The 144,179-nt window shown below is 36.3% G+C and overlaps 1 protein-coding gene and 1 pseudogene across 1 annotated transcript; one reads left to right on the top strand and one right to left on the bottom strand.

Annotated features, from left to right (window-relative positions):
- Positions 1-32,535: 32,535 nt before the first annotated feature.
- STRS1 (DEA(D/H)-box RNA helicase family protein) lies at positions 32,536-140,148 on the top strand. Its single transcript, XM_089815049.1, has 13 exons — positions 32,536-33,262; positions 51,971-52,095; positions 53,762-53,869; positions 70,594-70,674; positions 71,708-71,786; positions 108,338-108,423; positions 108,715-108,771; positions 109,676-109,743; positions 110,950-111,018; positions 138,530-138,623; positions 138,825-138,989; positions 139,166-139,258; positions 139,564-140,148. Exons 1-13 carry the CDS (start codon positions 32,668-32,670, stop codon positions 139,654-139,656), a joined length of 1,713 nt encoding a protein of 570 aa, XP_089671175.1. The 5' UTR covers positions 32,536-32,667; the 3' UTR covers positions 139,657-140,148.
- LOC149575231 (protein DEFECTIVE IN EXINE FORMATION 1 pseudogene) lies at positions 63,827-64,814 on the bottom strand (annotated as a pseudogene).
- Positions 140,149-144,179: the final 4,031 nt, after the last annotated feature.

The raw sequence follows: 144,179 nt of genomic DNA, 5'->3' as shown, positions 1-144,179 counted from the left end.
CTTCCTCCAAAAAAGTGTAACCCACTATTGTGCGTTCACCCATATTAGTACATCATCTTGTGGGTACCATCCCCACCAGGGTTTTCCCTCTGATCAAGGGTTTTCCTAGTTAAGAAATCTGGTGTAACTGTGTATGTGCATCTTGTTATGGTTGTTTTTTAATTTGATTGAATGGTTAAGATTAATTAAGGATGATAAATATTTTAATTGGATAACTGATGCACTCCCCTCCCTCCTCTTAGTTATCTTGGTGGACTATTATTTCTAACAGAAGATGGCATATGTCCAAAAGGAAGAAAATCCCAAACCAGGTGAAGTGGACCTTAACATAGAGAAGGGTGAAAACCTCATGTTGAGCAAAGTTTTGGTTAAGGAGCCAATTAAAGAGGAACCCAAGCAGAGAAGAGCATTGTTCAGAACTACTTGCAAGATACTAGGTAAGGTATGAAAAGTGATCATAGACTCAGGGTCTACTGATAATGTCTTGTCAAAGGAAGTAGTACAAAAGCTTGGTTTGACAAAGATTCCCCATGTGTGTCCTTATAGGGTGACTTGGTTGAACAAGGGGAAGAATATACTAGTGAATGAACAAGTATAGATAGACATCACTATTGGTGAACTTATCAAGACAAGATCCTATGTGATGTGCTTCTCATGGATGCTTTTCATTTGCTATTAAGAAGGCCTTGGCAATATGATAGGGAGGCGGCGCATCATGGGAAGGAGAACAAGTATTATTTCAAGAAGGATGGGGTCACCTATAGGATACAATCCATAATGGAAGAAGATAAGGTAAAGACTTGGCTACTACTAAGATATTGTTGATAGGTGAGAAAGAGTTCCTTAGAGACTTGAAGGGAGGTGAAGGAATAGACTATGCCATTATGGTGAAACCCAAGGAGGAGAAGTCATCTTCACAAGCATCTATACCTGCAGAGGTACAAAACCTATTGGATCACTTCAAAGATATAATTTGTGATGGAGCACCACCAACATTACCTCCAAAGAGAACCTTAACTCATCAAACTGACTTCATACTAGGAGCAGCACTGCCAAACAAAGTTGCATACAAGATGACTCCAGAGCAAAACAAGTAAACTACAAGACAAGTCCAAGAGTTGCTTGATTAGGGGCTAATTAGGAAGAGCATCAGTCCATGTGCAATACTATTTTCCTAGCAAATAAAAAGGGAGGTAAGTGGAGAAAGTGTGTTGATTCTAGGTCAATCAATAGGATCACAATTAGATATATATTTCCTATTCCTAGAATAGAGGATCTAATGGAATGTGTAGGTGGGGCTAGGTACTTTTCAAAAATTGATCTTAAGAGTGGCTAATATTAGCATATTAGGATGAATGAGGGTGATGAATGGAATTCTACATTGAAGACTATTGAGGGTCTTTATGAGTGGTTGGTAATATCTTTTGGCCTTACCAATGCACCAAGTACCTTCATGAGAGTCATGAATGAGGTTTTGAAAGATTACATAGGAGTGTTTGTTGTTGTGTATTTGGATGATATCCTTATCTTCAGTAAGACAAAGGAGGATCATATGAAGCACCTAGAAATGGCGTTGAGGAAGCTTCAAGAAGAAAAGTTGATAGTAAACCTAGAGAAGAGTGAGTTCATGAAGGAGGAGCTAGTGTATTTGGGTTTTGCAGTATCCTAAGGGAATCTAAAAATGGATAATGACAAGGTGGAGGCAATCTTAAGTTGGCCTACTCCTAGATCTGCTACTGACATCAAAAATTTTCATGGCCTAGTACAGTTCTATAGGAAGTTTGTGAGAAGGTTTAGTGAGATTTGTGCACCAATGAACGACATTATTAAAGGAGGCATGAAGACCAAGTTCACATGGACCAAGGCAACAAATGCAAGTTTTGAGAGGTTGAAGAAGGAAATGGAAACTCAACCAATATTGGTTTTCTCTAGTTTTGAGAAGCCATTTGTGGTAGAGTGTGATGCTAGTAACATAGCAGTTGGGGCAGTTCTAAGCCAAGAGGGAAGGCCAATAGCATTTTGGAGTGAGAGGCTTAATAAAGCTAAGACAAGGTATTCAACATATAACTTGGAGCTATATGCACTTGTTCAAGCTCTTAAAAAGTGTAGGCATTACCTTTTGGCTAAAGAGTTTGTTTTATTCATAGACAACCAAGCCTTAAGCTTTATCAATTCACAGGAGAAGCTAAGTTTGAGGCACATCAAATTGATGGAGTTCTTATAGTCCTACACTTTCACTATTAAACATAAGAAGGGCACCAATAACAAGGTGGTAGATGCCTTGAGCAAGAGTTTGTTGATAGCACAAGAGGTCAAGTTGTAGAGCATAGGATTGAATGGATTCAAGGACTTATATGAGGACACTAATTTTTTAGAGGCCTACAAGGTATGTACAAACTTTGAGAATCATTTCCATAGTGAATTTTTTGAATATTCCTTGCAAAATGGGTTATTGTTCAAGGGTCAATAGTTGTGCATCCCAAGGGGATCTATGAGGGAAAATCTCATACAAGAGAAGCACAGTGGAAGAATGAGTGGGCACTTTGGCTTTAATGAGACATTAGACCTTGTGGAAAGGTTCTACTATTGGTCCAAGATGCAAAGGGGTGTAAGGAGGTATGTGGAACAGTGTGCAATATGTCAAAAGGCAAAGGGCACTTCATCAAATGCAAGACTCTACCAACCCCTACTCATTCCTAATAGGCCTTCGGAATGCATTAGCATGAATTTCATAGTGGGATTTCCAAGGACTAGGACATGGTTAGATAGTGTGTTTCTAATGGTAGATAGATTCAGCAAGATGATCCATTTCATCCCATACAAGACAACACATGATGCAAGCAATATGGCCAATCTCTTATTTAAGGAGGTGGTCAAAGTACATGGTTTACTAAGGAGCATAGTTGCTAACAGAGATGTCAAATTTATGGGGCACTTTTGGAAGACCCTATGGAAGAGGCTAGGAACAAACCTAGCTCATAACACTGCCTACCTTCTCCAAACAGATGGGTAGACAGAGGTCATCAACAGGGTCCTAGGTAACCTTCTAAGGTTTCTTACCAAGGAGTATGGGCAAAATTGGGAGTAAGTCATCCCTAAGGCATAATTTTCCTACAATGATAGCAAGAATAGTACAAAAGGGTTAAGCCCTTTCCAAATAGTGTATGGGACTCATTCAAGGGGCATAATGGAGCTAAGAGACCTACCAGCACATGACAACATTAGTGGGCATGCTAATGACTTTGTTCAATCCATGAAAGAATTGTATGATCAAGTTAAGCTGAGCTTGATTGAGGCAAATCAAAAATTAAAGGAGAAGAAGGATGAGGGGAGAAGAGAACTACAATTCTAAGTGGGAGACTTGGTGATGGTCTATTTGAACAAAGCTAGGCTATAGAAGGCCATCCCTAGTAAGTTGCAAATGAAGAGGATTGGGCCATGTAAGGTACTTGAGAAGTATGGACCCAATTCCTACAAAGTAGACTTATCCAAAGACATGGTTATCTCTCCCATCTTCAATGCCAAAGACCTAATACCTTACAAAGGTCCAAAGGTGGATGAAGTAGAGTATCAAGAAAAACAAAGGAAGGATATCTCAGACCTATAGATACCTAAAAAGAAGCAACCACAAGTGGAGAGGATTTTGGATTCTAGAGTGAAAAAGAGTACAAGGAACAATGTTTATAGGGAATTGTTGGCCAAAAGTTCTCTCCTACCAAGGATTGAATTCAAAAAATTTAAACCAACACAATGATCAAAAGATTGAATTTCATGTTATATTTTAAGTCCTGGGGCTATGGTAGAATGGTATAGTCCTGATCTTATGATAGCTCATGTATCAAAAGATCATCTGACAAATCAAGCAGTGATAAGATGTTATGAGGCTCCTATTGGTCAAATTGTCGTGATATCACAAATAGTCGAGAGATCGTAATCTAAAGAAAGGTCTTGCCTGATGTTATGATAGTAAATGATCATGAGATTGTAGGTGCCACAAGGATGTCTTTTGTGGACACAAAGTAGAGGATTGGCATAGCATCAGGTTGTCGTAATATTAGAGACCTTGTAGGATCGTGAGCCAAAAAGATATGTACCCTGACACCATGAAAGTCAATGATCATAGGATTACAGGGTTGACTTCCTAGGATGTTGATGCTATGAAGAGGAGGTTGGTCATATGATCTTAGAGTTGTAAGGTAGCAAGCACAAGCAAGGATGCCTCCCAAGGTCATGACAAAAGATAGTTAAACTGTGATCATACGATTGTAGGGGTTACTACCACAACTACTAATATCATGATGGACTATGTTTTTAAGATCATAAAGGTTAAATCAACTATGTCTATGACATCACAAGGGGAGAATAATGGCACCGTGACCTTACACCAAGAGTGTTATTGTGTCATCATTCTATCATAAGATCGTAGGACTTGTTGTTGTTGAAGGATCATAAAGAGAATGAAGGATGGGCTCGATGCTATGAGGTATTGGTGATCGTAAGATCATTGAAGTTAGGGTTATGAACAAAAGGTGACATGAAGGGTTTTGACCACAATTGATGCTCGCAGGATCGTGAGTTCCAATGTTGACCAAAAATATATAAGTAGCTTCATCCATCAAGCTAGACAAAGAGGAACTCCCAACCAATCAGGTAGCGAGAAAAGTATAGGGTGATAGTTGAATACAGTTGAACTATGCTTTTCTATCTAATTTGGCAAGTTGATGATAGAGGAAGCAACTCTTTGATGATATATCTGATCTTTTCCATCTCCTGCAACCATTTTCATCATTTCCTAGGCTTGATAAATGCAAAAGAACACTCCATCGCTGCCTATTAATCCATCTACTCAGTGAAAAGATTAATGGTCATCGTTCCTGTCCTCTCAAAGATTATTTGGTGGATAAGTGATCTTCTCATGTCTAGATTTACATTATGATCAGATCTTTTCCAATTTTGTAGTAATTATTCCCTACAAATTTAAATGCAGTTATTGAGTTTTATCTTAGGATATCCTTTTAGGATCTCATTCTCTTTCCAAAGAGTTATCAATTTCATGTCATCATATTCTAAGTGCCTAAACATTTCTTTAATCCCAGTTGTCACCATCAACTTGGTAGTGTCCAACGTCAGTTTCCCAAGCATAACCTCCCTAATCTAATAATCCTTTGGATTTGATTCTTCAACATCTATATGCAGAGGAGGGATAGCAACATGAGAAAATAAATCCTAGTTCTGATCACTCATAATAAAGGCCAATGCCCATGCATCTTTTGGCAGTGACTTAGGTTTTCTGAGAACTTCAATCAATTCTCTCATATCCTCCTCCTCAATGGAGTGTTGTTGCCTTTTGTTTCTAATCATCTCTTTCCTCAATCATCTCAAAACATGCTCCATCAGATATTTTCCTTTTGAAGACGAAGGAGTTTTCTCTGCTATTCTCTTCCCCTTATCACTCCTCTCTGGAGTCTTCTCCTTTTGTGAGAGATCCACATCGAGAGTCTCTATATCCGTGGAGTCCATAGTCCTCACATCTATGTATTGGGAAGTCTATTGAGGTTGCTCAAATATTTTCCCTTCCTCTGACACTTCATTGGTAGATATTTGTTGTGGCTCTTCCTCGTATTCCACTTGAACCTATTCTTCTTCATTTCTCGAAGAGAGAGGAATAGCAGAACCTTTACCCATGCAAAATGTAACCTAATTTGGTGATGGTGGAGCTACTTCGTGTCCCTGTGGATGAGATGGAAAATAACTCCAATCCTCCTATGGAGGTTGATTAGTTGGAATATCCCTTATTTTGTCTCCCAACAATTCAGTGCCAACTGGCATAAAATAAAAAATTGACATCTAAAAGACATTAGTCCCTACACCCTCATGCTCATCAATCCATTATTGTAGTTCATCTTCTGATGTAGTAGACTGAACAGGCTACGTGGGAATGGATGGTGGTGTAATTGTGGAGCTTCTTCTCCTTTCCAACTTTGTGGCTCTAGTAAGACAATTCTTCCAATTCAAAGGAAGGTTATCTTCTTCGTCCTCATCATACTCTTCTTCCTCTCCTTTGGGGATAACTTCTAGGACTGATGGGAAAGGAATAACTCTGCTAATCACCTTTTGTCTCCTCTTGACTGAAGTTTTGATCTTTCTTCTCTTAGGAGAGGATGGGGAGGCTTGTACCTCTTATTATGGCGGAGACACTTCTTGTACTTCTATTTCAGCTTCTCCTTGCCCTTGTTCAGTTGGTGGTACTTAAGGATTATCTTGGGTCTGTGTAGCTTCAACATTCTTTGACCCTTGTACATTTTCTACCCTAGGCTATGACGATGCTTGAGTTGGTTCCTCTTTTGACTTGGCTTGTTGGCGAGAAGTTCTCTTCCTCTTGCCTTTACCTTTCTGAGCCCTATAATATCCAACTTCTCTATCAAGTTGATGCAATATTTCCTGTTTCATTGGGGACTGGGCTGTAAAAGTGGGCACTATTACCTTAGCTCCTCTACCTTTTGTTGGATGGGTTGTAGTGTGGAAGACTACTGCTTGAGGAATTGGATCCAATTTCTTTTGATCCAATCCTTAGTCAATTTTATGACATGCCTAGCCCTGTAATTAATATCTAAGTTTTCTTCCTTATCAATCTCAACATTCATAATGGGTCAATCACCAATCTTGTCTCTATTGAAAAATGGATCAAGGACATCCTCAGTATCATGTTGAATAACCTTCAAAGGAACCTTTATCTTTAAGGTACTACTCACCAGATAGAGAGTCATCCTACAATAATCCCTTATATGGATATCGTAGTCATCTACTGTGTTCATCTAGTGGTCCTCAACTACATCTTCATGTTGAAATCTCTTGCCAACCAAATACTACACTCTTGCAATGTTATCAAAATAAGAGTGAGGAGAGTTATATTCCTCCAAGGGATACTAATCCCACTCAGGCTGAAAAGATGGAATATCTTGTCACCAGACCAGACTAAACAGTCCTATAGTAATGGGCCACACCCAGGTTATTTTGTGTTGCTTCCTTACTCCGTAGTAAGTACACAAGAGTTGTTGAGTGATCTCTAGCAATATAAGCCTGTTACTTGGATACCTAGGGAGCTTCCTGGGATTGATAGTGGTACCCTCTACCCTCAAATAAGTGAATGTTCGATATTGGATGTAGTAGGCTTCGACTTCTAAAATCTTGGCCGCTGCCTCCTCTAACATCCTCTTCATATAATCCTCTTCAATGAATCGGGTAATCACAAAAATAAAAACATCATTCACTATCCTATATTCCTTGCTATGCTTTGGAAGATTTTTCTTTACCAACTAGTGATATACTATATATGGTCATGTGTTTGCATTTTGCATACTGCCCTTTTTGAAGAGTCCTGGATAATTGATCACCCTTGCAGCTAATAGGTACACCAAATATGATGTCATGTAAAACTTATCGTTATTATTAACCATCACCATCTGTTCATCCAAGTTCTCACTAAGCATGGAAGCCCAATCAATTGGCATCTTCATTGTCTTGATAGTCTCAATAAAGTGCACCATTTATATATTCAGGTGTCTCGATGCTGGCAACCCCATGACTCTACTCAAGAGTATTATAGAATATATGATATCCTCTTTCATGTAACCTCTTGACATGTCCACTTTACCTACTTTAAGCCCTAAAGGAGTCTTCTTAATGAGGTATGAGGACTGAATGATTTCAGATGCTTCCTCTACATGTTCTCTGTACCATCTTTCTGCCTGATGATAGGTTAACTTGATAAACTGATCTACTCTTGGAAGATGGAACACCTTCTCTATGTTCTTAGGTCAGAGATCTAGTATGATTTCTCTAGTTATACTCTTCACGACCCTTTCTTTAGAAACATAGTTCTTCGCGAGTGTTATGATCAGTTTCGAGGATTGTACCAATACTAGATGTGATGCAATGTTGATTAGTCTTGATCGGATTAGAGTATATATCAATGGGGACCTCTTTGTAGGCTTGTTGCATAGTACCAAAAATGTGTTCCAATATGTATGACCAAGTTCAGTGTCCCGAATCTCAAAATAGTCATCTTGGAAGCGTGACTTTGCAGGAACCCTTGAAACTTGAAGATCACTAGTTTTGGGACCATCTTTGTAGCAAGGGAGGAAAATGAAGAAGCCATTAAATCTACACAAAAACAACATCTATTAGTCTGAAGTCAAAGAAAAATCAATTAATACCAACCCTAATGATGACACATAAAAACCCAAAAACCCTAAGTGTTAAAAAAATCTAAAAACCTAATTTAACCCTGATATGCAAAAAAAAGGGTGCACCTACCTTTTTTTTCCTTGTCAAACTTTAATATATGAGAGTGTGCACTAGTGCATCTCATGGGGTGCGCTTGGTGTGCACCCTCATATATCATTTTTTTAAATGCATAAGGAGTATAAAGGTGTGTAACTGTGTACCTTTCTAGGTGTTAGCCTTTTAAAGTTTTAAAGTTTTAAGGTTTTTTGCATAGTAAAAGATGTGCATCTGTGCACCTAGATAGGTGCATAGATGTGCACCTTTTTTGGTGTTTAAAGTTGTTTGTTTTTTGTGTGTAGGTGGGGCAGAGGTACAATATTGCACCTACCAGAGTTGTGCTACTGTAGGAGACTGGAGTGACAAGGAGAAAATGACAAGTGAAGAGGGCTACGGGGTCCTAAGTTTTATAGACCTAGGACCTAGTGCACCCCTTTTTGGTGCGCAGTTGTGCTCCTATGCACTTCAAAGCGGAATGTTTCTTCAATAAGACTTAGTGCACTAACACACCTAGTGAGGTGTGCTAGTATGCACTTCAATGCACAAAAATGAACTTATCCCCTCAAATGATGATTTTTCCAAAATCTAGGTTTCAAACCAGGACCTAGATTTGCCCAAAGACATCAGGAAAAAACCCTATAAAAGACTCAGACCCTGGACTAGGGATCTAGAAAGCCAAAAAATAAAGTAGAGGTCCCCATTTCTAGGCAAAATGGGGTGTGCATTGTGAAACTACAACAAATAGCCCTGAAAAAAGGAAGAAATGACAAAGGCATTTCTTCATCAATAAACATTCCTCTGATGTGTGTCTAACACCAACTAAATCCTGAATACTCCAAGCATATTTCGAGTCACTTTACAGTCAAAACCTCAAAATCTCAAATCTCCAAGTTCAGTATTTGTTTAGTGTATCCATTTCCTTTGACATCTCAGAATGCAATCTATCAAAAATTTCTGACAACTTGGAAACAATCTTCCACCCCTTCCGGTCCATTCGTTGCAAATCTTCATGAAAGTTGTTTATCAATCCCTTGTCTGACCAAATGAGAGAATCAATTCTGAGGGCTCTTAATAGGTTGTCACTTTTCATTTGAATTCCTGGGTAATCTTCTTGAATACTTGCTTCTCATAGCTTGCAATGTCGCCACTTGATTCTTCAATGAAGCAATTGTTTTAATACTAGATAGCTTATTTAGAGTATATATGCCTAAAGTTAGATTACCTTTCTCAGACATTGTAGAATCCTTCATTCTTAACACCATTTTTTTCTTTTTTCTTTTCTTTTTGTACCTTGACCATGCTTAGACTATGTGGCCAAGACATTGGTGTCATTTTTCAAATTCAATCTTTTGTGAACATCCCTTGCATTCCTCTCTTAAGACGTTTTAAAAACTCTCACGCCAAACAACGATCTCAGCAATCCCTTTGAGAAGATCTCTATGTTTGAACTAGTGGGGTTTGGACTATCCCTTGTTACCTTCAACCTTGGTTTGAAAACATCTAAGATAATCAATCTTTAAAATTGCAAATTGTTGAGAACTCGTGGATCTGCAATTCTGAATTCAAGACTGAAAGTCTCCTATTACTGCAAGTAACATCTATTCCTTAGTTGGTATAAGAAACAAAATCATAACAATGTTTTGACAAAGGAATACCTCTTCCCAAAAGTCAAAACCAAAAGAGTGGTTAGTATATGTCAAGATAAAAATCTTGAATGCACCTAACCCCTAGACTAACGCAACTTTGAAAATAAATACACAACTTAAAGCAAACATGCAACCGAAAAGAAACACACTTGCAGAAATAAATACACTTGCTAAAAACAAAAATGTATTTACTTTTAGGCTTCAAAGTAATGCTTCATAAATTTCCCATTGACTGGCAACAGAACCAATTCCCCCTATAAGGAACTTAGCCTAAAAGTATTTTCTCCTAGAATTTTGGTGATCTGATAAGGACCAATCTACAAGTATTGTAACTTAGTGTGGTTGCCTAACTTTTCTTTTGCCTTGTCCCAAAGTAGAACAAGGTCGAATATTTTAAAAGACTTTATGGCCCTCTTGTCGAAGCACCTCTTGACAATAGCTTGATGTTTCACAATATGCTCCAAAGAAATTGTCCATTTTTCATCCATCTCCAAAAGATTCATTAATCTAATTTGTACTCTATCAACATCTTTAGCGTACCCACTCATAAATTTCAAAATAGGAATCTTGAGGTTAAGTGTGAATACTGGCTCTTGTCTATAGACAAGAACATATGGAGATGTCCCTAAAGCATTCTTGACCCTAACTCAGTCTATCCATAGAGCATATTTAAGTTGTGTATGCCAATCTTTAGGATTTTCCTTCAGCAAACATTTTATTACCCTGATCAAGTTCTTATTCGTAGATTCAGCCACACCATTTTGTTATGGATGATAATTTGAAGAGAACTTGATGATAACCTAATTTTCCAATGCCCATTGAGTAAGAAATATCGATGCAAAGGTTGATCCGTTATCACACACTAGGGAGAATGGCATCCCAAATCTAGTAACAATGTGTTCTTCCAAGAAGTCTATAACAACCTTAGCTGTGCAATTTCTGAACATCTCTTCTTCTGTCTAGCACATAAAGTAATCAGTAGGTGTGAGAATAAAAGTGTGCCCAGTTGATGATGGTGGGTTCACTGGACCAATAAAATCTAGCCCCCACTTTGCAAAGGGGCATACCTCGAACACTGGTTGTAATGGCATTGCAAGATGTCTTTCTTTACTAGCACTAGTCTAACAAATATGGCAACTACACACATGTTCAAAAGTATCTTTATATTGTGGACCAGAAATAGCCCAATCTTAAAATCATATGAGTAGTTGCTTTTGTCAAACCATGCCCTGTACCATACTTATTGTGAAATTATTCCAAAACTTATTTTACTTCCTCATGTCCCAAGCATTTCAGGTAAATCCCTTCATAGTTCCTTTTCTATTATTTTCTTTCATGCAGCATGTAAGATTCGCACTTCATTTTGAGTCCCCCATGCTGTGAACTATTCATCCAATTGGGGTATTGATTTTGTAAAAGATAATGAACAATATCCTAGTGCTAGACATCTATTATTATACCTTGGTCAATATCAACTTTAGATACTACAATCTTTTTTTGATCTTCCACATCTATTTCACCATCAAACCAAAATTTCTTTTCATCTTCTATTTGGTTATTTGCTATCATTTTTTATAATCCTTGGCCTCTTACTAACTTTATAGGTTGAATCTCTAATCAAATTCTTGAAGGATTGCCATCCATTTCCCTCATCTTTCACCAAGTTCATTTTTCATCAACAATGTCTTAACTGTTGGATCAGGCACAATCACATATATTTTGCTTTTTAGTATATAATGGAAGAACTTCTTTACCATTTTGATTAAAGAAAAAGACTATTTGTTAAGATTAGAATAGTTTAACTCATCATTTTTTAAAGGGTAGCTCATAAAGGCAATGGGCCTTTCATCTTCTTTTTCCTTCTTCTACGTAAGAATTCTAGCAGATGATTGTTTTGAAGCAAAAGAGTATATTTTGAAAGTTAGTACATAATCTAGACTAACCAATATTGGGGCCATGGAAATGGCTGCTTGATATCCTCAAATGATTTCTTAATCTTTGAAACCCATTCTATTTTAGCTCCTTTTTTGAGTAAATTATTAAGGGGACGAACTATCTCTAAAAATCCGCTTATGAATTTTCACACAAAATTTATCTTCCCAAATAAAGACTTAAATTATTTTTGACTATGAGGAGGTGATAACTTCATAACAGCTTCAATTCTATCAGGATCAATGGATATTCCATCTTTAGAGATGATATGACCTAGGAGCTTTCCTTTAGTAACCCAAAATGAACATTTCTTGGGATTGAGGGATATGTTGTATTTGCGACATCTATTGAATACCTGTCTTAAATCAGCAACATGAGTGCTTCAATCCTTTGAAAAGATAGTTAAATCATCCATGTAGATGACTATACACTTATTTATTAATCCCTTAAAAGCTTCGTCCATGGTTTGTTGAAATGTAGCCCCTACATTAATTAGCCCAAAAGGCATTCTTCTGTAAGAAAAAGTTCCCCATTTAGTCATGAAGGTCATCTTCAATCTATCCTCTTCATCAACCATTACTTGATTATATCCTAAATATCCATCTAAGAAAGACATCATCTTTGAACCATTTACAATTTGTAAAACCTCATCTAGTGGAGGAAAAGGGTAGTTATCCTTTTGAGATGCGAGGTTCAAGTTACAAAAATCCACACAAAGACGAATCTCTCTGGTCTTTTTCTGCACAGGAATCAAATTAGCCACCCACATAGAATGGTGAATGGGGAAGATGATCTTGGCATCAAGCAACTGTTAAATTCCTTCATTATCAATAGTTCAATGATAGGATTAATAGGCCTTTACCTTTGATGAAAAGGTTTGGCATCTAGTTTCAAAGGAATGTCATGCATAATAATCTCAAGATTATGTGTTTTTAGCTCTTCATAGCTCCAAGCAATGACATCCTTATACTCTGTAAGTAATTTGAGAATATCTTCCCTTTCTTATGCGTTGCACACCTTTCCAATACTTACCATTCTAGGATCTTCATCAGTACCCAAATTGTATGAATTGCATTCTTCGATCCCTTTTTCTTTGACCATTCTTCTGTTAAGTTTTGATTCATCACGATCAAAATGATGTTGCAACTCAACCATTCCCTCAGGAATAGTGTTGGTTTTTAAGTTTAGGATCCCATCTTCATCTTCAAGTTCATCATCCTCTAGTTTGTCATCTAGAGTGTCATCGATATCTTGCCCTTTAAAGTGGCCATTGCACATGATAAATTCAAGTATATGTTGATCATCTTGAAAGACTTGGAAGTTTGTAATATTGTCTAGGATTGACAGGGTAGCAACTAATTCTATTGAAAATCTTTTCAATTTTGTTCTCTCGATTGTTTGTAATGTGCTAGCTAAAATATTAGAGCCTCTGCTACCATGTTTTTCCTCCTTGGAATGGACTTTATATTCAAAGCTTCAAAATCATCCATTAGATCCCATACTCTTTTCCTGTAAGTAAGCAACCTCTTGTCATTGCAAGAATTTATGGATTTCACTTGCCTTATTACCAACTAAGAATCTCCTTTGACTATGAGAGTTGTGATTCTTTTCTCCAATGTGAAAAGAAGTCCTTAGATCACTGCTTTATACTTTGCAACATTATTAGTACACCTAAACTATAATTGATATGTTGCATAGAAAGACTTACCTTTTGGGTTGATCAACTCAATACCTGTGCTAGCTCGTAATTTGCATTTGGAACTGTCGAAGCAAAGTGTCCAAAATCATATCTTCTTTGGGAATTCTAACCTTATGCTTATTTATCCTTAGCTTTTCTTTCACTTGGGCCTAAAAGGATTTTTTCTTGGGGATTCACTGTAGTCTTTCACGAGGTGGACTTGATAATTTTCCATTGTTACTCCTTGATATTAGAATTGTATGTTTTTCTTGTTTGTCCTGAATTTCCCCAATCAATTTTGTAATTTCATCCACTTTGGGTTTAGGACACATGACTACTAAAGTCCATCCTTGACCTTTCACATATCGTCTCCTTCTTTGGACTTTGATCATTCTTGGTGGAGGAGAAGACAAACCTCCACCATCTTAAGAGGTATCATTGTATGATGCATTTAGATCTTCAATTTCCTTTTCAACCTTTTCCACAAATTCAAATATGTTTGTAAGACTTTGATTTTCTGTGGGTTCATCTTTTGGAATATTACCACTCTTCACTTCCATCATCTGTATTAATACCTTAGCGACTACTTCTTGGCAAAATGAACATTTGAACTCTAAATGACTAACTTTATGTAATCGGCAAAATCCTTGGAGAAGTAGGATAATAGGGTCAGCTTCTTCTCCTAAACATTGTAAATTAGCCACCATGTTGTCTATGAACTGTGTTACAATCTCATGCTTTAGGATTGAAATCCTAGATCTTTCATTTTGATCATCTAATATTTTGGAACTGAAATTGTATCAAATGCCATCACTTTGTAAGAGCCCAAATTTGGCTATAAGAATGCCACTTCATTTGGAGCATTGTATTTTGTAATCATTATTTTTAACTTTGGTTCTACATCTATCTTGACTTGATTGTTCAACCCTTTCCATGGTAACCATAACTGAGCAAAATTTGTAGAAAACCATTCTCTTAGGCATTTTGTCCATTTTTTGCTTAGTAGTAATTTGTATGTTTTAGAATATCAACCACATGTATATCAATAATGGCTTGAATTTGGGGGTCAACTGTCAACTATATCCGAACATCTTTCAACACACCAATGACTTTCACCTCTATTTTATCCAATTGTATCACTATCCAATTAGAAGGCTGAGGAGTGACTCCCAACCTTTGTGCTATCGACAATGGCATAAAATTGCAAGAGGCTCTTGAATCAATTAGGCAATTATGAAGATTCTTCCCATATATCCTGATGCTAATTAGAAATAGGGGTACCTTAACCTTGTCTTTAAACATAGTTCGCATTGCCTCTGAAGCATTGACTTGTTGAGATACTATTTTTTGAGGAACAATACTCGTATTATGGGGTACCTTTGTATGATCAATAGTCTTCATCAATGCCTCTCGTTGGTGAGGATAGTTTTGTAGCATGTTAAACATGGACATGTTGGCCTTTGTTCATTTCAAATCTTCCACCACACTATACTTTTTAGTAGATCAAGTAAGACTTTCAAGATTGTTGGCACATTTCCTTGATTCTAATTTTGTTGTCCTCTGTACGGGGGCTTTATTGGTACCAAATTATTATTCACTCTCTAATCAGGAGGAGTTGGTTGTAATGCAGGAGGAATCCCATCTATCATGGGTTCTTTTCTACTTCATAGATTTTAAGTATTTCGATTATCATTTTGAAAAGCAAGCATCTCTTCAAGCTGAATGTTTGGTTCCTGACTAAATGGAAAAGAGAATTCTTCATTGGCCAGTTGTTCCACCTGTATGTTCTGTGCAGAATCATAGGATTCTAGTAGCATAGCATTCAATTGTATAGGAGGCACATTGTCATTCGCTTGTGAATTCTAAGCTATGTCTTGATTTCCATTGTAATACAAACCATCATTGTTGAATGTGTTTTGGCAATTGTCATACTAATTGATGCCCACATACTAAACATTATTGTTATTGTTATATGCAGGAATGTTTCCATTGTTTGGACGAGTGTTCCATTGTCGATTCTGTCTTTGGAAGCCATTGTTACGATTAGGAGGATTGAAATTGTTTCCCTTGTTATTGTTTCCTCCATTGTTGTTCCCAATGAAATTTCTATTGTAGTTCTAACCATAGTTGTTGTTGTTGTAAGGACCAACATTGTTTCTTTGAAAGTTGTTATTATGTCCTTGTGACAACCTCAAGCAAGTCAGCTCATTGTTCATTTGTGACATGGTCTTCTTCATTTGACCAAACTCAGAGGCAAAACTATTGTTTTCCTCAACGGAAGTTGTTGCCTTTTTCTCAAAGAAAGCAGCCTTCAAAGGTTCATATCCTGGATATGTTAAAGTGGGGTTTTATGGAGCAAGTGCCTGCTATAATGGAACTGGATTCATAGGTATGAATTGGCTAGGCATCATAGGTGCTCTGATAAGATATGTTGGCATTACTGTAATAGCTTGAGCTAGAAGCATCAATCCTCCTCAATTAGAATTGGTTTGCTTAGTGAAGGTAATCACTTCTGTGAAGACTTTGTCCAATGTATCGATATTTGCTACAGGAAATCTTCTTAGAAAAATAGTAGTAAGATGGTCCATAGCATTCAGATAAATCTGAATAACAGCTTCAACTATTATAGTGTATGGCATTTCCAACTTGTGGTATGCCATATGAAAGTGATCCAGAAAAGACTCAAACCCTAGACTAGGGATCCAAAAAGCCAAAAAATAAAGTAGGGGGTGGTGAAATGGGGTGTGAATTGTGAAACCACAATTGGTCCCAATAGACTCCACATCCTCTAATGGAGTTGATAGGATTGAGGCCATGATGTAGACACTGATGCAGAATGTGGATAGGAGGATGCAAGATCAAGAAAAGAAGATGGAGGACAATAGTGCAGTAGTGCAAAAAAATGAGAAATGAGTTGGTGACTATGAAGAGATAGTAAGCTCAAAATAATAGGCCTCTCCAACTCTAGAGTCAAGGTCCCATTCATGGTAGATCCCCAAACTAGAGTCATCTCCCCTACAATCAGAATAGACCTATTGACCACCCCCACAATCAGAATGGACCTATTGACCACCCCCAAACTACAAACACCAACCTAAATAGGGCTTTAATCCCTTAGAAAATTGTTTCCCAAGATCAAGATTTTTGCCCTTCTTGTAACTACTCCTATTTATATTGCATGTGTTAGAAGGAAGAATCTTACTTGGCATTAACAGTACCAGAGCGAGCAGTTGCCCAACAACACAATGCTAATCAACTTACTGATACTTTTCAGTAGGATGGTTGTTCTTTCATGAACCATCTGGTGGAAGAGCATTGTAATGTAAACCAAGATTCTTGTGCTTATAATATCAGGAACAAGAGAAGAGTCGTGGAAGAGATTACTCCTCCTAATTAGGCTTTAACATCAACTGCAGTGCCTCATGTACAAACAATTGTCCAACAACACAATGCTAGTCAACCTACTAATGTCCCTTGGCAACAAAAGCAAAATGAAAGTAGAGGAGATGTGAATGACCCTCAAGCTATTCCATCTCAACCTTCTACATCTAGGGTTTCTACTAAGGCATCTAATGCATCTTTTAGCATGGTAGATCAAACGAGGAAGACCAATGTAAACATTTGTATGTGGGATGGTGTGGCAACCATACCAGCACAAAAGAGGCTATTGTAGTAGGAGTTGGAAAGCATTGAACTCATAGATCAACCGACTAGCATGGAGAATTTCATGAGTTTGGTACAACCATCAAAAGAGGTAGAAACAAGTAAAAAGGTTAGACCTCCTCCATTTTATGTTTCTTTGATTATAGGAGATAAACAAGTCCACAATTGCATGATTGATTCAGGGGCTAGTAGTTCAATAATGCCCAAATGTGTTGTTGATATCTTAGAAATGAAATATGAGCCCATTGTTGAGGATGTATTGCAATTAGATGGTAGTACTATCAAAACTGTAGGAATTCTTGGGAATGTTGAAATGGCCTTACATGCATGCTCGGGTTGTACTGTAGTTCAATATATATCAATTGTTGAGGTTAAACCACACTTTTCCATTTGTCTTTCAAGAGATTTCACCACCCAAATGGGTGGTTACATATCCTCTGATTGGTCGTACATGTATTTTAGAACAAGATATGGAACCAAAGCTTCAATTAGAAAAGAACCATTAGCCCTCCATCATATTGAGCCCTACACTCCTAATCTCATCAATATGAACTACACCATCCTAGAGATAGATGAGAATGACACATCAAATGAGCCTGCCACTTCTCTGGTAGAGATACCTAATTTCCTCTTAGATGAATGGGCTAATGCATATTAGTTTGATCCTATGTCAGAAACCTTAGAGACAGGCCTTGGCACTTACTATATATCAAAAAAGGATTTTGTTATGCCCAACTTAATGAAAATCAAAGAAGACACAAGTGGGATATGGAGTATGTAATTTGATGGATCAAATAAATAAAAATAGATCAAGGGATGGTGTGATGTTGGTTTCTCTTGCACTAGAAATGTACTACTTCTCATTTAGGCTTCAACTCAGTTGTACCAATAATGTGGTCAAGTATGAGGATTGATTCAAGGTCACTTACTCACTCAAAAAAGAGGAATTCAAGCATTAAGTGCATATGAAGATAGTGAGTTGGTGGTTAATCAAGTGAGAAATCAAAATATCACCAAGAATGGTTTGCTTAAGTCTTATAAACATAAAGTATGGGATTTTCTTGAAAATTTCAATGCATTTAATATTCAAAGCATCCCTAGAAGAGGAAATAAGCATGTTGATAGACTTGCAGTAGTGGGTGTGTCTTATGATGTACCAAGGAGCCTTAAAGATGAGAAGAGGTAGAAGATTAAAGTGGTGGTCAAATCTGTTGTCCCTGATAATAATATCAATTGATAGGTCTTTAAATCTAATGCACAAATTATAAGTTTCTTATAGAATGAACAAAGTTCTAGTCAAGATTGCATGACTAGTATGGTGATCAAATCATCAACCTTAGCTCCAATAAGTTTTCTAAGGGTCTCATTAACTCAGAGAGTGTCTTCAATTCTGATGATCAAGCAAGGGACAGAGGCATGAATCCTGCTGCAAACAAAGATGATCATGTGTCATTTGCAATTGTTGATGGAAGGACACTAAATATGGGGAAGATATATTCTAAAACTGAGCAAGAAAGTTTTGTTCATCTATGTCAAGAATTTAATGATATATTTGCTTGGACATATGATGATTTAAAGGGTTTTGACCCCAGTTTGTTTCAACATACCATAGATTTAGTTGATAATGTCAAACCTATTAGGCAAAAAAAAGGCTAATGAATCCCAAGATTGAGCCATTAATGAGAAAAGAGCTATCCATAATAATTGAGGCCAATATCATTTTCCCTATTAAGCATTCTTCTTAGGTGGCAACCCTTGTCCCTATTAGGAATAAGAATGGAGACATTAGACTATGTGTAGATTTTAGGGATCTTAACCAAGTCTCCCTTAAAGATCATCATCCTCTCCCTTCCATGGAACAAATATTTTCTAAGGTTAGTGGTTCAGAGAGATTCTCTTTCTTGGATGGATTCTCGGGTTATAACCAAGTGTTGGTCAAAGAGGTTGATAGGTATAAGATTGCTTTCACCACCAAATGGGGCACCTATTCTTATAGTAAAATGCATTTTGGACTAACAAATGTAGGTGCCACATTCCAAAAGGCGATGGAGATGGCCTTCAAAAACATGATTGAAAGGTTTGTGTTGGTCTAACTTGATGATATCATAGTGTATTCAAAGAATGTAGCAAATCATCTGGTCATCTCAAACAAGTATTTATAAGATGTAGAGAGTATGGAGTATCTTTGAATCCAAGCAAGTTTGTCTTTCACACTAATCAAGGTAAATTATTAGGACACATTGTATCTAAGGATGGTTTGACCATTGATTGAGAAAGAACAAAGGCAATACTTTCTCTTTCCCTTCCTAGTCACAAGAAGGGTGTGCAAAGTTTTCTTGGTAGAATAAATTTTGTAAGGAGATTTATTCCTAACTTAGCTACTATGGCAAAACCTCTTACAACTATGCTTAAAAAGAATATGGTCTTTTCATGGACCAAGGAAGGGAAAGCAAGTTTTGAAGAGATCAAAGTAGCCATAGCTTCAACACCTACTCTCATTAATCCAAACTTTGAGAAGGATTTCATCCTTTATACCTTGGGTGGTGAATCAAGTATTTTTGCTATTTTGACTTAGGTGAATGATAAGAATGAAGAACAACCTATTACTTTCTTTAGTGAAGGGTTGAAGGAGTATGAAAATAAATACAGTCATGTAGAAAAGTAAGCCTTTGCAGTCATAAGATCTTTGAAGAAATTCAAGCATCTTCTATTCCACAATAAGATCCACTTATTGGTCCCACATGCCAGTGTTAACGATTTCCTGTTGAGTAGAGATAATAGTGAGAAAAGGGCAGGTTGAATCACTAAGGTGATAGAGTATGATATGTACATCCAGATCACCAAACTAGTAAGAGGAAAGGGTTGTGCAAGTAGACGATCTCGTCTCACGAACCTGATGAAGAAGTTACCTTAGTGTTGACTGAACAATAGGATGTGAGAAATGATAATCTGAGGAGTTGGATAGATGACATGAAGACCTTCTTAGCCAGGAATGAATATCCTCAAGGGTTGGATAAAGCTAAAAGGAGATAGTTCAGATTGTAGTCAATCCCCTATGCTATAGTTGATGGTGTTGTTTTTATGAAGGACTTCAATGAAGCTTTGTTAAGATGTATTGGTGTAGATCAAGCAAAGAGAATGATTAGGGAGCTTCATGATGGTCCTGATGGTGGCCACTTCTTAGCAAGAACCACTACAATGAAGATCATGAGAGTATGTTACTATTGGCCATCCTTCTTCCATGACTGCCACATATATATAAGGAAGTGTGAAAAGTGTGCTTTCTTCTTAGTAAATAGAGACTTACAGCCCTTCCACTTCACCCCATCCAAGTCGATCAAGCCTTTGCTCAATGGGGATTAGATTTTATAGGTCCCATTAATCCACCTTCTAGCTCTGGTCATAGGTGGATTTTGGCTGCAACAGATTACTTTACAAGGTGGACAGAGGTAGTAGCCTTGAAAGATTCTATAAAGGCTTTAGTAGTGGAATTCCTTAATGGAATTGTTACCAGATTTGGTGCTTATTCGACCATAATATCAGATAACACAAAGTCATTTATAGGAGCTCAAATTTGTGCATGGGCAATTGATCATGGTATTTACTTGAGCACACTTTCAATTACTACCCTCAAGGTAATGGTTTGACTGAGTCCTCCAACAAAAATTTGATCAGAATCATTAAGAGGACTATTGAGGATAATCAAAGGTGTTGGCAATAGACATTGAAGACAACCCTATGGGCTAACAGAATAACGCCTAAGAGGGCTATTGGAAATTCTTCATTCATGTTAGTGTATGACAAGGAAGCAAGGCTTCCTATCTCATTAGAGTTTCCTACTCTCAAGCTGGCTCATCAATTGGAACTAATTGAAAATGATGTTATGTCTGTAAGAATGACATATTTGATGGAGCTAGAGGAGAAGAGAAATCAAGTTGCATAGACCTTGGAGACACATCAACAATAGATGAAGAAGAAATTTGATAAGAAAGCTAAGGTCAAAAATTTCAAAGAAGGTGATCTTGATCTCAAATGGGATGCAAACAGAGAAAAAGTAGGGAGACACTCAAATTTTGATGCCTTATGGAGTGGTCTCTATGTGATTATCAGTTGTAAACAGGCCAATGCTTTCCAGTTAAGCAAACCTGACGGTGAAATTTTGCGTATTCTAGTCAATGGAATACATCTCAAGCCCTATTTATGAGAAAAAAATGATGTTTCTTGTACATAATTAGAGTAGTTTCTTTCTGTCTTTTCCTATTTTCCAAGAAGTGTTGAGCATATGTTTTGTTGCAGAGGTACATATGTTGCAGAGGTAGAAGGGCATGTTTTATGGCTTAGAATGCGACAAAATTGATGAATTTGATCAGTTTTTTGCAATTTTAGAGACTCCATAGCCTAGTGGATCTTTTAATGGTCATTGGTCATATGCCAAGTGAGATTGTATCTCCCTCGAGTCACCATAAATGTTGGCCAAAGGTTTCCTCCCACCAAGGATTGAATTCAAAACATTTAAACCCACCCAACGGTCACAAGATTCAATTTCATGTTATATTTTAAGTCTCGGGGCTATGGCAGAATGGTATGGTCCTGATCTTATGATAGCTCATGTACCAAAATATTGTTGGACAAATCAAGCAGTGATAAGATGCTATGAGGCTCCTGTTGGTTGGGTTGTTGTGATATCGCAGATAGTCGAGGGATAGTAAGACAAAGAAAGATCTTGCCTAATGTTATGATAGTAAACAATTGTGAGATTGTAGGTGCCACAAGGATGTCCTCCAAGGACACGAAGTAGAGGATTGGTGTAGTGTCAAGTTGTCATGACATCAGAGACCTCATAGGATCGCGAGCCAAAAAAATATGTGTTTCGACACCACAAAATTCAACGATTGTAGGATCGCAGGGTTGACTTCCCAAGTTGTTGATGTTATGAAGAGGAGGTTGGTCATATGATCTTAGAGTCATAAGGTCATAAGAACAATCAAGGATGCCTCTTGAGCTCACGACAAAAGATAGTTAAATCGTGATCATAGGATTGAAAGGGTTACTACCACGACCGTCGATATCATGATGGACTGCGATTGTAAGATCGTACAGGTCAAATCAACTATATTAGTGACATCACAAGGGGATAATAATGACACCATGACCTTATGCCGTGAGTGTTGTCATGCCATCATTCTGTCGTGAGATCGTAGGACTTGTTGTTGTCGAAGGATCATCAAGAGAATGGACAATGGGCTCGATGCTACGAGGTATTGGTGATCCTAAGATCATAGAAGTTAGGGTTATGAAAAAAAGGTGACATGAAGGGTTTTGAGCACAATTGACACTCGTAGGATCATGAGTTCCAGTGTTGAACAAAACTATATAAGGAGCTTCATCCGCTAAGCTAGACAAAGAGGAACTCCTGACTAATCAAGTAGCAGGAAAGGTATAGGGCGATAGTTGAATACGGTTGACCTATGCTTTTCTATCTAATTTGGTAATTTGATGACAGAGGAAGCAACTATTTGATGATAAATTTGATCTTTTCGATCTCTTGCAACCACTTTCATGATTCACCAAGCTTGATAAATGTGAAAGAATACTCCATCGCCACTTGTTGATCCATCTACTCAGTCAGAAGATTAATGGTCATCATTCTTGTCCTCTCAGAAATTATTTGGTGGATAAGTGATCTTTTCATGTCTAGATTTGTGCTATGATAAGATCTTTTCCAGTTTTTGCAATAGTTATTCCCAAAAAATTTGAATGTAGTTGTTGAGTTTTATCTTAGGGTGGAAGCTATCTAAGTTATGCTTACACTATAAAAGCGGATTTTGTAATCTTTCTTAGGGTCAGACCACCTCTATTTCTCTGGGATTGCCCTAGTGTACTACTATAAATTCCCTCTTTGCCTCTTAGCTATATGGCATCCTATGTTGTCTCCTTCAGCCACCGATGTACTGTGCAAGCTTTGTCTGCCTCTCTTCGATGTATTGTGGATATCTATAGCCTACATTTTTGTATCTCTTTTAGCTTGTGAATGATAAGAAGTGAAGCTTTTTTTCCTCGTGTCACTCATTTGGTTGTTTGATATGTATGTGGCTAATAGATTAAAGCAAGTTTGAATCCATATATCTTTGGATTGTCATGATAATTGTATTGTGCATGTATGAGTAGAGATTGGTCTGAACACCCTATTTTGGTGCATCACCTCCTTAGAATAGATTAGGTAGTTACTTTCATTTATTCCTTCTCCCTTGTCTTTTTAAGAGTAGTTTAAGTACATCCTGATAGCAAAGGAAGCTGACCTTTACCAGAGACTCAACCTCATAGTTCAAGTCCCACAGCTTGGAGATTGTTTCCATGTTTCACAAGGTTGTCCTTAGGTAAAAATTTTGACAAGGGTGCAAACTTTTGTGACAATAGGAACATCTAGTGAAATGGTTGGATACACCTGAAGCTGAGGCCACTTGGATTGCTAAGAGTGATTTCAAGAAGCATGGCATCAACAAGGAATTCCTCTCTCCATGAGTACCTTAGGCTTCTTCTTGTAGGGGGAGAATGGTGCGGGAGCACCTAGGGTAAGGTAGAACCCTAACTCATTTTTTGTTTGTAAATGGTCTAACCAACCATTGAGTGAATAAGGACTCAATATAAAGTCCCAAGATGGGTTTAGGAGGTGTGGTTAGGTAAGTGTGGAGTAGGAGTCAAGTTTTGACTAATTAGGCCTTGAGAGGCAAAAGTCGGTCAATTTTACTCTATGAGGCAAAAATTGAAAAATGTCTAAAACAAGGAAAGAAATGTTCAAAAGATGTCATTAGGTGTTTTAGGTTCATTTTATATAGGTTGAAATCAAATTGGTCAAGTTTGGTGACTTAGATTGCAAAAGCTATCAAAATTGCTCATTGACAACTTTGCAATTTTTGCAAAATGACAACATGGGTAGTTATGGCTCGAAAGAAAGACAAAGATGGAAGAGGTAACCTATTTAAACACCTTCCAACTCATTTCCAAGGGTTGGACATACACCTGTACAAACAACACCTGTATGTGGAGCATTTTTGTGTTCAAAAAATGTGGTTTGAAGGATTCAAGAAGAAGTTGGATTAAATAACTTACTGTTTTGGATGGAATAGTGATTTGGAATCATGGGTTGATTTTGTGGATACTTTTTTTGGTCTCAAGCATTCATTTTATAGGGTTTTAAAAATTAGTTAAGTTTTGTGTTCTTATTGTCCAGTTTTGTGTTACCAACACTAAAATGGCTAGAGCTTGAACTTCCAGGGTCAAAATGATATGGCCTTTGGAAATAAAGAAAAAGCCCCTACATACTATGTAAATAATAATTTTTTGGGTTTGTGGAAGTCAGGTAACTAGTTTTACAAGCGAGCCCTAGGCAAGTAAGAAAGGCTTGGCAAGGTGCAATAAAAGCTTGTAATGGGTTTTTTGTAAGAACAAAGGATTGACACATACCAATCTTCCTTAGGAAATGAGGGAGTAGGATACCAAGGGTCCATAACTTAGAGGAGGAGGTTGGAAGTAGAATTTGAAGCCATTTGGGAAAGTTTCATTGTCATTGCCTTTAAAACCCTTAAAACAATTGTTTTATGGAGCCATATTGTACAGTCACCTTAGAGACCTAAGACTTGGAAAATATTCAAGCCTAGGTCATTAGGAAGAAAAGTTTTAAAGACATCAAGTGGCCTTGTTAAGAGTTTTTGGGAGTTATAGCTAGTTCCTTGTTTTTAGAAGGGCTGATAGGGGCTCTTAGGGCTACAAGGGCAAACATGGCAATTTGGAGTTGTGGGTATGGTAGACTTACCTAAATGATGCAAAATGACATGAAATGTGGTAAGAACCATGGAGAGATGGTATAAACTTGATTTTGGCCCTTTAGGTGCATTTGGTGGAGTTTTGGCACACTAGGTAAAAAAGTGCATTGTTGGTGACCTGAAGGTAGAGGATGAAAACTTGAATTATTAGGAGAGTTTCTTGGTGAAAGGAGATTGAGAAGGGGTCCTTTGGGTTTAGGTTTGGAATAGTAACCCTAAGTAGGCTAGGAGTAGCTTTGGTAGTAGGGTAAAATTTAAGAAAGTCGCCTCCAAAAAAGGATATAAAATATTGGAGAATCTTTCATTATTTTGAAAAAACAAAATTATTTCTATTAGCGAATTTATCAAATTTTTATTTTAAATATGATTAATATTGGTGATTACTTTTTAATCATATTTTTTTTGTTTAAAATATTGACGAATCTCAATAATAATAGGAAGTTCATTAATCACCGTAGAATATTACGAATCAAAATTGAACTTTTTTTACCTGGTGGAATATTATGAGGATCATTACATATACTTTAAATCAATAGTGAAAACTAAATCTTATGATATATCCCTAAAATAACTAATAATTATGATAATTATTGGTTGGTTCGATTTAATTTCTCCAATAATATATTATATTTAGGTAACTCAAATCTAATCATGTAATGAATATTGTGGTGACTATTTGAATTAAAAATTTTCAATAAAATAAATTATTGAGCGATTTTAAATATTCTAGAACTAAATTTTATAAAACTATGGCAATTTAGGTTGTATCAAATCTTAGGTTATTAGCCAAATTACTAGCCAAAAAATTCTAAAATTAGCCAATTTGTGAATATTAGCCACTAAAATATACCTTGTTTGGTAGAGCAAGAAAGCTCTAAAGTGAAGAAGCTCCCCATCAATAGTGCTAATACATTTGCTGTGATCCTTGTTCCTCAACACTAGAAAAAATGTTATTCAATAGATTTAGATGATATGCTATTCAATTTAAATTAATATTTTATACAATTTCAAAATAAGTGTACTTTTCAAATACCCTACAACATATATCTCTATCAACATTAACATTGCACCTTATTAATACAATTACTAGTTTAGATTAGTTTAGACTTTAAATAATTATTAGATAAGCCTTCCTTCACTTTAGAATTTTAGAAAGAGTAGTCTATATAATGGTCACCCTTGCAAACATAATTTTATGCATTTCTCTTCTTTTACTATGCAAAACTGCAATGAGCTCCCCTAAAAAACTCTTTTATTTTAAAAATTAATTTTTAATTTTTAATTTAATTACCTTAGCAATGGTAGAGAGCACTTTTCCAATTTAATCTAAAATCAGAAAATGAATTCCTTACTATAACCTCTTATGTTATTGACTATTAAAAATATTTGGATGATATGTTATTCAATTTAAATTAATATTTTATACAATTTCAAAATAAGCATAATTCTCAAATATCCTATCGACATAAGCATTGCAACTTATTAATACTAGTGATAATTTAAATCAATCTAGACTTAAAATAGATATAGTAGTGAAAACCTCTTTGGCTAGAATGTGCTATGCTACGGTTTGTACAACTTTTTTCTGAAACCTTTCATTTCCATTGCCTGTCATTCCGCATTTACTACGAGATGTTGTTTAGGTTATAATGGCCTTGGCCTTCTTTGGCCCAATAGTTACTACTAGTGTAGGAGCTATTATTTTTGGCATGAATGGCTCCTCTAAGAAAATGTCTATGCAAGTTCGTCCCCAAGGTGTTTCACGAGGTAATTCCTCTCCTGATGTTGTGCTTAATGTGAAAGGTTTCAATACTACATGTGCATGGCTTGAACAACACACCTTGATAGATTTTTTTTGGTTGCACTCCTTTCAAAAGCATGATTTGAGAGTGGGTTTCCAAGGTTTGGACTCCCCAGGGTGTTCATCTTGAGGGGGTTCAGAGTCTCACAAAGGTTTTTTTCTTGTTTTGTGTTGGTAACACTGGCTAGCCTGAACATGTGTTCACCTGTGCTCCCTTGTCTATTAGGTCTTCCCTTTTGATTTTTTAGCATTGGTATCGAGACTTTACCATCTTTGATAATTGTAAGCTTAAGGTCCTAGTTTGGGTTGAGTTTCCTGGTCTCCCAATACCATGCTGGTTGGATTTTCAAGCTATTGTGCAAACTGTCAACAAGGTGATTTGCCTTGAACCTGACAAGTTTTCCAATGCTCGCCCTCACCATAGGGTTTTTGTGGAGATTGACCTCTCTCGGGACCTCAAGTAAACTATGGATATTCAGATTGCTAATACCACCTTCACCTAGAAGGTGCTTTACCTCAATCTTTTGAAAACTTGTTAGCGCTGCCAATTTGCTAAGCACAAGATTAGGGATTGTCCCTTGCTCAAGCGCAACAAGCAACCACCCAAAGAGGCTAAGGATACAAAAAAATATGAATGGACTATGGTTGTTAAAAATGGTAAAAACAAACTTCTAAAGAAGGCCTCTCCTAGGATAATGGTTGGGTTGCCTCTACAATGGCACCACCAGTTTCTCCAAATCCTTTTTTATGTCACCACCTATTTCAAACTCTAGGTCTCAAGGGATGGCAAGCTCTATGGGTTTATAACCATGATCCACCTATGTCCATGCATCATACGTAGCTTCCATGATTTCTACATAGACCCTTCATCATTCTAGTAGCCCAAATGGCCAAAGTGATCATTCTGATGGTGGGGAGAAAAGGAAGATCATCTCCCTAGGAGACCCCTCTCTTGACTCTTCCAACACGTTTTTGCATAACAATTTCTCCTCTTTTGGGGATGAGGATGACATGCAAGCTTTTGCATGATGAATTTTCTATCATGGAATTTGTAGGGGCTAACATATCTCCCTCAAAAATACTTCGTTCATGATACCAGGTATAAGCTTGGAAACCTCGATTTCCTTTGTCTTCAAGAGGTCAAAATTATTGAGTTTCTTCTCAACATAGAGCTTGTCATGTGATTTGGCCGGATAGTGGCCTGTTTTCTTCCCAGCATGAGGCTGGTCGAGGTGGTGTTGTTACTCTTCTCTCACCTCATTTAATTTCCTCAATTATTTCACATGGTACTAATCCGATGTAGAGAATGGTTTGGATTTTGCTATCCTTTCAAAATCATTCTTTTGGTATTGCTAATGTTTATGCTTCCAATGATGTGGTTGATCATTCACACGTATGGCGTTGGATGGTGGATCATTCGTCACCTACCACCTAGGTTTTATGTGGGCATTTTAACATGGTTGAGTTGGATTCTGATAAAGGTCTTTTTCCTTTTCGGTGGTCAACTAGGGAGAGAGAAGCTTGGTTTTACATGCACAACAAATTGGGCCTTTTTTTTATCCCAATACTAATCACCACCATCCTAGTGGGGTTTGGCATACCTGGTCCAACTTTCGAGCTAGTTCTGATAAGGTCTTTAAAAGGCTTGATCTACCATGATCAATCTTTCTTTTCATTCTTTGAAGATAGGGAATTACCTATCAAACATATGTGACTCTCTTTGACCATTTTCTCATTTCTTTCTCTGTTATTTAGCAAACAACTCACCCTTGAACTTCGAAGACACAATTTTTTTTTAACACACCTTTATTGGTTCATGCCCCCACCTCTACTGATATCTTGTATATCTGGAACATTAAACCTCAACCCCACACACATGTTGGGTTGATTTAATGGTGGAATGATGCCATAACCCTCACAATGAGGCTCCTTTGCATTTATGGTAGACAACTGGTTAGGTACCACTAGAGATTTTATGAGGTCACCACTAAAGATCTTTGTACCACCTCTGAAGCCCTTGCCATAAATCCCTTTGATACGACTATGCAAATTTGGCTTGCCACCCTTCATCACTAAAAGCAAGTTGTAGACAGTTACGTCGTCCATTGAGATCAATGCCTACCTCCATTGGTTGGAGGTTGGTGATCAAGCTTCAAAGGAGTTTTTTCAAGCTCTCCGAGCTCACCATTCTTCAGTGGGTATTAAGAGAATTAAGGAGGGTTGGCATACTCTACGTGAGCTTCCAAATATTCTCCATGCCTTTGTGCACCACTATGAGAAGGTTTTCATTGTGTAGGACGATTATGTTGCGCATGACCATGCCTTGTAGACCGACATTTCAATTACCCTTAAAAAATTTGTGCCTGAGCAACATGTTTTTTTGTAAGAAAATGCTTACGCTTGCTGATCTTAAAGAGGTTGTCTTCTCTATGGCGAATGAAAAAGCTCCTATATGTGATGGCTTTCCTTGTGAATTTTATAAAACTTTCTAGGATGCCATTAGGCCCTGATTTGCACAAAGTCTATCTTGAAGCCTTTCAGTTACAATCACTTGGGAACATAATTAACAAAGGTAATATTAAATTCACACCTAAGTCTCGAGACCCCAAGGATATTTGCAATTGGTGACCCATCACCTCCTCAATGTCTCCTACAAGATCATTGCCAAGATCCTCTCCCTTAAGATCGGACACCTGTTGCCGCAGATTGCACATCCTGAGAAGACCAACTTTGTTTAAGTCCAAATATATTTTGGATAACATCATTACAGTCTGGGAAGGCATGGAATGGGCCCCGTCAATCCAAATAGTAGGCCTTGTTTCTCAAAATTAACTTTGGCAAAGCTTATGACCATATTGAATGGCCCTTCATTCTAGCTATGCTTCATGCTTTGGGGTTTGGCCCCATTTTTCTTCATTCAGTGAAATGCTTTTTGGGGATGGCTTTGCATGCATCACCATTAATGGGCATCGATCTGAGGCTTTGGTGCTCTTTAGATTTATTCATCAGGGGTGCCCTCTTATGCCTTCTTTGTATGTGTTGGCCGCTAAAGTGTTTGGTTACTTGCTTGCTAATGCCATATCAGTAGGTTGGGTGTGAGGCATTTCTCTCCTTGACTCCTCTAAGCAGTTGGTCAAAGGGCACTTTGTTGATGATTCCTTTCTCACTTTCCTTGAGGAGGAGGAAAACATTGCAAATGCCTTATAGTGCTTAGATACTTTTTGCCTGGCCTTTGGCTCAACTATTTAGTGGCACAAGGCATTGTGTTACAAACAATCCTTCTTGCATGGCCCTCTTTAGCTTGCCCAATTCTAATTCCAATGGATTCAACATGGGGAAGTGTTTTAATTCCTTGGCATATCTTTTGCCTTCCAAGCTTTCTCGGTGGAGCTTTGGAATTTGGTCTTGGTTAGAATTGAGAAGAAGCTGAGAAGAAGCTGGAGTACTGGATTACCAACCACTTCCGTTGGCTTGCAAATTTCTGATTTACTCCAAAGTGTTGGTTGCCACCCATGTTTACTACTCATGCTGGCCGCCTTTGAAGGATTCATACCTCAAGCTAGAGCACTTGTTGCGTGATTTTCTCTAGACTTTGGATGGCTCCCATTATGGGTTCCACAAAGTGGCATGGGATTTTTGTTGTTTGCCTAAGGAATCAGGGGTCCTCGACCTGCTTTCTACCCAAAAGTAGGGGATTTCCTTGTGCGCCAAATGGGTCATTCATGCCCTCTTTGACAATGAAGGCTAGAAAATCCTTTTACGACACTATATCTCTTTAGGCTTTCTAGTTAATTGGCATGTCTGGAAGGGGAATGGTTTTTAATCCCTTATAATCACTCCCGAACCAATTCAAATTTAGGGAACCTTTGTTGCAATAAGCAATTGGAAAGCTTGGTAAGCCATTAAGCCTTGGCTTTGCTAGGTTGGAAATGGGTTCAGAGGTGACCTCTCTATGAACCAACAAAATTTGTGGTGATCTCCCTTGTTTTCTATTCAAGGGACCCCTTTGGCTAAAGTCCAGGGGGTTAGTGCGCTGCATTTTTTCAAATGTTGCATCAATGATCTCTTTTCTAGAGTCACCATGAACCTTCACTTGTGGGAAGGTATGTAGGTGCAATTTTGTCTTTCCTGTCCAAATCAATAGGCATTTGATCTTCTAGTTTTTGCAGTGCCCTTGCATCTGTTACACAAGCTGGGTATTCAGTTAGTTAAACCTTGATGGAAGGACTGGAAGTGGTATCTTCCCATCCCTATGACCATCTATAAGCCCAAATTGGGTTATCATTGGTTGGTTCCTCACTTGCCTATGGTGGATGTGCTTAACCAACACTTACATTTGCATTGTTCTTAGCAAACTTGGACTCATAGGTTTGCCACTGTATGGCAAGCCATCACTAAGCCAAAGAATGCACACTTTGCTTGGTGCATCCTTTTCCAGGGGCTGCCTTTGGGCCCTTGGCTCTGACATTTGGGTGTCCCTGACCCTAGATGCCCTTTTTTTGGGCAACTTGAGACATTTCTACATATTTTCTGGTTTTGCAGACGTGCCCAATAGCATTGGCACTAGATTCATGACTTTTTCAAGCCTTTTCGCCCATAAGTTTTTTCTTGGAATATGATCTTGCTAGGGGATTCGTCCAGGCTTCCCTATAAGTATTCTTTAATTTGGTATGGTTTCTTGATTGGAGATTTAATTCACTATATGGAAGGACAAAAATGCTGTTGTGTTTTCTCACGATTCTATTGATATAAATGTTTCAATGTGTACTCAAGCTTGCATTTGCAACAATGTAATGATGTAGATTCAAGTAAAAACCAGTAAAGTGGCTCTAGGAGGTGGCCCACCTGCAGGAGCTTTTAGCTCATTGGGGAAATGCTTCCTGTATGGTGGCCAGGGTGTCGCCTAATGTTGTTTCTGGCAATTGTACGCCTCCCCAGGCTGTCGGCAAGACTATAGCTCTTCAACCTATTACTCCCACGCCCCTAGGTTGCAGCCTCCTCGCCGCTTGCCTAGTGGTGGTTTTGGAGGTCGCTTATGCTCGATTTCTCCTCCCCTGAGGCATGGTTGTCGCTGGTCCTCGGTGGCTCCCCTTATTGCTCCTGCTCTTGCATGGCCTTCCTCCAATCCAAATCCTAAGTGGTCTTTCCCCTGGCTAGATTAGGCTATCTCAACTCCTAGGCTGGAGGAAGAGAAAGATAAAGAGAAGAATGATGATGCTACTGATGGGTGGGCTCCTCCTTAACTCCCCACCAATCCCGTTGATGTATGGGGCCATGATGACCGTGAACCTTCCCCCTCAACTGACACTACTCTTGTAGCTTGAGGGTTGCTTTTTCTATTTTTTTGACGAATAGCTAATTGTCTGACCTCTGGCCATTTGAACTTTTATGGGGTGACCTTGTGTCCCCTAGCCCATTTTTTTGTAAATATGTAACTTTATTTTTTAAATTAATAGAAATAGACTATTCATTAAAAAAAAATTATTAGATAAACCTTCCTTCACTTTAGAGTTTTATCCCAAAAAAATAGCCTATAGAATAGGCAACCTTTCAAACTTAATTTTATGCAATTCTCTTCTTTTTCTATGCAAAACTAATATGAGCTCCCCTAAAAAAAAATCTAATTTCTTTTTTAAAATTTTAAAAATAATATTTTTTAAGCACCTCAGCAACGGTAAATAGCATCTTTTCAATTTGACCTAAAATCGGAAAACGAATTCCCTACTATAGCCTCTTGTATTATCAGCTTTACTATATTTCTTTCTTTGGCTTTGCGGGGATCCATATCGGTGCACGGTGAAGCTCCCTTGTGCTGCTGATCGCACTGAACATCAAAATCATATGGGGAAGGAGGAAGATCAAATCTCTGAGTTATTTGGGGAGAGTCCATCTCTTCTCCCCGCCAAAAAGAAGAGAAAGCACAAGTCAGACCAAACAGAGAACCAGCTCTCTTTTCACACCGAAGAAGAAGAACAAACAGAGATTTCAAAGAAGAAAAAGAAGAAGAAGAAGCAGCATGGGAATGGAATCGAGGCAGAAAAGGAAGCTGAGAATGCAATTGAAAACGGAAATAAAGAAGAAGAAGGACAATCGGAAAAGGCTAAGAAGAAGAAGAAGAAGAAGCAGAAGCAGCACGAGAATGGAATTGATGTAGGAAAGGAAGCTGAGAATGGAATTGAAAATGGGCACACGGGGAAGAAGGAAAATAAGAATCAGGAGGTGGAGATTAAGAATGACTTGATGAGCGTGTCGGTGTCTGGTGCGGGTAGTGAGGACTTAAAGTACAGAGCGTTGGAGTCGTTTGAAGAGGTGGGGCTTCCTTCAAATGTGCTGCAATGCTGTAAAAATTTCGAGAAGCCATCGCCCATTCAAGCACACGCCTGGCCTTTCCTTCTGAATGGCCGAGATTTTATTGGAATAGCTGCCACTGGTTCAGGTACCTGCCCTTTCTCTGCGTTCCACGACCTTAATTTGTTTCTCTATACGCTTTTGGACATATGTTTTCGGGAAAGTTATTTGAGCTCGGATGAAATTTTTCAAATTTTCAAACATTTTGTCACGCCACAGTGTGCCCTGCACCCAATTGTTAAACTATCCACTCGCTACATGCCTGCTATAGTTACATGCTCTCTTACCAAGGTCAGGTACATGACACATGACTACTAGAATAATTACAAACCGCTTTCTTATGGTGAATGGGGTTTAAACCCACATCAAGTTCGGCATATTCTTTGAATAGATAAACCATTGGGTTTTATGATGTTATTACTTATTGGGGTTTATGATATTTGCTATCAGGATTCAACTAGGTAGTTATTTGAGTCAAACTTACTGACCCATGTTTCATGAATAGTGTTTTTCTCATGAGAATGATTGGAACACTTAAGACTCATTGGATCTAGGTGATGCTCACATAGGTGAAGTACTACGACTTCTTGAGAGGTCACCCATCTCAGTGCTATTCCAGCTCGAGTGCGCCCAATTACAAAGTTTCCTCCATGGTTAAACTCGCTGTGCTTGCAACCCCATTTGCGAAACCTTCACCAAGTGTTGCACCTTATGAACCATTCATTAGAAATCCCCTTAAGCTCATCAATTGATAAGTAGGAGATATTTTCCACAGCAAGTCAAATTGTGATATTGCTATCAAGATCCAACTGTGTTGTTTTTTGAGTCGAACTCATTGACCCATGTTTCATGAGTAGTACTGGGATGGGTGACCTCCTGGGAAGTCTCAATGCTTCACCTAGATCCAATGAGTGTTAAGTGTTCCAGTCATTCTCATGAAAGATGGGTTTTAGTGAACTACTACTCATGAAACACGGGTCAATGAGTTTGCCTCAAACAACTACAATGTTGAAGCAATATCACAATTTGACTTGCTGTGGAAAATATCTCCTACTTTATTGGGGTTTATAACGTTTGTAACTTATTGGGGTTTAAAATGTTATTCGAAGAGACATTTGAAAATTTTCTTTCTCCATACTCTTCTTCATCTTCTTTATGTGGATCAGGGTAAGCTTGTAGCACAATGGTGTAGAAATTCTTACAATTTTGTATTCCCTTGATATATTATTAAAGAAAACTCAATATAAGCAGCATGGGATCAATTTTGAAACCCCCTATAATATTTCACATTGAGGTTAAAAACCAGAGCTAATTAATGGTGTGTATAAAAAACTTTTTGGGTGTCAACCATTTAGGATTATATATCCAGAATGCTATTAAGTTACTTGTACCTGTGATATGGTGGATGTAATGACTCATGGTGTGGGATTCCATTCCTAATAGTGGCAGGTGTAGTATAACAGTGAATTACCTTGCAATTCATTCTCCCATGGGTATTTGATTAGGAGGGTACTTGTACTTTTACCAGATGGTGTTAATCTACAATGCTTATAACTATTTGCTTGAATGCATATGTGTCACCTTTGTACTAAAATAATGGTATGCTTATGTGTCACTGATGTACAGAAAACGATGCCTCACAATGGAATAGGGCATATGTTTTGATAAGTTGTTGGATATTCACGGAAAGAAATATGCAACAATTTCTTAATTAATTATTTGAGGACAGCATTACAAGTTTTCCAAGCTAACAAAATTTCAGCAGTTTTTTGGCATGTTAACAACACTTAGAATAAGAGCTAGAATAAATGAAAACCAAAGAAGAATATGAACAATCACTAAAGGAGAATGAACAATCACAAAAGGAGAGTGATTAATACACCTTATGAAAACCCTTGCAAGGGTAAAATCCAATCTTCAATGGACCCTTGCAAGGGTAAAATCCAATTTTCAATGGACCGAAACAAATTTAATATCAGCAACCACAGGTTACAATATCAAGTTTTGAGTTTCACAATAGATCAACACTTGAATGTGGAGTAATTCCTGCAGCACAACCTTGCATAAAACATGATGTGCAATCTTGATCTAAACCATTTATATGTTTGCCAGGGAGATCCATTTGACCGAGAATGTTTTCCAAAACCACAAGTCAAAGATTAATCACAGTGGTATTCAATATATGCACCTTACTCCCAAGTGTAACTCCACAAATATGACTGGTTTGGTTCCAAGAATGAGTGGATTTCAAATTATCTTCTAAGCAATCTATCTATGTGTAAAAATGTCCTCTTACACATACAATAAATAGCTGGTCAAAGATGTTAATCATATTTGACCTACTAACCTCCTATTCAATGACTTAATAGAATTTAGTCACCCTATTACAAAATATTAAATAATTAGTCTGGACCCAAGGCTTGCAAGGTAACTACAATACCCACTCACATATCCTAACAATCTCCTACTTCTTTGTATACATTGCAAGAATCCTAAGTGGTACTCAACACAGTGAACTAAATGCTAGGAGCTGATCCTCATAGTTATCTTAGCCGGAATTCTTTGTGTTCATGGTCTCTGCTAAAAGATCTGCAACATTCATCAACATGTTATGTATCCATTTTCTTTCCTGTAAGACTTTTTGTCCTCCATCATCTCACACAATTTGATATCACATATTGATGTGCCTTTTCGACACATGAAAGGTAGTGTTCTTTACAAGTATCCTAACTGTCACATTGAATCATCATTGTATCTTGCTTCAATGTGATGTGGAAGTAAATCTTTAAATCTAGACTAATGCATGAGCATCTCGGGTTCTTGGCAACCTTGCATTAACCAAAAATATTTGTTTGACAGTTTCCAAAACCACAAGTCAAAGATTAATCACAGTGGTATTCAATATATGCACCTTACTCCCAAGTGTAACTCCACAAATATGACTGGTTTGGTTCCAAGAATGAGTGGATTTCAAATTATCTTCTAAGCAATCTATCTATGTGTAAAAATGTCCTCTTACACATACAATAAATAGCTGGTCAAAGATGTTAATCATATTTGACCTACTAACCTCCTATTCAATGACTTAATAGAATTTAGTCACCCTATTACAAAATATTAAATAATTAGTCTGGACCCAAGGCTTGCAAGGTAACTACAATACCCACTCACATATCCTAACAATCTCCTACTTCTTTGTATACATTGCAAGAATCCTAAGTGGTACTCAACACAGTGAACTAAATGCTAGGAGCTGATCCTCATAGTTATCTTAGCCGGAATTCTTTGTGTTCATGGTCTCTGCTAAAAGATCTGCAACATTCATCAACATGTTATGTATCCATTTTCTTTCCTGTAAGACTTTTTGTCCTCCATCATCTCACACAATTTGATATCACATATTGATGTGCCTTTTCGACACATGAAAGGTAGTGTTCTTTACAAGTATCCTAACTGTCACATTGAATCATCATTGTATCTTGCTTCAATGTGATGTGGAAGTAAATCTTTAAATCTAGACTAATGCATGAGCATCTCGGGTTCTTGGCAACCTTGCATTAACCAAAAATATTTGTTTGACAGTTTGTATAGTCTCTACGTTTTCTACAACAAATCTTCAGGTTGAATTATTAGCTTTTGTATTTTTTTGACATGTTCTTGGCTTTGTGGTGGACCTTTATGTAGGTTCGCTCCTCTATTCAACACTTCTCGAGTGATATCTTGTGAATTGGTTGCGGGACCTATATTTTCTACACATTTTGTAGCCAATTCATGTTTTTTGGTCTTGTGAAGCTATTTCCTCATCGGTAAAGCTTAATGGCATGTATCTTGATGTTCTTTGGTCCTTGGCCTACATCTCTCTTGGATCGCTACTCTTATTTCATCTAATTGAGGGAGATCCATATGATTTGGGTTCTGATCTATATTGATAACACATTTTCCCGTTCTTGGAGAGTGTAATCATTTCATTGGCTGACTTAATATTTCCAAGGGCTTTATAAGCTGATGTAACTGATCCTTAGGGTAATGGTCAATAGTGAATCTTGGTCAGCACAATTATGATAACCTGTTGAAGGTTAGGCTTTAAAAAAATCTTAATGCAATCAGGCTTGTATGCCTAGCATGTAAGACTACATGTTTCAAATCCGTTGTACTTGAATTCACTGAAAATAACAAGGCTGATCTTGCTGGTCACTCAATTGTTTTTTTAATTTCTGTTGTGTTACTCGTGCTGCAAGGATTGTATGGATCTTTCTAGGTCCCTCCTATCCTCGATTGCACCAAGTGGTATTAGACCAAGTTTTTGTTCCTTGCAGAAGTTGAATATTAATTGCAATTGTCGCAAGGGCCTAGATTGATTGTTGTGGGTTGGTAGAGTGGGGATCTTAATTGCAATTGCAGAGGACTTGTGCAAAGATTCTTTGTGAAAGCAGAGATGTAGATCTAGCTATGATGGACATGTTGAGACAGATTGCAGCTAGGTTAGAAGTTGTGGAAATTGCCAGAGAAGAGGGTAGACGCATTGAGGATGTGAGTGAGGATGAAGAAGTTGAAGAAGCAACACCAAAGCTTGAACATGGAGATAAAAGACTACCAAGAGCCATAACCATAGTGAAGAGCCATAACCATAGTGAATGGAGAACTCCATTTCAATCCACTTGATTATGATGGCAAGTCAGGTTCAGATGAGTTGCTTGTTTGGATCACAAAGATGGAAAAGTACTTTAAATTTGAGGGTACAAGTGAAGATAATAAGGTTAAGTATGCTTGTACAAAGCTGAAAGGTCACACATCTTTATGGTGGTATTATTCGCATATTGATAGACAAAGAAGGGGTAAGGAGAAAATTAAGTCATAGAATTGAATGGTAAACAAATTGAATTCCAAGTTCTTATGTGCAAATTACCAAGTGAATTTGTTTAGGAAGTTGCATAACCTAAAGCCAAAGGATCTTAGTGTGAAGGTGTACACCGAGGAATTCTACAAGCTGGACATTAAATCTGATCTTACCAATAATGAGGTTGAGAGGGTGATAAGGTATTTGAATGGTTTAAGGGTTTCAATTCAAGATGAGATTAGTTTGGTCAAGTTACAAAATGTAAGTATGCCATAAAAGCTGAGGATAAATTGAACAAAAGGCAAGAGTGAAGTCAAAGAGGAAGAACATTTGGAGGAGGAAGATCTTATGGGGATTAGAACAAATGAAAGACAAAATTCAAAGAAGAAAGTTAATACAAAAGGGATGGCAATTTTTTTCCAAAGAGGTGATGGATCACGTAGCTATAGGAGAGATGACTGTAGAGTGTTGAGAGGAACCTATTTGAAGTGTAGAGAAGGACACCGAGCATTCAAATGCACCCAAGGTACTTCAAGCTAGAGGATCGAAGGTAAGGGTAGAACTACCTATGTGAAATAAGTCTTAGAGATTGTGATTGTTGGGAGATTGTTTAAGAGTGAAATGTTGCTGGTTATGTTTGGCATTAATGCTTTGCCATTGTTGTCAACATATCTGTTTATTAAACAAAGTATTTGTTATTGTTCAGTTTAGATATTGGTTCAAAGATGACATAGTTTGGTTCACCTGTGCTTGCAATTGTTATGGATTGATATTCAAAGAATGGACATTCTATGTTTGCCATCACATATGGTGATGAGCTGTTTTGGTTGAGTTATAGAGGTTTTGATGAAGACTTGTTACATCCCAAATTTTTGCTAAATTTAAAATAATCTTCTAACCGTTGAGAATTCATGTGAAGTTAGTTGATCGGTTAAGTTGTTGAGATATTTGATTCATGTGAAATGGAATTTCGGTTATTAGTTATTATTTCATATGACATGTTAGTTGTTATGATGGAAATTGAAAAATGAATATTTTGTAAATTGAAAATGATTATGTGATATTTTATTTATATTTCAAACTATGGAAACACGTTACTTTGGAACCTTTTTTTTTGCAGGAGCACTATGAAGTGTTGCCAAAACAGGAGTTAGGAATGGGACACCTAAATATACTATCAAACCATCAGTTTTGAAATCTAACCACTTGGATCAAGGATGAAAAGGCTAGACAAGCAAGAATGTACAAAGGATGACCATGCGCTAACTAGTTGAATTATAACATAATAAAAAACTCAAATAATAAAGATTACTACCTTCATAATGTGGATGATCTCAATATATCTTGCAAATTCCATCATGTCTTAGTATAATAATATCTTGTCTATACTCATACTTGGGTGGGTGTAAAATCTGTACGTATGTATACACACACACATATATATGTATGCGAACCTCTAATTTAACGTATACCTATATATGTACATATATACATACCTACATGTTAAGGCTACTCAAACAAGATGAATATAAAGGGGGGACACTATTATATAAAGGCATGAATGAAGACATTAGTTGCTACCCTTATTTTTATTTCAGACCTTGGCAATAGTTTATTTATTTTGCCATGAGGTCACCTTTTTCATCTCTTTTATGTCATTAGGTGATATATTTTATCCCATTTTATTCAAATTTGATTAGAAGGCCTGTGCAAATGCTTTGCCACCTCAGTAATTTTTGTGTAACTAAGCATGCATGTGGTGCCTCTTTGCATATCTTTGCTCGCCTCAACAAGGATACATTAATATATTGCCTCTCACCTTCTCGGGCGGTTCTTTCAAAACAACATTGCCTCTCTCCGTAATTCATTTTGCTCGCTATGTTTTCTGGTTTTTCAAGCTTAAGTGTGATCATATATAGCGAATGATTTTGAGAAGCCGAGCTTGTCTAAGATTGCCCAATGTCCCTTTATACTGGATATGAAATTAAGATTTGATTGCACAAGAGGGCGGTATACTCAACGCCAATTTAATTGCATTTTCCAAATCGTGCAATACCAATCTCAGGTCACACATTTTAATTTGGTTAGTGTCTTATTTTTATAGAAGTCATGCATTTGAAATTGTCGACTCGTCTCTTAAGAAAGGCTTTAATGTTTCTTTTCTTGAAATCAGGATTAGAATGATTTCAGCCTGTGTATTTTTTCTTTCTGTTAAATTGATATGAGAAAAGAGTTTTCACAGTCAAAAGATCATGCTTGTGTTAACATTTCAATTATGAATACACTTATGTTTTTCTGTCAAAGAGCGCTAACTCATATAGAGATACAGTCAATATATCTTTGAGATGGGAGTTGTACCTTATGATAAAGAATTAATCAGAATGAAAGCATATCTTATTTATGATGCCATAGACCAGTTTGGGCATGAAAGATGGCAATGTTATATTTTGCAAACCAAATAACAATTGAGAACCCACCCCAAAATTCATCCATGAGGACCAGTATGGTTGTGATGATGGGAGTGAATGGGAATAACCCTGTAAGAAAAGTGAACATAATCAGTAACGACACTCAAATCTCAATAAAATAAGTTAGCTCATGGAAATCCTTTGTATAATCTCTTGTTGTCAAGTCAAGTGGTGGCTGATTGGGCATCCTATGTTGCCCATCTGAAATCCTTGGCCAAGATAGGTTAATGGCAAGATTGCTGTTGTGATCACCAGAGGTTAGAGTGCTAGTAGTTAGAAGATAGGTTGATTGAAAAGTGTCCACAACCTTGTCAGCTGACTAGCCGACACTCTAACACCGGGATGCTCAGTGGCAAGACAATGGTCTACCAAGCCTACTTCCAAGGTAGGGAGGGCCATTCTCAATGGAGATTGTATGGAGATACTTAAAGGTTCGTGGTTGGGAGGTTAAGCCCATGGCAATGCTTCTGCTCTCTTCCAGATGCCAAGACTTGCTCAACACAGGGGCATCATCTAGTTCTTCTCGGGTATCTATTTTATATTTTTGTATTTCATTTGATGTACATATTATCATCATGAATTTTAAATTATGTTATTTCTTATTTCTACTTGTCAAGAAATCAGATATATGAAATGCAACGCAATGGATTCTCAGATATTTGAGAGGAACATCTAGTAAATGTTTGCATTTTGGGGGCTCTACTCCTAATTTACAAGGCTATGTTGACTCAGATTTGGTAGGAGATCTAGATAGCAAGCAGAGTACTATAGGATATGTATTTACTATTGGTTGGACAACAATGAGTTGGAATCTATTTAACTACCATTGTATTGGTCTGGTTTTGGGTTGGGAAAGTTTCGGTGGTGCAGGTTTGCGATTTGCAATTCAGGATACTTCATGAAGACATACATTCTTATGTTTCTTTAGATTTGCTTGAGGATTATTTCCATGGAAATCAATTTGGTCGTTGGATAGAGAGAGAAATTATTTCTGGGCTGACTTAGTTAGGTGTTAGTATCCAATATGGACATGGTTTTAGAACTTGTAATTTATGTTTTTGAACCACTTTGAACTAAAGTTCAAAGTAGTTCAAAGAAGTTCAAAGCAGTTCGAGGCAATTCAAGGTGGTTCAGAACAGTTTAGCAGCTCGAATTGGTTCAACCTGCTAGAACAGGTTCAAATAATTTTATAGATTTGTTGGTTCAATGTTGCATAACAAACATGTTCAGAGAATAGTTATCAAAGGTGCAAGGTTATGGTTGGAATCTTCAGTGCATTATTTCAATGGTTCAGTCTGCATAAGAAGATTCATAGTGGTTCAGCGGTTCAAATGATCCATCCTGTAGGTTCAACACAAGCAAAGTTCAGACTCATGGTTCAAAATGCAGATTCATTGACTCAGAAAATTTATAATCCATGATCAGATTAAAACTTGAATTCAGTCTTGGTTCATAATTTGGGTTCAGTGGTTTATTCTGAAGATTTTCACATATTCAATTCAGTAGCTTGGGTTCAGTGATTCATTTCCAGTTCAGAGATGCAGTTTGTCAATTCACAAATTCAAAGGTTTAGTTCAAAAGGTTCAAGGTGGAAAAGCTAAAGCAAAGCCCAGATCTAAACTTTAATGTTTGGAATGGGAACATGAATACAAGTCTCACATGAAGAAGTGTCAGATGATCAGTTTAGTGGAAATGTTGATTTGGAAACGTAGGCAATATATGTGAACTGTTTGGCATAATGCTCCAGCTCGATAAGCTTGGAATTCATATGACAGCAATCATGAATGATGAATCAAGACCAAATGGAATGCATTATAAATCCACCAAATTGATACAAGCAAAGATGGAAAATATAAGACTCTTGCTGTCAACTTTATAATTCTGATTTTCTGACAGTCATATAGACCCTTAAACAGTGACCTGTAACTTTTGACTGAGACATTATTTTCAAAATCGCTTCGGTAAGAATGTGAAAAACTAGGATTGTGACAACATATCCAAAATTCAGCAAGATCCAATAGTGCAATAATTAGTTATGCCCCCCGCAATCAGACCTATTTTTACTGTCAGAATTATTTCTAATCCGCCCAGCAGCAAATTATTATTATTATTATGGACTAATTTATTCATTTCTTACTTGTCCAAATATGCTAAAATGACATTTGATTTAGTGAAAAACCTTTTAAAAGCTGAATGTCATAAAAGTCAAAGAAAAGCTATAAAAAAAAAATGAAAGGAAAGAGTCGGACAGTTAAATTTCAAGAATCAGTTTTTCTAAAAATTGAAAAAATCAACAACAGCAGAGGAGAAAAATAGGCTACAGCATTGGAAAAGGGTTCCATTTTTGGTTTTGCTTTGTTGTAGACTGGGTGCTACAGGATAGCTTTGGATTTAAATTGTAATGCAGGAAGGGGGGGGAATTTTTTTCCAGATAGTGATTTTTATGTGTATCAATCAGCAAGTCTATGCTGTTTTGTTGTGTTTAGAGGAGGAGAATTTAGTATATCAATACTTTGTGATTGCATGCTGATTTGCTAATCAATGTTAATCTTTGAGTTATCTTGATTATCTCTGAATACAGATCTGATACATGTAAATTGTTGTTACGATTACCTGTAGACTTTGGGCTTAGTTATTCGTACATTTGGAAAGAACCATTCATCTTTATTTCTGCTTTTCTTCTATAATGTAATGATTGGACAAGCGAACTTGGTGTCATCTTCTTTTTATTTCCATTCAATTAGTTAATTTCTTTGCATCTATATTGTGCTTACATATAGATGTTTCTAAACGTCTCGTGCTTTCTGGTTAAAAGCATCTATATTTAATTCATTGTATATCATATACGGGGAGTTGTACTCGATAGAATTCAGAGGAAGGTTATTAATCCAATAATAACCTATCCAACTACTAGTGCTGATTAGTTTTCTCACTTGGGCATTTAGGGTTAATTTGTATGTATTTCTTCACAGGACAATCTGTTCACTAACATTAGGAAACGTGTTGCTTTGATTATTTGGATTATCTATTGGAGTGTTAGCATTTGAATATTATTGTAAAGGGTTCTTTATGTGTTTTAGCTGAGACTTATGGATTGCATTGGTTTATGTAATTCATTTTTGTATTAAGTCCTATATTGAGCTGACCTAATATATGCTTGAGACTTGTATATGTAAATGAATTTGTATGTGAATTTGGTTTGTGTGTACTGGTGAGATCATGATGTTGTGAAGTTGTTGGTGCAAGTACTTGATCAGAGAAGAGGTATAAGTGGAATCTAAAGTTGTGCTTCAAAGGAACTGTATTGGTGTAATTGATGTTTTCGATTAGTTCATTTCAGTGTGCACTCTTTGGGTTGTGGCCCTATTGTAATTAGATTGTTGTCCAAATAGGCTTGTTGCTCCAGGGTATTGGCGTAATTGATGTTTTTGATTAGTTCATTTCAATGGATTATTGTCCATAGTGAATTGTTGTGCACTCTTTGGGTTGTGGCCCTATTGTAATTAGATTGTTGTCCAAATAGGCTTGTTGCTCCAGGCGAGTGCTTGAATGCATGGGCATTCCCTATTATACCTTTAACAAGGTTTAATATGTGTTAGTACATCATCTTGTGGGTTTGATCCCATTGGGGTTTTCCTTTTTTATTTACATTGCTATAGATGTTTAAGATTTTATTGTTAGTGGATGGTTTAATGTCTTCATTTGCTCAAAATTGATTCACCCCACCCCATTCAGTTATGTGTGGTTCTGTTATTCCTAACTAGAAGAACCGATTGCATCTTTGAATCAACCAAAAGCTAGAGAAGCCCTAATGGTGAGGAGAGCCCTATGTCACGAGGAAGTGGATTAGGAAACATTGTGGAGGAAAATGTTTGTTCAAGACAAGATGCAAAGTTGAAGTAAAATGTTACAAAGTGATCATGGACAGTGGTAGTTTAGATAACCTAGCATCTGAGGAGTTGGTGGACAGATTGAAATTGTAGAGGTTGAAGCATCCCAATATCAGATTGCATGGATAAAGGATGACCATAAGGTATTGGTAAGTGAGCAATGCTGAGTGAAATTAAAAATTAGATCTTAACATGATGATGTTCTTTGTGCTATTATGCCTATGGATGTATGTCATATCCTTTTGGGTAGACCTTGGTAGTATAATAGACAAGTTTTGCATGATGGTAGAAGGAATAGGTATACCAAACTTGCAAATGGAATGAAACAAGTATTGATGCCTTTAATAGAGAACCCTAAGAATGAGTATTGCACTAGTGTCAAGATTTGTCTGGTTGAAGGAAGAAAGCTCTTGGTGTTAGGATTAAAGAGATAGAAATAACAATTACATGCAAATATAACCAATATCAATAAAGTAATAAAGCACACAAGAGAACAAAAGACACAGAGATTTAACGTGGTTCACCCAATCCCTGGGCTACGTCCATTGATAGTGAGTCCAATATTATTATTTTCTTGTGATTTCAACCTGATTACAATCCGCAATCCCTTACAGCCCAATACTGCTGCAAGAAGCTACTAAATCATCATAAATTATGAAATTCATAACCCTAAGCCATTTTATACAAGCTTTTTGCCCCTTACAAAATTAGGGCTAGAATAAGTCATCCAATAGAAAAATAGCTCCCGACGTCTTTTATAAGAATAGTCATTTGAGCTTTTGGGGGTGTTGCCCCTTGACCTTGTCTTAGGGGTGCTGCCCCCAAACCCCCGTAGACAAATCTAGGGGGAAATTGTGCCGAATGAAGTAGGGAAAAATTAACCTCCAAGTCTGGTTAGGCTCCACATAACAACAATCTCCCACTGAGAGACTGAGCAGACAAAACAACAATAATCTCCCACTTGGAGACTGATCAAAAACCTATAGCTCACGCTGGAATGTAAAACCACCCTAGACTCTGTTGTTCTTTTATTCTGTTCAATTTAGAAGACCAACCAAAGTTGAAGAGGAGTTTAGCTTCTCCCTTGTCATTGCCTTTGTAAACATATCTGTTGGATTATCATATGTATGTAAAGCAAAATTCTTTGCGAGATGAATGACACTCTAGCTATCTGTAAACAGATAATAGTTCATCTGTGGGTGCCCCAGCTCTTCCATGAAGAATTGAAGCCATATCATCTCCTTGGCTGCCTTTGTAGCAGTAACATACTTCGCTTCTATAGTAGATAAAACATTCACCTTTTGTAACCAAGAAATGCAACTCATTGCTGTTCCACCAACAGTAAATACATAACCTGTAGTACTCCGCTTGGTGTCTAGATCTCTTGCCAAATCTAAGTCAACATAGTCTTGTAAATCAATATTAGAGCCCCCAAAATGTAAACATTTACTGGATGTTCCTTTCAAATATTCGAGAATTCATTTGATTGCATTCCGATGCTCAATCCCAGGATGACTCATATACCTACTAACAACTCCCACTGCATGTGCAATATCTGGCCTAGTACATAACATAACATACATTAAACTTCCTATAGTTGAAGCATAAGGTACCTTGGACATTTTATCCTCCTCTTCCTATGTGTTTTGACACATCTCCTTGGTCAATCTCAAATGGCCAGGCAAAGATGTGCTGACAACTTTGACACTCTCCATATAGAAACGCTGCAAGACCACCTCAATTTAATCAGCTTGAGATGAAGTCAATTTTGTGCAAATTTTCATACCAAAGATTTGTTTTGCTGCCCCCAAATCCTTCTTAGAAAATGAATGTGCTTACTGTTGTTTCAATCCCTTGATGTGATTTGTGTTAGACCCAACTACAAGCATATCATCAACATATAAGCATAAAATAATATGACACCTAGTATATCCATGCTTATGCATAAAACTGTCAAATTTTAGATACCATTGCCGAGGTGCTCGCTTCAAGCCATATAAAATTTTCTTCAATTTGCACATTAAGTTCTCCTTACCTTTGACCTCAAGTCCCTGTGGCTGTTCCATATATATCTCTTCATCCAAATCACCATGAAGAAAAGTTTTTTTAACATCAAGCTACTCCAAATGTAAATCTTCAGTAGCCACAATACTTAAAACAAGTCTAATAGAAGTTATTTTAACAACTAGAGAAAATATATCATCAAAATCAATTCCCTTTTTCTGTGCAAATCCTTTTACAACTAACCTGACTTTAAGTCTGTTCTTACCACCATCCTCGTCTTTCAGCTTGTAAACCCATTTATTCTGTAAAACTTTTTTACCTGCATGCAACTTACATAAATCCCAAGTGTGATTTTCAGCAAGGAGTCCGTTTCTTTTGTCATTGCAGACTCCCACATAATCTTCTTCTAGTTGTTCATTGTCTTTCTAGTTTTAGGCAAAGTTTCATGGACATAGATATGGATGTAGATACAAATACAGTGAGGAGATTGCAACTGGGGAAAGAAAAATATACTAAGTCATATCCAAAGTATTGTTTGTTCAAATTTGTTCAATCATCACGACCTTTAACTTGAAAGAAACATGGGAAAAGTGATCTGTTGCGTTGTGATAAAATGAATCTCCCAGAAAAGACACATGAAAGAACAAGTATGCAGGAGGAGTGCAACAAGAATATGAAGATTTAAACTCACATGGATAAAGTAGCACTTCATGTTGGGTATATTCTCAACTTGTTGCTCAATTTCGTTGCCCACAATACAGTTGAGAATACGTGTCTAGTGAAAGGCAGTTGATCCTTCAGGTCCACACATAAACCAGCACTGGTATGACAGAATATAGAAATAATGAGGGAGAACAGCTAATTGAATATCATTATCTTCATTGAAATTTCAAATTATCCAGTGTTCATGAGTCAGGCACATAGACCAGCAAATGGGATTGCAACTGTTGAGATATTATTCTGAATTTTTTATAGACCACCACAGAGACATTCAACCTAGTTCAGGAAATGACCCAGACCTCTGGTACTGCAGTTCCTTAGCCAGCCACATAAAACTAAGCTCTTATCTTCTCCATGACTCTCCCTTTTTTTTGTAATTCTCTCTCTCTCTCTCTCTCTCTCTCTCTCTCTCGCACACGCACATGTGGAATGGGCAATGTATCTGCTAGGTAGAAGGGAGACAGTGTATTAACAGAGGAAAATCAGAGCCCACAAACCTTGGCGGATCCTAGCAGAAATAAGTGCTAGGAAATGGTAACGGCAATTAGTGAATTCCCCGTGACCATGACAAGGAAGTGTAGTAGCCAAAGGGAATTGTAAGCATGCTATGTTGGCTGCAACAAAGTGGTGTAGGAGGTGTTATTTTTGGTTGGACACTAGCAGAAGGGAATTGCCTGCATGTCACATGGGCACCAACAAAGTGGTGTAGGAGATGGAACACCTACATTAGTTTTTAATATTCTTTTGGGGGCATTTAAGTTTGTGGAACCAACAGATAAACTTTAATGCCAAGCTGTAGTTTTAAAGAACATAAGTAAAGCGCGGTGTGTTTCAACAACACCCAATCAAGGGTCATATTGACATGCATCTACTTTCATGACTTACAATAAGAAAGCATTTGGAAATGATGATGTTTAGGTCCACAACAAAGGAACCAAATACATATTAGGAAAACGAAAGATCTGCAACACACAAGGCAGGTAATGTATTTTACATGAGTTTAACAACTATGAGTGTTTGTAAGAATAAGACTGAAATTCTCTGCTTGGCAATCTCAGATGTTGGCATCCATGTTGCCGCATCTATTCCCTTATTTCTCCACTTGACTTATTTTTTTTGTATCTTTCCCTCTTGCCTTCTTGGCTATTAGAGAATCAAAGATAACTTCCACTTCATTTCTTTCTTGTTAGGAAATTGCTTTACCCTTCTTTCCCTTTACTCATTAGGATCTGCATCTTTTGCTTTAGAACTCTGCATTTCATAATCATGGTATAAAGCAACATCATTGAAAATGGGTGAAATGTGTAACTTTCAGTAAGCTCTATGTCGTAGGCATTAGTTGAAAACTTCCTTAAGATTCTACATGGTTCAATCTTTTTTCACTTCAGCTTATTGAAAACCTTTCATTCCTCAAGTTAACTAACACAAGATCCTCAACCTGAAATTCCTATTCCTTTCTCTTAAGATCAGCATGCTTCTTGTATTTCATGGTACTTTGATCCAAAATTCTCTTCAGTTTTTTTGGTGCAATTCATGTATGTTATCAGAAAAATCTTTTGCAACTGCATGCTTTCTGCCTAAATCAGCATTGTATGTCATTGTGTCTCTCTTAGGCTATACTCAGAATCTGGAAAGTAAATTTGTTATCGGGAAATTGGGTAGTTAGGTAGTTTGGGGTAACTGAGGGAAGTTATACGGGTGCGTTGGTTCGCCTCACACCCCCTCGGGTATTATATGTATGAATCCTCTTCATCTAAAAGGATATGTTGTGCATTGGAAATGTAATCTTGCATTCGATGATTAATGAATAAATAAGTTACTTTTGGGTTTCTCTACCTTTCCTGTACTCAATACCTTGTTTTGTATCTATGCATTAGTTTCTGTTACCCCTGGAGGGTAAACATTTGGTGTTGTTGCCCAAATGAATCTGGGAAGCACGACAATGGAATAGATGGGACTACCTGTGAATGACAACAGGTCAACCAATGAAGAAAAAATCACAAAACTTTTTGAAGGGGAGCATGCTATGACAATTGACTTTCGTATTTTCCCATGGTCTGCTATTGAGACATTCGTACGATGGGAGGCCACCCTAGAGGAAGTTATGGAGGACTCCGTGTGGGATGCATTGAACGTTAGCCTAGTGATGGATAGGCTTTTGCACCAATAGCCTCGTCTATCGATGCAAACATTTATTGCACAATGAAATTGATAGGAAGAAGTCGAGCGCGAGCAACAACGACAACAGATCCTTTGGAACTTTATTGAAAGCAACTGTTGGGACAGAGAGGACTGCGATGCATCCTGACGCAAGACCAATAGGCTTTTGCACCAATTGCATCGTCTATTGACACAAACATTTATTGCCAGGAAGAAGTCGAGCGCAAACAACGACGGCAACAGATCCTTTGGAACTTTATTGAAAGCAACTGTCGGGATAAAGAGGAACGCAATGCATCCCGATGCAGGACCAACCCATGAGCTTGGGGGTGGCAAAGAACACTTGTAAATCTGTAATGGCAAAGGTCGCATAGTTAGCCCTCTTGTCTTGTACGGAGATATAAAAAAACAAAAAGTGCTTAGTTTGTTTGTTATTTATGATGTTCTCTTGGAGTTAATGCCCAATCTATTAAATAAGGATAGAAATAAGAAGGATCCAAATGATGTCATACATGCCACACACCAAGCCCTAATTCTTGCACAACAAGCTGAGTGAAGACAGAGGTTCAGGCAACTCGTTGAAGGGAACCACGAAGGTGTCACAGAGGGTGACCACGGTGGTACAGGGACCGAAGGGGTACAACTTTCATTGTGCTTTTGTTTATTGAATTTTATAAGCAAATTTAACTTGTGTTACTATTAGATCCCAAAGATTTTGCTTTTTCCAACTAAACTTCTTAGTAGATCAACCAAATTTGTATCAACAACCTCTATTTGCTCATCTGTTTGAGGTTGACAGGTTGAACTTAGGTAGGCAAGATGGTAAATTCTAAATAGAGTTTATAAAGTACAAAGAGGAAAGGAATTAGTTATGAAACATTGTTGTGTTTGTTACCATAAAAAATGTGGTTAATAAAAAATGTGACCTTTATAAGGGCATTCCTATCCTATCTTGCCACATTTTTGTATAATGGTGAAAAATCAAATAGGAAAGTGTTACAAATCTTAACTGTCACAAGTTTCATAGTTTGCAAATAGGGTTGTAATTGCAAGATTCTGTCAAAGTGAAAGTAGAATTTTGTGTGCTTTAGCAGATTAATGACCAACAAGAATAGTATTATTTTTAGAAAGGAATAATCTGCATAATATCTAGATTGTAGCCGATTAATCCTAAACTTTAGAGCCCACCACATTTTCCCTGAAAAAGTCACGATTTGTAAAAAGGTTGGTGATTGATCACTGACCAGATTTTAGTGACCTTTTTGCATTTAAAGTGCATTAAAATCATACTAAAATCCCTACAAATGTAAAAAAAATCATTGCAAAAACCTACAAAACCCTAAAAAAAATTCTTTGAGATTGATGAGTCATTCAAAAGAAGGATTGATCCCAAAATGGAAGCAAAGTCAATGCTGAATCGATGTGGTAACAATTTTCTATTTTGTTTTGTCAGTCTTCTTTCCAACCTTTGGAAGGTTTGAAAACTTGAATAGAGGAGTGGGAGGAGCAATGGCGGTCACTAACTGAGTATGAAAGGCCCACAATCATCCTAAATTGCCTCCACATCATTAAGGCACACGCTTCACCTCACATGGCTCTCAAGTGTCGGCGTATGGGCCAATCATCTCTTCTGATGGGATGTCCCTAAAATCATCCCAAATCCTTCCCGTGTTGCTTGATTTTAATGCAACCCTGACATTGGACAGGGTGCCCACCATCCTATTACCTTCTCATTTAATATGGGAAAATTTGAACTCTTCAAGTTCTAAAAGATATTTTAAAATAATATTTGTAAATTTATTAATCTTCTATGTTGGTGTCTCACCCTTGATAATGCAAGTGATAATAATTAGAAAACTGCCTTCTAAATGGAGTTTGGACATTGATAATTTTTTGCCATCCGAACTACCTTAAGGGATGTATTGGTCTCTGCTTCATTATCCCAGTCCCAAAGCTTCTATAGCAAGAAAATTACCTTTTGAATCCTGGGCAACATATGCTGCTCCTGAATATCCCAGATTACCTTTTGATGCTTTGTCAAAATTAATCTTGTTCTATCGCATCATCCACCAGTTGATCAACTGAGTCAGCCCAATGAGGCCCAGTAGCAGGCCAATAACGATTTAATATTAAATACAATATAATAAGATATAATTGTTTTCATTGGAATAATGAACAAATATGTCATCTTTTGGTATACTTACGTATATCATTCTAAAGATGGGTTTGCTAATGTAAACCTAGGGTTGGATGTGTTTATTTACTTGATCTAACAGTCATTTCTATGTTTATTTATAGAACATGTTTTCTAGGGATTTGAATATGCATCTCCTTTGAGAAAAGCCAGATGGTTTACTAGTTGAGCTCATCCTTTTTGACATTAGGTACATGATTATTATTAATAACATTCTAAATTACTTTGAGAAATATGCTAAAACAGCATTTATGTACTGCTGTTTATGACTTGCTATAATGGGTTTTGTGTACAAAAAATAAATTCTCTCATTTCTATGTTTCTACCCTCATTGTTGCATTTTCAATGATTACATCCCTCATCTTCTATGAAATTGTTAAATATTTTGAATTTGTTGACTTCGTCGGGTGTGCCTAGTTGATGTTCAAGTAATTAGCAGGAGACTGCTTTTGTTGAGTGTGAGTTTTGAGATGTATTTGTATTATGGTGGTGAGACTTAACAATAGTCTTCTGATTTCTGTAGGGAAAACGATAGCATTTGGTGTGCCAGCTTTAATGCATATATTAAATAAGAAGAACAGAAAGACAGTAAACAAATCCATGCCATTCTGTCTAGTACTTTCACCTACTCGAGAACTTGCTCAACAAGTAAGTTCAATTCTTAGCATCACATAGTTGTAATTCATTGAAAATTCTGTATAAATGTTTTTTTCTGTTATTTTGACACAGCTACCCCATCATTATTATGCAAATAAATTTCATCCGGTGAAAGCCTTTTTTCTTAAAAAAATGCTCTAATTCAAGGGATTTTTTTTGTACTTTTTGATGCTTCATCTTGCGATGCCTTTATTTTTTAAAACAAGTATGAGAAGATGCAAACCATTTTTATCGCAAGCATCAAATGCAAATGTCAAATGTATGGAAAAATTTGCTCATAAATGCTGAATCAGAAATAATCATTCTCAATCAATCAGTAAAAAACTGAGATTTTTACAAATAAAAATAGGAAAGAACTATTATAATTAATCTAAACAATTTGTATTATTTCTTAAAGTATTACTATTGTATTCAAGTAGAATATAAAAAATAGTTATGAATTGTTATGTCAGACGTACTTGTTTAACCCTGACACAGTCACAAAAACATATTGAATACTCTAAGGTGCAAAAGAATGCTATCAGGGCTCTGTGCAGATGCCAGAACGAATAGATTCCATCCATCTAAATTTCTTGGTGCATTTGGTTTCTGGGTCGTGTTTATGCACATATATATATATATATATATATATATGCACTCACTCATGCACGTTTAATAGAATATTGACAAATAAACCTCCCTCTTTCTCTCTCTATGTGTGTGCGTGTGCATGTGCTATAAGTAATTATTATTTACATTTCCTATACACGATTGCCCCAAAATGAATTACACACATGCTATGCTAAAGTCGCTGTTAAATATATGCAGCTTACTTTGGATGCCAGTGGGTATTAATATGCTTTCTTTCTCAGTGTTGAATCTGAAATTACCTTTTAGAAATGGTTGCCTTAGTTTCTGACTGAGTGAAAGCTAAAGGCTAAAGGCTCTTTCTTTTTTTCGTCTCTGCCTTTAGCCAGAAAAAGGTGAGCATGTGTTAGCTGTCGTACATTAGCTTGTCTTTGCTATTAGAAAAGATAAACAATCCCTCAGTTGTGTTTAGAAGAGTTTATTAGCCTTGTGTCCATACCTGAGAGCAAAATGACGAGTATTGTCCTTAGTATTTTTGCCTTGTGTGCTGAGAACCCAAAATTATGCTTTGCAAATTGATAAAAGCTAAAGTTCTTCCTTGTAGGTTTTGGGGTTTATTATAGCATTTCATCAAACGCGCTTTCCTTCTAATTTTGCAGTAAACCTTTTTTCAAAAAAAAAAATGTTCAAAGAAATTTGGGACTTAAAACTAAAGTGGCTTCAACGATTTCAAATTGCAGTTAACCTGAAGAGAAACTAACTTGAGCCTTTACTTCAAAAAGAATTTATTTCCACCTTCGTTGAGTGAATGTTTAATCACTAAATTATTTCCCTTCAGTATTATATACTTGGGTGTCTTAAGAAAGTATTGCCGTGTTTGGGGTTCCAATTAATATGATTATTATTATTTTGTCATGATTATTGTGTTGACAATTAATTCAAGGAGAACTCCTCTATCGTCCCAATAATGGAGCATGTATTATAAGGCATAACTGATGTTGTATTGTAGTTACTCAGGGAAGTGCTTTTAACTCGATTCTATAGATTAAATCATTTTGATGAATTTCAAAATGGAGAATGTTTGTGACAGATTGCAGACGTGGTAGCTGATGCTGGCAATTCTTGTGGAGTGAAGTCAGTTTGCTTGTATGGTGGCACTTCCAAAGGGCAGCAGGTTTCTGCTATTAAAGCTGGAGTGGTAGGTTTTTCTCCTTTGTTTTCTTTTGTTCCTTAACCAAATGAAAGACTTTGATTAGAAAAATACATTGAGTTAAACTAGGGATATGTTTTTTTAGTAGTAAGCCAAACAGTGTGTTATTCATCTGTTTGTGCCACACTATGGTTTTAAAGATGTAAAGAGTCACAATAGTACACAGTTCTGTGGGACTTCAAAACTTAAATCTCTCTCTCTCTCCTACACGTGTGCGTGCGTGTACACACACACACACATGCATGTGTATATACTATATATATAAATATATTCATGCAATTATAAACAAAGCATGATATATTAGAAAAAAGCAATACTCTGAGTTTATGTTCTGGCCATAGCTTTGTCCCCTTGTTATCCCAAGCAAGGAGATCAAGCATCTTAGTTTGAGATTCTCCTTTGGCATAAAGAATGAAAAGTTTCCAAGAATATTGACCGTAAGACACTAGTTTGTGAACTCTTTCATTAAATAACAAAGATTATCATACAAAAATTCTTTTTGACTACCAAAACTGACCATCTTGATATGACCTTCCTTGTACTGGCTATTTGCATATGAACAAAAGATCTTGTCAACAGTTCTACCATACATAGTAATTGTATTAATCTTTGGGAGGGGAGTGATAGTTGAATAGTTACTGCATCTGCAAAAGAGAGGAAAAAAATAAGTATTTGATGCATTCAAGCTGCTCCTTTTAGGCTATGACTGCAAATCTGTCTGAGATATAAACAGTACCGCAGTCAGTAGGAACTTAAATGAGTTATCTGTACACTGGTAACAGTTTCTCATTGAGTGCCTGTTCATGCATGATATATTCCCAGCGAGCAACTTACGTACTTTCTATTCTGCTTTCCACACGCAGGGGCAAGTTCCAAATGTACTTGATCACCTGGAATACTATACTTATTGCATACACACGTGAAAGATATGGGCTCAATATCTAATATCAATGTTGGTTTTGTTTTCATTCAAATCTTTGACAGCATATGGTGGTGGCTTGTTTTTGTTTGATTTCAGAATTCTGATTTTTGTGCGCTCTAATGATTTTTCTGATTATTGTAATAACTCTGTAGATATGACCACAGATTACACTAAAATGTCAAACTGAAATAGATAGATAAATTCTGGAAATTCACTACTTTTCAAGTAACTTCTCAAAATAGCAATTGAGAAAACTGTACCAGCCAAACTTGGACAAACAACTTTATAAGAGGTATGGAAATCGTATTAATTATGAGTTGGAACCCAAATTACAAAGGTTGAATTACCTTAAAAGCTGATGTTACTCCTGGGCAAGGTGGTACAATCAGCTGGAGGTGAATGCATGCCTTCGGACACTACTGAAACTCCAGATCTATCCTTTTGTATTGATTTTCTATCCCCTAAGAAGTACCCAATCTGATATGTAATTACTGCTGTCCACTGTTTAGCTGGGAAAGGCCAAACCTGGAGAAATACAAACAGCCAATGGTCTTCGTGTAGCCTCACATCACCTATAGGCTATAAGTCTCTAGGTCTGCGATGAATAGGAACTCCTTGTTGTCTGATCTGGAAAACCACAAGAAACTATCTATTTGGCTTTTAACATTTACAATATCTTCTCCAAATGTGCTACATTATCTGCTATTCTGGGTGCTGAAGTTGGAAGAAATGCACCGCTACAGCAAATAATATCTGAATTCCTTCCTTATAATGCAATCTGATATCTACCAGATGAGCTGGGGCAAATGCTGTTGCAAATTTTTATTGTTTGAACCTGGAATGAGTGTTGGTCCTTTCCCACTTTCTCATCGTGCAACACTTCCAATTTCTATGCTACAAATGTTCTCTAAGCAGATTTATCAAATAAATTGCAAACTTATGAATAAGCTGGATATGCGTCCAACCTATCTCCGGGCAATTCTGCTGTAACTCTGCAAATAGAGCCTTGCCTTCAATTTGAGATGAATATGCAATAAATTGGGCAAGGAAAAATGACCTTCCAAATGCCCTTTTTAAAGGCTTAAAACCCTAGGTCATTACTTTTAGGGTTCCATGATTTTCCTTTATTATTTTTAATAAAATGTAAGTCTTCACTTAAAAATTGACCCCTTTGGCATTGCATTTTATCGTTATAATTCTCCCCTTCTTATTGCAACATTTTATGCCTCAAACGCCTAGGAAAAAGGGGGTCAACTTATTATAATTTATTTTATAATGAAGTGAATATAATATCATTCTAACATAACTTTTCAAATCCATAACTTCAGAAATATTAAAATATTTCTTTATTTATTCATAAAATATGAATCTGGGATTGGATTTGAATTCCGTTTGAAGTGCCATGATCATGATGAAGACTGAACCCTGCAGGCTCCTGTCGCCTATGTAGACAATTCTATATTTAAGCACTTTGGGAACAAATACATTTATGTCTTTGCATGGGGTAATACTTTTCAACATCGGGAAGGTGCAGAGTGTTGTCTTCTTAAAAAAATTATAATTTTGTTTTCTTGTCAATGGATACTTTGTTTCACCTACATCCTCTAGTAGCTGCCATTTTTTTCATTGTCTTGGTGGATCAATGTGGACTATGTGCGTCTTAGTAATCATTTAGATTATGTGGTTGTATTATTAGCAATCGGAAGTAACCTTTTATATCTGACTAAGACAATAGCATAGGAGGAGCCTGTATTGTCATTTTCGTACTAATTTGGGGACATTGGCCAAGTAGTGGATTTAATTATCAACCATCTCTAACTCTATAAAAGTGTAGATAAATAATGAATATAGTGATCTTCAATTTCAATTTTCTTTGTCCAAGATTCATTAGATTGGCATTCATGGATATGGTGAGACTCCTTTTGGTAGATTGCCTCTTTTAAATACCTAAAAAAAATATTAAATTTACAAATTTGTATTTCACTTCATGTCTTTGTTAGTTTATTAGCTATGGTGATTGCATTTTATATTTATCATAGTGTTTTTTATGCCTTCATGGTTCTATTGAGCTCACATCTAGAAAGATATGACTTCTTGAGTCATAGGAAAAATATATTAGTGAGAAAATATAGTAAATGTTGATGTCAGTTACATATCGATTGCCTGTCTTAAGATCAAGCAGTTGGTTGATGGTTTGGTTATCGGTATCAGAGACAAATCAAGGAGTTAGTTGTATTATGATAATAGATAGTTTCTATTATCTCTGTTTAGAATCTAATGGTTATCTATTGTAATCTTCTGTAAATATTAGAATGTTTCTAATATTTAGTTTTCTGTTTCTAGAATAGAATGTTTCTATTCTTTACGGTTGTTTCTTAAGGAAATATCGTTCACTTTCTTGTATAAATTGATTTCTTGATCATTGTTAATAATAAGCAAATATTTTTCAATTATTTCGTAATATGGTATCAGAGCCAATACTCTAAATTTTTTCGAAAATAATTATAATTTTTTGGTTGAAATTATCTGCCTTTTATTTTTGAAATTATTTACATGCATAATTGCCTCCAACTCTCTCTATAATCCGACTAGGGTTTGCGTTCTAAGAGAGATCTGAATCCGCCGACTTCTAGTTCGGTTCTACAACCCATTTCTGTTCATATCTGTTTGTTTTTCCTACACATTTCTGCCATTTTTTGTGGTTTTTTTTGCAGCAAGGCTGTTTTTGTTCAAAACCTTAATTTTCTAGTGGATCCAATTCTTTTTTACAGATTCTTCGTGGGTTTTTTGAGATCTCAATTGGGTTGCCATCTGTTTTTTTTGGGTGTGTCAATTTTTAAGCGAGCCAATCCAGAAACCAACAACATATTCTTTTTGGGTTTTTCAAACTTTCTTCTGGGTCTCCCTTCAAATTTTCTGGGTCTCTACTTTTTGAGGGTTGCATGTACTTGCATGTTGTTTGCATGTGCTTCTTTACCATACAAAGTCTCGTGTTTTGCCTCCCTTAATAATTTTGGTGGGTTTTCATAATTTTTTCCCTCAATTTTTTTCCGATGTGTTTTCATATTTTTTCCCTAATTTTTTTACGGGTTTCTATAGATTTTCCTTAAAAATTTCTGATTCTATAATTCACAAAGTTGTGTGGGATTCCTTTGTGGGTTTGTAATTATTCCCTCAAAAATTATTTAATGGGTTTTACCTTTTTCCTAAAAAACAAAGCTTTGTATTGTCAGGTTTTAATTGATTTTTCACCTCAAAAATATTGTTGGGTTTTGATTGATTTTTCACCCCAAAAGTCGTGTTTGGTTTTTTCGATTTTCTCCTGAAAATCATGGCTTTTTGCAGTTTGTTTTGGAGCATTTTGCTCATCTACAAAGTTTTGGAGCATTATACAAAGTACCATCAGTAGTCTTCTCATCAACCATCTTGTACTCTAGATTCAGAAGGCTCGAGGAAAAAGAACATTCAATGCAACTATTGCCACAAGTTTGGTCACATGAAGGTTGAATGTTAGAAGCTCTTAGCTGCCTTATCTAAGCAATTTGGTTCGCAGCCCACAATGAACAGTGCTGAGCACCTTGAACAGACAGAATCTGCCTTTTACGCTTTTTGATAGCTTCGTGCTCTGGATAGATTAACCATTAAGGGAGGGTATTACAATAATAGATAGTTTCTACTATCTTTGTTTAGTATCTAATGGTTATCTATTGTAATCTTCTATAAATATTAGAATGTTTCTAATATTTAGTTTTATGTTTCTAGAATAGAATGGTTCTATTCTTTATGATTGTTTCTTAAGGAAACATCGTTCAGTCTCTAATATAAATTGATCTCTTGATCACTGTTAATAACAAGCAAATATTTTCCAATTACTTCGTAATAAGTTGATGGCCCTGTAATGTCATATGATAGTCTAATTACATGTTCCTTAATCAAAGGACTTATTGGTCAACCGAGTAGGTGTAAATTAAGAACATATCATTACTGTTCAGCGTTATACAACCATGTCATGCCCCCATTCTAGAATTAGATTCACCTATTGGAAGTAGAAACCATGCAATAACACCAAATGTTCTTTATCACCATGCAAGTCACAAAAATGATAAAGAGAAGTGATTTTGGTATTATCATAGCTACAATTTTCTTCGACCCTTTACAAATGAGAGCAAATGGCCTTATATAGAGGCCAAAATTTACAACCAATGGTAGAGATTAAGAGGCAAAACACACGATCCAGGTTGGATCCTAGAAACCCTAATTAGGGTTGCCACCCCATCGGCCAATGAGAAGATGCCACCTCATCAATGAACCAATGAAAAAAAAGGAAAAGTGGCAACCAATGAGAAAGCACCAAAATGGTAGCCAATCAGAATCAGACACCTATCCTACCTAAGAAGAAGGAGAATTTGCCACTTGGGCTTACATTAAATGATCTTCTAATATAGTTCTACCCCTTTCTTTCATCCTTTTAGCCAAAGCAATGAACTTGGCTAGTTTGTCGTTGACTTCGTTCATGAGAGGGCAAAGTGTATGTTTCATCTTGAGCTCAGCTGAATTCATCATGTTGCTCACTGTTTGTAGTGTTTTCTCATGATCCTTCTCATATTCTTTCGCGTATCCGATAAAGGCATTGAGGGAGGCAAGGGTGCCCAAATGTTTCTTCTTGATGGCAACCTTCCCCAACTCATGCAATCTTGATCCAAATTTTGTCTCATTTACGTTCTCATCTTGTCCACTTGAATTATCCCTTTGGTCTCTAGCCTCAAATGTTTTCAAATCACTTCCTCCAAATTTGCGCTTCCTTGAAATTCACTTCTCAATTTTCGCCGCCTCTAAATCAAATAAAAGAGGTAGGCCCCCATATAGAATTGCTTTTGATTTTTCATGGTGCTAAGTTGCAACTTTAAATTCCCGCTTGTAATCCTAGCCCAATCAAATCTTCTTTTTCCATCAATAAAATAATACATCCAGTTTTCGAATTGCATACCTTGAGCTAAGCCCATGATCCGACCGAGAAGCACAATGAGATCGCCATACTCTGATTTGAAATCTGACTTGGTGAGCTTTGATGACCTGGTAACTCCCTTCTTGCCTTCATGCAACCAATTTTGCTTTAGGTGAATAAAGTAAGCCTCTTGATTATCTTGAAATAACTTAGCCGCCTGATCCATCATTATCACTGTCATGCTTTTATACTGGGGAATATTAAATGCTTCTTCGACCACTTGTCCACCGATGTTGGCCAACACTCTCTTCCCTTCATAAAAAATGATGGACTTAGTAACAATATCAAATCGGGATGCACACTCCATCACCAATTCTGGACAAGGCAAGGTAGGAGGGAAGGCCGCCACGTGTACAATTCCGTTTTTGTAGTTTTTTTTGCCATGGGGGATTGCCCTTCCTCCAGTCTGTCCTTTAACTGCATCATGTTCACTGTATCGATATTGGTGTCACTTATTCGTCTCACTTTTGAGAAGAAGGTGGTCTTAGGCATCATGTCTTCCTTGTCTTTTTTGGTAGTCATTCCCTTTGGGTTTTTGCTTGCACTAACATCTACCTTTCTAAACACTTATTTCTGCCCCTTCGTTCGAAATGGTATGGACTACACTTATCGATCTCCAACCCTCTTTCTATCGATGGAATCTAGCTTATTTCTGCCTTGCCAAGTCCTATCTCTACACTTATCAATCTCCAACCGTCAACCTAGAGGTGGGATTAACACTTATTTCTGCCTCTTCGTTACCTTAGGACGGACTACACTTATATCTCGCAACTTCAACCAAGGGTGGTCTAGTTTATTTCTGCCTCGCCAAGTGTCCTATCATGAAATCTACACTTATCTCTCCAAACTTTAACCTATCAATGGAATGATGAAGTGGTGGATGATGAGTAGAATATAAGGGAAACAAAACCAAGCGAGAACAAGGAATAGAATTCGCCTTTAACAATCTTCACCTCTAAAATGAATAGAATTTCAACTTAATTTTGTCTTTACCAATAACCGGGCCCTCTTCAAGTTCAAATTAGATTTCCAAAATTTTAATCCTCGCAAATAATGATGCCCTAGCAAAAATCAGAATTTTGACCTCTTGAAATTGCCCAAATTTGCCCAAAATCAGACCTTTGATCATGTATCTCCTTCACCAAGCAAAAATCGCCCAAATCTAGGGCAGAAATCGCAGCCTTTAGCAAGAAAATCAGACTTCACAAAATTGCCCAAACAAGAGAAAAATCTCAGATCTGCTCCCAAATCGCCTAGGGCAGAAATCACAGCCTTTATGGAAGAAGAAAAATGATGCCAAACAAGGAAGATCTGCCCAAGGAAAATCGTCCAAGTCTGAAAGCTGCTGTCCTAGAGAAAATTCGCTCAACATAGAGGAGGAGATGAGATGGAATGAGTAGATGAGAGAGGGGGGAGTCCTCTTATACCAAAACCTTCTTGCTCCTTCAAGCTGGCCGACTTGCCCTGGAGGAGAGAAAAATTAAATTAGTGTTTCATTAGTGGCCTAGATTTAAATGCCATGCTAAAATTTATTTTTCCCATAGTGAAATTTACCTGTTTAATTGCTAGTTGTGATAAAAAAATTGCAAAATAAAATTAGGAAAGCCTTGGAGATGTTAAAATTTTCATTTAATAATGTTTTGGTAGTTAAAATATCATTAAAATCGGATTTAGCAAGCTAAAATCGATTTTCAATTTTAATTTACCAATCTCTTTTAATATTTTTAAAATCTTCGAGGCAATTTAAAAAAAAAAAAAATCGATTTAATGCAAAATTTTGCAATTAAGTCCACTTTCCATTTTGCAATGCAATTTTAATTTTTAACTAGAATAAATCATTTTTCCAATTTAATTTCACTATAAAAAATTTCTCTCTTCACCAAATTTTTTGTTTTTTTTCCAAAACAATTAAATCTAAGAAATTTTCATTTTGATAATGCTCAAGTCTATACAATTATTTCCAATTTCCAAAATCCGTAGAAGTCCAAAATTTTGCAAATTTATCATGCGGAATATTGTTGTAACCATTGAAAAAAATGTCGTTTTTGAAATTTGTTTGGCCTAAGGATAAAATTGCATGTTCCGGAAAATCAAGTTAAAATCGGGTGAAAAAAAGAAATCCAACCACATCCGTTCTAACCCGAAGACGTCCAAAGTGTAAAATTTTCAAATTGAGAACTTTTGGACAACTCCAAAAAAATTTGCTAAGGCAACCCAGAAAAAAGGAGGTCCCCAAAATTTTGAGGCGATGATGTGAAAACTTCACAACAAGTTGCACTTCCGCAAGTGCGACCAAGTGAAGCCGAAGTGGATGTATTTGGATTCATTGCAGCTATCATGGCTTCTTTTGCTTTTCTCTTTCTTCTATAAGCAATTCATATTTAGCAGCAAGGGCCTTTATCTAGATCTATTTTTCTGCTTTGATGCTGTTTCCTCAAGTTCTGCAAACCTGAAAACCCTGTTATCAGCAAGAGCAAACATTTGATGAATGAAAAGTAACAAATATAAAAACTTTAAAACATAACTGGGCATTTTTTCTAGGTGGCGAGGGTCCTTCCTCCAGCTTCGCAAGTCTCAATGGTTGATGTGGGCAAGTCCATAAAAAAACTCCCGAGTCCAGCGGGAGTGACTTGCTGACTCGACTCAAGAGTCCATGGGGAGTTGACTTGGCCCGTCATTGGGCTCGTGAGTCCAGCTGAGTCTGAGGTGAGTTGGCAGATTTTTTAAACTATGCTTTTACCTATTTCCTTTGCGCATAGGCCAAAGGATAGTGCTAGGGTGATAAAAAAAATAATATTTTTTGTGGTTTGATCACTTTATTTTAAAAAAGGGACACATTATTTGAAGGCTCATGTAATGTGTTGGTAAACAATTTTTTCACACTGAAATTATCTCCGAAACTGACCTTGTTTACCCTGTACATAGTGAAAATTGTGCTAACAGTTGGAGAGATTGCGACTGATCACTATCAGATTGCAATCTTCTTCTATGTTTGAGAGGGGCAGCTCCTTCGTATGATGGATGTATTTGTATTTTAGTGTACTTTTAACCAGAAAGTAGATAAAGGAGAAAACACAAAACTTAAAAAAGATTAACAGGAGAAATCCCACTGATAGACATACAAGTACCAAATAGGATTTCACAACGGATAACTGATTACAAAAGGGATTTGAGCATTTAAATGTAATGATGACAGAATATGAATAACAGACCCTGATATACAAAGAGATAAGTTATCCCATTACATTCACACCAGGATACCAAGAAATGAATATATTTTGCCACTTTCATTACACAGATTAAGAAGACAATTAGATTTCACCATTACATGAGAGATTACTGACTTAACATACAAGAAATAAGTAATCATAGCTGGTGAACACATTCAAGACATAATACTAAATGCATTCTTCATTATTTCCTCGAAAATATACGAGTATAAGAACACTCAGTATATAATGCAGACCAAAAAGTCCCTTTACCAATTTTTCTAGCATATCCCCTTTATAAGAGTTCTCACCTCCTTTCTATGTTACCAATAGCCTTTTATTTATAGGCTTTTCACATAGCTAACATTTTTCTAGGTGTATAACTAACTTGATTTTACACAATATTGGATCAGTTAATTAAACTCCAAATTTTGCACAAAAATAGTCAACTAATTTACCTTTGACCAAGAGTGACAAAAGTCGCCATTACAATATTGTAGCTTCAAACCAATACATTTGAGAAGTGAGAGATCAATTATTGATTTTACTGAGATAGTTTTCCATTTTTGTCAGCTTCAGTCAGACTTGCACAATCATCTCACTAAGCTAACCCTTTGTTTACATTCAAAATGCAGCTACATATTGAAGTATTTGTCTTTGGAACCTATCCATTAATGAACTTCATTAACCTTTGTTTATGGGTGAAGTTATGGATTGGACTGTGCCTTTGATTGGGCTTGCCAAAACAATCTCTCCAATGCTCCTCAAGTATCACAACTCATTTATATCACTTTATTTCATTGAACCCTTCAATAAGTCTTCTCATTGACATAAAATATGTTGAACTTCAATAACCTGCAATGGTTATAACAAGTGACTGCATTATTTCTTCTATGAGTTTGGGATGTCCATGCCTTTAATGGATGATGTGGGGTAGGAGTTGAAAAGCAAAATACATTGTCATTCATGGTTGATATGATAAGATCAAGATCATCACCTCCATCGACATTATCTGCAATAACCATGCTATAAAATCTGTCTCCAATTTTAGTTACATCTGCACAATCAGTTTGGCCATCAGTAAGATATAACTGGACTTATAATCCTCCGATGTGTGGGATACGATAATGGCATACATATGATCCATCCTTTCCATTAAGAACATAAATGCTCCCTGAAATAGTTGGAACTACTACATTTGTATGTCCACCACCATCAAAATTACCCATAGGCAATAAGGCTCCGAAGATGTTTCTCCCAAATTTCTTTTCCTTAAGTAGTCCATTTAGCCACGTTCCCTCTTGCATCAGTGGTAACCATTTCAATTTTGCCCTCATCATTAATGTCAGCATCTAAAACATTTCCTTGAATCTCGCCCATTTGTAGTGGAAAGTTTTTCCTATTCTTTCCATGACGATCCAATATATATAAGAATATAAATGAAGTGCTGACAAGAATATCCGAATAGCCATCACCATCTAGATCAACCATTGTAGGAGAAAAGTAAATATGGGCACAAACTTTTCCAGAGTCTGTGCCGAGATCCAATTGACTGATTCATTTTACTTGTTTCGTATCAAGACTAAAGACTACAATGGCACATGCAACTTATTTATCAATATCTATACCTCCCAGTTCCTCATCATTTTTAGCAGTTACAGTATTTGCACTTTCATTGTTCTGAGATATCTTTTTCAGCTTCCATAAGAAGCCGTCTTCTTGTAGTTGCTGAATTTGTTGTAGTTGAAGCATTTGTAATAGCTTCCATACCTGGCGAGTTGTGCATGGATGCCTCATTGTCGACAAAATGATCGGTTCTAGTAATATTTGATTTTGTTTCCTTCCCTATACCAGTGGATGTGTGCTCAGAAATATTGGGGGAAACTACATTGCAGGTATTGTTCGCTCTCTTCTGTCAAGAGTTGCTTTGCCTCCGAGTGTCCTCTCTGAGCTTGGGGTGGCTGTGGGCGGAGTTGTTGTTCACTCTCTGTGGCTGTGGCTGGAGCTGTTGTTCACAGTTCACACTTCAACATCCCTATGTCAGATTTATCATTCCTACATGACATTCAAACTATGGGCTACAGCCACGTGGTCATCTAAATTGTTGGGCTGCAGGACCACAGATATTGCTTTATTGTGGTTTCCCGGCAAAATTATTGGATTATAGATTAAAACTGCATAGTGAGGCATGTATAATGGAGTACCACTGGAAGCTTAGAAGTCATGGATGTTGACATTTTTCAGTTCACGAGCACACCTAATTAGCTTGGTCTGGACAAGCTTCTTAACACCTGAAAGTGGGACAGAGCTGGGGTTGCTGCAGATAGAGGCCCAAGACTTAAGATGTTCTTCGGTTTCAGAAGTTAAAGAAGATTGCTTGCCCACAAGCTCAGCCTGCTAGACACAAAATTCAGGGACTCGTTCCTTACCCATAGCAACTAGCAACTTAAGACCGGTTGACGTGCTATCTAGAGTGGAAGAAAATCTCCTAAACGAAGCTTAAGCTCTGCAACTGTGGAGATCTGAGAGAGCACTGTATCCTTTAGCTGCAAGTTCTCGATTTCCAGCTTGGCAATACAGTCGATCAGCCACTGGTAAGTAACAGTTGTGTTTGGAGGGTCCATGGCAGTAAACTAGTTTCAGGGAGTCCAACAACAGGCGGCAGAAGACAACCCAGTAGAAGCAGAAGCAAACACAAATAATAGGCAACGCCCTCGGACATACCTGCAGAGCATGGCATAGAGAGTGCAACAGGAGGTAGTTGAGCAATGGCAGAAGTCACCCGACCAAAAGAAAAGTTAATAACCAACACACTCCAAAGTCATTGCAGACTCAGAATAGAATCAGCAAGGGAATCAGATTTGCCGAGCAGGCTGGGCAAAGACACCAGCACAAAGTTGGGCAACAACCTGGTAAACAACCCGAGCAAACACTAGAGTGGGAGCACAATCCACATCTTGGCACCCATCAAACACCCAAGACACATCACACAGTACCGGCAATCCTCAATGGTTGGCATATTTCTTGCTAGCAGGTCATTTATTGTTGGTTGTATTCAGCTTGTAGGTTGGGCATTTGGAGCCTAAGGTTCCCAAATTACCAGTGGTCCACCAAACTCTCACTTGCCTGGCAGACAAACTGCGCACTTTAACACCAGCAATGCTACAAAAATATTTTATCTGCGATCAGATTGATATATAATGGAGAGAAAAAATGGCTTGCAGCACACACGGAGAAGTTTATAATTATTTGCAATGTCCTTTTCTTTGCCACACGAAGACTATCTCAAGGATTAATCACTCAGCTATAATGATATATTTTAATTGACTTCTTGATGAAGCAATTACACTAAGCCCGATAATGTTTTCTTTTACCCAATAATAGAAACACTAAAGTTTCCTGGCAAAATTTATCCAAGCACCAGAGTCTGTTAAGAAATATTTTCTGTATGTACATTCACATTGTCTTCACACTAATGGGACCTCAATCAATATAAAAAATATTATACTAGAGTTTTGCTTTGTTAAAAAATTTGATTCGCCCAAGCTTAAATAAATCGCAGCAATTTTAAAACAACCCATAGTTCTTGTAAAAGCTGCAGATATATCATTTTCTATCAACATTATGACTTCAGTTTCTATATTCAATGCAGTACATTCTCAGCACCTGATGAGAGCCATAGAACATAATGGCAGAAATAGCTTCGATGTTGATCATTCACAACAACTTAGAAAAAGCTCTCTCCAATCATAACCTCCACACAATATTTTATCAAATTTCCCTCCGAATACCTCATGGCAAGGTATGGGCCAGAAGATAAGTTACTTTCTTGAATATTTCAGATTGTTCCCATAAGTTTGAAGCCTGGCTCTGATACCATGTTAAAGATGATGCTCAATCAATATTGAAATATACTGAATATAGATTTACAGGTTTGAATCTGAACTAGTGTTTATTTGATCACTGTACTGCAGTCCCGATCTCTTGAATTGGTAGATATTTATATCCACACCAATAGTCAAGACATAGGTGGACATGTCTATTCATCCATGAAGAGACACAGTGTTATAATTAACAATTCACTAAAAGACCTGATCCTTTAATTAGTAGTGATTAGTTAATAAACAAATCCTAATATGATCTCCGATCTGTATAAGGAAATTGATCATTTGTTCGATCAATACACGACCAACATTATAGCAGTAATATAATGCTTGATCCAAGAGAAATATAATCTGATTACTCAGATTTTCATACTCAGTTTGATAATGATAGAGTCAGATTAATAAAAGGATCTTTGCAAAATAAATTTAATGTCTATGCATATGTGTGTGTATGCATGTATATCAGTTCACATGGTGAACTTGTATACACACATGCACACACGTGTATACAGTTGCCATGCTGGTATATCCTGACATCTGACCGACGCTATCATATCTTAATAGAAACTTTCTGTCAGACAATTACCAGGCTTGATTTTTGAGGCATTTTGTCAAATGAATAACAACAGATCGCGCCTTGTGTGTCTTTCCACACTCTCATATGTGCCTACATGAGATTTGACAATGACAGGTTTGTACCCGAAGATTTCAATACTTTTCAAATGATGATTTGCACAAACTGAACTACAAATCTTTGCAAGGTGACGACCTCCTTTTATCAATTTTGGTGGATGTTCATTTTGGTTTGAGAGCACAAAAATTACTGAATCTTTTATTTCATCCTGTATAAAAAATCACGGAGCTTGGCCATGGAGGTTAATTTACCTCTTATTTTTGCGCTTTTAGAACAAGTTAATTAACTTATATATTTCATGCATTTTCTACAAGTTAATTAACCATCTTCATTTTTGCAAGAGGTTAATCAAATTCTTTTCATTTATGTATTTTAGACAACTTCATTAACCTCTTTTAGTTTACATTTTCCAGTGAGGTTAATGAATCACTTAAAAATACGTGTTTTTGGATGATTTATTAACCTCTTTGACTTCTGGGATTAACGAATCATTTGAAAATACATATTTTGTAGGCCATGATTAACCTTGTGTAACTTTTGACTCGGGCATCCTTATTGGAAAATTTGAATTGGAAGGTGGAGCTAGCAGGCAACCAAAGACTCAAAAATATTCAGGAATATAAAATCATCAATATTTTAACAAATACTAGGCCATTTTAGAGTTGGAACTTTGATGTTCTTTTATGCATTTTTGACCAAAATTGATGGAGCTTGGAATTTTGACCCACACAAACCATGGAAAATATAAGTAATTAGACGGGGGCAATAACTCCACAAGTGACCTTACTTGATCTGAACACATTTAAAATTGTGGTTAGGCTAAATTTCAGGGCAACATAATTTTCAAAAAGTGCTTTTAATACTTTATTCAAAATGTGATTCAAAAAGGAGCTTTTGGATGTATTTAAAAAGTATTTTAAAATACCTGCTATGGCCCCTCTTAGGATAACTTGGAACTATGAGCAATTACTTGAATTCCTTAGAATTACAATATCTGATTTTGCTACGAACTTGTGTAATTCTCAATATTAAACCATATATAGTAATCGATAATTATCAATGCTACTTGCTTCCTCTGATTTGTACAATTAGAAATATGCTCAAGTGGATTGATAAATTTGCACTTAATGTAATAATCACTAGGATCTCTGCTACATCAAATATGGCATTGTAAATATGCAATTTATTTTAGTGTATCTGATGTATTCCCTTTGAATATATGCAATGAGATGTAAGACTTGCTAATAGCAATATTGGTTGCTGTCTCTGATATGAATTCTTAAATCATGCAATGTTTTGATATGTATTGTCGTCTATAGCGATATAGTTGCTGTTTCAAATATGGATATAAAACTGGCACAAATAATCTGATGCTGTGTCTGATATATACCGTTCTTGCTCACAATCAGTGATGCTGTCTCAGATATGGAGTGTCTCTGATATGAATTCTTAAATCATGCAATGTTTTGATATGTATTGTCGTCTATAGCGATATAGTTGCTGTTTCAAATATGGATATAAAACTGGCAAAAATAATGTGATGCTGTGTCTGATATATACCGTTCTTGCTCACAATCAGTGATGCTGTCTCAGATATGGAGTTACACACTTGCAACCAGTCTAGCCAAGTCAGCAATTGCTCAAAGAGCAGATCCAATTAATGGATAATAAGTAATAAGTTTCCAAGTTTATGATGTGGGTTGAATGATTTTTGAATGCCTTCTAATATCTTGTAAAGGGAATGATAAGTTTGTGGGAAAAGACATGACTCATGAGTCATGTCTAGTCATCCTCATCTCTCTTTCTTATATTAATCACATCCTTTCATTTTGCCTTTATACATTATTCGGTATCTGATTACTGTAATCACCGATAACTAATTATGAGCATGCCTTGTCATAACTTAATCACAATTGCTGATACCATTGTTGATTAATATGGATATTAATTGTACCCTCTCATGGTATGCATTTGATCAATCACGCATATGGTTCCATCATCATCAATATAGTTTCTGTTCTACTACTACTTATAATATGGTCAACCTCTCTTTAATTATCCCAACTTGGTGTCTAATTATATCGAACTTCCTTCGGGATTAACATTCATCGTGTTATATAGCCAATTTGGTTAATAATATTATTCCTTTTCCTTCCAAACCACTGAAGATAGTCGACTTCAGCATACATAAATAGTTTATGGTTCTTGTTCAACATTGCTGCTTTATCCTTTGGAAGTGTTGGAGACTTGTAATTAATTACAATTTAATGGTAGGATTGTTATATTCCCTTTTGACTGGTTTGTTGTCTTCCATGCTCATTATGAATGTTCATCATTAATCACTATCCATGTCTTATGTCTTAATGTGTTTCCTTTCCATTCAATCACTGTCTAACTTCATAGTTGCACCTTTTCATACTTAATGTACTGCTACTTGTACTTCACACGGTAGCCTTTGTATCTTTCCAATCTGAGTTATTTTGCCAATTGCTTGTTCTAATGATTGATGCTTGCTATCTTATTTGCCTCATTATATACTTCATAGTATCTAATGAGGATATGCTAACAATCTGCAATTGCCTATGCCTAGAGAGGGAACATTACATTGTTTCTCCATTAAGTATCTTTTCAAGCTATGTTTGATCTTATAATCACTTTTGTCGTTTAATAAAAATAGAATTAAAGAGAAAAGTGTTTAAGTAGAAAACTGTAGTTTGTAGAAATTGTAAGGGAGCTGCTCTTTTTTGGGAATCTTTAGGTGAATACTTCTGAAGAAATTTATTAGTTTGGTAACTTATATCTTTCTTTGTTGTGGGATTCAGTTGCATCACCATTTTAAGTCATATTATTAATTCATTCTCTAGACATTTTTTTGGCTAATTAATTCTTTTAATTGCTAAAATCTAGATATTTTAAGATTGTTACAGAAAATTTGAATTATTTTGCACATTTTTTACTTATTTAATTATAAAATAATTAGTGCATGTTTTTCAAAGACTTTGGAAAAGTTTAATTTTTTTTTTTTTTAAAGACAAATTCTGACATGCTCACTATCCAGGACATTGTTGTTGCTACCCCTGGGCGTCTGAGGGACTTGATTCAGGATGGCGTTTGTAACCTTGGTGAGGTTTCATTTGTGGTAAGAGAAATGTGTAAATAGTCAATGTGGTCATGGCAAGGCTCAAGTTTTCTGATTTTATGACCTCTAGTCAGTAAGTGAAGCATTATTACGTTGCCTGTGAATTTATATTGTGGAAAGTGCATGAAAAAAGAACTTCACTTTTATTGATCTGGGAAAGTGGAAATATTAGTTTCTACGATGTGTAGAGCCTTCTTCCATTAGGAATTTTTACAAATAGGTTTGTCCAATAAAATGAAATCAACAATTTTGCTTGATGGGGTATTTCAATCATGGTTTTCAGGAAAAATTAGCTACGCATTTGTTGTGAAGCTTACCTTCTACATATATGTTCTATTTATTGAGCTAACTGAAGGGGTTTCCACTAGATATAATTCTCTTGGTGTAAGGGGCTTTCAAAATGTTGGTTCCAATAACATTTGATATGTAGCTTGGTGACATAGATTTGCAATTTTTTGCACTTTTAGAATAGCTGTCAGTTTTGTTTGATTATTTAGTTTGGTAGGGGATTTCAATCACAGTCTACCCGTAAAATTAGTTATGCATTCAGTTGTGCAGCCTACCTTCTACATTTCTATTCTATCATATCAAGATGACTGTTAGGAGTTTCCTCTACATATAACCCTCTTGATAAAAATCAAATTTTATTATAACTTATCACACTCTTTCCTAGATTTTTTTTTTGCACTCATCTGTTGCATGACTTGCATGGAATATTAGGCTGATAAAAGTCTAACGGTGCCTTAATCCTCTCACTTTTCTTTTTAGATATTTTGAATTACCCATAATTTTTCAAATTTAGTTTTGGTTTAAAGTTGCCAGGATTACTTGTCATTGATTTTATCATATTTTTTAATGTTTTTTCCTCTAAAGGTTTTGTTTATATCAATTTGTTTTCTTGAATCATAAGAGCATTGAGTTCTATATAATCGTTCTTTTACTCATGGAGAGATTATCTTTTATTGCTTAAGTAACCGAGTTCTTATTTCCAGGCAGTATTTTTTGTGTGAGTAAAGTTTTGGCTTTGTTTCAGGTGTTGGATGAAGCAGATCGGATGCTTGATCTAGGGTTTGAACCAGAAGTTCGTGCAATATTGAGCGAGACGTCAGCTTGTACTTTCTCTATCCTATTAAGAAGTTGAAGCTGAAACTATTGTAAAATTCATTGTAGTTTATCGAGCAAAATATGCATGTTGTTCATTGTAAGACTTGGAAATAGGAAACTTTGAAATAAGTTACCAGTTTGGACTGGGGTTGAGGATAGGTGTTCATTCAATTTCTTTCATACCTTGATTTGGTATAATCTGAGAACTCAGAACGCTGATAGATATTTATAATATATTAAAAATGAAATATTGAGAACATGATGTTTGGACACTAATCAAACATGCAGCTGTGAACAATGAGTAATACTGCTAAGTTGCCGGTTTGGATTCGGATATAGATTTGGGTTTGGGTTTTGGATTTGAAATTTGTTCAATTTTTTTTGGGTTGGGTTCGGATTCGTTTTGGGTTTTTCTGTACAAGCATATATATATATATATATATATATATATATATATATATATATAAGCAAATAAGTTCATACACCAGTATACTTTATATATTTAATATTTATACATAGAAAAACACACCACCATAACAATGTTTTAATTCAAAAACAATAATTTCAACATTAATAATCAACCATCACGATCAAATATCATGAAAAACTATCAAACAAATCATCATCATTCTGCTTTTGCAAATTAGAAGCACAAAAAGTAATGCTATAGGCCCGTTTAAGGCCAAGGTTGTGATTGTGCCATATTGTAAGTTTCACACATTAATTATAATACTCGATGATTCAAAGCAAGCAGCTTTGGATCGGACTGGATAAAGCCAAGAAAGCAAGCTTTTTATCCAGATTTAACCACAGTAAAGATCCCTTTATATTTTGTTCAATCAATAGTTTTCTGTACATGTTAGCCTACATGCACGAATTATGGTGTATTGTATACATTCCACAATAGATGTGTGACACTTTTATACATTCCCATTCTTCTCAAGTAGCGTTTAATTCAAGTCTAATTCTGAGTCTAATGTGACATTAAAAACTTTTTGAAAAAGTAATTAAGGTGGTTTTTGGCCAAATTCTCTGAAATTCTCTCTAGGTTCCCATGCTGGAAACCAAAGTCGCCCAAAAGTCATCTGAATTCTGCCAGGATTCTTCTAGGAGAATTCTCAGCAAAATTCGGGTTTCTGTGACAGACTTTTGACAGAATCTGACAAGGACCACACTTTCGAGAGAATTGAATCAGGAATTCCCAGGTCCAGGAGAGAATCTGGTAACTCAGAGTAATAGTAGTAATGCAGCTTTTTTGGTGAGGCAAAAATTAAATAAGGAAGTGTTGTTTACTTCTGTTTTTTTGTGTTTTTAATGTATTTAGGCAGAAAAAGCAAACAAATTGTCAATGAGGGTCCACTTGTTTACATTTGTGATAGTACTTAGAATTTAAGGTCCATTTGTTTATTCAAAACTAGTAATTTGTGGTCATATTCAAAACTAGTATTTGAATAAAAATTACCATTTAGGAGACATACAATGACAAACAAATGTATGTCTCGCTCAAGGAGGACATGTTTTTGGATTGTCTTCTTATAATGCAGATGCAGATGCTAGGATGTCTTTTGGACCATTAGGGGACCCCTTTGTGTCTTCTAACTACGTTTGAGATGCCCAGGTATCCCATGTGACAATTGAGACAAAATGCTTGTTCATTTTTTACATATGTTAAATCTGTGGTAATAACCCTAATGTTAATGGTCAGTGAGTCCCACTCACTCCTGAAACGATCACAAAAAACTTGTAAATAAACATTTAAGCCTCATCTCTACTCACTCTTACGTTTAAAACAAAGGCTGAATTAGCAACAAGTTCAAGCTTGCAAGATTGAGAATTATTGCAAGGTCTTTTTTCATTTTATTGTTGAATCAACACAATTGTCAAGCATCAAGGTAAGCTTTGTCCCTTCATTATAGTTTAAAGTTTTCTAAATTCCTTTTGTTTGTTTTCAGTTTCTAGTTTAGTTACTAATTTAGGGTTTTACAATTTACTAATTCGCTTTTAAAATTATTTTATAAGTGTATTTACAATTTTTTCTTTTGCAGATTTCCATAAATATATTTGATTAAATTAAAAGTTATCAGTCAAATTAGCTTTGTCTTTTGTTTGTCTTCTGTTTCTATAATGTATCCTTTGCTACCATGCTTTGTGCAACACTTGGAAAAAAACAAATGAAAAATCCTTGTGTCTTGAGCTAGTGCACAATTTAGAGACATTTGGCATGTTTGGTAACTATGAAATTTATTTCTTGTAATGTCTGAGTTCTACTTCTGACAACATGAGTGATGAAGAGGATCAAGAAGAGTATATGGGGGCTGAGTTACCGGTGTGTGGTGGGGGCGAAGTAACTAGTTTTGTTTGTAATCCATTTTTTAGTTTCTCTTGCGAATTATTAGAGGATTTTGTCAAGAGTCCTTATTATACGAAGTAGCCTTTGAGACAATTTGCAACAAGATTGCAAGCAAACCTAAGAGCTATGGGGAGCACTAAGCTACAAAAATGTCATTTCTATCAACCTGAATTTAAGTGCAGATTTACAAGAGTTAATACACACCTTTATGACAAAAGAATTGATATAAATAGACTATGGGGTTATGTTGATGACCAAAGTCTTGTACTTGCCACTTTTCCATAGAGGGTTATACTCCCAATAGTGCTAGGACTACCCCAAATACACGAGTTTAGCTCATTTTAGTTCTACATTTCCATCTAGTTCAAGAATAGCTGCAATGAAGCTCAAAGTTCAATGTAGCATCACTGCTTGGGATTCTTGCAAACAAGGTGACATAACTATTCAAAGCCCATAAAAGGAATGGTGACATAACTATTCAAAGCCCATAAAAGGAATAAGTTAGATGATATTGTTAATCGCCAAATTTGTTTGGAAAGACTCTAGGAATATTTTTTATTCTTACAATTATCGTTTTCTTTTCCTAGTTTATGATCGCATCTTAATTGGATAAATCATTTGGAACTCTGGTTTAATGAGTCTTATGCTTCTTTGTTAATATTGAATATCTTGGTACTTGTTGCATGTGTCATTACCTTTTGTGATATGGTATTAGAGAACGAGAGTTGAAAACCACGGAATCGGTGAATGCAAGCTTGTGTTTATGACAAAGAATTTACCAAAGGAAGTTGTATGGATTTGTAAAAGGGTTTTCAGCAGCTTATTTCAATTAATTCATAGGTTTTTTTTTGAAGTTTGGTGATGGATTTATCTAAATAAATATGTGGGTAATGCATGCATTCCACATCGCACAAGGGTTTTTGCAAAATTGTGGGCATGTTTTTCAGTTAAATTCTGCAGCGTTTTAATAGATTTGTTTACATGATTTTTATAAAATTGTTAGCAACAAGGTTGCAAGATTTTTTGCACATTTTTTTCTCAAACAATTATGATGTTTCAGTGCTGGTTTTGGGTTGCACAAAAGGTTTTGTGTGGCACACGACATGCGGTGGATTTTCCCAAAAAAGATGTGGGATTTGTGGCAATTTTTATGCTATTTTGATTTTCTGTACTTTGATGCTAACCTAGTGTTTATGAAAATTGTGTCTCTTAGTCTTTTTTTTTTATTCTATCAGAATGTGGGGCCTTAGGCAGGAGTTAGGGTTTCTAGTCTACTGTATTGTATTTTTCAAAATTGTTTTGCAACTAGTTTTAGAAAAATTGTGGGTGTTGTTCCTACCTACGGCTTAAAAACTTTTTCCTTTGTCTGTCATTGGATTCTCATTATCCATGCTTAATCGTGGGTATTGTTCCCAGCTACGGTTTTGAAATATTTTCCTTACTCTGTCATTGGATTATCGTTTTCCATCTTCATTGACCAACATCATGTTGGAAGCAAACCAAAGGATGCAGAAGCAGTCATTGCTTCTATTTCCCACCAACCCAAGAATGTCGCCTCTTTCCTTCGATATGCCTGACCCTTCAAAAGGAGTGGGTCTGCTCAACTAGCAGTGACAGGAATGGAAATGTTGAAGTTTTTTCATGAAACTTAAAATGGGTACAAGAGGTCGGGTTATGAGAAGATGTGTGGAACCTTATGGGAATAAGAGTTTAAGATTGTTAAAGATTCATTGAAGCCCATAATAGATTCTGTAATGACCACCCCCAGAATGCAAGTTTGCCAAGTCTGATTTTATTCTAGGTTATTATTATTTTTTTCCAAACTTTGTGTTTTATGATTTTTTTTATTTTCTTTTTTTTGCAAATGCTAGGAAATCAAAAGATACTGAAATAACAATTACAATAAAGCTTAACTTCTATTGGAACCAAATCTACTTAACACCAAATGAATGGACTAAATCTGAGTTTTATTGAAAACAATGCTGTTAAACTGTGCCAGGCATGTGCAACACAGATCTGTACATCAGCATAAGTATGTGCAAAATCTACTTCAGCAATCACTGAATTCTTTCACTTCTGTCTCTAACTGTCAATGACATCCTCATGAAGGCCCTGATTTCCCTTGATCTGCAATTTCAAAGCCCGTCGGTCAGAAAATGCTGATGTGTGCGCTAGCTGGGATTGAACAGCTGCCCTGAAGATTATGAACGAAGTGACTTGCTGTCTTTATTCCCACTGAACTAAAGATTTGGTGTTTAATTTCTATCTCTGGGGGTATGGATGGGTTTAGACACCAAAAGAGTGATCATCCTCTTTCTCGGTGATGGATTACTGAGTTAGCAATTCATAGCTTATTTAATTTGCTGATGTATTTCTGAGCTAGAAACTCATACCTATTTATTTATTCATAGGTTTTGTCTTATGGTACTAGTCGAGGGGTGATGTTTGACCATTGTGAGCTAACAAACAGTTTCACCCTAAAACTTAGGAACCCTTCTTAAAAATTAGGAACTGCAACCGAAGTCTCTAGGCTGATCCTGGAGGTCTCTTAAAGTGTCCTGGTTTCTTAAAAATAGGGATTTCCCTAAAATCCAGGAGACTGTCCCAACCTGCCCAAACTGTTTTACAAAGCCCTTGCGTGACTCCATAAGCCCCTGTACCTGTCCTCTATGCAATACAATGGCCTACGAACCTGGATAATAGGCTAATTTTGCTAAAAACACTGACACTAAGAAAGGCACAGAAATGTGGACATTACAGATTCATGGGTTGAGATAGGTGTGCCAATTGTTTCAAATGGGTGGAAAGATGCAAAAACTAGCCCTTGATCAATGTCATATTGGCGTCCTCTAAAGGGGGCAATGTTTTGTAAGAGTTGTTTACTGTGAGGGAGAAGTGAAATATGGACTATTTGTTACTAATATTCTCATTGCTTCCATTTACACAGTTGGACTCCATAACGTTGTTCAAATCATACCAGATAAAGAACTGTAGAGCTGCTGCATTGTTGGATGAGTAATAACATTTACATATCTTTTGGACACCTTGTGCAGGCAACTCAATCTTATGCTATAGAAGATTGGGAATAAAATAAACTGCATCAAATAGTTGTATTTTGAGGTGAGGACATTTAGATGGTTGTTACCACCCGCCAAATGTCTCAAGGCATCTTTAATATCCCCAAATAGGATACTAAATACAAGACAATAATCTCTGCAAACTAGAGCACAAATATGATAACAAAAGCTTTTACAACTAGGGCATACATATGAAAATCTACTTGCATTGCAGTAGTTTCTATCCAACCCAGAATTTTTGGTCAGATTTCAGTTCAGAACTTCAGAGTTGAAACTGAAAAATAGTAAATTCTGGTTGTTATTATTATACTCAGAAAAATGACAATTTAAACCCGAGAACTACTCAGAAATTTCCAAAACTAAAATTGAGATATCCGTCAAATAAATGGGCAGATATCATACCAAAACAGTCCAGATTGGATTAGGATAATTTTTCTAACCCTAGCCAACCCTCTATAAGTGGTGCTGGGATCCCAAATTGTCCAGCATTAAGTTGAAAAGTGATGTTCTTCAACAACTATCCACAAAAAACTCATAAATGAATGATATTCAGCAATGACACAGAAGTGAGAATAATTAAAATAACAAAATACTACGTGCTTTCATTCATTACATCTTACATATATATAGGATAGTCTACTCCTATATTCAAGGAGAGATTATCTCCAAAAATCCCAACTAAGTTGTGATTGTTACTTAACAATACACAAGTCAAATCATATTAGTTGTTAAGACAACTTTAAACCGTAATATATATTATTGTTAATATGACAATAATATTACTAGATACTAACAAACATAATCCCTACGTGAATTATTACTTTATCTCGCACACACTATCCCATGTGATCACTAACATGAATTCCTAATATCCCTCTAGTGCGAACATGGGGAGTAAGAACATCACACACATTGGGAATAGAATTGTATGCATATGCATGCTTTTAGGCCCGCATACCGCTATCTAGATCTTGCTGGACATGATCGCATATGAGAACTTATTCCACTTTCACTTCCAGTGAACTATCACTAGTCGACAATACCTCCAAGAAGTCTGGCAATTAGAGTTTCTCTATAGTTAGTCGCTCTCCTATACAATTGTTTACAATATCGACCATGTCTGTTTTCTCCACCTTAGTGCTTCTAATTGCAGTAAAACAACTCTTGTGGCTTATGATCTTGATTCAAATGAAAGTCTCTCCTTCCATGGTTTTAAATAGGCTTACCAAAAACCTCGATGTGGACAAGAACTCATCAACTGTCCACATTGTGTGGTTTTCTGGATCCTCCTACAAACCTTTTCAAGATCCATAAACTGACTTACTCTGGTGCTTCTGTTGGCCACTATGCTTTTGCATCAAGGAGTTATATAAAATCTAAATAAAATCAACATGCATATTGTTGTGACCTTTGGTCACTTCACCGCCCATTCTGCATGGGTCCCCTATTCATGGCCCTATTTTTGCTTGGAGCAAAAAATAAAAGCTATAATGTGAAGAGCATAGTGGGTTCCACCGTGGAATCCCCACACTTCTCAAAAGTGCACATAAATACAATTTCTGAATCAGTCGGCCCATCTGAAATCCTCAACTTACCTCAAATTTTGTTCTCTAATTGGGACCGTTTAGCAAGGAGGATGTACTAACCGTAGATGATGTCTATAGACCACCAAATCACTCCTAATGCCGATGACATCAACCAAACAAAATAACATGATGGAGCCACATTAAGAACTCATGGAACATGTTGTTGGCAGTGGGCCACCATCCCTCGCAGGATATGCGACATAGCTTAACCGCCTTCTGTGGTTCTATAAGACTATTGGTTTTTTTGGGCATTGATAGGTCGATCTTTTGGTGCAACAACTCTGGCCTTTCTAACAATTGGTATAAAAGCTTAGTCACAGGTTCAAATCCTGCAAGCCACGATGAGTGAGGTTGGGAGGGGGATTGTTGGCAGTGGGCCAATGTCCCTCACAGGATTCACAACATGCTTAACTGCCTCTTGTGGTTCTATAAGACTATTGGTTGTATCGGGCATTGACAGGTCGATCTTTTGGTGCAACGACAACTCTGGCCTTTCTAACACATGTTCCAATTGGAAGGTAGACGTAGTGTGGATGTGAGTAGAGCCAGTAAGTCACCTAGTCAAGGAATGATCCTAAGGCAATGACAATTTGATGGAAGATGAATGCAACTATAACTGCCAATCATGGAGATTTCAGGGAATATCATGCGCATATTCAACTCGATCATGGAGTGATCCAAAATAAAAGGAGGTGATCCATGCTTATATATTAAACATTCCTATAATGCAAAAGAAAACAAGCAAGGAAATAGTGAGTGGAAGGAAACCCGTCACATAACTGTAGTGAATGGAGTGAATTTTGCGAAAACTCCTTTACAGTCCACCATGGAGCCGAGTTTGTTGGGAGTGCATGACAACACCAAGCAACAAATAGTCAAATGTAACATTATCCATGGGGCCTTCAAGACTGTGCTCTCCAAAACCTTTGGAGCTTGATTTCATGTGTGCCAAGGAAGATGTGCAAAGCAAGGATTCCTTACCCCCCTCAAAACCACTATTTTCTATTTCGAGAGCGCTCTTTCAAGCCTATAGAGGATTCTATCCGGCAAGGAGATAATCCGTTATGTCCAAACCGTGCTCACCGCAATTCACGGAGTGCACTTTTTCATTTGTCAAGAAGTTTGTCCGGTTGGGAAGAAATCCATGACTCGTCTAAAATGCCGCCTTCTACCATTCACAGAGCATGCTTTTTTTTTTTATGCACTATGGATTTTCTCAATGATGAACAAATCCGTTATCCCTCCAAAATCTTGCTTCCGACATCTATTGAGTCAAACTTTTGAGTCCATCATGGATTCTATCTCCATCCGAAATCCCAAATTCCTTGAAATCCGGAGTGCACTTTTACTTATGTCATGGATTTTCCCGTGTGGATGGAAATCCTTCACACAAGTTTTTGGGGCACATTCTTTTTTACCCTGTCATGGAAATTGTTCAAAGGAAGAGTCCACAAAAAACACAATTTTTTTTTAATGTTTATCCAAGAAAAAATTGAGAAATTTGAAATCATGAAAATCTGAAGTGTGAGAAATGGGAAAAGTTAAAAAATTTGAGAAATTTGGGAATTTTTTGAAAATTTGGAAAAATTCAAAATCCGAGAAAATTTGAAAGGTTGGAATCCACGATAGTGATTTTTTTTTTGAAAAATTGAAAGTGTTGCAAGAAGTCCAAAAATTGTAGGATTGCCATGGAAAAATTGGAAAATTTCGGAAGATGGGGAAACCTAAGAAGTTGAAAATTTTGGAAAAATATTGGATAATGAAAAAACTCTTGGAAAATTTGAAAATCTTGTGAAAATTCCAAGGACAAGAATTTAGAAATTTCCAAAAAATTGATAATTCAAAAAGTCCGAGAAAAAATCTGAAAAATCATAAAAAATGAATTATAAATATTGAAAATTTGAAAAGAGTCAAAGTTTGAAAATATTGGAAAAAAAGGCGAAAAGTTGGAAAATAAAAAAGTTGGGAAAATTCTTCAAGGATGAAAATGTCGAATTCTAAAACGATTTTCAAGATGGTTTTTCAAGATATATTTTGGATTTACACAAAAATTTGAGTATTAATTTTTATTAATATTTAGTTTGATTATTTTTTGAAAATAATCCAAAAAATGAAATGTTGGAAGAAATTGAAAGAAATTTTGATTTTTTTATTAAATGAAGAAAATTAATTAAATATTAAATTCTTATTAATATTTAATTAATTAAGTTCCAAAACAATTCAAATTGGATAAGTGGCACAAAAATTGGAATCTCGGTGACTAAGTAAAGCAACTGCTTAATATTAGCCTACAACTTTGATGACAACTTTTTCAAAAGGACGGCTTATATAATCAAACCATTTCATTCTTTCCTCATACACAAATTTGAAGAACGAATTAAGAGGAAGAGTGAAATTTGGAGAGTTTGGAAGGAAGATTTATGAAGAAATTTTCAAGATCGTTGACAAGAGAAAAGGAATTTTCTTGGATTTCATGAAGGAGGATTCCGAACTTCATCAGAAAGGAACTTTTTTAGTGAGTTGGAGAAATTTGCAAGTTTCTTGAGAAAAGCTTGAGTATCTAGAAATCTTGACAAAGTTCCAAAATCCTCATCTTTTGGAGGAATTATTCTTTCTTTTTTTGTTTTTGGCCTATTCTTACGTATGAACATTTTTTGTTTTGCAGGAAGGGAGAATGGTAGAACCTTGAGGAATAGGGGAAACATGAGGACAATTGATAGAGGATGGAAGAAGAGAATTCTACCTCGAATCTAAAATCATGTCGAAGTAGGCAGAAATTGGAGATACAAGCCTCGGTGGCCACAATTTGAAAGAATTTAATAAGAGAATGTTTGGACACAATGGCCATCATCCTACGCACCTAGCTACCAGAATCGTGAGAAGTGGAATTGTTGCTGCATCTGGTTTCCCTCCTACTTTTCAACATCCATAGTTGATCGTAGAATGTGCCAAACAATATAGCCCTAGGGATGGAACAATTAGGGATGTAAAACGAAATATCCTCGTGGATTTTTCTCTAGCATCCATATTTGAAGCATTTGGGAATCCTTCACACTCGAGAATGGTGATGAAAACATATGAGCAGGCACTCAAAATCTACATTGTTGGAATTTCGTTCTGTGAAGAAATAATCAACAAGAGATGGTTGAAAATGAATAGATCACATCATTCCAAGATTCCTAAGGAACTAGTTTGGCTTGACTTGTAGAGGGAGTATAGCGACATGATCATGATGCTTAGTCGCAATTTTGGCATGCCTCATTCCTAAAGATTTGAATCTTGGATGTGGTACTTCGTTGAGCGGGTGGCAAAAGAAGTTGATAGGATAGATTGGGTTGGACTCATAAGTGATAACTTGAATGAACAATTGATGAATCTAGAGCACACAAGAAAGTTTACATGAGCTTTTATGCCATCTATATGCTAGCACGAAGGATGAATTATGATGGATTGAGATGCAAAGGAATGATTGGGAGTGGAACCCAACACTCGAAAGTTCATGAATGCTTTCCAAAATTGCATTTATATTCTAGGGATGTTTTGTAAGGGTTAATGATGCCTTTGCCATGCACATAGTAACCCTACAAAAGAAGTTGCATATGAGATTATCAATTAGCGCAATGAAGTTGGTGGGGGACTATGACGCTAGGTTCATCCAATTTCCCACCTTTTCATACAAATGTGTTCAAAGATTTTCCATGGAGCCGTACAAACTTCCGAGGTACCCAATAGATAAGATGGTCTTGTTGGAACTCACTCAGTAACACACAATCTTGACATGAAGGCAAGTGAGAGATCATCGAATAAACTCCACTTCTTTCATCTTCCCCTTTATATCTGAAAAGGTTCGATTTTGATTCCTACAACAAGATTACGTCAGTAGCGGGATCAAAGTACCAACATAAAGTTCACCTTGAGGATTTTTCAGCAAATGGTGGATGAGCACAAGATTAGAAAGAAGATGCATTCAAGACTGCCATTGAGCATTATCAAAGTATGCAACATATTCCATGTTCTTGATCAGATGGAGAAGGATCCAAATGTGATGTAAAAAGGATTCAATCCAAAAATGACAATTCAAACATATGATTGGAAAAAGAAAGAGGTTACAGATGTGGAAGCTCTTTTAAAGCTAGTCTTGGATTTTTCAAAGTGGTGGATTGAGCATAAGCTTGAAAAACTAGTTGCGCTAGCAAATGGATTCACATATTGATTGATTGGTCATTGATCACTTAGGGATGAACGACCAGAGAAAATATCCGAAGGGAGTATCGAAGAAAGAGGAACTCAATTAGAACGTGTAGAAACTTGGAAAGGGAAAGAGGTAGCTCGAGAAAAGCGTCCTAGGAGCGAGACACATGTCCAAGAGCCTCAACAGAAGAAGCAAAAATCTGGAAATGCTCCGTCTTGCCTGAGTCACACTCCTAGTGTTTAGGAGATAGAAACATTTGAAAGGTAAGAAGTAGACACAAGCATAACGAGATTTGAGAGAGAAGAAAGTTTGGCTAGGTTATTACATGACAGACTAAGTATAAATGCCTTTGAAAAATTTGTGCAAGGGAAAGGAAGAGATCAAGATAAAGCTATAGAGGAAAGTCTTGCTGCAATCTTAGAGCAAGAAATGATGGAGATCGAGGCTTGTCCAGGAGAAGAAGCTCTTGCAACAACGATTCAAATTCCAACTATAGAAGTTTGCACTCCTGAAGTGATGATGGATAGTCTAGGAGGTGAAAAGGAGATTGACTTTCAAGCGTTTCAAAGGAAAGAACAATTGGTGATCCTAGGAGATCAGAGTATACCCATTCCATAATGGTTAAAGCAATAGATTCAAAGGAGTCCACAAAAGGAGGTTGATCCAGCAATTGAAGTATATGAATTTTTGGACCGAGCAAACCAATATGAAGAACAAGGGAAAGCAAAAAGATACACTAAAGTTGTTAAACAAGAATTGCGGTTCAGGATTTTGCAAATTGCAACTCCTACAATTGACAAAGGAAAGAATCAGATTGCTCCAGATGAGTATCATGTCACAGAAATCAACCTTGGTCGTGCCTGCCGGGAGCAAATCATAAAAGAATTTGATGACTCTACTCAAGCTTTGAAGGATAGACCGAAGAAGATGGAAGGATACCAGAAACAAAAAAGAGAAATCAAAGCCTTGTATCAATACATCAATGACTTGCCTCGTCTAGTAAGAGAGGAAGGTCCATCATTCGTCCCTCTGACAGGTGTTTCAACTGAAGCAATAGATATTGTTAGAATCAAGCGGATTGCTCAAGGTGCGAAGGTTTGGGTTGAAAGAATTTAGAAGGAAGCATTCAAATTTGCAAAAAAATTGGTGCAAGTGCATACTAGGGCATTAGTTGTACTCTCTAGGATCTAGTGCATGGAGGAATCATGGGAAGATGAGCATATTTAGCAAGATGAAATGATTTCCGATATTCAAAATTTGATGGAGACCCCAAAGCAAGCATTGATCGATGGTTGAGTTATCAGTGAAGGAGATGTCTATGATTTCCTTCGATGGTATAGTGCAGTGGGAATCCACTCGATGGAAAAAGTTGGTTGTCAACATCAGGTAGGGGGTGTCCAACACAGTTACATCCTTGTTGTCATAGAGATTGGTAGAGGATGAAATGACAACATAGAATTTGAAAGTCAAGTTGGAGGAGTTCTTTGAGTTGAATGTTTTTGAAAGAGATGATTTTGAGAACTTTTCCATCTTCTTGAATACCATGCACACCACTTAGGACTTGCTACTAGATTGGGAGGAAAGTTTGGGAAAGGTAGAAGGAGAAGTTGCAGTTCTGGAATTCAAGCAAGAATTGACATCAAGCATCAATACAAAAGAGTTGGAGACGGTATTGGATCTATACATAACACTAAACAACACAACCAAACCCCTTTGTTCAAGTTCGAGCAGTGGCTGATGGACTTCGAACGCAGATACTGCTGCATCTTGCAGCACTGATCACAAGGGTGCTCTTGCCTTCAAGCATGTTATTTCAGTTTTTTGTACATGCAAAATCTACCATTATGGTGAAATGGAATGAATCTTTCCAAAACTATGCCATTGTCTACAACCATGGCACATGCATGGCTCTTAGAAATCAATTAAAGCATGCTATGGTTACTCATGTAGATGAGAATGTGATCTGTGCAAGTAGCAAAGTAGTCACCACAAATGACAAAGTGAATTAAAGATAGAAACCCCAATCTGTATAGAGACTGAAAATAGGAGTGCCTGACTTATATTAAATGAAGCAAGCACCACAAACATGCACAATGCAAACCAAGGCCAAAACAGAAGCGCCTTCCACATATAGTGATTATCACCTAGTAAAACTTGAGCACTAAGCATGATATCAGTGTTAAAGTTCTGAGATATAACAGGTCATTTTGTGCTCGTACACCCTTTGCTCACCTGATATAATAGTAGAAAAGATGACCAAGATGTCTAGAGGGGTTGGCGGCTAAAATGTATATTGTTTCCTTCTGCTTCTGAGTCAACATGACTGTACAGTGGCACTCCTTCACACAAGTAATGTAGAGACAGTGACACAAAAGTTGCGTATGTTTATAAACCGAGTTACTAGATTCTCTCCTAGAGCTAGGAATTCCCGATTCAATTCTCTCAAAAGTCTGGTCCTTGTCAGATTCTGTCAAAAGTCTGCCGTAGAGACTGAATTTGGCTGAGAATTCTCTCAGAAGAACCCTGGCAGAATTCAGATGACTTTTGGGCAATTTTGGTTTCTAGCATAGGATCCCAGAGAGAGTTTAAGAGAAGTTGATTGAAAAACACCTTTTTGTTTACTTTTTCAAAAGTTTAAATGCCAAATTAGACTTAGAATTAGATTTTAATTAAATGCTACTTGAGAAGAATTGGGATGTATAAAATTGTCACACATCTATTATGGAATGTATGTAATACACCATAATTTGTGCATATAGGCTAACATGTATAGAAAACTATTTGATTGAACAAAATCTAAAGGGATCTTTACTGTGGCTAAATCTGGATAAAAGGCCCGCTTCCTTGGCTTCATCCAGTCTGATCCAAACTTGCTTGTTTTGAATCATCGAGTATGATAATTAATGTGTGAAGCTTACAATATGGCACAATCACAACCTTGGCCTTGAATAGGCCTATAGCATTACTTTTTGTGCTTCTAATTTGCAACAGCAGAATGATGATGATTTGCTTGACAGTTTTTATGATATTTGATCGTGATGGCTGATTATAAATGTTGACATTATTGTTTTTCAATTGAAACATTGTTATGGTGGTGTATTTTGCTATGTTGCTTTAATATTAGCATAGTGGTGTATGAACTTATTTGCTTATATATATATAAAACTTAGTTTACAAACCAATATAAGCTGCTAGATGGACCCAAAGTGCAGATCTATCTTTCATCGACCTTCTAGGAAATGTGCACATATCAGACAATGCATGGAAATGCCACATAGGCACAAGGATGTTCTAAGCTCTGATACCGTATAAGAAGTATGGACACAAAAATCAGATTACTTGAAAAAAAACTAATACGTTCTTACATACATTTTCAATCAATACATCTCACATATTAAGAAGAGTCTACTCCTATATTTAAGGAGAAAATATCTCCAAAGATCCCTATTTAGTTGTGATTGTTACTGAAATAAATATACACATCTCAAATCATATGAATTGTTAAAACAACTCCAACCTGTAATATATGTTGTTGTTAAAATAACAATAATAATACTAAATACTAATAAACATAATTACTAGTGAGTTATTACTTTACCTCACACACTATCCCAGGTGAACACTAACATGAATTCCTAAGAGATCCAAGTCACCAACAGTAATATTATCCTCAAATTGACTCCAACCTTGATGAATTTTTGCATCCTACAATAAACAATGTTCTAGGGTTTCACAAACTGGAGTTCTTCCACCAAAACATATTCCTCTAACTAGGGAGAGCTTGTATGTCTGCCAACATCAGGGACACTCAAGGGTGAGACCGCAAGTGGTGTCCAGGTCCCAAATTGACCAGCATTAAGTCTGAAACTGATGTTCTTCAACAACCATCGAAAATAAATTCAGTATGAAAGATTTGACACATTAAATGTTCCTATTTCTGAGTCACCAACACTAATATTGTCCTCAATTTCGACTCCAGACTTGATGAGTTCTTGCATCCCATAATATACAATGTGTTAGGGTTTCACAAACTGAAGTTCTTCTACCTATTATAAAACAAGATTTGACAAAAAATTTGTAATAATAATATTAAAATAAATAAACCATAATATAATTAAATTACAAAATGAATCAATTGTCAATATTATTGTTTATATATGGAGACCAAATCATAGACATAGTATGATTGGCATTAGTAATATAAACGTAGTATTCAATATGCAAAATATGGGCAACATCATAAGAAATGAATCTAATGATAGATATATGATAGGGGGCAGAAACTATAACCACAAATGATGACATAAAGAATCTATAAACAATGGGGACATTACACAGAGGAACCCAAATATACTATTTTTGATAGTAAACAGGGGCTATTAATCCTATTCTATAATATATGCTATTGAGATAGATGATAAAGGCATTGCGTGAAGCAACATAAGTATCAACTCAACACAATGATAGTGAAATCTATGTAAAGCATTGATAAAAAGGTAATTAAGACTTTCTTCTCAGACATTTGATAATAGCAAAGACTGAACAAGATGCAAGCTAATCAAGGAATATGTTAGAGACAAAAATAGAAGTTAACGTCTATTGATGGAAATTATCAAGGTCTATTGATGGAAATTATCAAGATATCAATGGAAGGATCCCAAAATTATTAATTGGGACTGATAAGATCGATATAATATATAATCTGTAATCAAAGATACAATCCAACATCTTCAATGAATTGTGTTATCGAGTGAGGAGTGAGCTATGGTATTTACGACGGTTTCTATCGTCTCAATAAACAGTCTTAAGACATCAATAACATTAATAAGAGATCACTGGAGATCCTTGACATTACTAACTGTTGTGAGGTTCTCACATCATTGCCCCAAAATTTTTGGGGACCCCCTTTTTTTTAATCACCTTGGCAAATTTTTGGATTGTCCAACAAATTTTGATTTTTTTTTTTTTTGCAAATTTTGAAGTCTTAGACACCTTCAGGCTAGTGGGAGAGACTTAGCTTATTTTCACCCTGATTTTCTAGAGCAACCAATTTCATCCTTAGGCCGGACAAAATTCAACCAGCAACATTTGGCAGGATAAAATTGTAAATTTGTACTTAAGACATTTTCTTTTGAAAATTTGGATATAATTGTGTAAATTTGAATTTTTTTTCAAATAGGAAAATTTGTTAGATTTGAGTTTTGGAAAATCTTAAATTTTTCTCTAGTGAAAAAATTAATTTTGTAAAAATGAGGCCAAATTGCAAAATCGATTTTAGACTCTAGAGGCAATTTTTTTTTTTTTGTCAAAAAAATTTAAATGGCGTTGCAAAATTGATTTGGATATAAATTGCAAAAATTGTCTTTAGTAGATTAAAATTGCCTCGAAAACTTTTTTTGCCTTTAATGAATTTGATAATTTAATGTTGAAAAATGGCTTTTGGTTAGCCAAAATCCAATTTTAATGACGTATTAATTACTAAATCCTCATTAAATGGAAATATTTAACACCCCCCCAAGGCATTTTTTATTTTCTTTTTGCAATTTGGAACTAATTGGCAATTTAAAAAAGCAATTTTCCTTTTGGCAAAGTTAATTTTTAGCTAAGTATTTAATTGTGGACCGTAATTTTGCATTAATTATTGTTTTTCTTGCTCCCAGGATCTAAGTCGGCCAGCTAGGAGGAAATTGGAAAGTTGGGTATAAGAGGAGGCCTCCCTCCCATTTTCTCCTCACTTCTCACTTTTCCTCCTCAAGGTTGGCGATTTAGCAAGAGCAGTCCTCTCTCCATTTTGGGCGAATTTGGATTTGGAGCAGCTTTTTTCCTCCTAGGCGATATCTTTTGGGAGGCAGATTTTCTTGCATTTTGGGGCAATTTTGTTTGCAATCAACCATTTTCAGACCTTGGCGATTTCTCTTGGTGGCAGATTTTTGTATTATTTGGTGATCTTTTCTCCTTCTATTAGGGCTGCGATTTATGCCCTAGGTGATTTTTGAGGGCAAATTGGAGATTTTCCATGCTTGGGCAGATATGTTTGAAGGAAAAACTTTCCATTCTTGGCAAATTTTGAAGAGCAGACCTGATTTTGTGCCATAACAGATACATGGTGAAAGTCTGATTTCCTCCATTTGGGACTGTACTTTTTATATCAGACTTAGGTGATTTTGGGTGGGAGAGGAGATACATTGGTGGAAGTCTGATTTTTGTGGACAAATGGTGGATAGTTTCAAATGTTTAAATTTCTAATTTGCAAGAGGGTTTAAAATTCTCAAGGTCTGATCTTAAATTCCAAGTGTCAAGATCCAACTATTGGTAGAGGTAACTTTTAATCATTTAGAGTTGAAAGGGGTCCTTAAGTTGACTTCCTTCTTCCATTCTAGTCTAAGGATTGCCCCCCTTGGTTCTGCTTGTCTATTGTCTACCTCTTTACCATCCCATAATAGGGTGACGAGATGGAGGATGTTAGTACAAGCAAGAATCCTAAGGGGACAAACACTAAGAAAGACAAAGAGGATATGATGCCCAAAACACCTTTAATCTCGAAAATGAAACAAATAGCTGACACCAATATCGGTTCAATAGACATGATACGGGTGAAGGACAGACTAAAAGAAGGACAATCCCCCTTGGCAAAGAAGATATACAAAAGTGGAATTGTGCACGCAACGGCTTTTCCTCCTACATTGTCCTGTCCAGAATTGATTATAGAATGTGCATACCGGTTTGATCTAATCAGTAAATCCATCATCTTTGGCGAAGGGAAGAGGGTGTTGGCCAACATTGGCGGACAAGCAATTGAAGAAACATTTAACATTCCCCAATACAAGAACATGATAGTACTGATGATGGATCAAGCAGCTAAATCATTTTAGGAAAACCAAGAGGCCTATTTCACACACCTAAAGCAGAATTGGCTACACGAGGGTAGGAAAGACATCAACAGATCATCGAGGCTTACCGTGGTGGACTTCAAATCAGAGTATGGAGATCTCATAGTGCTTCTCAGTCGGATCATGGTCTTAGCTTAGAGGATGCAATTTGAAAACTGGATGTACTTCTTCATTGATGAGATTGAAAAGGGGAAAAGAAGATTTGATTGGGCTAGGAACATAAGCGAGAACCTAGAATTGCAACTTAGAACTGTGCAAAACCAAAAGCAATTCTACATGGGATCCTATGTGTTCTACCTAATTGCTAGATTGTACAAGAGTCTGGGACTTAAGGCTTTAGGAAAAGTTGGCAAGGGGCTAGGGCAATATTTGGTGCATGAATGGTATCCACAGCTCCATTTGCACAACAACAAGGATTACAAGATATTCTGTGACGCCTTTGCCATGAAGTCAGTGAGGGTACTACAAGGGACACTTGCTAAGAGACTTTCATCAGAAGCGGAGGCAAAGATAAAAAAGTTTGGAAGTTGTTTCATCCAACTTTCGCAATTCACCTACATTAGAGTAGCAGGGAGTATGGTCTGTCCCAAGAGGCTTTCGAGATACCCTCCCGAGAAGGTAGTTTTGATGGAATTGGCTAGGCAACTTGAGCACTATGATAGAATAATGAGAAATGAAGGTAAAACAGGCATTACCTTCTCACTCGCAATTGGCAATGATAGTTGCCCCAATCAGGCCGCCTTTGTAGCTGCGGAGAAAGAATTGGAATGGTATCATCTAGGATGGTACAGAGCAAGGCAAGAGTTTGATCCTAATGGTCTTATCAAGTTATCTCATGGAAATGAATTTAAGCATGTTCCCACTATAGAGGACTTTTGGGCTAATGCCAAGGATGACTTTCATGTGAGAAAGCTAGCTTTCTCCAGATTGTCGGTGAACATGATAAGAGATATCAAATGGAGAGGCCTTGATATTCCCGATCAATTGGAGGATGATGGAAATGTGCTGAGAGATGATTATGATACAGTAGAAGGAACATAATTGAATCCAGTGGATTGGGATGACCATCAGGATCCTTCCTTGGAGGCAGTCACAAGGGCAGTAGAATTGCATACCGAGTTGTGGTATAATGAAAGATTGAGGCTGCAAAGACAAAAGGTACCCCTTACTTATGAGATGATGAAACCAAAAGTGGGGCAAACAGAATTAGTCGGACAGAGGAATGAAGGAAGTAGCCGGCAACAGGAAGTAGCCAGAGACAAGAAGAGAGCCTTGGAGGTAGAGAAGGGCAAAGAACATTCGCAATCTCCGGTCGGACAAAGGAATGAAGGAAGTAGCCGGCAACAGGAAGTAACCAGAGACAAGAAGAGAGCCTTGGAGGTAGAGAAAGGCAAAGAACATTCGCAATCTCCGGCCAAAAGACAGCATATAGTTCCATCAAGGGAAAGCATAGTTGAGGCTAGAAGCCAAGAGGTCAACTCAAGTGATAAAGGGGCCACGGTAGAAGTAAGCTTTGATTCAGAATCAAGTGGTTACAATGAGAGCACTGAGTATTCCCCTCTCTCAAAAAACCAACAAGGAGATGATATGGCAGAAACTAGTGGAGAAGAAGATTGGCCAATTGACATCGAGGCAATAAATCAAGCACCTGAGGCTGTTGGTGATGCTTTGTTAGTTGAACCAAATCTAGATTTGGGGAGATGCACCACACCACTATGGTTAAGGAAAATGCTTATACCAAGAGGCAAGGTAGTAACTGCCTGAATGGCGGAAGACATTTGAGGATTAATAGAAAAGGGTGATAGCGAGAACCAAAAACAAATGGCAAAGATGGTGGCGAAGGTAATCAGGAGCAACAATGATGGTCACCGAAAGGTTCAGATTGCTATACCAACAGTCAATAAGGCAGTAGATGAGATTGCGGCCCAGGAATAAGAGATAGTGGAACACAACTTGGGAAGAAACACAGATTATATGGAATGTGAAGAGATTCAGGAGGGTATAGCTTCAATTAGAGAAAGGTTGAGGAAGGCAAATAAAAAGATCATAAAGTTGGAGGCCGAGAACAAATATTGGAGAGATTGCTAGCCCATCCAACAGTTGCACCAGGCAGCCCTTCCTCAAGATAGCGGGAGCAACCTTGAAGAGATATCAGCTCAGCTACATGAAGTTAGGGATTGGATCCATGATACAATCCAAGATGGGCAAAATTTCTTGCCTTCATCTCGACATTCCAGTCATTAGTAATTGTTAGAAACAAGTTCAGATTATTTGAAGAGGAGTGGAAGGATTTCCTTCCCATCAAAGATTTAGCTATTCCCAGGCTACAAACGTTCATTGGGCTACTAGAGGCATATTTGCAAAGGGTCAAGTTGGTTGATGAGAGAGGATTGGGTACGGTTGAATCATGGTTTGACTACCAGATTGAGAATACTCGAAGAGATATGGGAATCAGTGACACAACACAACCCAGGCATTGACACTTCCATTTCAACCATGATCAGCGACGTCGGGATGGCGCTTGATTTTGAAGACATCAGAGAAGGGGATATCAATGAGCCAAGACTTGGATTGAGATTGGATGAGCTAGGAAAGGTTTCCATCAAGAAGAAATGTTTGAATGCCTTTTCCTCCCTAAATGCTTTCATTGGATTTGTAAAGGAATAAGAGAAAGATCACGAGAAGACACTACAGGCAACAAACAACATGATGAAATTGGCAGAGCTCAAGATAAAGCACACACCTTGTCCTTTCATGGAAGAAATCAACAAAAGGCTAGTTAGGTTCATTGCCTTAGCTAAAAGAACGAAAGAAAAGGGAAGAGTCATATTAGAAGATCATTTAATGTAAGCCCAAGTGGCAATTTCTCTTTCTTCTAGAATAGGACAAGTGTTGTTTTTTCATTGGTCGCCATTTTGGTGCCTTCTCATTGGTTGCCATTTTTTACACTTTTTTCATTGGTCCATTGACGATTTGGCGTTTTCTCATTGGCCAATGGGGTGGTAACCCTAATTAGGGTTTTGGGGATTCAATCTAGATCGTCGGTTTTGCCTTTGATCTCTACCGTCGGTTGAAATTTTGGCATCTATAAAAGGCCATTTGCTCTCATTTGTAAGGGTCAGAGAAAATTGTTGCATAAGATAATGCCAAAATTCGCTATTTCTTTTTGATTGTTGTGACTTGCATAGTGATTAAGGGCCTTTGGTATTATTGCATGGTTTCTACTTCCAAATAGTTAGAGTAAATTTCTTTTCAAGTTGTTGAAGCAAATTTCATTTCAAGTTGCTAAGTAGGAGTAAAGTAGATGGATAGTTGCATGGTAGCATTAGTAGGTGTTTGATAGGGATCACTACTAGACCACTAGCATCCTAGTGGCTTGTTGGGAAGCCTTGCGTGGAAAACTAGTTTATTATTCCTTTGAATCATTGCACCTGTGGAAGTGAGGCCGTTGGTTAGCTTTCATTAGGTTCGATCCCAGTCCATTTGCTAGTCTTCCATCCTTAGGAGTAGGAGTAGGATAGCAAGTAATTTAGGACTTAGAACTTAGGAGAAGAGAGTTAGATAGATTCCAGTCGTAAGAACCATTCACCCACCACCACCATCACTTTCCCATCTACATCATCTAGCATTCACACCAAACAACCATCTCCATCATCCCACCAAAGTCCAAGTCATCCTCAACAATTTGCGTAAGGCTGCCTATGTGATTACCAGTGAATCACATCGATAAAATTGAGCGAGTATCCAAAAGAGTAAGGAACATTGGAGTTATTTTCAAGAGAGGAATTGTATGTTTGATACCCCGTATCAGATATTCAATTACTAATATGTTATGTAAGTGATACAAAACTCGCATCAACATTATCTAGTGCTAGAAGGAGGGCCTGAAAATTTTATTTTGTGGATTTATTTGCAGTCAATTATGAAGAAGAATGGTGCTTCCTAGATCAAATCAGCCTAGAGCAACTTGGAGAACACTTGTAGCAAGTTTGTGCTCAACTGCTTGGGAGGAAAGTGAGAACACTAGAGAGTACTTGGACACCGTTGATGTGCTAAATCAAGAAGAAAGGAAAGCAAGAGCTATTGAAAGAAGAAGTCAAAGGAGATTAGAACGTCAAAGAGTATTGGAAAGGAAGCTTGAGAGAGAAAGGAAAGCACAAAGACAAGGTCAAGCTATTGTTGAAGAGAACTCGAATTAGAGAGTCAATCAAGTTGGGATTATTTTCAAGCTGGATAGAAAGATTGGGTCTTTTTCCCCCGAAAGATTTGAGAGATTGATATCTGATAAGAGGCAGAGGATACTGAGAAATACACCACACCAAGAAGAAGACTTGCTTGTGTTAGAATTTCACAAGAAATCAAGGAACCATTGGGTGGTTGATACCTCAAACTTAACTAGCCCCTCAAGTAGTCCACCAGTTCAGGCTCAAGTTAATCCATCAGTTCAGGCTCAAGTTAATTCACCAGTTCAGGCTCAAATCAACCAACCAATGATGGCTCAACCACCATGTATTCAAAACAACGCCTCACCCGTCTTATTCCAACAATATCGTGATCTACTGAAGAATCCGGCGGTATTCTGCTTCAAGTTTCTTGTCAATGACCCTAATCGTACAACAGAGGAGCATATCAAGGTATTCCAAGAGGCATTGTGCAATAGAAGAATTCAAGAAGAGGATGTAGCACGTAGGCTTTTCCCTTATTCATTGGGGGAAGAACCTTATTATTGGTTTGTCAATTTATCGACATCATCAATAACAGGATGGGTCCAACTTAGAGAGGCCTTTATTGCAAAATTTGGTATGCCCATCACACCACTGGAGTTACATAGTAAGTTTGTGGACATAAGGAGACATAATAGAGAGACAATTAGTTCCTTCAATGATCGTTTCCATAAGGCTTACACGAGACTGCAAGCCCCTTACACAATGACGAAAGCTGGCGCATTGGAAGCATACTACAGTGCCTTAGACAACCAGACTACTATGTTCACGAGAATGGCGAATCCTGCTCCCACAACGTTGACTGAAGCCTACACTAAAGCAATTGAGATAGGGAAGCAATTGGGCCAACAAGGAATGGAGCCCCAAGGTGCAAGATAGCCAAACAATCCAGTCCCATAGCTTGCATACCTGGCACCTGCAAATCAGTTAGTAGTACATCCAGGGCCTCCATTATCCCAAGCACGGCCATCAGTACCAGTTTATCTACAAGGTGCAAGTTCATCCACAAGAATGCAAGAAGAAAAGGATGAGATGAAGGAACTGATTGACCAAGTCAAGAAGCTGTCTATAGAAGTCACCTATTTGAGAAACCAGAACAATCAACTCCAAAGTTCCCAAAGAAATCATCAAGGAAATAATTACTAGAATCAAGGTGGAGGTTATCAAGGAGGGTATCAGAGGAACCATCAAGAAGGAGGATACCGGAGGAATTATCAAGACAGAGACTACAAAAGGAATAACCAAGGTGGCAGTTATCAAAGGAACTCTCAAAACAATAACTATCAAGGTAATAACTAGTCACAAGACCAAGGATACAACAATTAGTCTAACTAGAGGAGAACTTGGAATACGGGCCCAAACAATGGAAATGTGGTGTTGCTACTTGATAACCAAGCTTCAACAGGTAATAGACCAGTGGACTGAATATTCTTAGCGGAATTCGCCATGTCCAAATATTGCAGATTCCATGAGACGGATCAACATTCGGAGTTAGGGTGTGCAGAATTCAAGAGAGCATCTAACCTGTTTCAAAACATAATAGATGAGTCGAATAACCAAGAAGATGTTAAGGTTACGGGGTATGAGATTGTCCCATCCCTAGGGTATGATCAGTGTTTGACTTTTGAGGAGTTTTCATTCCTGCCAAAGTTCGAAGCTTATGAAGAACACCAACTTATGAAGAACACCAAGGGAGATTTCCTCCCGAGTCAACAAACGGACTAGTTGATGAGGTAGTAGATCAGAAGGGATATAACAATGGGTCGAATTTTTCTTTCCCACCTTTGGAAGATACTGTTCTACTTCAAGGAACAGGTGGGAACCAAACATTTCAACAACCGGCTAGCAATGCAAAGTTCTATCAGAGGAACAACAAGGGAAATGATGGACCTGTCACATCCTCCATATCGCCAACAATTTCAATATGCCTCCACACCCCAATGCAAGTAATGTACCGAATGTTTCAAGGGATGCGCCCAAATACAAACAAGGCAACCACGGCAATGGAAATGGACAATCGAGCTTTCAACAAAACACACAACAGAACAATCAAGGTACTCAAAGAATGCAAAATGTCCAGTCGACACAAGAAGCGAGTAGAGGAAGAATTGGAAACAATGCTGTGAACAATGAAGAGTTGAAAAGATTAGGACAAAGTGTGACAGAGGAGATGAAGAAGGTTAAAATCAATCTCCCTTTGTTCGAATTATTGAAGGTAGTAGAGATTAGAGACACGTTTCTTGACAGTTTGAAAGATAACAAATCACAAGGATCTCACACTCAAGGTGCAATAACACACACTCAAGGGAGGCCTCCTCCTAACTTGGTGCATGTAATCCAAGATATTCCAGGAATGAATATGACAAACTCATCTCAAGACATTTCAAACAGAGAGATAGGAAGTTCTACACAAGAGATTGCGTATGGCGATATCAGTGAATTCAACAGACAGCCAGGGCCTCAACCAGTTTATGTGGCTCAAGGATCAATGCCGATAGAACAACAAACTCAAAGGAATCAAGACCTGATAAACAATAAGGTAAAGGTGAAGAAAGAAGAGGCTGCTCAACCAACAGATTTCGGAGTAAAGCCAAAGTAAGTACACAAGACACTTGTGGTGTACTATCAAGGAAAAGATGAGCCAGCCCCATTCTTGCTATCAATAAGGATGTTCGGGAAGTTGCTTCACAATTGCTTGATAGATTCAGGAACATCAAGTAACGTCATGCCTTTGAACATTTGCAGAAGATTAGGAATCACGCCTTTGGGATCAAACAGAAGAGTTACTCAATTGGATAAAACAGCTCACCCGATAGTGGGTGAGCTACAAAACATACACATGCAGTTGGCATCTGATCCAAGAATGGAACACATGGTAGACATTTCAGTGGTAGATGTGGCCGATACCTATGGATTGATCCTAGGCAGAGATTGGGCTAGAAGATTGATTGGATAAATGGCAAAGATAGTGGCGACGGTAATCAAGAGCGACAACAATGGTCATCGAAAGGTTCAGATTGCTATACCAACAGTTAATAAGGCAGTGGATGAAATTGCGGCCTAGGAATATGAGATAGTGGAACACAACTTGGGAAGAAACACGGATGATATGGAATGTGAAGGGATTCAGGACGATATAGCTTCAATCAGAGAAAGGTTGATGAAGGCAAATGAAAGGATGGTAAAGTTGGAGGCCGAAAACAAATATTGGAGAGATTGCCAGCGCATCCAACAGTTGCACCAGGCAGCCCTTCCTCAAGATAGCGGGAGCAACCTCGAAGAGATATTAGCTCAGCTACATGAAGTTAGGGATTGGATCCATGATGCAATCCAAGATGGGCGAAATTTCTTGCCTTCCTTCATATTGACATTCCAGTCATTGGTAGTTGTTAGAAACAAGTTCAGATTATTTGAAGAAGAGTGGAAGGATTTCCTTCCCATCAAAGATTTAGCTATTCCTAGGCTATAGGCGTTCATTGGGCTACCAGAGGCATATTTGCAGAGGGCCAAGTTGGTTGATGATAGAGGATTGGGTACGGTCAAGTCTTGGTTTGTTGCCTTGACTATCGGATTGAGAATACTCGAAGAGATACAGAAGGCGGTTGCACAACATAGCCTAAGCGTCGACACTTCCATTTCAACCATGATGAGTGACGTTGGGATGGTGCTTGATTTTGTAGACATTAGAGAAGGAGATATCAGTGAGACAAAACTTGGATCGAGATTGGATGAGCTAGGAAAGGTTGCCATCAAGAAGAAACATTTGAACACCCTTTCCTCCCTAAATGCTTTCATTGGATTCGCAAAGGAATATGAGAAAGATCATGAGAAGACACTACAAGCAGCAAACAACGTGATGAAATCGGTGGAGCTCAAGATAAAGCACACACCTTGTCCTCCTATGGAAGAAATCAACGAAAGGCTAGCTAGGTTCATTGCCTTAGCTAAAAGAACAAAAGAAAAGGGGAGAGTCATATTAGAAGATCATTTAATGTAAGCCCAAATAGCAATTTCTCTTTCTTCTAGAATAGGACAAGTGTCGTTTTCTGATTTGCCGCCATTTTGGTGCCTTCTCATTGGTTGCCACTTTTTCCATTGGTCCATGGACGAGGTGGCGTCTTCTCATTGGCCGATGGGGTGGCAACCCTAGTTAGGGTTTTGGGGATTCAATCTGGATCATCGGTTTTGCCTTTGATCTCCACCGTCGGTTGTAATTTTGGCATCTATAAAAGGCCATTTGCTCTCATTTGTAAGGGTCAGAGAAAATTGTTGCATAAGATAATACCAAAATTCACTATTTCTTTCTCATTGTTTTGACTTGCATGGTGATTAAGGGCCTTTGGTATTATTGCATGGTTTCTACTTCCAAAAGTTAAGAATAGATTTCTTTTCAAGTTGTTGAAGCAAATTTTATTTCAATTTGCTATGTAGGAGTAAAGTAGATGGATAGTTGCATGGTAGCATTAGTAGGTGTTTGATAGGGATCAATTCTAGACCACTAGCATCCTAGCGGCTTGTTGGGAAGTCTTGTGTGGCAAACTAATTTATTATTCCTTTGAATCATTGCACTTGTGGAAGTGAGGCCGTTGGTTAGCTTTCATTAGGATCAATCCCAGTCCATTTGCTAGTCTTCCATCCATAGGAGTAGGAGTAGGATAGCAAGTAATTTAGGACTTAGAACTTAGGAGGAGAGAGTTAGAGAAACACCAATCATAAGAATCATTCACCCTTCACCACCATCACTTTCCCATCTACATCATCTAGCATTCACATTGAACCACCATCTCCATCATCCCACCAAAGTCCAAGTCATCCTCAACAATTTGCGTAAGACCGCCTACGTGATTACCAACGAATCACATCGATAAAAATTGAGCGAGTATCCACAAGAGTAAGGAACATTGGAGTTATTCTCATATCCCATAAGCAATAACTTTTCAAGAGAGGAATTGTATGTTTGATACTCCGTATCAAATATTCAATTACTAATATGTTATGTAAGTGATACAAAACTCGCAGCTACACTAACGCCAATAAATATCGATTGCGAAATGTAAATATCGATTACGAAAAGTAAATATCAATTAGCAATAGGGATGGCTACATTTGTAATTATGATTTTAATAAAGCAAGAAAGAGATTATAACATAGAATAATAGCAGTAATTTAGACAAGGACAGCATCATCTATTCCCATAAGCTAAAATTAGTTGAAGTTGCAAATGGTTATGAGGAGATTGATCAAGAAGAGACATGACTCATTGAATGCAAAGGATGCTACGCTTTTGAGATATAAGAGCAAGCCTTAAACGTATTCAAGGAGGAGGGAATAGGATTTAATATATTAATTACTAATTACAAGAAGAGATCAGAATAGGAAAATGGGAGAAAATTGGAGAATAAAACGATGAAATTATATTGTTTACTAATCATAAAAAGAAGATCCGAAAGGAATGAAATAGGAGATCATACAATTCGAAGAGGAAATTATATTGAGAGGTGACCGTGACCCTTATAGAAATAGCTAAGACTATATATATACATCTCATATTATAATTATAACTATATAGTTTAATGAAAATATGTATATTTTGTAAGATGAGATTATAATAATACTCTCTCTCTCTGTCTATATATATATATATATATATATATATATATACTATCACTATGTACATTTGAATGTCTCAATACATATATAACTTATTATATATGAATATTCTTTGGTATAATTTTCAACGATCTAACTTATCCAATTATAAGAATGATCTCATATTTAGATATCTGATATACCATATATCCATCACTAATAATGAAATCAGAATCACGTATATGCTTGGCTAATTCTCTAATTTGGTTTCTAATCCCATTAAGTGGAAAAGGTTGTTTTGTTAGGAAAAATAGTGCAATATAGGAGAAAACTTCCAAGATTGGGATAAAGACATATATCATGAATCGTTGAAGGTGTAGACCCAATATAGGTAGTACATATATGTGCGACAAGTCCTTGAAAAGGCCTACTCACGAATGGTTCCAATGTTTCCACAAACAAGTAATGTCTTGTCTTTCCTAAGTTAAGTGATTAGGAAGGGTAGTAAGGAATTAGGATATATGTGTGATATATTATGTATGTTACATTTTTAATTTATAAAACATTTATATATGCTCACCCAATTCCTTAAACACTCACTAATACCATTAAGAAGATAGGTTGACTTGGCAGGGATGGAGTAACACTATGTTGGAGGAAACTTCCAAGATAGGGGTAAGGATGTATATCATGAATCCTTGAGGATGTAGCCTCAAAATAGATAATGCATGTATGAACCACAATTTTTTTGACGGAGTCTACTTGTAGATGGTTCTCAATTCTCACGGACAAGCAATTCCCCATCTTTATTAAGGTTGGTGATGAAGTGCGCAATAAGGAATCAAACGCTTGAATTTGTATTATGAATCAATGATTATTCGTTAATGTAATGCATAATGATGAACACTTATCATTAGGAATTGACATTCTTCTAGTAAGGAACATTGTTGTTTGCCTTTTCCAAGTGCAATCCAAATTCTAATTGCGAATTTTAGGGAAAATCAAGTATTGTCGCAATAGGGACATTACATCTTCCACCAAAACATACTTCTAAGTAGGGAGAGCTTGTATGTTTCAATAACATCAGTGATGCTCAAGGGTTTTAATCCTCAAGCCAAGTTGCTGAAACAGTATACAAAATTCATCATCACATAATGAGCTCTAAAAGGGCTTTGGAGAATTATAGAATAGCTCCCAAAGATGTAACTATATCTTAGCTCTTGATTTGCCACCTCTTAATCCAATGCTCTGCGTTGAAACCTTAAAAATGAGCCAATGGACTCCTTGAAATCCCATGACCCTTTTTCCTTTTTGTTGCATGCTTTTTAAAATCACTTAAAGTACATAAAAGGAGGTCAACTTAAATCCTTTGGTCTAAAGTTATGTTAGTTGCTTGAACAAACGTGCCCATAACTCAAAATAACTTCACTTAAGTTGTGTAAAATAATGCACGCTTAACTTCAAATTAGAACCTAGAACAAGCTGAGGACTTCATTCTTACCCAATGATGCTCTATGCCCTCTTCCTCTTTTGTAATCCTAGGAAAGGACAGGAAAACGACTTCTAATCATCTTGGTTTGAGTTGGGGCCATTACAACATATTTAGATTCTTTTCAAAACTGGAGCTATTGAAGGAAAGTGAAGTATGTTGAATCAGTACAACAACAGTTTATACCAATTTAAACTTCAATAATCACAATTGTATCAATCACTATGTTACGATGATCAAACACATGCAAAGAACACACTAACATGATATTTATATGGAAACCATTGCAGGAGAACACCGCAACAAACAACTTGTTTTATATTATAATTTCTTTGACAAATTTAGAGGCACCTACCTCATTCGATTAGTGAACACTAGTTTGTTAAATATTGAGCCCATAAATTAAGATAAACAACAATAAAGAAAGAAAATAAACAGAGACGAGAGACAAAAAAATATCTTGGGAAAACCCTTCTCAAAATTGAAGGGAAAATCCCAGTCACACAAAGAAATGTTGAGAACGTAACCTGGATAATGCTACAGGTCTGTTAGTACGGGCTGTACATTCTTCTATGGATAATATATATCCAATGATTGACAATTAACACATTTATACCTTCCCTAGAGAAGCCAACGATTTCCAAAAGGTGTTCTTGTTTAGCATTTAACTTAACAAATGCTTAGTTTTGTTAATTATATTCAGACTCCTTGAAATCAACGATTTAGGGATAATCTTGTGTTATTGTCAAAACTAATAGTCATGTCCCTTGAGGGACATACCCTCTAGATGGGATATATGTAGGGTTGAGAATGTAGTTTGGAGAACACACATTACAAAGCAGTCTGATCTACAAGCATTCTCCTTCCCACAGATACCTAGCAAAGAGTTTTTCAATCACACAAGTTCGAGCATAGAGGACTGGACCTGCAGTAAGCACAAAAGATATCCGCCTCACAAATCTGAATATACATTTGGAGAAGATCCATGTAATTAACAAGAAATATCATTTTATTGATCATAAAATGTGAAGTGTACAATGTGTAATTCTCTTGAATTTCCAAAACATGACTTCGTATTACCATGCCTCAACGCATGTTGTATGACACGTCTTAATATTTAATACTACAGTTTATATTAAATGCCCTTTTCAGCTGAAGGTGACCATAACGGTATTAATGCCCAGAAATAAAGATCTCTATCGCAGCTACAAACTCCAACACTTCCTCTTAGCAAGAGATCTTTAGCTGAACAAGCACACAAGGATGCAACCAAAATGTCAATGATAAAATCTAATTACATATGTCCAATAAAATTCATGGAATCGCTCAACAGGATAGACTTGTAACATTACTCATAATCATGGAATCACTCAACATGATAGATGGAAATATTTATTCATAACTAATAATCATGGAATTACTCAACATGAAAAGAAGAAAAGAGCGCATTCATTTTTCGTCATAGACTCAGTCAATGTGATGCTCTCATGGAATCTCTCAACATGACAAACCTAAAAAAATCACCATCACAGACTCACTCAATGTGATGTTGTTAGGGAATGTCTCAACATGAGAAACCTGCAAAAATCACAATCACTTTTTTGTCACGGACTCACTCAACGTGATGCTGTCATGGAACCTCTTAACATGACAAGTTAGTAAGGTTTACAACCGACATTTTATCATAGACTCTCAACGTGATACAGCCATGGACTCTCTCAACATGACTTCCAACGAACATTATGAAATCTCTCAATGTGATGACACCATGGTCTCTCTCTCTACATGATGCTCACAATGAATCTCTCATAAGTGAAATAGTTATCAGGTTGACCTTATAACTTTAATTTATTAGACATAAATAAGAATTCATAATTATCAAGAAGGAAAAACACAGCTGAGACTCATTTCTATCAAAGAGTTTCAATATCCTACAATATTATTAACTTATCACAGATAAGGAAACTCATTAACGGCATGCATATAATGATTGGAATTCCCTCTCAACAAAGACTCCCTCTCAGCAGGGATGGCTTTGATCAACACAAAAGATAGTGATGTAACCTCCCTCTGAGGCTGAACATCTCCCTCTGAATCAAATATGAATCATCAATTTGATATCCTCATTTCTTCTTGTTGCATCTGCTGCAACCAAAAGAGATTGATTTTAAAAGATATATAGAGATAAACACTAAGAGGCAAACACTATTCCTAGTGCTATAAGAAGTTACCAAACAGATCAGAGGATTCTTATCTCTTTGTAGTTTGGATGCACAAAAGCTAAAAACTGCTCATAGGCTTAATCAACTGTTAACTCTTAAAATCAATAGATATATGCCCATATCCTGACCTTAGATATTCTTTGCCTAACATACACCAGAAAGGGTTCTGATCATTCCAGTCTTTAAACAAATTTGGTTACTTATCTTCTTCATTGTTGGTGGTAGGATCATGTCTGTAAGCTATTCCAGTTATACTATTAACCCTCGTCAGAACCCTCTAAGTGGTTTCTGTATAGTCTTTGACAGTAGGATTTGTATAGAAATCATCCTCTTGGCCTCCAGATTTATTTGCCCATTCAACATATTGAGCCTTCCCTCCACAATTCTTGTAATTATTAACCAGAGTCAGAACAAGTCTGATACTGAGTAATTTGGCCTCATTAAACCACAAAATTCAAAGCCTGAAAAACTTTCTCATCATAGACGCCAGGGGAAACTTGCAAAGCTCTGCATCCTCCATTGTTGAAAGCCCAGGTTTGAGCCACAGTAAGGTCATGATCTGCAGCTTCATGAAAAATTTGTGAAACCTTTTGCTTATTAGATGGATCAGCCGCTTCAAACATGAGCCAGAAGTACTGAATCCACTGAAGTAAACTGCCTTTCCATCTATACTGAAATGCCCATCTCTGATCTGCACAAAGCTTTTAATGTCTGCACTTGCATGGACCTAGAAGAAGCAGAAGCAAAACCAAAATGATCAGAGCATGGAAAATGAAAATATTCATTCGACCTGCCATTTGAGATGAAAATGGCGGTTGCGGAATTTATTGGGCAAGCGAAAAGGTATGATTCGAAACCGTCAGATTTCTGTTTTGTTCGCCAACTTGAACACTTTCATCAATGCACGTTCCACCAGCAAAACACGGTTGAATGCATGAAAGCAAGAAAGCACTTTAGTCATAGGAAGAAGAACAAGAGTGAAATGGTAGATAAAGTTGACATAATTGAGAGATCTGCAGGCTCCAGTTTTCTGTTACATTGTTGTCAAATGCATGGCTCGTACCTTCTTCCACTTTCCCTTCTTCACCTGCAGTCTTGCACTTCTTTTCCACCGAATCTTTGTTTTGACATAGTATGTACTGCTCTACGATAATCCACTGTTGTCCATTTTCCAGATGTTGAAGTGGTGACACTTAAATGGGCCACATTAGCAATAAAATACCACATAGTAAAGGCTTCTGAAAATCATTAAGGATAACTGATGGAGCGCAGTCAATGTTACAAGGATGAACCGACAATTACTAAATATCACTAGGTGTCAGAGAGGAGCGAAGAAGATAGAAATATACAATAGACTTAGTAAGAAATGCATATACGAAGATGCAACAAACAGAACTTGAGAACAACCAGAATTGACACTTACAAAATTCCTGTATAAAATGTTTGTAAAGGTGGAAGAGACCTCCTTTGAACAAAGATGTTTTCCATTTTTCTTAAAGATTGAAGTGCCATCTCTTCATTTCCCTAAGATTTTCTGATACCTCTCCTTGCCCTTGATTTAAGTTGCAGAATCTTGATTGCACTGACAATAATATTTTATCTGTGGAAGGCAGTTGCGAGAGCTCGATAACCGTACTTCAAAATGGGATTGCACTCCACATTTGCTAGAATTGAGCCATTCCCCATATTGGCCGCTACCGATAAACTGGTGTTTGAGCATATACTGCTTTGCTTCTATGAGCATCCATGTTGGCTTCTGCTACTGTTAAACCACTCAACTAAACTTGGCGCCATAACTTTTGTAGATGATTATGCATAAGCACGAACTGATGCAACCATTGCCCAATTGTAACGATGAATTCTTGGGGTGCTGTGCAAACTAAAAATAAATCCGAACCACTGCCATACTTGGGCTACATATAAGCCCCCTAAATAAACAACACAGACACACCAGGGTCTGCAAGTGAAACTATTTCGATCAAATGACAGACTCCTTTGAATTGCTGAAAGTTACAGATCCTAAACTGATGAAGTCATTTGATTTCTTCATATTGATGTACATAATCATAATGAATACAAACTCTTCTGTAGCAGCTTGCAAAAGGAGAGTCATAGATGGCAATAGGAAACAAACCTATCTGCTGCTACACAGTATTTTAACATAACAGAGAGTCTAAAATATATCGCAACAACCTTACCTGCTATTATCAAAATCTGGCTTTGATACCATGTTAAATATTGAGCCCAGAAATTAAGATAAACATCAATAAAGAAAAGAACAAACGGATACAAGAGATACAAAAAAAACCCTCGGAAAACCCTTCTCAAAATTGAAGGGAAAATTCTAGCCACACAACAAAATATCATTTTATTGATTATAAAATGTCTAGTGTACAATGCCTTTCACTTGAAGCGATATATATAACACAATAGAGACTCTTCAAATTACAATCAAAGGTCTCTTGAATTTCCAAAACATGACTTTTGACATTCCATGCCTCAATGCTAAGTCACAAGGTTCAAATTCGTATTCGAGTTTGTCGATTGTAAGATTCGAGTGAAATTCAGCAAGGGTGAAATTTTGGAAAAAAATATATCAAGTTGAACATATATAAATTTATTTATTTTTAAATATCTAAGTTGCCGGTTCAGATGCCGGTACGGATGCACGTTCGATATTTGGGTTTGAAATTCGTCCAAATTTTTTTTGGGGTTGGGTTCAGATTCATTTTGGGTTCAACCCTTACAAAAACATATGTTTTAAAAAAAATGTATGTGTGTGTATATATATGCAACAACAAATAAGTCCATACTATGGTAGTAGTAAAGCAACATAGAAAAATACACCACGATATCCTATGTTTCAGTTCAATAGGATATGAATTGCATCATATAGCCATACATACGACATGAGACGCTTGGTCACATGCATGGAATATATTTCCATATCAAGGGGACTGTTTGAGAATGAAAGGAATTGTCAAAAGATAAGTGCAGTTATCTTAATTTTTATTTTGTATTGGTTAGAGGATTTCTAACTAAGCTAGATCAAAAGTTAAGATTCAAATTTTAAGCCTTGGATTCAAAGATATCATATATTTTTTAAGGAAATTCATCAATAATTGTCAATTTGGATGTCACCTATTGTCAATTTGGATTTCCTTTATTAGCCAGTTTTCATTTTCATTCACAAATGCATAAATGACATATAGACCATCTTTTTTGGCCTCTTTAGCGGTCACTTTAGGGTTGGGAGGATCGACTAGACCAAATCAGGCAAAAATATACACTTCCAAAAAGTCTTCAAAAATGTTGTGAGGCCAAATTCAGCCCAAGTTCAGCTGCTGGGCAGCAAATTCTTCAAAATTCGCTGCAAGTTCTGCCCGGGTTCCTCTAGAAGAATTTGCAACAAATTCGTAGTTCTGCAAGATAATTTGGGGAGAATTTGACAAGGACCAGACTTTGTACAGAATCAAACTAGACTTTGAGGGTTGCTGGAGAGAATCTGGTAACATAGTTAAATATAAGTAATATATCCACAAAATTGTCAAAACTAGTTTACATTGCTAAATGACTACACTAAAAAACTCAATATTATTTTAAAACAATATAATATTATTATAAATAACAATATCATAAAATTTGGATGAAGTTTTGAAAGGGTAAAAATATGCTAAGATTCGAACTTCATGGATGAAATTCGGCAAATCCTGTGACTTAGCCTCAAATCATGTTGTATGACACATTTCTTAATATTTAATATTACAATTTATCATAAATACTGTTTTCAGCTGAAGCTGACCGTAATGGTATTAACGCCCAGAGATAAAGATCTCTATCTCAGCTACGAACTCCAACATTGTCCACTAGAGGCATAGACCCCTCATTCAGATTTCCACCTGTTAATGGTATTTCAACAATGAGTGATGGATGATCTTGTTTCTCACAACTTTGGCTATAAACCTTCTCAAATTGAAGTCAAATCTTCTGCCACAAAATTCTTTTCACTATTTTGCTTTAATGAAGTTCTTTATGCCACCTTCAGATCTACTTTAAATCCAATCACAGCTGTGCCACGATATGATTGACCTTTTCATCTTAAGATCTCTGATAACTCCTTTTCAGATCTGCAATAAATTTTGTACTTATTCCCAACAAATCTGCAATGATTGTATGAGGTCTCATTGAATCAAAATAAGAAAATCCTCCCAATTCCGTGTTAAGCTCATGAAGATATTTATAGACGAGAATTCAGGCCTGCTTCACCAGGAGGAGGTGATATTTTGGTACCTTTTTTCTTTTGTCGAATTTGTTTATTATATGACAGAAATTATCTGTTTCATTGTGATATTTACAACACTTTCTGTTTTCCATTTGTTTCTATGAACCTGCAGCCTTTCAGAATATCATAAAAATCTTAAAATCAAATATATATGTTCACTTTTCAAGCATTTACTTTTCAGTTTTAACTTTGTTCAGCATTTATTCCAGCACATATGTTTTCTTGTTTTTAGTACAGATGAACATTTATTTTAAATTCTGAACTAGTATTTGTTTCTAGATGTTTGTTGTATTGGCAGCAGTGTAGATTGTTGTTTCAAGCACGAATCTTTAAAGTTGCACGCATAGTAATTGAGAGTGGTGTAGAAAATGCTAGATTTCAGCTGTATCTTAGTTGGATTTTCATTACACAACTTTGAAACTTCAATGTCTTACTGCAGATAGCTTTAGAAAACACTTGTATTGGTAAAAACTAAATGACAGGAAATAAGGCGCCTGCAACAAACTTATCACAGATCTCTATTGTAGGCTGTATATGTATGCCAGAAATTAAAGTTTCTTTTAATTGGAGAAGTGGGCACGTTCTTTGACTTATGCTGATAGCTTGGTATTGTAATGCTAGGGAGACCGAGCCTCTAATCTTTCTCCTCCTATATGCAGCTCGGCAGATGGTTATGTTCAGTGCAACTTGGCCACCTAGTGTTCATCAACTTGCCCAAGAGTTTATGGACCCAAACCCCATAAAGGTATTTATGTTGGTACCTAGGAAATTGGATTATTTATCAATATCGAGCATGTTTGTTTAACCTCAAATAACAGAAGGAATATAGTTTTCAACATTTACGGGCCATATATTTTCATAAAATAAATATATTTCAATACAGGTCTTATCTGAGGTTAATGATATTTCGACATATGATCCTCATTAGCACATATTTGTAATTATTTTACCTCTTCAGTAGAATTTATTTGTCTGATTACACTTCTAACATGATAATTCAACAAAGTACACTTACATGAACAATGGTTTGTTCTAGGTGGTAGTTGGGTCCCAGGATTTGGCCGCGAATCATGATGTGATGCAAATAGTGGAGGTATGAGATTCAACTCTAGAGAATTCAAATACATTATTTGAAATGATAAATTCATTCTAAAAACAATGGAGATTGAATCCTCCATTTAAAGGAATTACAAACACAATGTTTCTAAAAAAAACAATCGTTAACTGAGAACGGAATTAGAAACCATCTGAACTTAACTAAAGATATGCTGTGACCATTAAGTAATTAATAATGAAAATGTTAATCTTATATCATTGGCACATTATGGTAGTCCGCAAATTTCCTTTTATCCTCAATTATAAATTCTGGAATTCTTGTGGTTTGAAATTTTGTGTACATTTTAACATATCAATTTGAAGCTTAGACCAAGACATCTCTCTCTCTCTCTCTCTCTCTCTCTCTCATGATGTGATGCAAATAGTGGAGGTATGAGATTCAACTCCAGAGAATTCAAATACATTATTTGAAATGATAAATTCATTCTAAAAACAATGGAGATTGAATCCTCCATTTAAAGGAATTACAAACACAATGTTTCTAAAAAAAACAATCGTTAACTGAGAAAGGAATTAGAAACCATCTGAACTTAACTAAAGATACACTGTGACCATTAAGTAATTAATAATGAAAATGTTAATCTTATATCATTGGCACATTATGGTAGTCCACAAACTTCCTTTTATCCTCAATTATAAATTCTGGAATTCTTGTGGTTTGAAATTTCGTGTACATTTTAACATATCAATTTGAAGCTTAGACCAAGACATCTCTCTCTCTCTCTCTCTCTCTCTCTCTCAGTTTCAACGCTTAAGATGGGAATGACTTTGTCATGGTTGAACCCTTTAAAAGCATTGCTTCAGATATAATTTTGAAAAATCCATGTTTTGTTGTCTGATTTTTTAAGTTTTAATACAAACTTTCAATCTCTCATTTTCAGGTTTTGGGTGACCAAGTTAAGGACACACGGTTGGTTTCATTGCTTGAGAAATACCACAAATCACGCAGGTATTTTCTTGATATTGCAGTGTTGGACATTTGTGTGGATGACAAAGGATTCAATAAATTCAGTTTTGGTTCATATTGTTGAGAAATATCGACACTTTTTGAATAAATTCCAAAGCATTAAAATCGAACATGAGTTACATCACTATATATTCTATTCTAGAGTTTTTTTTAATCCCATGTATTTTTTAAGAAAGACTGGACATATCTATAATTTGTTTTGTGGACAGGTCTTTTTGGTGTATTATGTATGTTTTCTAGAACATTTTTGTGTCTCCTAGTTTATTTATAGGGTAGACAGGTGATAACTGTGACTCTCATTAGTCTGTTTTACAAATGTCATAAGTATATAAGTTTCTATAACCTTGTGGGACTTTAAAACCCCGAACAGATTATTGGATATAAGCTGACTTGAGCCTGGGCTATTTTATGTATGCTTTGTACCATTTTTTGTTTTGTTTGTGTAATCCCCCTGCAAAGAGTCCTAAAGCTGCGTCTCATCCATTTTCATATTTTAGGGGGCACATATGTGTCTGTCTGTGTGCGTGCATGTGTGTGCGCCTGTGTGCCTGCTTGTGTGCATGTGTGCATGTTTGTCTGTCTTTGTTGTACAGAGTTGTCAGAGAGCTAATTCACTCACCAAGGAAAATGGTTTTCCAAGGAAAACTAGATTATGAGACATTCATCCAGGATCATCCAGCTAGGCCTTATTAATCCTGGCCTTATCTTGTGTTGGCTCATTCCCAGTGATCAATGATAAGGGAGGTAGGACATGTGATTAAGATTTGGGGCAGTTGTTTTCTTGAGCCTATCTTCTAGTTTCTGCGATAACAGTTCTTCCTTTATGGCTTTTTGTAATGTTTGTAATGGATGGCTTTATCTTCTCAATATTTGAGGAAATAACCTGTTAAGGTTCATCCTCTTTGTTAGCCACATTTTTCATTAGTATGTTTTTCCTTGTATTTCTAATGTGTTGCTTGTTGTCACTCCTTATTTCTTCTGGTTACGCTTTTCAGTTCCATTAACCTGTTTTTGTTATGTGTAGATATAGTTTTGTTCTTTTCTTCTTATTGGCAACTGACTCAAGTAATTTAATTCTAGACCTAAACATTGCAACATGGTATTTTTTTAGAAACAACTTTGTTTGTAACTATCATTGCACATTATTGTTGGTTGGACTTAACAGTTTAAGTGTGAATTTTGCCCCAGGAACCGTGTTCTTGTTTTTGTATTGTACAAGAAAGAAGCAGTTAGGGTGGAGTCAATGCTGCAAAGACGGTAATGACGAGTCATTTTTCCTTACATTGTACCAAGAAGGATGGAGAAAAGTAACTATGGGTAGTTGATTTTTGTTGCATGGCTTATATATTTAGTAAATTGTCAGTATAAATGTTAATTGCATATAATAAGGCTAGAGTAAAATCAAATATTTTCATTTTTCATCTCATAATTTTGGAAGGCTAATGAATTCTAATTAGATGAAATTGATCTCTTCTATCTGTTATTCAAGATATTTTTCCATGATACATCAAGTATTGTCTTTTCCTGTAGTTGTCGTCTTCTCAGTTATGTTAGTGGAGTGCAAAGTTGAATTCACTTTTTTGTATTTGCATTACTGGTGACTGTTATAACTTCAAACAATAACTTGAGGAAAGTACTGATCAATGACACTTATGTGTAATTGAATTGAAAAGAGACAAGAATGCAACAGATGAGAGGAAAAGGGAGTGTCTTATTATTAGCGGTTATACTGAACAAAACTCTAAGTTGCCAGTTTGGGTTCAGATTCAAGTACGGGTTCGTGGGTTTGAGATTAAATTTTCTATTTGGTTTTGTGGGGTGTTCGTGAGTGTGTGTATGTATAAACAAAAAAAAAGAGAAACAATACATAATTGCAAAACTAAATCATTTCATAGTATGAATATATGTTGCTTGATTATTGATCAATGCCAAATGTCAAAGATAAACATTAAATAATCGTTCATTAATCTATGTTCACAATTCTAAAGAAAATCATACATTGAATTACTGGATTGCAAATTGAAATTTCAAAACATAGACTATTTTATCAAATAATAAGGTTTGAAACATAATGATAATAGTGGCAAGTGTTTAATAGTTTATCATTGTCTCAAGGCCCTTCAAGGGTAATCAAATGGGTTCATCCCCGGCTCCTACTAAATCAAGATCCCCATCATTGGAGACAAAGCCTATTCCACTAGACCCAAACAGCGTTAAATCATCACCATCATCATTCACATCCAGCAAGGTAGCTCTTGCTAGATCCTCGATGGGCATATCCAAGTCAGTAGACTCGGGTGCTACATCCCACAGCTTCTCTGCCCCCTTCCTGTATTTTGGATAATTGTGTGATAGGAGGCACAATTTGTTGTAAATGAATACCAAGTCCTTTGCTTTCTTGACACCCAACCGATTACGCTTCACTGAGTGAGTAAAGGAGTATGTACTCCAATTCGACTCAGTAGTAGAAGAGCTTGCAACCTAGAGAGAGAACCAACAAAATAAAAAAATAGAAATACAATATAAATTTGAGAGTATTAATTCTACAATGTAAGTGACCATAAAACAAGGAAAAAAAGCTTAAAAACTTAATTGTGACAGATCTTATTGGCAAGAGGTTGGAGGTACATATAGTCTTGCCAATGTAGGTACCACCATGTAATACCATCCATTCTGCTTTGGTCATCAATAACTTCAAGGTTTGCATCTCTTCTTGAGACAAACTCTCCAAACTATCTCCTAACATTTGATACCACCTCAAGATCGCTAAAGAGTCTACTAAATGCCTTCTTATACCTAGGATCTTTGTATGGTGACACTCTACGAGGAATAGCAAGCATCTCAGCACTATAATACCTGGGAGATAATGCATATGCTAGGAGGTGTAAAGGTGTTGTCATCTTGTTCCAACAATGTAGAACAATTGACTCCACCTTTTTGTACAAGGTGTCTTCATGATCATGTTCGCTCCTCTGAATGACTTGGGATGCCAAATGATGTTCATGTAGGTTATCTTAATGTAATGTTAATTAAAAATTTAGAAATTCAAATCTCTCAATAAACAAGGATAGAGGATTGTATTAAACTTACTAATTTTATTTTCTTGAGCATGGTGTCCATGGCATCATAGATGTCCACCAAACAAGGTTCGTCAGTGTCGGCAAACCGAAGCATAGGCTTTAATAGACTTAGTGAATTTTAATACATAATCCACACATAATCCACACAAGCCTACCAATCATCATCCAACATCATTGCCTTCACCTTTTGGGCTGTTGTTGTATTCGATTGCATCCAAACACCCTATTGGTTGTTAATAACTATCTGGGACAATGCAACTTTCACCCTCACAAGTTGTTAAGGACGATTTTGTGTGAAGCAAATTGAATTTCATCCACCTAATAACATGTTGATTGTAAGTTAATAATACAAAAAATATTGTATTCAATTATGTAAACATGACACAAAATTATAAATGAAACTAAATAAATTAAATTTTAAAACTTACCTCAAATAATTCTTGATTGGAGAAAGTTCTGAGTGATATATGGTGGTTTGTCACAAACATTTGGATCTCCTCGCCCTCATATTTTTTTTTCATCCATTCAATTTGGGTGCCAATTGCTGTCATCACCAAATTTAAGGAGTGGATGGTACATGGTGTCCAAAAGATGCGATCATATTGTGCTTCTACTAAAGCTGATATAGGAGCATCGAGCATGGTTTTGAGTAGACCCTACGTCCACGAGCTTAGGGTTATGTTTGGGGCCTCCATGTGGACCTTTTCTTATGTTCGCATAATTGTTTTGTTTGACCGCATTGGAGTTTGAGCTCTTTTGGTGGCTGCTAGTTACGTGTTCTCCATTTCCAAGGCAGACCTTGGAGATTGTTTTGGTGAGCTTTGATCGCATGCAGTTAACTTATGTGAGCCTGGATTTGGATTGCCAGAGGACATGTGGACCTATGTCTAAGGCCTATGAATTAGTTATGTTTATAAACTTGGGGGCTTGTCTTAAGTGTTTATTTAATTTAATCTACCAGGTGGACTTGCGGCATGAATGTTATTTTAATTTAATCTACTAGGTCAACTTGTGGCCTGAGTGTTTATTTAATTTAATCTGCTAGGCCAACTTGTGGCCTGAGTGTTTATTTAGTTTAATTTGTCAGGTTGACGTGTGGCTTGCTAAGTATAGAGTTTTTAGATGTCTAGGGGAATTAGTGTAGCATGGAGTAGTTGGGAGCATTTGAAGGGATGATAGCTTGGAAATAGAAGTTCGCATATGAGGATTGAGATGTTTCTTTGTTTGTAACGGCCGTAACCAGGAAGATCTTACAACCCGACATGTTGGATGTAAATCTTCAAATTCTGATTAATGAAATAGTTTTGCGTTGGAGTTTGAGCTCTTTTGGTGGCTGCTAGTTACGTGTTCTCCATTTCCTAGGAAAGCCTTGGAGATTGTTTGGGTGACCTTTGATCACATGCAGTTAACTTATGTGAGCCTGGATTTGGATTGTCGGAGGGCATGTGGACCTATGTCTAAGGCCTATGAATTAGTTATGTTTGTAAACTTGGGGGCTTGTCTTAAGTGTTTATTTAATTTAATCTAATAGGCGGACTTGTGGCATGAGTGTTATTTTAATTTAATCTACTAGGTCAACTTGTGGCTTGAGTGTTTATTTAATTTAATTTGCTAGGCCAACTTGTGGCCTGAGTGTTTATTTAGTTTAATTTGCTAGGCTGACGTGTGGCTTGCTAAGTACAAGTATAGAGTCTTGAGATGTCTAGGGGAATTAGTGTAGCATGGAGTAGCTGGGAGCATTTGAAGGGATGAGAGCTTGGAAATAGAAGTTCGCATATGAGGATTGAGATGTTTCTTTGTTTGTAATGGCCGTAATTGGGAAGATCTTACAGCTTAACATGTTGGATGTAAATCTTCAAATTTTGATTAATGAAATAGTTTTGCATTGGAGTTTGAGCTCTTTTGGTGGCTGCTAGTTATGTGTTCTCCATTTCCTAGGCAGACCTTGGAGATTGTTTTGGTGACCTTTGAGCGCATGCAGTTAACTTATGTGAGCTTAGATTTGGATTGTCAGAGGGCATGTGGACCTATGTCTAAGGCCTATGAATTAGTTATGTTTGTAAACTTGGGGGCTTGTCTTAAGTGTTTATTTAATTTAATCTACTAGGCGGACTTGTGGCATGAGTGTTATTTTAATTTAATCTACCAAGTCAACTTGTGGCCTGAGTGTTTATTTAATTTAATTTGCTAGGCCAACTTTTGGCTTGAGTGTTTATTTAGTTTAATTTGCCAGGCTGACGTGTGGCTTCCTAAGTATAGAGTCTTGAGATGTTTAGGGGAATTAGTGTAGCATGGAGTTGCTAGGAGCATTTGAAGGGATGATAGCTTGGAAATAGAAGTTCGCATATGAGAATTGAGATGTTTCTTTGTTTGTAATGGTCGTAATCGGGAAGATCTTACAGCCCGACATGTTGAATGTAAATCTTCAAATTCTGATTAATGAAATAGTTTTGCTTTGGATCTAAATATCTCTGTTATAACTCATTTTATGCCATGTGGTTATATGCTGGGGGCTAGGTCATCTCCATTGGGGGTACACCCAACCTTGCACTGCATCAAGTGGTATTAGAGCTGTTGTTCTTGAGTGTGTAGACAGATCACTAATTGTGAGGCAGTTTACACGAGGAGCTTGGGTTGGGTGAAATTTGTCAGAGGATTTCTTAAGTGTGTAGACAAATCGTTGATTGTGAGGCAGTTTGCACTAGGATTGTGATTTGAGCTAATTGTGTAGACAAATCTTCGATTGTGAGGTAGTTTGCACGAGGTGCTTGTGTTGGGAAAAGTTTGTCTTATAAAGACTTGAGTATGGAGAAGAGAAAGAAGATGAAGTTTGTGATTGGATGGATTCTTAGGATTCCTAGACTTGAGAAGATCAGAGGAAGAAATCAAGAAGTATTACGAGTTGCATTCTTGGGTTTGCAGAAGCAAATGGATGAATTAGAAGTGGGATTGTGAAAGAGAAGAGTGATTCATCAAAAAAGAGATGTTGATAATTCCATGTATGTAGTGGAGTGTCATGCATGCGATACAAAAGAAGGGGAAGAGCACAAGATGACAAGACTTGTGAACCTGCAGTTGATGAAGATGATTTGGAGATTGTAGCAGTGGAAGAAGAGTGGAATGGCTTGGTTGGACGTCAAGAAAGAGAAGCAGTTACATGCCGTGTTGAAGAAAAAAAGAAGAAAACAAAGATGATGGCGTAGAAGAGGTAAAAGTTGACTTCATTGAAGATGACGAGGTATCTCTTGGTTTTCATGAGCAGATGGATGCATCTAACATGGAAATTGCAGAACATATTATTGTGAGCAATGAGATCTTTGATAATGAGGATATATATATTGCTGACGTTACTATTGACATGGATTTGGATTTACATATTGCTGATGTGGATTTACTTGTTATGGTGAACGATTCACATATTGCTACTGTTGTGGATTTTGGTTGACATGTTGCTGTCTTGGTTTTGGATTTTCATGATGTTTCTGACATGGATTTCATGTTTGTGGATGTTACTATTGCTGATTGTGATTAGTTGCAAAGATTATTTGTGAAGCCTTATGTTGTTGAGTTGGTTCCTATGAGTACGCATGCTGATTGGGTTGTTGAGGTTCATATGATTTTGATGTTTGAATGGATGAGGCAGATGTGGATAATTTATAGATGTATTCTCGTCTTTGAGGGCTTGGAAACCTTTGGTGAGGATGAAGCTGAGTGTAGATATTTCTTTTGGCATCAAAGTGTGGGACACACTTTTCTATTTACCTTGAGAGTTTGATGTAGGAGCATCAGGCATGGTTTTGAGTGGATCGTATGTCCACGAGCTCAGGGTTGTGTTTGGGGCCTCTCCGTGGACCTTTTCCTATGTTCGCATTATTATTGGTTTGACCGCGTTGGAGTTAGAGTTTTTTTGGTGGTTGCTAGTAACGTGTTCTTCAATTCTTGCGCAAATCTTAGAGATTGTTTTGGTGATCTTTGGTCGTGTGGAGTTAGCTTATGTGATCTTGGATCTAGATCGTTGGATGGCATGTGAACGTATGTCTAAGGTTGCATGGTTTTGTTTTATCATATGTTTGTAAACTTGGGGCCTGTCCTAAGTGTTTATTTAATTTAATTTGCTAGGTTGACTTGTGGCCTAAGTGTTTATTTAATTTAATCTACCAGGCTGACTTGTGGCCTGAGTGTTTATTTAATTTAATCTACTAGGCCGACTTGTGGCTTGAGTGTTTATTTAATTTAATTTGCTAGGCCGACTTGTGGCTTGAGTGTTCATTTAATTTAAAATTTTAATTTGCCAAGCCAACTTTTGGGCCGAGTGTTTATTTAATTTAATTTGCCAAGCTGACTTGTGGCTTGCTAGGCATAAGTATAGAGTCTTAAGATGTCTAGGGGAATTAGTGTAGCATGGAGTAGTTGGGAGCATCTGGAGGGATGATAGCTTGGAGATGAAAGTTCGCAATGAGAATTGAGATTTTTTTTGTTTGTAATGGTCGTAACCAGGAAGGCCTTACAACTCGACATGTTGGATGTAAATCTTTTGATTTTGATTAATGAAATAGTTTTGCCTTGGATGTAAATCTTCTATAAATTTTCCACCATGTGGTTATTTGTTGGGGGCTAGGTCACCTCCATTGGGGGTACACCTTGCCTCACACTTCTTCAAAAGCACCTGTAACCCTACAAACTTTTGCATCGTCCATTATTACTTGGATAGTATTATCAACACCCATAGGCACTATGGATTCAATTAGAACCCGAAAAATAAATTCAGCATCTTTGACCTCCGTTTCATAGTCCACCACCTTCAAAAATATAGATCACTTGGGAGAGACAACAATCACATTTATTAATGGACAATTTTTGCAATCTTTTCATCCATCAGACATAATAGTCACTTCCCGTTTGGATCCAAGAGTCTTCTTGGTTTGAAAAGGTTCGCTACATTTTTTCTTTAATAAGTGGTTCTCACCTTTTCATATCCAGGACCTTTGTAACCAGCAGGGGCTTGGTTTGCTGCTTGCAACATCTCTCCAATAAGGTGATCGAACTAAGTTTGAATGGAAGATTATTTGCAAAGAGGCAACACCCAACCTTTATATTAGTAATGTCTCTTAATTCATTTTGAAATGCCCTATCTATTGGGCCTTTCTTGCAGGTGGTGGTTTGGGATGCTTCTACATCTTCTTCATCCCTATATGCCATAGCTAAGAAGGGATGGCGTCTAGTGGTTATTTGAGGGGGTGGTCATGGTGCTTTGTATTTTGTTATTTCTTGTTTTCCCCTTAAACTAACTTATCAGCTTCTTCTTATTCTTTTAACATTGCTAGTATTTGAGAAGCTGCCAATCCCTTTTTTCCTGTCCTTGAGCCTTCACACATATTGATCCCTTTACTCCCAAGTCTTAGAAAATTGGGCATTGCAAAAATTACATTTCCATGTAACACTTCCCCCACCCCCCCCTGCTCTAGGATGTTGTTGAAGTCTTATTGTATACTTGCACAAAGGAGATTTTTATGTTTTTGGGACCCCTCCCCACCCACTGAGCTGTGACTAATTGTTGCAATCAATAAAAAAAATGAAAAAAACATATTTCAAAACTTATACAAAAATATAGAACAAACTATCAAAGAACTAAAAGAAAGGATCAAATGCATACCAAGAACACTCAAATATGATTCTTGGAAGGATTTGTGACTCCATAATCAATTTCTATCGATTTCTCTTGAAGCTTGCAAAATGGACACACCAAAATGAGAGAGCCAAATAGAAATAAAATGTGTTTGATGTATTCTAATAGGCTCTTTTTACAGTTAGAAGGAAAAAAAATTATTGTGTTTTTAAGATGCTTTTTGGTCTGACTGGCTGTGGGTTCTCACGGTGTCCATGTGTGTCCCTACCAAAACCTCCGGGTCCGTGGCAGGTCCCATGTACCATGTACGTGGACCCACCACGTCCCAGCCGAAATCTGGACCCATGACGAACACGGACCTAGATCCGGCTGGTGGGGTCCGAACCTTGCAACATACACAAAACTGCTACAGTTGCAGATATATTCTTAAGTTTCTTTTTCTGGTTGATTAGAATCTGAAGAAAGCAAATGAAAACCCAAATTTACTTTGTTATTAATGCACATGCCAGCATGGTGTAGCTGATGCCATTCTAAGCAGTATTTTGGAATTGAAATAGGCCCTGACTCACTTGGTGATATTCTTTGGATAAAACTTCAACCTCTTTCTTACAATATTATAACTAAAATAATTGACAATAGTTGATGTTCTTTAAATTAAGCTTTTGTTGAACTCTCACACCTGTAGAAGACGTTGACAGTTTACGCTGCTTGATTACCTGTCAATTTTTGGTAGCATAAAATACTTATTAAAGTACTGTAATAAGCTTGAGCAGCATTTGGAGGTGCAGTCAAGGAACAAATGTTAACTTATTGACCTAGTTGCTATATAGAAGTTAGGTGCTATGAATGGTGCCTGGTTCAAAATGTTTTGTGATGATCATGTGTTATTTTTACTTTCATAATTACATTTTTGTACTTCATCATGTGATTAATTGGCAAGACTTATGGTCTGATCAATTATGAATGTTTTTGACAAAGTTTTGTACTCTTCCACCCTTATGGTGATTTATTATGTTTGTTCTTATGTCGTTCTTTTCATAGATGCCATATTGCACATAAGTTAATCAAGAGACTTGTAGGCCATGGGTGCACTATGTTATAGCATGTTGAAGGGAAACACCTAGATCGCTATGTTTGAAACTTCAATTGAAAAGAGAGGACATGGAGAGGTATAGTTAAGATCAAACTTATTTAAATACCGAGGACCATCAAATCTCAGTACAATATGATAATAGGAACACAATACAGAGAAATTTTAGGATAGTTATGGAATTGCCTCTTCATAAATAAGAACCGCTGTCAATGATGGGGATGGTTGACCATGACAACTGCTTGACCAGCATATCGCCATACATACTAGTACATGTCCATTATATTTATTATTTAATTTAGACTTTAAGTAGCTGCTACCCTTCAAATGTGTTAGACAACTGGTGATGAATGCTTCTCTTCTTTCCTCAATGTTTGTGCCTTTCTCAGATATAAAGTTGGCACAAATATTATAGTGTGTTAGAGCTTATTGGCAAGCATAAATGCAAATAGCAGGGTGCAGGGCACCGCATTTTGCTGGCTGTGCAAACCACAAGTGAGCTATATAAATCACAGTAGCAAAAATCATTGATATATTGTGTTGAATTCCTGTTTGACTCAATTGGCAATCCACTCTGTATTGGATCATCCATTTTCAAAATAAACATGGAACTGATGAAGAAGAGGATGTGGGATGCTGTGAAAGGAGTCAAACAATATCATCATTGTCCATTGTATTTAAATTGATCAAGCGAGATTTGAGAGTGCTCACAGGGAATAGCCTTGCATTGGGGGAACTAGGCTGCATAGTAGGAAGAAGCTGGATGCTCTCTCTAGAGCCTGCTGAACATTCAAGGCCAAAAGAACCTTAAGCAGTAAAGAAAAAAACGGTTATATGTTCATGTTTCCAAGTTGTATGTTGTAGACAAGGACAATGTATTTGACACCAGAATGAAATAGATTTGCCCTCTCTAGATGAGGTTGAGGTGGTTGTGGTGCTCTCATTTATTTATCCCCATCTGGGTGTATATCTGTTATATCTAGGGGGTAATTTATCCCCCGAATGTGTGCAGTGGAATAAGAGAGAGAATTAATTAGCACAATAGCTTGATGAGTACTTTATATGGACCAATGTCAAAAAATGAGCTCTTGAAGAAAAAGTGAAAGGCACCTCTATTTATGCGATTGAAATGGATTGGATAAATAATTGTTCACATTCTTGTATAGAAAGTACACAAGACACTGAAAAATGAAGCAGTAATGTTTTAAATTTATTGAAGGGCGGGGGGGGGGGAGGAGATAGCAATTATAATCGTCCCATAGGATATGGTTGTCAACTCTATTCTACAGTTCAATCCCTTTGAGGAGGACAAACATGAGACTTGACTTTACTGGCGAGTATTCAGTATTTGTGATTTCAAAATTGGTGACTAAGTGGGATTGAATGGGGTGGCTGGATTGCCCTGTTTTCATAAATTTTTAGTCAGCTGCAATTCAACTCACCAATGTTTTTACTAATTAATTTTATCTATTTTAAGGATTTCACCAATAGAATCTATATTTTCTAAATGATATATTTAATATTTTCACCCGCAATTTTGGAAGTGTCTTAATCTATGTTACCCCAAGTCTTGGGGATGGGGGAACGAGAAAAATGGTTTCCAGTATGTTTTTGTTTATGTGTGTGTGTCTGACTTTTCAAATATATTGATGTATTTCACATTCATCATAGCAACATAATTTAAAATTGTTAATTCCATTCATTAAATAATCATAGAACGTAGCACTTAGCATCAACTGGAATCATCATAGACATAGCATTAATTTGAATCATCATCTAAGAATACTGAAGTCTAAGAATAGGAACATAGGATGACATCAATGAATGAAATGAGAGAATGAAAAGCATAATAGATTCATATCATAAGGCTGCAATTTTCAAGTTTCAAACTTTCAACAAAATGAAAACATCGAAAAAGTTAAAGACTTAAAGTATCAAGTATAGTCTCAACTAACAGTATGACTCTATGAATACTAAGTAAATGGTGAAAAGAATAGACAAAAACATTTATAATAATTTATGGCATATTATATTGCTTTGTTCTATTTAATTTAAATTTTTTTTTGAAAAATTTACTTGGAATTTACAATTTGTGTAAATGAATAAAATGAGAGAATGAAAAGCACCATAGATTCATATCATAAGGCTGCAATTTTCAAGTTTCAAACTTTCAACAAAATGGAAACATCGAAAAAGTTAAAGACTTAAAGTATCAAGTATAGTCTCAACTAATAGTATGACTGTATGAATGAATGAATGAATGAATTTTAATGACGTCCACAAGGCCATAAGCCTAATACTAAGTAAACGGTGAAAAGAACAGACAAAAACATTTATAATAATTTATAAATAGGGCATATTGTATTGCTTTGTTCTATTTAAATTTTTTTTTTTTGAAAAATTTACTTGGAATCTACAATTTGTGTCCAAGACTCCAATCTTTTCCTATGTCCAAGTTTCCAACTCCACTTGCATCCAACTTGGGAAATAACCCCAACACTGTCCGTGCAGTTGCAATAATGCTGCCCCTATTGTTGAAAAAACCTTGCTACGTTGCTTGCAACCGGAGAAACAACCTTATCATTGCTCGTCCGCATGCGATAGGAAAGTAAATAAAGTTTCTAACATATGTTAAACCCAAAGTAACATATGTTATTTATTATTAATATTTTCATGTGTTCCAGCGTGTGGGGCCTGTGTGTGGAAAATCAATAGTTAAAAAAAAAATGTTTAATTTTTAATTTTAAAACTTTCTATGGAACTTTTTGTCCTTTAAAACTTTAGCTTGAAATAGATTTGACAATTGACATTTGTGTTGTTTAGGAGATTTTTCGTGGAGCTTTGTGTGTATATATGTGTACACTATATATAAATGTATACACAGAAGAATTAAAGAAATATACAAAATAAAATAATTTCATAGTTTCATACCTCATCATTGATCAATACCAAATGCCAAAGATAAATATTTAAATGCCAGTTGATAGTGCAAAAATATTTAAATAAGCCATATCATGTATGTCCATGTTTACGACTCCAATGAAAATCATTACAGTTATAAAATGTAGTTCATGATTCATCAATCATCAAAAGGATTATTAAAAAAACACCATCTATTGGATTTTCATTTTCAGTTGCCATAAACTCACAAGCATTTGAACCCATAGGGGTTCTACTCATACTAAATGCACCATGTGCAGGGATGTCATCATCATTATAAATTTATAAGTCACAATGATGGGATTCATAAAATTTGGCAATTTAATTTGAGAAAAAGTCAAGCCTCTTCTAATCTATATTTTTTTTCTCGATCCTTTAAAATAAAACTCGTTGGAGGTATTTAATGAAAATTTTGTGGTTCGTCTTTTTTGGGTGAAAACCACAGCCTAGATGTGGGTTTTGATCTCTTGGTTTCTTGATTTGAGAAAAAGTCTGATTTTTGAGGTTTATATGTACTTGTATGTATTGTGTGACTTGCATAGGTTGTTTATCATGTGAAGACTCACATTTTGCTGCATCAAGGTTTCTCTGATGGGTCTCCACATTTTTTTCCTATAGAAAATTTCTAATGGGTTTTCATAATTTTTTAGTTTTTACTGAATTTTTTTTATGGGTTCATATGATTTTTTCCCTTAAACAATTTTTGGTGGGTTTTCATATTTTTTTCCCTTACAAACATTTATGGTAGGTTTTCATAATTTTTTTTCTTTAAAAAAAATTCTGATTGGTTATAATAATTTTGTCCCTTAAATTTTTGTCTTTACTGTGGGTTTATGGTTTTTTCCTAAAAAATTAAGGGGTTGCTCCTGTCAGGGAGAGCTCTGGTTTCTAGAAAGGATTGATCATTTTTTCCCCTTAAAAATGATGTTTTGTATGTTGATCCATGTCTTCGGCTTTGTGCTACTTATCAATTTGGTTTTTTTATTTTATCTTCAAAATCGTTTTTGAATTCTGTGATTTGAAAAGTTGCATGGGATTCCTTTGTGGGCCTTCACCATTATTTTCAAAAAATGATGATTTGTAATCTTGGGTTTGGTAACCTTTTCCTAAAAAATCGTGATTTTTTGCAGCTTGTTCTAGGGTGTCGTGCTCTTCTACAAAAGTTTGAAGGGTTTGCTGATTTTACATAAAATCATGGCAGCTATTCTTTTTGTGTTTCTAGGTTTAGAGATGGACAACTTCGTTATCTAACACCTAGTTGGACATTTTGTGATGATTTTTGGTTAGAAGTTTTGTAGAATTTGGGAGGGTTAGTGGCAGACTTAGTGAAAGCCTCTTGTCTCTTTCTCTATTCTTTTGGATTGATTTTAGCTACTCTTGATCATTAACATTTTGCAGATCGAAGGAGAGTCTCAATAGCAGTTGAACATTCTGAAGAATTTATGACCTCAAGACGTGCGATCTTCTGCAATGTAGTTACAAGATGATCATTAAGAGAGGGTATTAGAATATTGTAATGTTTATTTAACGGTCTTTAGTTTATTAGATAATTTCTATTTTTGTCTTCAGTTCACTATTGTTTCATAATAGAAACAGTCTTTGTAAAAATTCTATTGGGAATATTGAATATCTTATCATGTTGCTCAATGTAATCATCTCGATGATGGGATACTTATAATTTTGATATCAATGACTTCTGTTATTTAATATTTATATAATAGAAGTTAGACTCTTTCATTTGCTCATTTGAGTATTTAAAATTTTGATATTTATTGTTCAAAGTTTTGCTTTCACATTCAATGTTCAGGAGTCGAGCATTTAAATTTTATTATTTTAGTAAATTAGTATTTTTCATCTTTATGTCTTATATTGTTATACATCTTTTCATAATTTGCATTTTAAGTATCATATGTATAGTATATACTATATCCCCTTCCCTCCCATTCCCATATTGAGGTCCTTCGTCCCCTCGTCCCCGTAAACCCTAGGCCAGTGTAACTATGGAAAAAAATTAAAAAAAAAAAGTCTGTTTTATATGTAAAATAGTGCTTATGGGGCTTGGATGCTCTTTAGATGTGTTCCAGATGCACCTAGTTGCTCTCTGGATGTGCTTCAGATGCTCTCTGGCTGTGCATTCGGGCGCATCCACATTGTAAGCGAGGGCTATCGGTATGATCTAGTAACATGATGATGCATCATTAACTTGTCAAGGGGGATCCTTAAGCCATGTAACTATTTGATGTTGAAGATAAAAAAGATGAATGATGGTGTCACTTACAATTTGTAAAAAAAATATTCAAAAATTCAAAATCCAAGAGATCTGAGTGCAAAATAGGGAATTATGCTAATTAAAAACACCTTGGAAGAAGACAAGAAACATTATCCAAGGAATGCTTTATTAGAGGCACCAATCAATCAAGATGACAATAAATTGAAGGAACACACGTGCCTTGAAACACCAATGGTGTCAACTTCTAGTAGGGCCTAAATAAGCAAACCTCTTTGAGGAGCTAGGTGCTAAGCAAGGGTATCTCTAATGGCTTGAAGTAAAATATTTTAAAACTTTGACTCTATGGGTTTAGAAAATGACCTTGAAAATGCATCCAAAGCAACAGGGCTAGATAGAAAACTCTGCTTAGATGACACTTCAAGTGATTGTTTATAACAAACCATGTGCCAAATATGTTAATCTGGATGCTTCGAGCAGGCCTACTTAAGAGATCCTACACTAGGACAATCTCAATTGCTTAGAGAATTGTAGGCTTAAGACTTGGAAACATACACATTTTTGAAAGAAGATGCTGTGAATATGTCAAGAAACGATGGTGCTTTAGGACATGGAAATGAGGCATGTACCTATCAAAGACACTACCGAGAGGCAAGCTTCAAATATATAGATGATCCAATGAACTGAACAATACATATGTTTTTGTTATTTTTATATGCTCAATCTTGTAGAAAGACCTAAGTTTAGTTTGGGCACCACCATTGGAAGTGCTGACATGTGCCTAGGTTTACGAAAATTCATCACAAGCAGGTGAAGATAATAAGAATAAGGCATCATAAGTTGTCCATAAAATAATTTGGCAGAGTAGAGAAGGAGAACGACACCATAAAAAAATAGTAGCATTGCAATGCGTGTTGTTTTCTAGGATCATTTTCTGCAAATGTATTAACATGGCCATTGTAATTGATGTGTTTCAAACGCAAATTTGGATCTCATATAAGTATGAGAGGAGACATGTCTCCAAGGTTTAAACTTTATTAGTTAGTATAACTAACCATATGTGAAATATATACATTGTATATAAATAAATAATATAATATATGTAATATACTATATATATATATATTATCATCAATAATGGAACTCATGATCATATCAATCTGATTGTAACTACAAACTTAACACTCCCTCTTAGTTAGGAAGGATTGATATATAACACATGCTTTTGATTATATGGAGATATTCCTAGAATGACATATTAAGGATATCAACATGAATCCATCAACACACACACACACACATACACATATATATTAACATATTTAATATATGGAATTTACTTCAATTCACTGTGAGGCTAAATTCCTCAACACTCTTTCTTTAGCAACGAGGGAATTGAAGCAAATATAATACAAGATTAAACGCCACCTTAAGTATGGTCTATGATAGATTTAAGTTATGGTGTCCGGCAAGATCTGGCCTAAAGAACCATAACAAATGATTTTCATGGTGTCCGGCAAAATTCGGCCTAATAACCATGATGGATATCAACATGTCCAGCAAAATTTGGCTTAATAACAATGACACCAATAATTTTCATGATAAAATCAATGACAGAAGGTACAACCTTAACAAAAAGTCATGTCCGTGTAGAGACATGACTCTACATGGCCAAAGGCTACGTAGGATGATGTCCCTTTTTGATCACGGTTGGTGTATAAGCAAACACAATTAATTTGCTTCTCAATCGACAATCATGTGGTGGTAAAACAATTACATTCAGGAACTCCATAACATAATAGTCTCTTTTGATCATAAGAGCCCAATTAGTTAATTCATTTATAAATAAATAGACATATATATATTATTTTTATCAATAATAAAAAACATAAAACAATGTTTATATAAATCATAAATACAAATACTTAATATAATGAGTATAACACTTTGACTAATGCTATACTTCAACACTCCCTCTTAGCAAGGGAGAAGTGACAAAAACATTTTATGAGATATCAGTATTAAGGATATCTATGCAAGACATATTATTTGAATTTAATACACTGAAATAGTGACTTGTCAAATGACTACAATCACAATGTTATGAACACTATCATAACATATATTATGATCTCTAAATGTCTGAAACAATATCTAGAGTAATCATAATGCTTTCATTATCAATGACTTCTGGCGCATCCGGAACAAAAACTTTCATAATAACAGGCCTATCATTTGCAAGATCGTCATCTTACAAAGATTACCTTCTATTTGTTTGTTATCATGGTGTTCAACAAAATCCGGCCCAAAGAACCATGAGAGCAGGTCTACCATTTATAAGATTGTCATCTTATAATGGTTACCTTCTGTTTATATATATCAATGAAAGATCGTCACCTTTCATTACATATCATATGTGAAATAGTAACTACCATGAACCAAGTTAGAGGGTGGTGCAAAGACTTTCACCTCAATTCTCTCTCATAAAGAAGAATGGATTTCAAGGAATTTCACTTAGAACTTCTTCTCATAGAGAAGATATCATTCACAAAGGATTGCACCTAAAAAAAAATTCTCCTTCTGAATAAAGATCCTGGGAAGTCAGGTCCAGTAGTTACTCCCTTAGAGGCTTTCTTCCCCAAGGATTCTTGTCAGACTCACTCTGAATTTGATATCAATTTTTTGATTTTCTGGTGGTAAGTCATCACTTCCTCATGATATACATAGAAGTAAGCCCATCAAAATCATGTAGTCACATGTGTATTTCTAGATTCTTTTTGAGCATCAATCTTCTAAGCTCGTGTGTTGTCTTCGAAGAAGTGTCATACTCCCTCTTAATGTAGAAAAATCTCATAATCTTAATCATCAAGGATGTTTGCTTCAAGAGCCTTACTTTATCCATTTTGATTATCAGGGTCTTTGGAGCTCAACATTTGAAACATTGAATATTTTATTCCCCCTATTGACAAAATGTTTGCTCAATTGAATTATGCTATCAACACTAGAGAGTCCATCTCAACATTGGTTTCTCTCTCTTAATCAATAAAACCAAGTTCACTGAAGGTTTACTAAATAACTTCCTCAGTCTTCTTCCTCTCTTTCAAGGTTGCCAATAATAACATGTTAGGCTCCCTCTGAATCCTATATCCGTTATCATTGTCCTGCAAGAACATTTTTGGAGAAAAGATCAAGGCACATGTCTCTTATAGTATGTAATGAATTACAAAAATAAGAGAGACTTAACATAATATTCAAGAATATTTCTACAAATGATATAAGATTATTCCAATGTAATATAGATAAAGACCTTATATATATATATTCTCTATCTTCTATATATGATTAAATCTTGAATACTATTATCAATGGAAATTATGATATCAACTACAGTTTAATAGCTAAGAATTGTTATTATATATTTAACTATAATGGTACATCCGCTCATTACATTAATTTATTTCTAATCTTATCCGAATGCTATTGATATCCCATAACATTAGAATTCATCAAAATACAAATTATATTGATAAGTAGGAGATGATTTCCACAAGTCAATTGCGATATTGCTATCAGGATTTAATTGTGTGATTTTGAGTCAAACTCATTGACCCATGTTTCATGAGTAGTGATTCAACATGAATCCATCTCTCATGAGAATAAATGGAACACTTAGCACTCGTTGGATCTAGGTGATGCTCATAGGGGTGAAGCACCGAGACTTCCCGGGAGGTCACCCATCCTAGTACTACTCCAGCCTGAGCGCGCTTAACTACAGAGTTTCCTCCATGGTTAAACCCAAAGCTTGCCACCCCATTTGCAAAACCTTCACCAAGTGTTGTGCCTTATGAACCATTTATTAGAAAGCCCCTTAAGCTCATCAATTGATAAGTAGGAGATGATTTCCACAAGTCAAATTGCGATATTGCTATCAAGATTTAATTGTGTGATTTTGAGTCAAACTCATTGACCCATGTTTCATGAGTAGTGATTCAACATGAATCCATCTCTCATGAGAATAAATGGAACACTTAGCACTCATTAGATCTAGGTGATGCTCACAGGGGTGAAGCACCGGGACTTCCTGGGAGGTCACCCATCCCAGTACTACTCCAGCTTGAGCGCGCTTAACTATAGAGTTTCCTCCATGGTTAAACCCAAAGCTTGCAACCCCATTTGCAAAACCTTCACCAAGTGTTGTGCCTTATGAACCATTTATTAGAAAGCCCCTTTAGCTGATCAATTGATAAGTAGGAGATGATTTCCACAACAAGTCAAATTGCGATATTGCTATCAGGATTTAACTGTGTGATTTTTAGTCAAACTCATTGACCCATGTTTCATGAGTAGTGATTCAACATTTTTCATGAGCTTAATGGGCTTTCTAATAAATGGGTCATAAGGCACAACACTTGGTGAAGGTTTTGCAAATGGGGTTGCAAGCTTTGGGTTTAACCATGGAGGAAACTCTGTACTTAAGCGCGCTCAGGCTGGAGTAGTATTGGGATGGGTGACTTCTCGAGAGGTCCCGGTGCTTCACCCCTGTGAGCATCACCTAGATCCAATGAGTGCTAAATGTTCCATTTATTCTCATGAGAAATGGATTCATGTTGAATCACTACTCATGAAACATGGGTCAATGAGTTTGACTCAAAATCACAGTTAAATCCTGATAGCAAAATCACAATACAAATTATATTTTCCTATAATAAAACAATGTTATTAATTTTATGTAAGTATTACCTAATATATATTCTCATACCTTTCCAGTGTAATGATTGACGTCACTATACATAATGGAGAGTTTAATTAAAAAAATGTACCATCGAAGAAATTACTTAGCTCGATTATGTAAGCCCGCTGAGTCATTTTGTCTTGACCATCGCCTTTTCAAATGCATGATGTCCTTGCGTGGTGTAGTGACTTGGCTCTGGCTTGGTTTGAGGGCATAATTTTATAATGTACGAGTGACGTATCTATTTTGTGCACAACTCTTATCACCCTTTAACCTTTTTCTCTCTCTCTTTTTTTTATTATTAATACCGTCGCACGTTATTTTGACATTTGACTATTCATTATTTTCCTTAGGGTCTTTCACCCAACACTGTGTCCACTATCCTAAGTATTTGCTGTTCAATGTAGCCTATGGCGCCCATAAAGGAACAAGGTTGAGACTGGTCTGCCTGAGTGGAGATAATGACTGATGCTCTCAAGTCACATATATGCACTTCCATGTCTTCATCAAGAAGAATGTTACAGGGCTTAAGATAACAATGAACAGATTCCTGTGCTTCACAATGCCCAAAATATGCAATTCAATTTCAAAGCTATCGAAAGTAGAGCAATATAACAGAGATTTGTGTTTATACACAACTTTATTGGAATTTAATATCAATTTGATTGTGCATTGGAGAATTTACAGTCTGTTGTCTGTTCTGCTACATATGAATGCCAGATGATATCTACCCTGGTCAACTTCCCAATGAATTTCCACAACCATTCGCTGAGGCAAGAGATACAAACTGCAATAAATATATATGTTGACAGCCACAATATAATTGTCCAGGTTCAAGGTGCATGATAATTCTGTTGGGAATGAACACAGGTCATTTGTCTTGCCTTCAACTTCAATAATGAAGCCCCAAATGATCACATATGACAATATGCAAGCATAAATACACCTCCTATGATTTTAACACTCTTCTAGTAAAAGTCGGGTCCTCAACAGGAGGCCAACAGCTTCTTCATAATTCTTGATAAACTTGTGCCCACCTTATTTTCATAGTCTCACGTGGATGATCAAAGGAATATATCGATATTTTCCAATCACTGGTTGTAATATTTGAGTGGGGCTGTCTACTATTGGCGCATATCATTGTATGGAGTGCTGCTCACAAAATATCTGATAGATTGCAGAGAAATTAATCACAGATCATATTTTCCATGGATCGTTCATTTCGTGCATCTCTGCTTCAAGGATTGGAGGCATTTCCTTCTTGTGTATTTTGTCGTTTGGTCATGTACTTTCTTATACATTTGCAGATCTGGCTCTGATACCATGTTGTTTTCTAGGATCATTTTCTGCAAATGTATTAACATGGCCATTGGAATTGATGTGTTTCAAATGCAGATTTGGATCTCATACAAGTATGAGAGAAGGAGACATGTCTCCAAGGTTTAAAGATCATTTGTTAGTATAACTAAACATATGTCAAATATATATATATATATATATATAAAGGAATATTTATATTATCATCAATAATGAAACTCATGATCATATCAATTTGACTGTAACTACAAACTTAACAATGAGAACATAAGATTCATAAAACCATGACTAAAGTTGATTTTGTTGCCAAAGAATATCCTTGAGTTCATCAATTAAGATATATGCTGCCAAAAAAGTCCTCAAGTTCATCGAAGATACCAAACATATTTAGTTATACACTGCCTAATTTTGATCGGGTGTTGGTAAAGTTAAAAGAGGCCATGGAGAGTTAGCAGTCAGCCAACAAGTATGTAGTAGAGCCTCCCATTGCTACTAATAACAAGAATCTGAAGTGATGGAAAAGCTTCTAGATAAATAAAAGCTTCAGAACTTAGTCACAGGCCTTATGAAGTCTACAAAGAAGCAAAAGATTTTATAAAGTTATTGAATAGCCTCGACAATGTCACATTGAAGTGTAAAAACATGATCAACTGTATGACGTCTTGTTATAGGCCAGCTTGCGCTTTTTCTCTATGCTTATGGCTCTCAAAATTCTCAAAAAATTAATGTTCGACACTGCAACATAATCTCTAGCAAATGTATACAAAACTATGATGGATAGTATAAAATCTAGAGGGAAGGTTTTGGCCTGTGAGATCTGATTATAGACATGAATTTAAAATAAAGAAAATGAGATCTCATGGAGGACAAGTAGAGGAAGTAGGGTAGGCATGAAGGCAGAACACCCAATAGGCTGGTGAGCAAGGGACACCTCAACATAGATATTTAATTGCTGGGCATGCTTGATAAAGCATAATTTATGACATTATCTTCTCACTTACGGTAGAAACATTTGCATTTCTTAGGACTAAGTAAGAAATAGATTCTTCTGAAAGTTGAGACGAGAACTATTGGAACCATCCATCACAAGAAAATGCTTTTTTTTAGTTAATAATTGTTGTATTATTTCTTCTCCATATCAAATAATCTTGTATTGAATCTTCTTTTTGCCCTTATTTCACATGTGGAATAACTAATTGCAATGATCTATGGTGTCGGTTGGTGGAAGATGCCCGTGAAATTGGCACTTAGTTTGCCTAAAAATGCTTTTCCACGTGTTAGCACCTCATAAAATAAGGAGTTTTTTGTCATAATATTACCTTTTCAGATCATAGAAACCTTCCCACTATGTTTTATAATAAATTTTACTATTTTCCCACTATTGTATTCTATCTCTCTAAAAGTTTGTCATGCAGCTCTTTGATTGATACCAATTGCCTTAGTTCCAAAAATACTCAATAGACCATATATACCATGTATATAAAGCTACAATGATTGAATGAAAGTCAAGGGCCAAGAAGGTTTTGTATATATAAACCAATTTCATTATATTGAAGAGAGGATCTCCAAGTCAACCTAAGTGATATTTTTGCTCGGACAAACCATAAGCTCCGTCCGACGAAGTGATCTAGTTGCATTAAGAATGTCATATCAGAAAAACAGCCAACATCAGATTGATTTTTGTTAAGTCATACCAATCAAAAGGAATAGTGATAAGCTCCCCCATAGTGCATGGTGAACAACATCAAAGGGATAAGGTTGAGAGGAAGATGGTAGTTCATCTGTGAGTCATGTTATTTTCTCTCCGACAAAAGAAGTACAAAGGCAGAAAGTTCATTGGAGAGGAATGGCACATCAGGACAACTTTGCACTTGTTGTGATGATAGTATTTGTCATGCCAATGGATAGAGGAAAAGCTAAGGTCATTAGAAGAAGTTTGGAATGCTCACCCCAAAGATTACTACATACATAACACTCATCAGAGAGAGCGTTGATTTCAGAAAGACTTCCAACAAGACAGCAATTATGAGAGTCCCACCGATGATGATGGGGTTGAGGTGTCACCAAAATGAATTTCTAAATAGCCTTTCGAGATTATTAAAAAGTGAACCATTACGGGGAAACCTAGGTTTGAAGGAACTTTCCCATGTGATGATGATAATATATGTCACAATGATGGAGGAGAAAGGGTAAAAGCAGGCGTTGAGAAGAGTTATGACTTCAGAGAGACTTATTGTATGTCGCACCGAGTATTTAGATCACTTTGATGAGAGCTGACTTCCAAACAAAGATAAAGATATATATATATATATATATATATGTATGTATATCATAATTAGATCATCTAATGATTATTGTCAGTTAATAACTGTCGATCAATTTTAGCAAAACTGACTGACCGATTGTACTCCATTTGAATCGGTGTTATTAATATCAAATATAATACTAAGCAGTTTGTGTTTTTGGAACAGCGACTGTTTATGAGTATCGGTGCCTTTGTTGTGCCTTGTCATACATGGGACATGCCTCTCCACACATGAGGAGGGTTGCTGCAGTCTGAAAAATACATAAACACAAACAGTCCTATTACAAACTGCAGCAATCACTCACTAATATATTCATCATTATATATTAAAGATAAAATCAGAACATACTTACAATATTGCAGTAAACATATATATTTTCAAAAGCTGCAAGAAGAATTTGGGAAATTATATCATCAAGAAGATTCAAGATTGTGAGTCAGTTACACTAGACATGCATGCACGCATGCGTGCCCGCCCACGCATGCACGCGCGCCTATGCACACGCACACACATAGACACAGACACACACATAGACACACAGACACACACACGCACCCATGTGCACACACCTACCCATGCACACGCATGCGCGCACACACACACCCACGCACATGCACACACACACACACACACACACACGCACGCGCACATACACACACACACAAACATAGACATAGACACACAAACACACACAGACAGACACAAACACAGACATAGACACACACAGACAGACAGACAGACACACACACAGATATACATGTGCCCACCCACGTACACACCCGCGCACACACACACACACGCACGCATGCACACACACATGCACGCGCGCACACACACAGACACACACCACGCACGCACGCACCCAACGCACACATCTACCCACGCACACACCCACCCACGCACATGCACACATACACACGCACACACACAGACACACAGACACACAGACACAGATAGACACACACACACACAGACACGGACACAAACACACACAGAGACACAGACACACAAACACACACACACACAGACATACACACACACATATATAACAAAAATAAGTATTACATGTGATCTTATTTCCTTAACATGGAATTAGAGCCAAGTTAGAAATAATACCACGAGCATATACAACCTTAGGAAATCTAAAAACATCATTAAAAAGGAATTTTCAATTTATTAGCTATCATGGTGAACAAAGTTAGATTTGAGGATGCTGGAAATTTTGTCTCATGGAAACTTAGATTAATGATATAACACATAATACTTATTATACAGGGTAAACAGATACTTATTGTATGTAGTATGGTAAGATATAACATAGAATAAATGCTTTATTCATATATGCAATATGCAGAACAATGCTTCCAATATGATTATGATGATGTTCAATAGTCCCTTCCGGATGGTGTACATATACTTTCCCGAAGGGGTGACTCAATTGTCACGTGCCCTTTCGGATACACTTCTACCTGTCGGCTACAATATAAAATTTACTAACAACATTCCCCCCAAAAAGAAAAGTCGTCTTCAAACGACAATTACAAAATTACCGAGACAGATTAACAAAATGGATCACATTCACATTCACATTTCTCCCGTGCCTACACCAAATTGATCTCCAAAAACATATTGCATCTGTAGCCTTTGCTAACACAATATTGTTTGCTTAGCCAATCTGACCTTGATAGCCACTCGTGCTACCTTCTCTGCTTCCAACTCCTAGGTACGCTGAGCCAAGTATTGCTCTACTGCCTCCAACTGGATGGTTAGCTCCTCCCGAGCTCTCTATGCATCCACCAAGATAGCCTCACGTCCAACACTTACTCCAAGTGCCTCAAAGCATAGCACCCCTCTCGAAAGGCTTGCTCCAGTGTTCTCTCCACCTTTGGCAGATAGACACCCCATGCCTGCACCAACTCCAGGTCCCATCAACTGCTCACACTTCCCAAGACTGACAACTGAACTGATCGGGGGTCTAGGGGGCAATGCCCCTAGTGGAGTCGAGGGCAACCGCTCATGTTTTACTCCCTGTTTATGTCTTTCCCTTCCCTTCGGTACCATACGTTACTCATTGTGAATTGTTTTGATTTGTCGTCGTTTTTTTTTTTTAATTTAAACCTTTCTGCTGTACTATGGTCTGTTGTAATTATAGCCCTGTTTCCTTGAGACCAATGGTCATACAGTCTAATTCCTTTTAATTGCTTGGCCGTACAACGTTGTTTCCTGTCTCAAAAAGAACTGTACGATATTCTCCCAAAGGGCCGTACGGACCACATTCTTTTCCTCCAAGAGTCTGTACGGTTCATACAGTATTCTTCATTATAATTGTTTTTTGTATACCGTACAGTATACTTCCTTGCCCTTCCTTGGCTTTATAGTTTCCCTCTACTGTATGGTGTACGACACTTTCCTCCTTTCGAGTGGGTCCGTATGGTGGTCTTCTGACTAATGGCCATACGTTATCAATTCCTATTCCTGACTGATGGCCATACGGTCACTTCCTTCCGTTTGCATGACGACCGTATGGTCGGTATTTTCTTTTGCGCGTGTTCCCTTATGCTGTATGGCCTCTATGAACTTGCTCTTATACTTCGTACGATATATGGCATATGGACTTCTCCCTTCATATTGTTGGTCGTACAGTATTCATAATTGGTGTTCTTTTGTTTCCACTGTTGTCCGTATGGTGCCCTCTTCTAAGTAATGGTCATATGGTGATTTTAATCTCTTGTTTGCACTCAATACACATCTTCTATCAAGTCGTACGGTACGGTCAACTCCTCATACAAGTCTTTCTTGACCGTACAGTGCGTTATATGGCCTTTAGTTTACTATTTTTCGTTTGCTTTATTAACAAATTACAATTTTACATTCTTTAATTTACTCATTTCTTCTAATTATTTATATTTACATATATACATCATTACTTGTTTTATTACGTTTACACTCCCCCCGTGTTGTTCGTCCGCAAAGGCGCGTTATTATGATTATTTCTAACTAGTAATCATTAGATAACCATATATATATATATATTTCATAATCAGATCATCTAATGATTATTGTTAGTTAATAATTGTTTATCAATATTAACAAAATTGACTGAGTGATTGTACTCCATGTGAATTGGTGTTAATAAAATATCAAATATAATACAAAGCAGATCGTGCTTTTTGGAACAAAAATTGTTTTTGAGTATAGGCGCCTTTGTTGTGCATTGTCATATAGGTGACTGGGCATGTCCCACACCTATACCTATATGAGGAGTGTTTCTGCAGTTCGAAAAATGCATAAACACACAATACTATTACAAACTGAGGCAATCACTCTCTAATATATTCATCATTATATATTAAAGACTAAGAAGCTGGGTTCAAACCCTGGAGCTCCATTCTGAGTCCGGATTCGAGCCCGTGTTCAGGCAAGGTCCCTATTGGGGATTGCGGTTCTTGCGTGGACCTGCAGTCCCAAATAGGGACCTTGCCTAGACCCACTGCGGACCCGTGGGAATCCACATGGACTTGCGGCCCGTGGGGCAAAAAGAGTGACTTTAAAAAAATAAAAAATCCCATTTGACCCTTGAAGGGCATTTGCATCTTTGATACTATGAGTTTATGATCATTGATAAACTATAAAACATTTGTCATATATCACTATGTTTCAAACTTTAATATTTGTCAATCTGATGAACTAGTTTATATTTTGTAATTTTAAATTTAGTAATTCAATGTATGATTTTCTTTACAACCATGAACATAGATTAATGAGTGAGTATTTAATGTTTATCTTTAACATTTGGCATTGATCAATGATGAAGTAACATTGATGTATTCATACTATGAAATGACTTAGTAAGTTAGTTTTACAATTATGCACTTTTTTTTTTTTGCGTATATATACGCAAAAAAAAAAAGGTGCATAATTGTAAAACTAACTTACTAAGTCATTGCACATATATATATATATCATAGCAACGAGAATTGCGACGATTCGGCGATTCGATTCAAGCCAAACAATTTTTTGTGAATCGGTGAATCGATTCAGTGATAAAGGGTTTACACTAAATTTCAAGGGTTTTTTAAATTTGCCAATTCAATTTTGATTCATGGTCGATTCGTGATCCGATTCAGCCTTGCCGATTACGATCTGATTCTGATTCTCGTTACTTACATATAGACACACTCACGAACCCAAATGGGAAATTTTTATTTTGCCCGAACCCACGAACCTGAATCTGTTCCCAAACCCAAATTGGCAACTTAGATTGAAGATAAAATCAGAACATACCTACAGTATTGCAGTCAACACACACACACACACACATTCAAAAGCTGCAAGAAGAATTTGGAAATTATATCATCAAGAAGATTCAAGATTGTGAATCAGATGCATGAGAGATGCACACAACATCTGATCTTATTTCCTTAACAATGGTGATAAGGTGACCAAAAGAGTAGGGAATGGTGACCTCATTGGTTCATTTCAGTAGTTGGCCTAATCATCTGTAATACCTGAACATAGAACTTGACATACTCTTAGGACAATTACAATTTGTTGATTTGGGAACCAACATAATGCTTGAAATTAGTTCTACTCTTTTCTGTGGCATAAGGATCAAAACAAGATGGAATTTTTTTTGAATGCTTATCTTAGAAGAGATAACAATAAGATCCTGTTGAATGGAAACATTTTCACTACTTTTGTCCATCAAGAAGCTTAAAGCCATTGTATCGAAATGTGCGTCACTACTAATTCAATCTGTAAATATATTAGATCTTTGATTTTCTTCGTTCCTTTGACTTTTGTGCTCTTTATGAAGTTTCACCAATTTTAGAAAACCACCATTTGTAAAAGTGGTTTTTTCTTCACTAGATCTTTTTCCTTCTGTAGCCCTACCCATGTATAACGTAGGATTTCATTGTCTACAGTGTAGGTAACATACTTTGACTTGGCAGACCCAAAGTTTTCGACTCAGGAGAACCTGTTAATTTAAAAAGAAATCAGAAGTTTCGTAAAATACCTAAATTTTATGCAAAATAGGTCGGGTTTTAATCTGCATTATGAGAAGGATTGCCATTGTAAGTTATACATCATGAATCCAAAAATGTTTATGCATGCTTGTGGATGTCTCGAAAATGTCAACAAATACATCACAAGTTCATCATGCAAAGTTAGGGCATCTTCGAAAATGAAAGAGTGTGCAAAGGCATGTGCAGGGTGAACTTTTTTCAGCATTTTAGGCATGTTTTTTTTTCAGGTATTTTGGGGAGTTGCAATTAAGCACTTTAAAACTTCAGTGTGGAATTTTTTTAAGAACTCAGCAAGTTTTCCATGTATGGTATACAATGATTATTGCTCTAGAAACATATCCTCATTTTATTGAATTCGCAGAAGTTCTTGTAACATTTATGTTTTTTCTAAATGCTGATGTATGTACTTTTCTGAATCTTTAGAGGATGGAGCGTTGTTGCAGTGCATGGTGACAAATCTCAGCCTGAGCGTACAAAGGCTGTCAGCTTATTCAAGGATGGAAAGTGCCCACTTATGGTAAATTTTTAATGTACTTTTCTTGTGTGGTAGTATTTTGAATGTTTGCAATTATTATGTCATTTGATTTTTTTATAGTTTTGATTCCCCATTACATTTTTAGGTATGCTAGAAACTTCGAAGCCATGTATTTGTTATGCATGCTGATTTGAGTTTCTTCTCCATCTTCAGAAACTTTTTCTGACTAGATTTGTGCTGTAGATTGCCACAGATGTTGCTGCAAGAGGCCTTGATATTCCAGATGTTGAAGTTGTGATTAATTATAGTTTCCCTCTAACAACTGAGGACTACGTTCACCGTATAGGTCGGACTGGACGAGCTGGAAAAAAGGGAGTCTCACATACTTTCTTTACTCAAGCAGACAAGGTATTAAAGTCATATTAAGTTGTATAATAGCATGTTTTGTTTGACGTATGACATTATGTGAAAGTTTAGGAAAATGAGGTGAAACTGTGTGAGCCTATTTTAACTAGGGAAAAGTATGATTGATGATATTTATTTTGAATATTAAATATCTTAATCCGAAAAATTCAATGTTTCAGGCCCGTGCAGGAGAGCTTGCCAATGTTCTTAGAGAAGCTGGGCAGGTAGTACCAGATGACCTCCGAAAGTTTGGAACTCATGTAAAGAAGAAGGTATCATATATTTTGTCCCCTTATGTTAAAGCACTTGTACTGACCATGGACATGTAGGTGCAGTAAGTGTGCTAAAAATACAGACTCTCAATATATCCTTAATGCACCATTGTGTGAATTCATGAAATTGACTTGTGCAGTGGATATCTCTTATAATTGTTGCATGACAAGCATAATCATCTGCAATTTATTTGCAAAAAAGTTTCAATGTTTACATATTTTGATAAAATGGTTTATGGGATTAATCAAGAACTACCAAATTATTCTTTGTTTCTTTGCCAATTTTATATCTTTTTTTCCTGCAGGAATCTAAGTTATACGGGGCACATTTCAAAGAAATCACTGCTGATGCTCCCAAGGCCACAAAGATCACATTTGCAGATTCTGATGATGAATAAATTAAGAGGCATTGTTTAGTTGGCACTATTTTTGAATTATTATATGAAATGCTGGGAGCAAAACACTTTGTAAGTTGTAACCTTTTCTGTTTCTTTACAATGAATGTTGGGTGAAGTGTTAAACAAAGATTCTCTCGCTCCTCGAGTTGTCTATGTCCTATTCAAGGGGATACTATTAGTTGCATTAGAGGTGGTGATTTTAGTCTAAAGCATTTTTTGTACTTCAGATATTCGGTAATCTTGGCAGTTGCTATACCAATTATTGAGTTGATTGATTCCTTCCAAACGTGAAGAAGTGTTTTGAGGTTATTGCCTTTGAAACATGGTAGTGATAAAAAAAACTAAAGCAATGTGGTCGTAGTGATTTCATATATGTAGATTATGAACAGTGCAATCAGTTGTATCTACAAAGAATTCCCGATCATGATCTGATAATGGACAGTGTAATCAGTTCTATTTTTGCAAAATCCAAATCTCCATAACTTTGAGGTATGTTTTAAAGCAAGATTATGACTGCATTTTGTCAGCAGCCTTATCATGTGACCTAATAAAAGGTCATCTGGGGATATAAAAAAACAAGAAACTCGTTACAATTTATCTGAGAAAAAACATTGACTCATTATGTTTATGTTTTGAACTTCCAACGTGATGGTTTGCAAAGTTAAATATGTTGAAAAGGTTAAATAATCTGACAAGTAAAAAATGACTATTTTATTGGGGAATTTTCATGACAAAGTTATCACCTATTGGTTCAGGTGACCATTTTTCAAGTTGAATAAACTTTTAACAGAAGAATGACCATTTTCACAAGTAATATCTGTCAAAGCTAGTACAATACAGAGGATATTTTGGATAAACCATTGGATTTCAGTGCGTAGTGAAAATTCATGTGTTGAGTCAATGTAATGTATCTTGGGATTTCTGAACTCACAGTACTCTTTCAGAAGTCCCCCAACACAGCAATATGGTCATAGTGACCCAGGAATTTTGAGTAAACAGCTATCCTTTTTAATTTACAATGAATTCTCAAGAATGTTACTTCTTCAAACTGGAAGTCTCCAAAACTTTGAGAAATGTTTTGGATCAAGCTTATGATTGCATTTTGTTAACAGACTCGTTATCTTGTGATCCCTATAAGAGGGCATTTGGTGATTCTGGAAATACAATATACAAGAAATTTATTATCAGCTTTTAGTCTGAAATATATACTTGGGAATGTATTATGTATTCAACCAAAACAAAAACAATTATGTTTTGGTTTCAACTTCCATGATGGTTTGCAGTGTTAAATATGTTGATTTTGGTGAATAGTGTTTTATGTAAACTTCCAGATGACTGTTTTTTCCTCAAGGAATCTACATGACAAGACTAATGATTAAGGTAACCATTGATCCATATACTTCATTTAAAAAGCCATGATGGTTTGCAGGGTTAAATATGTTGATTTTGGTGAATAGTGTTTTATGTAAACTTCCAGATAATTTTTTTTCCTCAAGGAAGCTACATGACAAGACTAATGATTAAGGTAACCATTGATCCATATACTTTATTTAAAGACACTTTTATGAATTCTTAGGAAGGAGCCGTATGCAACTTGCAGGTTCACATTCCTCTTTTGCATATCGTTTTAGTTCATGTGCATTGTAAAGGTCAGAAGATAACAAAAAAAATATGCTCGTTTGAATCAAGAACTTGGTTTGTTGCTAGGATTGAGCATTTGATATCAGATCATCCTCTTGCCCATTTCGAATCATGGAATAGTATCACTTGTTCTCTGGTATTGTATGACCAAAGACTCTTGTGGTGAAACAGCTAAATTTTGACTTGATGTAACTCAAAGTCTGTGTCACGAATATTCTAGAGGTTGGCACAAGAGAGTGATGGAGTACCAAATTTTTTAGGAGACCCCATATTTGAAAGGAACTAACATTAGTTCTAGAGTGAGTAGTCGCCATGTTGTCACCATGAAGTTTATTTGACTTGAATTTTTAGATATATATTGTGAAAGTAATACAAAGACAAATAATTTGGCCAATAGAGGAGTTTGGGACTTATATTTACACTTGAATATAAATTTATTATCATCAATAATCAAAGTGGATATAAAATAATTTAGAACTCAATTTATCAAAATAAGTGTCTGATTCAGGCATCGATATCCTAGCGCATATGAAGAATATATAAGCCTACACATAATCTCCTAGTTGAATCAAGTATAATTCTCACACACATTGTTAAGATTATAGATATACTCTAGTAATCATATCTCCTAAATGTGGGGAAATATGTTAATGAGGTCAATGATTAAAAAAATCTAGTGGCATGACAGTAATGAGGATTTCACAATCTATGGAAATTATCAATGTAAGTTTAAGATATAAAAGTAGTTTGTAAACAATTATAAATAATGATCATGCACAACACATTCATTTAATAAAAGTTAATTTCAGGTAGGCAACTTCATCATTACAATATCTATGAAAATCTATACAAATCAAGGCTTTAATACATTGTATTCATTAAGTTGACATCTTATAGATTTTAATTCCTAAATTCATACCCATCTTCGGTCAATTAAATATTGAACAATAGTAAGTATTAAGACATACTCTTAGCCGGTCTTAAGTTGTAGACTCTGAAAATGGAAATAAACATCATTTTGTATCACAAATCTAAAAATAGAACAATGAGATTTTTAGGGGAGTTCAAACTTGAAAGATTAAATCACATTTTAAATGATCTAGATGATCTTGCGAGGCATGCAGTGGAGAGAATATTAGGGGAAAAGCACTTCAATTACACCAAGACCTAAAGGACCAACATCGATGGAGTAGGTACGTTTATAGCTTGCCTGGGTCATGCTAAGATAAATAAATGGGACTTTCAGAATTTATGCCAAATAATCTTTGACAAAGTTTGATTGGTGGGTTTGGAATTTGTTATATTCAGTATTAACAAAATGGAAGAAATTCATTTCCCAAAAGAGTATATGATTGCTCCAATAGGTAGTCTGGTTACAAGTAGGGACCTTGTAACCTTTGAAGCAATATGGATAGACATGGAGGGAAACATTTATTTCTTGCTGCATTGGTTTGGAATTCTGAAGGAAGAAAATTCTAAATGGTTAGAAGGGTACTTCAGCTCTTATGGATACAACATCCGCTAACATTGGAGCTTAAAGGTTTGTCCCAAAAAAGGTTTATTTTGTCAAAATTGATGAAATGTAGCGAAATGAAGAAAATGACAATGGAGTTTGATAAGAAAGGCAAGTCCAAAATCTCAGTTGAACTCCATTCGAAAGACTTCGATGATGAAATCATAGTCATCCGTAGGGTTTGATCACTTTTGATCAATCTATAGATGCTTATGTCTCAGTTTTAGTAATATAGTAGCGTAGTTTCATAGGTTTACTTTTAGTTACTTCTCTATGTATTAACTAGCTCCTTTTTTGGGTAAGTGACTCAAAGAGCATAACATTGCTAATATTTTGTAGGCTATTATTATTATTTGATCTTTGAACAATTATAGTAGGTGGTTTCTCAAACACCCAATCTTGCTATGTTTTAATGTTTATGTTTATGTTTATGTTAAAAACTTTGAAGTATTATGAATATATTGTGGTCTATTATACTTTGGGTGGATTATTTTGTGAGGCTCTTCTAAGAAGAATGTAGTTGCAAGTTTGAATTTGATGGATTAATCTTGATTAAACTAGTCCTAAGTTTCTAGTTAAGGTTTGAGAAAAATTAAGCAAATGGTTTGTTATATGATTCTGGAATGATCTATGAAGTTATTCAATCTCCTAGATTGCTCTAGCATAGATAAATTCCATAATAATTTTTTTAGAAATTTTCTTGTTAATGGCTTCGTTTCTTATGTTTTTTTAAACTCATTTAAATTTTGTCCTATCGATTCCCTCTTTGGTTTTCATTTTAGACTTTCGACATTTTTTAGTTGACAAAGAAAAGTACATCTTTGTAAGTATTTGGTTAATTTAAACATCTGTTGTGCATACAATTTTTCTTTGGTTAGTAGTATAGATCAACATTTAGAGAAAATCTTTAATGTATGAAGTATTCCTACTTTCGTAGCCTTCATCACCTAGATTTTTTCCAACATTTCCACTCTTACAGGTTTGTAGCTTTATCTTTTTACCAAGAATTATTTTCATTTAGCATTTTCCTTTCCATAATATCATTTTTTTGGGTTTTTGAGCTTTTAGGTATAGTTTTCTTTCTTCTTTTGGATATTGAGGTACATCTTTCCTTTCTCTTCAAATCTCTCTTGGCCTTCTCATTCCACCTACTCTATATTATCCATGTGTCCAAATACTTAGTGGTCTTGCTCATGTCATACTGGTTTGTTAGCGTAGGTTACTCCTTTCCTTTTTTAGCTTGAATGTTTATGATATATTCTCCCTTTGTCCCTCCTTAGGTATGAAGGTTCTTAGTGTGAAGCTATATTAGGGAGATATGTTAGCATGACTGTTGATGATACTACATTGGGGGAGTATCCTAAGCATT

This window comes from Cupressus sempervirens, chromosome 2 (genome assembly GCF_028749045.1).
Source record: "Cupressus sempervirens isolate cs-2001-9-10 chromosome 2, ASM2874904v1, whole genome shotgun sequence".
NCBI classification, from domain to species: domain Eukaryota; kingdom Viridiplantae; phylum Streptophyta; class Pinopsida; order Cupressales; family Cupressaceae; genus Cupressus; species Cupressus sempervirens.
The sequence above is the reverse complement of the archived record's forward strand: the minus strand, read 5'-3'. Positions and strand labels throughout refer to the sequence as shown.

Bases quoted from the DNA above. Each gene is read 5' to 3' on its own strand.
- STRS1 (XM_089815049.1), top strand. From the start codon at position 32,668: ATGGGGAAGGAGGAAGATCAAATCTCTGAGTTATTTGGGGAGAGTCCA. The intron at 70,675-71,707 runs GTAAGAGAAATG...GCTTTGTTTCAG, and splicing joins TTGGTGAGGTTTCATTTGTG to GTGTTGGATGAAGCAGATCG. The intron at 138,624-138,824 runs GTAAATTTTTAA...TTTGTGCTGTAG, and splicing joins ATGGAAAGTGCCCACTTATG to ATTGCCACAGATGTTGCTGC.